Raw genomic sequence first — 127,765 nt, 5'->3', positions numbered from 1 at the left:
TTTGTTATTTTATTTTGTTATTGTTGTTGTTACAGAGAAATGGAATAGAAAATCAGCCCCCTGTCGTCACATTCTCAGGATATGTTAATAGTTCTCTCTTATGTTTAAGTATACATTACCTGTAACCAACAGAATTTCAAGGTTTTCATCTATGAAATGTCGTATTGTATGGGCCTGGCATGGCCATCCGCGTAAGGCGTGCGACTCGTAAACGGCTAGCACAGATAGCCCTCGAGTAGCTTTGTGCGAAATTTCAAAACAAACAAAAACGTATTGTATGACGTTGTGTTCTGAGTAGGTAAGCGTCAGTTTTACTTACGATACAACTTTGACTTCCACGGGAAGCATTATTACTAACTTAATGTGCATTTGAAACGGCTTTTGTCACATGGTCAGAAGACCAGAAAAATTGTGATTTTGGTTTGTCTTATTTTGAATTTTGCGCAAAGGTACACTAGAGTTATCTGCACTAGCCATCCGTCTGTAATTTAGCATTGTGAGACTACAGGGAAGGCAGCTAGTCATCACTACCCACCGCCTACTCTTGGGCTACTCTTTTACCAACGAATAGTGGGATTGGCCGTTACATAATAATTCCCCACAGCTGAAATGGCAAGCACGTTTGGTGTGACGTGGTCTCGAACCCACGAAAAATTTTGATTGTCAGAGGAAATTGTCTACTTTTTGCATCTTACTACTATATGTTTTTTGGCGTGATATATAGAAATTATTATGTAAATAGAAATTATTTAATGCATTACTACCATTTGTATAAGAAAATAGGCTTAAATTTTACTGACAATCGACAGAAATAAGTGAAACGTTTGGATAAGTATTATATTTCTTGTTTCTTTATTATTTATTTATTATTATAAAGGTAACAAACATGTAAAATATAAATTTTAGGTTAGTTAAGATTAGATTAAGTAAAATGAATAATAATATGATAAAAATGTTTCACGATTCACGCACACAAGCAGTTTGCAGTAGCTTGTAGGAAATGTAGTTCAACAGTGTTACGCGAGGTACACGTTTCCCGAGTGATTTACAACTTATAAAGGAACGGATAATATACATAGTTCGTAGAGAAATTAATAAACAGGCAAAACAATATAATTTAGGTATAAATAGATGTATACTGTTAGGAGCTGAAAACTACTTAGAATAAACGAGTGTGGTTTTATGTTGTAATTTGAAGTCATTCTAGCAAGAAAAGGAGGTAAGTTTAATTTATTTCTATATGTTTTGTAGTTACGAGGTCGGTCAGATTGATGCGTTTTGAAAATAAGATAGAGAAAATAGTTTTATTGAAAAAATACATTTGAAATCTATTTAGGAGGTATTAGAGAATACCAAAAGGGAATTTCAAATGAGGAAAAGTATTTCAATTTTAACATGCAAATTACTTTGTGCACTGGTCTATTGAAAACAAATACTTAGTATACACATGAACAAATCTTTATTTTAGTTTGTTAAAATAACTTCACAAAACAAATTAATATTTTGTATGCAAAATGTTACCTGTGAAACTGCCAAATTTTGTAAAGATATACACTCTATTGAAAGTTAGAAGTATTAAATCTATAGTATAAAGACTAAACGAGTACAAAAAGGTCACGTGATCGGTCGAATTGACCGTGGACGTGTTGAGAGTTCATAATATTGTTAATAAATATTGGGTATTTTCATGTGTTCGCTTAAAAACTATGAAATACTTTTGTTTATGTCTGAAAAAATATTGGATAATGTATAATTTGATAACTGGTACCATGTCATAAAACAAAATACTAAAGTAAGGGCACAATTTGTCCAAACTTTGTTTTCAATATTTACATTTAACTCTGTAGTTTTGTTACCATGAATAGGAAAAAAAATTAAAAATTTAACAGGAAGTAGGGATTGTTGATTATATATAGAATTGCTATATAAGTATCCAAAATAAAATAAAAGGTACAAAAGCAAGAAAAGTGATACTAGTTAGACAGATTTTGAAGTGATTTTTAATCCTCATATTGGTTGATATTGTGAACTGTTTAGCTAAATGAAGCAATTTGAATTTACCAACCAAAACATGGACTGAAAATTGTTTAAGAATCTATCCAACTAGAATCACTTTGATTGTTCATGTAGCATTTATTTTGCTCTGGATACTTCTTATAGCAGTTTTATGAACAATTAACGACACCAACTTTCTGTTAAAATTATATTTTTTCTCATTCATTTGTTCAGTTTTTATATGTCCATGGAATGGACACAATATCTATAAGCTTTCAGTATAGCTATATTTCTGATAGCTATAACTTTTACAAGAATTAAACCCGCAATCTCAATTTTATCAAACGTAACTTTATAACTATAAAGCTGTTAAAGTACGGATTGAATTTTATAAATTTGTGACCGTGATTTTACTTCTTGTTTAATTATTTTTGTAGCAGGATCCGTACTTCATTTTAAAGATAATAAATTTTAGTACTTTTGTTTGCTCACTTTTATATTATGCCTGTATATTTTATACACTTCACCTGCAGAAACAGTGGTGTATCTATCCATCGGTATGTTTCGGCATCTGTTGGTTTGAATTGAAAGGTATTTAAATATCTGTATCATATGTTTATCATTTGTTTAAAAACAAAATAAAATAGACATGTATATATATTTATTGGAAAATCAAAGACGAATACTCACAGACCAATCAAGTAAGCTGGTCAAATCTTGTAGGTTGGTAGATAGCAGGAGACGAAGAAAGTTGCTGGTTTATAATTTTTTTATCGTTGTGTTGGAAACATTAGCGACATTTTCAGCATATTATTAGTATATATTTACATGGTATATAATAACTAATATTTTGATTGGTCATTTTCTTTCGCTTAGGTATTCACTAAGGTGGATTTCGGCGTGTGAATTGTTTGGAAACCTTGTGGATCCCTACTACCACATTTAATAATTACTATAATATTTATTCATGTTTTTCTACAGGTTATGGAATCCACGTTATTATGCATTTCTTAAATACCATGTGTTTTTATTGAGATTCATAATTATATAAGTGTGTGTGTATGTGTGTGTTTTCTTATAACAAAGCCACATCGAGCTATATGCTGAGCCCACTGAGGGGAATGGAATCACTGATTTTAGCATTGTAAATCCGTAGACTTACCGCTGTACTAGCCGGGAGCAATTACATAAGTAAACAGCATTGTGACTTCATTTTGATAAAAAACTTCCTCTACTGATAACGGAGGTTAGTATCTGTTATTCAACTTTTTAATCCTATTTTTCTAATATTACTGATAAAGGTGAGTATGTCACCATAGTAATAGATACAGTAGATACAGAAGTTTTACCAGCAGTGTGTTACAAAGTTTGACAGTCTCCTCTGTAATTTATTATCTACATTACTAACATTGTCTTATTTAATTACTTCACACTTTAGAGTGATTTTTCAGATTCTCAGGTTTCATCAACTAAATGGCAGTTGACAAGAAAAGTAAAATTAAAAAAGTTAATATCTATTTTGTTAATTTGTTGTGTTACTTTGTGCATAATGTTTTGATAAAGAAATGAAGACGTACTCAATACACATCCTTCTTAATTAAATCATTAATTTTTATCAAAAAATATTTCATTATAAATTTTGATATTTTTATGTATAAAAGACTTGTAATGTTTGATAAAAAACCTGACAAATTTCGTGAAGGTATATAAATCGTATAGTATCGAATGATGTATCGATACAATCGTATCAATTTTCACAATACGATAGGAGCGGATCCAGGATAATGTCTCGCCTCCATGATAACTGACTCTCGCTTTAAAACAAACTAACTTTTGATGTTTCATTCCTATTCATAAATACAGAGTTTTACAAATATGTGACGTTACTTTGATAAAGTATTAGATGCATACTTTGCGAAAAATTATAAGACTTGAATGTGGTAATCAAATGAAGCCGACCACCAAAATTTCTCTAATTTTTAAAAATATTCAAGAAGTTTCTTCAATGATATTTTAATTGTGGGCAATTGCTCTAAGTTTTTTTGTACATGAGTTGAATCATGATATGTTTTGTATTCAGACAAAATTGTGTTTTACTCGTATATCTTTTGTATTTTTAATCATTTTTTTGAAAATTTTAGTCCTTTTTTATATTCGACTGAAAAATGTTTGACGACTGTTTTATTGAAATAGAACCATCGCTTGATAATAAGACGCCACTTTTGTGCAACAAAGTGCCGAATGTTTTTTAACAGTGTGTAGTTTCTCATATTAAAAATACAAACTATAATTATGAAACTGTTTATTTAATTAACTCTCACTTTGAAACAAACCTAAAATTACAAACAAACTTTCAAGGTGTCCTAAAATAGTAATAAATTATAAATAAAGGATGCAGATCATATAAAAATATTTGGGTGAGACTTAGTCTTTTTTTTTACAAACCTGGTGAGGCTTTCTCCGTATACCAATAGGGGTAGAGTATGGTGTTGCTGTTTCGCCATACTTTTAATTATTATTGTTAAGGTAAGTTGGTCATTGTTCAGAAGATTAGAAAGTTTTCATTATGAAATGATTACAAATATACTCAAAATGTTATCGGCTTAATATACATTGCGTTCCTAATATAACATTATAAACATGTTATTGTGTATGTAATGTAATAATCTTAATGAATATTAAGCTACAATCAGTACGGGTATCGACCCTTGGTAATATCGGACTGTAACCCCTCCGTTTATATATGTAACATATAAATACATATTCTAAGTCACACTGTATGTAACAAGAGATTAATTTAAATATTAGAAATTATAGACACTACAATGTCACTACTTTAACACTTTGTTGTTTTATAAAAAAAGAAATTTATAATAAAATGTCATTCGCCACATTAGGCAATGTCTATCATACAGGGTGTTCGGAAAGTCACCGTGCACTTATATATTTATTAACAGACATGTTTCAATATAGAATATAGGAGGTAAATATGAACGACAATTATAAAAATGTTGAAAGTGACCCCCATTGGCATCAATACAGGCCTGGATCCTTCTTATTTTGTTTCTAAACACCGCTATCAGTTGCTGGCTTGAAATAGACTAAATAAAATATGATTACAAAACTGCACAGTGACTTTCCAAACACCCTGTATTATCATAGTTTTTACCGACATGATAATCTAAGTTTCCTTGAACTTTTTTGGTCAGGATTAATAGGATGCTCGTGGTGTCTTACAAGGTTTAGGAGTAATCAGTCTGGACTTTGGTCAGTTAGAGCCAGTATTTCAACATATATTTTCACACGCTTTGAATAGGAGGCATTCACTGTTTTCTGTCTGTTTTGTTCGCTGACAAAGTTGGAGAAGCGATTCTCCATCTTAGTTTCTATGGTTACCCTGGATATGAATTAGTGTCATTTAAAAACAATCCCCTTCAAGATCTGTCTAATTATTTTTTAAAGTGAAGGACGTGATCTTTATATGGGCTTAGAATAAATATCATGATCTAATTTCAATACCATTTACACGTGTATTTGTCATTAGTTCCCTTCCCTTCAGTATAATATCATCCAAGGGTTGATTGGCTTTCTCTTAAATGGACGGTCCAGCATGGCCGGGGGATTAGGGCGCTTGACTTGCAATTTGAGGGTCGTGGGTTTGGATTCCCATCACACCAAACATACTAGCACTTTCAACCGTGAAGGCGTTATAACGTGATGGTCAATCACACTATTCATTGGTAAGAGTTGGCGGTGGATGGCGATGAGTAGCTGCTTTACATTAAGGACAGCTAATGCAGATAGCCTCCGTGTAGCTTGGCGCGAAATTCCAAACAAAACAAATCTTAAATTGTTCCTATGAAGTTGTTAAAATTATTAAACATTATACCTCAAAGGGATGACGGGATTCATTTCTTTCCCAAGATAATGCTAAATGAAGAGTAATTTATATTGGTAGGCCAAGTGCAGATTTATTTATTTCCCAAGATAGTGCTAACTGAAGAGTAATTTATATTGGTAGGCCAAGTGCAGATTTATTTATTTCCCAAGATAATGCTAACTGAAGAGTAACTTATATTGGTAGGCCAAGTGCAGATTTATTTCTTTCCCAAGATAATGCTAACTGAAGAGTAATTTATATTGGTAGGCCAAGTGCAGATTTATTTCTTTCCCAAGATAATGCTAACTGAAGAGTAATTTATATTGGTAGGCCAAGTGCAGATTTATTTCTTTCCCAAGATAATGCTAACTGAAGAGTAATTTATATTGGTAGGCCAAGTGCAGATTTATTTCTTTCCCAAGATAGTGCTAACTGAAGAGTAATTTATATTGGTAGGCCAAGTGCAGATTTATTTCTTTCCCAAGATAGTGCTAACTGAAGAGTAATTTATATTGGTAGGCCAAGTGCAGATTTATTTCTTTCCCAAGATAATGCTAACTGAAGAGTAACTTATATTGGTAGGCCAAGTGCAGATTTATTTCTTTCCCAAGATAGTGCTAACTGAAGAGTAATTTATATTGGTAGGCCAAGTGCAGATTTATTTCTTTCCCAAGATAGTGCTAACTGAAGAGTAATTTATATTGGTAGGCCAAGTGCAGATTCATTCCTTTCCCAAGATAGTGCTAACTGAAGAGTAATTTATATTGGTAGGCCAAGTGCAGATTCATTCCTTTCCCAAGATAGTGCTAACTGAAGAGTAATTTATATTGGTAGGCCAAGTGCAGATTTATTTCTTTCCCAAGATAGTGCTAACTGAAGAGTAATTTATATTGGTAGGCCAAGTGCAGATTTATTCTTTCCCAAGATAGTGCTAACTGAAGAGTAATTTATATTGGTAGGCCAAATGCAGATTCATTCCTTTCCCAGGATAGTGCTAACTGAAGAGTAATTTATATTTTTAGGCCAGTTTCCATGTTTGGAGTTGGCACTGGTTGTTTCTTTCTGTGAAGTAACGGAATTAGTTTACATGGAAGAAATTATGAGGAAATACAGTGGTACCTCTGTTCTCGAACTTAATCCGTTCCAGAAGGCTGTTCGAAAATCGAATCAATTTTTCCCATAAGAAATACTGTAAATTAAATTAATCCGTTACAGACCTCCAAAAATTACGCATTATGAAGCATTTTAAGTAAAAATATTGCTTATTTATACTTATATAATAATACTTACATGAATAAAGTCAACCACAAAAACTATAAACACAATAAAAAACAATAAATGAAAATTTAACTGTACTTTACCTGTGCTGAGGAGAGCTGATGGCGTAAGTGAAAGGTGGTGAGAAACGTGGAGAGTAGGAGGGTTATTATTGTTTGGAAGGGGAGTCACCTTCCATAAAAATGTCAGGTAACTCTCCTTCTGAGGTTCTTTCTCTTTTCTGTCTCTTTGCACCGCTACAACCTGCTTGAGACTCACTGGACCTGTTTCTCACTAAAGACTTGTCTAATGAGGTTTGTTTCTGCCTGCATTTTAAAATGTTTCTGAAGTAAGACATGGCATTGTCATTGAAAAGGTTTATGCTGCGGTTTGCTACAGCTTTGTCAAGGTGAAATTTTCCACAAAACTTTGTAACTCTCCCCATTTTCCACACATTTCCTTGATTAGTGAACTAGGAACATCCTCCCTTCCTTCCTCCTCATCTGAAGACACTTCCTCAGTTGTCTTCTGTTGCTGCTCCTTCTGAAGGTCTTGGAGCTCATTCGTGGTGAGCTCAGTGGTGGTCTTCCACCAACTCCTCCACATCATCATCACTCACATTCAAGCCCATACACTTACCTAGTGAGACAATATCCTCGACAACAGGCTCAGTCTCAAAGTCTTCAAAGTCTCTATCTGCTACTGATTCTGGCCACAATTTCTTCCAGGCTGAGTTTATGGCCCTCAAAGACACTTCCCTCCAAGCTTTGTCTGTGATACTCAAGCAATGGAGGATATTAAAGTGATTTTTCCAGAACTCTCTGAAGGTTAACTCTGTGTCAGAGGTCACTTCAAAGCACCTTTGAAACAATGCTTTGGTGCAGAGTTTCTTAAAGTTCGATATGACCTGCTGGTCCATGGGCTGAATGAGAGGAGTCGTGTTAGGAGGCAAGAGCTTCACCGTAATGGAACTGTACTCTTCCACTAACCCGTCCTCTAAGCCTGGTGGGTGAGCAGATGCATTGTCCATCACAAGAAGGGACTTGAATGGCAACTGTTTTTCCGTGAGGTAATTCTTTACAGTTGGGGCAAACACTTCATGAAGCCATCCCATACAAAATTGCCTGGTTACCAATGTTTTACTATTAGCCCTCCACATGACATTTAGTTTACTTTTCAGCACATTATTTTTCTTAAAAACCCTCGGGTTCTCAGAATGTTGCACAAGCATAGGCTTAAGGTTTAAGTCCCCACTTGCATTACTACATAACACTAGAGTAAGCCTGTCCTTCATTGGCTTGTGTTCTAGCAGTGACTCCTCCTCCTTGGTGATGTAGGTTCTCTTTGGCATTTTCTTCCAAAAGAGGCATGTCTCATCACAGTTAAACACTTGTTGGGGAATAAAACCCTCAATTCTACATAGTCCTTAAATTCCCTAACAAATTTATCAGCAGCGTCTTTGTTAGAACTGGCACACTCCCCATGTCTCACCACACTATGAATGTCACTTCTCTTCCTAAATTTTTCAAACCACCCCTACTAGCCTTAAAGGAATCACTTGTATCAGCACTTGTTCCAGGGGTGTTTTTCAGGAGGTTAGCATGCAACTGCTTTGCTTTCTCACAAATGATGGTCTCAGAAATGCTATCACCAGCTAACTATTTTTTGTTTACCCATACCAACAACAGTTTTTCTACCTCTCCCATTGTTTGTGATGTTTGTTTCGTAAGCACTGTCGCTCCTTTTGCAACATCAGCTCCTTTGATGACCTCTTTATTCGTCAGTATGGTGCAGACTGTAGACTTCTCCATGCCAAACTGTGTAGCAAGGTCAGACACGTGAACACCACTCTCATATTTCGCTATGAGATCTTTTTTCACCTCTATTGTGGCTCTAACAACTTTTATTTTTGGTTTGCTGCTTTTATTATCCTTCTTTGACCCAATGGTGGCTTATTTAATCAGAATATTTAGAAAAACAACAAAAACATAGAAAAACGAGAACGTTCACAGCAGATTTTAACGGGGGTGTGGATTGAGTGACAGGTGCGGGTAAAATGTTTTGGGCAAACTTGGCGTGGGCCGAAAATGGTCGAAGGGTCGTTCGGGTCATCAGTCGGATTATTTCGGGAGTTCGGACCACGACAGCTTGGTTCGGGAACCGAGTTTATGTTCGACAACTGAGACATTTTTTTCTCAAATATGTTCGAAAACCTAATTGTTCGAGAACAGAGGTACCACTGTATTTAATTCATTGTTTTCCTTTATAATAAATGGTAAACAACCATAATATTACAAAGATAAGAATGGTACTAGCTTTCGTGATGGGACAGTCGAATCTAAACCATGAAATGCTATCATGGGAAGAGGATCCCAACAGTTCAGATGTTTGTATTCTTAATACGTGCACGTTTTCAAATATTGCGATAAGTAAGAAGATGAACGTGAAAAATGTATGTGTTTACATGTTAAATCTGCATCTGAGATGTAATAAAAATCTTAACTTTTTAGTTGTGCATTTACTTACAGGTTTCCTGCAAACGAACTTTCTGTAAAGCGAACACAGTACTATTAGAACTGTTGTATGTTTGAAATAAATTTAAAATTCACGGTTCTGGGCGAAACGTTACTAGTTACTCAACATACCTCAATTATCCTGTAATTGAATGTGATGTGTGTGTAGTAGTTCATTTTATCAAACAATTATTTTAATAAATAACGCACAGAATTTAGAGTATTTGAAACTGAACGCATTGATGGGATCAGTCTGATTAAAATCGGAATGTCGGTTACGTTTCCAGCTTATCACTTCTATTTTTATCTGTGAAAATACTCCTTTAGTAAAGTTTATTAATATTATTATCATTACAAACGAATAGATGGAAGGGTGATCACAATTTTAGTTTATTTAATTAGGTTATTCTAAAGTTAATTGATATTTGTTTTTCAAAGTGACAAATAATTCACAACACTAAATAAGTGACTATTGAACAAAGGTTCAGAACACATAGTTTATAGCTTTTCGAATTAATGTGAAAATTTTGAAATTTAGAAATTAAATAATTACACCTTTAGGTTCATTCTTGAAGTAGGTGCTGCCATCTGCTGTTCTATAATTTCAGTGCCAAATACAAATTCTCCTTTTGTTCAACTCTGTCGTCTTTATATCTATTAGTTTCTCTTAAATATGTTCAGTAAACTAGTCTTGAAGTAATATTTTGTAGACAGATATCGTTTATTTTTGTATGTGAAGCAGAGTGGAGGGTACTGTATAACCATTTATTTTACTTCTATGTATTATAATTGTATTTAGCGTTTACGTGTTATTTCTCTTACACCTGTTCGGTTTTGAAATATTAAGACCATTTTATATTTGTAAAATAACTTTTAAACTGAACATAATATTTTGTCTAAAACTTTAAAAATTAACTTGCTGAACATTAACTAATTCTATAGTAGCCCCACCAATTGAATAATACTTTTCGCTTATTGAGTTCGTTTATGGGATTGAAATAAAAATTTCAGTCGTTTGTAACTAGAATTAAATTGATTATATTAAGCTTAAAAAGATGTTGTTGTTTTTTTCTGCGTAACAGAGAAACATATGTTTAAATTTTAAATTATCTTACCATAATCTTGGTAAACATTATTTGGCGCCTCTACCATCTAAAGCTACTAATTTTAAAAGGACCAGTGTCTGCATTAAATTGTCTGATAATTGACACATAGTAAAAACCAAATCAAGTTTACCCCTCTTTATTGTGCACTTTAGACGAAGTTAAATATCCAAAAATACCAAGTACTTAAGCAAAAATTAAGTACAGCTAACTAGGTAAATAAATATTAAACACTTTCTGGTTTAGATGTATATATTTTTACTCACCATAAGTAGGTATTTGAATAACGTGATATATCGTCAGTTAGTTATTCATTATTGTTCAAAATTAACAAATACGTAAGCACTGCTGGCGAGGATAGCTCGTCATAGGAATAATGAGTATTTGTATTTTAAATTTATTTTTAGACAGTACTTGACGTAAATATCGTATTAAACGTAGGGTAAAGTTAGAGCGCCCAACCTTATTTTAATTACTGCATGTGTACTGAAGACAAACTTAAATCAAAAATACATTACGAAAAATTGTACTGTTCGGCATTATCATCTCTCGCATTGTCATCAAACACGTATCAGACCTAAACAATACTTATATGAGGCCTTAATGAGTCATAATGTCACAAGAAAACAACTTATCACTTATCACCATCTCCCTGATGCAGAATCATTCTAAGATCATGGCTCCGTTTGAATTCTAATATCATTATATTAAACATTTCAAAGAATAAATATATATTTTTAATCGTTGTAAGTTTCTGACAATAAACGTGTTAGTGGTTTGTGCTATTGATAAACTCTCGACTAAGCACTAGGTGGCGCTCGCAATCAACAAACATGCATCAGGTCTAACAAATGTATATCATGCTCACTAACAGTTATGTCACAAGAAAATACCATTTAAGAAAACACGTATACTTGCATAAAGAAATCTATAAATTATGTTATTTAAATGTCCACCAGGCATTGGTTCTCAGCGCTAATAGTATCACAACTTAACAACAGTAACCGGGGCTACCAACGTCGTAAGTAACTGATTTTAATACGGTCGGTTAGTGGTTACTGGACCCTTGTAATATAGATTAGGTGTTCAGTAAAAGCTGGAACGTAACGTGGGAAAATGAACTTGGAGGACACCCTCCTTCGACCTTGTTGTTTTTGATTATGCAGATACACACCATATGGTTCCAGGAGGTAAGACACCTTATTTGTGTGTTTGGGGTGAGGTACTTGATGGATTTCATAAAGAGTGTCGCAAAAGGATTTTGTTTAAAAAATTCAGTTGAAATATTACTGTTTGGATATACAATGTCAGAGAGAAAGTAAATGTGTATGAATATACCATGAGTTTCTGTGGTGTTGTAAGATGTATTCATTGTTTGTTCTTAATATAACAGCGGTAAACTGGTTTTTCTTTATTTGTTATTTTTGAAAGGAGAAAATGGCCCGGCATAGCCAGGTGGTTAAGGCGCTAGACTCGTAATCTGAGGGTCGCGGATTCGAATCCCTGTCACACCAAACATGCTTGCCCCTTTTAGCCGTGGGGGTATTATAATGTTACGATCAATCCCACTATTCGTTGGTTAAAGAGTTGCCCAAGAGTTGGCGGTAAGTGGTAATGACTAGCTGCCTTCCCTCTAGTCTTACACTGCTAAATTAGGGACGACCAGCGCAGATAGCTTTCGTGTAGCTTTGCGCGAAATCTAAAAAACAAAACAAAGCAGATAATTCCTGTTATGTGTATAATGGTAATTTCCTGCTGTTTGGTGGACCTATTCAATAAAAGGCACATTTATAATTATTACTCCTAAATACACAATAGATGCAGACACCTATAGTTACCCAAGAACTTAACAAAAGTAAATATAAACCATACAAACATGAAAAAAGTCTTAATTAATAAAGAAATATCACTTTTATTTTCATCTTGAAAAACAAAAATGGGAGAAGTAAAAAAGTTTGAAAAGAATGAATATTACTTTTGAGTTGAATGTACGTTTAAGAGAAGAAAGCCAATATTATTTAGTATTGAGAGCCGAAGTGATTAGATTGCATAGCAGTTACTTAAAACAGGATGCGCCATCCCTAAGATTAATTTGCCCTCTGTAATTTTACTTTAAATTATTAGATGTTTTAAACTTCAGTTATCTTTGGAAGTCACTTTTGAAAGCTTTAAACAAACACCTTGAGAATGTCGTACCTTTCTAGTTGTCCACAGTTTCAGACTGTTTGTGTTCTTACTGGTCTACTGAGACATAGCAACTCTGAAGTGTTGGTTTATGGCACTTATGCTTAATCTAAATCTGCAAGTGTTCATTTGTAGCATTTCTGTTCAATTCTCGTTCGAAATGTTCGTTTGTTTAATCTTTGTCCGGAAGTATTCTTTGAAAGCACTTGTGTCCAATTTTCGTTCGAAAGTGTTCGTTTGTGAAACTTGCGTTTAATCTTCTTCTAAATCTTGAGCTTTGGTTTGGTTTTAGTTTGTTTTGAATTTTCATGCAAAGTTACATGAGGTCTATCTGCACTAACCGTCCCTAATTTAGCAGTGTAAGACTAGAGGGAAGGCAGCTAGTCATTACCACCTACCGCCAACTCTTGGGCGACTCTTTTACCAACGAATAGTAAAATTGATCGTCACATTATAATGCCCCCACGGCTAATAGGGCAAGCATGTTTGGTGTGACAGGGATTCGAATCCGTGACCCTCAGATTACGAGTCTAGTGCCTTTACCACCTGGTAAATTTGATAAATTGTTTTTGTGTTTCATTGTTAACTTTGAAGAAACGTTTTGTATGCAGCCACACACTCGTCATCATCACCTGATTTTATCAAATCTCCTGTTATTGGTGGATCTACTTAATTACCCGTATATTAATAATAACAGTAATACCACAGAGGCAACATTTACCAATAAAGAAGAAGGTTACTATTAACCTCTGTACTAAATGAAATACGTATTTAATTATGTTCTCGTAACGTTTGTGCAGATGGTTAAAATACATGACGTTGGACGATTTCAATAAACAACAAGACATCTCGTAACCAAAAACTTCTATTACATAAGGCGTTCCTCACATCTGTGAATTTAATGTAGGATTTCAGGGCCAAGATAATTTATAAAATTTTCAAACCGGGTTTCTTGTTTAGAATATTTTTTTTATCAGGACGCAATAATACATTTTATTAACTTTTCAGTGGCCATATGAATTTATCAATTTCCTATAGAGTACCTGTTAACGATTGATCGCGTTAAAACATGTCAGGTACCTGTTAATAATTGGTCGCGTGTTTTAGTCGGTTTCATGTCAGGTACCGTTACAGTTACCATCCGTTTTAGTTAGTTCCACTTTTAGAAACTTCTTTTATAGTGACCACTCGTTCTAGTTGGTTTCATGTTAGATACCTATCAACTATAAATATATCAATGTGGCAACATTTCCTCAGAAAAGATCAGGTGTTTATGTAATCACATGGTCATCATGTTTTAAGCTTTTATCCAAAGGTACCAATATGTAGCATATTCCTTGGAAAATAAATTTATATTTTTCTTTCTGTTAGGTCACACCAAACATGCTCGCCCTTTCAGCCGTGGTGGCGTTATAATGTGAAGGTCAGTCCCAATATTCGTTGCTAAAAGAGTAACCTAAGAGTTGGCAGTAGGTGGTGATGATTAGCTGCCTTCCCTCTAGTCTTACACTGCTAAATTAGGAACGGCTAGCGCAGATAGCCCTCGAGTAGCTTTGCTAAAAAGTAAAAAAAACAACAACAAGCTTCTTTTTAGGTATTGTCAGTTTTATACGGAATAACTGCTTCATCGGTTAGAGCGCCTGAACCTCAAGCGATCATGTTTAGAGCAAGTTCATTCAGTACTCAGAAAGACACGATTGTTAAGATGTTTTAAATTAATATTTGTTAACATTGGATTTCAAGCACTGGATGTCAAAGAGGCTTAACGATTACAGCGCTCGACTCTCATATGGAAGTCCTGTATTCAATCAAGTTGGAATTTTATTCTAATTTTTATCACTAATTCTAAAAGCCTTATTCCCTTTGTTACTCTGTCGAGAACTTTTTTTTCTGAGGGGGTAATTTTCAACAATATACATCATCACTTAGAAACAAAACTATTACCTGATTGTTCTCAGACAAACTGTTATGTTTATGTTGAATGCTTACTATTCATGTTGATTTTTCAGAAAGGTTTTTTATTATTATTTACTTTTCATTGATAACTTCGATGATATAAGAGCAAAATACCTTAATTTAGAAGTTTTTTTGTTTTTATAGATTGAGCTGTAACCAAAATCAAAATAAAATTTATCGAGCAGTGTTTTAGCTAAGCCTTACGTCAGGTATTAGGCCTAATGCTTAAATTAGAGTACAAATAGGCCTACTATCACTAACGTTATAACGAGTCAGTGTTTAAAGTGTTTTAAGTGAGGATTAAATGTTCAATATTTTTTTTTGTATTTTAAGACATATATTATCTACTTGGCCTTTTATACTTTGTACAGTAGAAAAGAGTTGAAAATTCGTGACGGAATGTCCGCACTATATTTTCTACTTCTGACCTAGAATACAGTGAAAGGCAGAAGAGTGCCATTTAAGTCTCTTTAAGAATTCACACAAACAATAATATATACTTTTTACTATGTAGTTTAAATTAAAAATATAATAAAAATTACTTCGAGACTAGTGAAACAAGTAAAAAGTAGGTGTATTTTGGAGGTACAAACAAGTTTGTTTTAAACAAGTTTTATTATTTTCGTTAATCATTTAACAATGATTTCCTGTCATTTTTGATGAGTTTTTGCACTAGTTAATGTTATATTTATAGAAAGCTCTTTTAATATCATTATAAATTATATCGGTGATTTGAAATATTGATATCATTAGAATTATAAATGACATAATTACAGCATCAAGCCTCTTTGACATTTTATTTCGATTTAACACTTCTAATATCCACCATCTATGAAATATATTCTAAACTAAAAGTCTGAATAAAACTATAAAAACATTGTAGAGACAGTGCAAGAAATAAAAGGTATATAGGAAGCACGATAAAATCAAGAAAGCAAAAATTACAATAACTAAAGTAGAGATAGAACAACTGACACAGTCAGATGAGACTTCTGTAGAAACAAAACGAAGAAGACAAACAAGTAATAGTATTCTGTGCCCCACACTCTCCAACCCCGTGTGACTTTTCCGTTCGTTGAACGAGTGTATCAAGTAATTGAATGGCCCAGCATGGCCAGATGGTTAAGACGCTCGAGTTGCAAATAGAGGGTCGAGCATTCGAATTCTCGTCCCACCAAACATGCTCGCCCTTTCATATGTGGAGACGTTATAATGTTACTGTCAATCTTATTATTCGTTTATTGGTTGGTAAAACAGTAGCCCAAGAGTTGGCGGTGAGTGATGATGATTAACTGCCTTTCTCCAGTCTGTCACTACTAAATTAGGGACGACTGGTGCAGATAATCTTCGTGTAGTTGTGTGCGAAATTCAAACTGTATCGAATTTCAGTTAGTCTGATTAGCCTTAGTATTATATATGCAAAAACGGCTCGTTTGGGTTGATAAAATATTTTACGTAGAAGAGCGAACAATGTTTCGACCTTCTTCGGTCATCGTCAGGTTCACCGAAGAAGATCGAAACGTTGTTCGCTCTTCTACGTAAAAAAATTTCTCAACCCAAACGAGCCGTTTTTGCATATATATTTCTCTACAAGTGGGTTTTCTCGACATCACTGATAGCCTTGATATTGTGCTTTAGGTCTCGTCGGCACTAAATGTGGCAGATGTATCGCAGTTGACTGTACTTCTTGATGACGAGAAACCCACTTGAAATAAAATGTATCTACGAACGACTGGTACGGGTATTAACGCTTTAATTGATAAGCAGAGAACAACGACGTTTCGACCTTCCAAGGTCATCTTCAGGTTAACAAAGATGTCCTAGGAAGATCGAAACGTTGCTCACTGCTTTATCAATAAAAGTGTTAATACCCATACCAGCTGTTCTGAAATACATAGTTGACACGTATTCTTCTTCACTTTCAGCGGGGTGCGAATACAAAGGTTTGGGGTTCAGTATCAAATGTAATTGTACGTTTGTAGCTGTTGGTGCGTTATAAAAGTGGCTATAATATTCCATTACTTGATGGAGTGAAATCATTTCACACTAGAGCTGTAAGCGTTACACGAATAACAAAATCATTTGTTTCCAGTAATGAACTATTTATCCTCTTTTTTTTTCTTTTTTTTCTTTTTCGTATTTCAGTGGCATCAACATTCTCAGAACTAAGCCAGAAATGCAAATGACGTATCATTACCTTTTTACAGTAATAGCTGAAGCGTGTGTAACTGACCAGTTACGACCGTTTCACAATAAAGTCGGAAGCGTGTGTGGCTAATGCGTCCCAACCAGGGGCAGCCCTCAGAGTGGGCGACGTTTGTCCCCGCATAACGCGAAAATCAACATTATAATTAACATTTCTTGTCAGTCCTACAGGGGCAAGGATGCCGAATACAATACTTGCACAGGCCACAGTTTTGCCTAGGGTCACAACCGTTTCAGGGTGACGCCTGTAGCGTAGCTGACCAATCACGGCTTTATTACGGTAATGCATGAAGAGTAACTGTCAGTATAAGGTTGTTTATTATCAAGAAAATACCTGGTCTGATTTCCATGGTGAACAGACGTCAGACAGCCTAATATATAGTTTATGCTAAAACAACCAAATCAAGAACCAGGGGGTCAATGGGCGTCTTTACACTATAGTTTGTTAAATATTAAAAGTAAGTTTAACCCTGTTAACTCCCAAAGAGGATGGTTTTGGACGTATCTTTTCGAAGCGAGTTTCGTTTATTAATTGATAAAATATTAAGAAAAATACAGAATCGTCAAGTCTCCATGCCAGCTAGTATTAAGATCTATCCGTTGGATTTGTTTGTTTTGAATTTTGCGCAAAAATTTCACTATCCGTTGTTAATTTAGCAGTGAAGGACAAGGTAGTTAGTCACCACCACCTGCCACCAATTATTGGGCTACTCTCTTACCAATGAATAGTGAAATTGACTGACACATTATAACACCCCTACGAGTGGGACTGGGATTCGAACCCAAAACACACAGATTGCTAGTCAAGCTCCCTAACCATCTGGCTTTATCAGCTGGGAACAGATTGAATATATATCAATAAAGCTACATTCTTAGCATCTTTAATTAAACAAGTGACAACCTATTATGCTTCTGTTGCCGTCCTTTTTAGGTTTGGCATTTATCAAAAGATGGAGCTATTTCTTCAAACTGATGTCCCTCTGGTTCAGCAATATTTAAAAAGGATATTATAATTATCTGTATGAATTAAAATTAAAGGGGGCATTTTCTTCCTTCTGATTAATTAACGTTACCCCGAGTAAAAGGTTTATTACATAAGTAAATGAGTTAAATTCCACACTTAACTATGTGTTGTGTTAACTTTCATTATACAGTACGTGTTATTCCTTACACAGTTGTTTCTGTTGGTGTGGATGCACGTGGAATGATGTACTGATGCATTTGCTGTGGGGTTTTCAGTCAGTGTCAGTACTACTAATAGCATTATGAGGTCGTATGTGATTGGAGAACAGGTTTGTCAGTGCTGTAAGTGGTGGCATTCTATTGGTTTACGGAATCAGTAGTATGAGAGGTTTTGCTTGATTTGAGAGAATATTTATCAATTCCATGAATGGTTTTATGCTGTTGGTTATGGGATTTTTAGTCACTGTCAGTGCTGTTATTATTATTATAATAAGAGGTCTTATAATAATAATAACTTGATTGAAGGATATATTTGTCAGTACAATGAGTGATTTTATTTTGTTGGCTAATGGGTTTCTACAGAGAATCAGTTAGTTTCATGAGTGGTCTTCTTTAAATGGAAGGCATATTTATCAGTGCTGTGAGTGGTGTTATTCTGTTTACTTAGGAGTTTTCACCCTGTACGAGTACTGTTCTTTGTATTGTGATAGGTCTGACTTGATTGAATGGCGTATTTATCAGTTCCATGAGTAGTTTTATTCTATTGGCTATAGAATTTTTAATCATTATCAGTACTGTTATAATTATGAGTGGTTTTACCTGATCGGCCTACAGTGTGGTTGACCAGTCTTTCAATAGAATGTTTGTTTGTTCATCACATACAGTACGTGTTATTGGAGTAACCCACAGTTCATTTTCAATGTTGAAAAAATGTGACTTTTGATTGTATAAACCACAGTGTAAAGCGTGTGAATGCTTTTGCATCAGGTGAAACTTATTTTTTGTAATGATGAAAGGAACCATTGAACTCACCCCTTGACTCACCTGTGTTTATAACTTCCGACTCACTACGACGATCTTTATCAAACAAATTGGGGCGAGAATTTGTATGTAGCCGATTGTGGCGTCACCGAGTGGTGAATAATCTAGATGACGGCTTTCTTATCACTGCTTCTATTACTTTAAGTTTCGCCACCCCGCCCTGCCAATCGCCGTGTAACATAAACGCCCATCTTTCTCAGGTGTTGAACGTACGGGGTTTAAACCGTTCAGGTGAACAATATGTTAGGCCTAACACTAAAACAGCTCTTTCAAAGGTGGATCACTTTTTAAATTTCAAGGCCAAATTACAAAGTTTCAAACAGAATTAAATAACCTGGGTTTAATACTGAACTTTAAGTTACTTTTTTAAATAATTAAACCCACAGTTATAATAAGCCTAATATAAAATCAAATTCAACAACTATACTGAAGTATGCGAAATATTAGATTGAAACTTGTTAAGCGTAGAAGTTTACATTTATCCAAAGTCTAGAAATTACATTAGCTTTATTACTATGATTAAAAAAAAACAGCTAATGTTCTAATATGGTCTTTGTTTTTTATTACCGTATTTTCCGGTTAATAAGCCGAGGCCAATTTTCAGCTCTAAAAATGAGGGTTTTTCCTTATTACCGCCCAATAAGCCGAAGCCATTTTTAAGAAGTGACAAGTTTCTTCAAAATGATTTCTTAGTATCGTTTCAGCGTCAGCATGCATGTTGTGTGTGATCATTGGCGTTCTGTAGTAAAGCAGAACGTGTCGTATTGAGACAGAGATGGAATCAACATGTCATTCGTTATTGGCTCCACTCACTGTAATTAGGTAACCAATGAAATTCCAGAAACAACGTTTCACTGTAGTCTTAACGTGCTTTGCTGATGGGACAAAATTACCGCCTATGGTAATTTTCAAAAGGAAAACATTTCCTAAGAAGAAGAAATTTCCGAAAAGAGTGATCGGCCAATAAGCTGACCCTCAAAAATCAGGTCCAAAATTTAGGGCCAGAAATTCGGCTTATTAGGCGGAAAATACGGTAAAAAAAGTAAAATGGAAGTGATAATGTACCTTGTTGGCTCAGTCATAAGCTTAAGTGCAGATTCCCTGTTGTGTAACTTCGGACTTGAAACAAACAAAAAACAATACAGTAACTTATACCGATGGAAAAATTAAAACCTTCTTAGATAGAAAAATAAAAGAAAAAGTGAAGTGACTGGTCCCACCAGACAAACACATATAATTAAAGAAAGGTGAAGGTGCTGGTCCTACCAGACACAAACACACACTCATATAGTTAAAGAAAAAGTAAAAATACTGGTCTCACCAGACAAACACATATATTTAAAGGACGGTGAAGGTACTTGTCCCACCAAACAAACACACACACATATATTTAAAGAAAAAGTGAAATTACAGGTTCCACCTGACAAATACACACACACGCATAATTAATTATGAACTTGAAGGTCCGAGTCAAGCACAAACAATATTCATATGTCAGCTTTTAGTTTCAAATGTTTGGAAGGTAAAAACAGACCCTTTATTTTATTTTAAAGTCCAGTAGTTTTTTTTCTAGGGTGGGTGAGTTACTTTCGTCTTAGGTCTCACGTTGCAGGTGATTAGGACCTGAAATTACGTGGTGCTATTCTTCTGGGAAAATTGACTCACGATAGAGTCCGGTTTCTTTTCGATTATATGGTCTAGCATTTTGTAGCGAAGGAGAGTTGATACCACTATGATGTATGCGCATATATAAGGGGAGGGGGGGTCTTTCCACGCAAAGCTTTAATTTAAACAACAACGAAAAAAAAAGCAATGGAACACCCGTCGAGCTTTATATAACACTGCAGCAGATGCATAAGAGGCGACCAGTGCCTTGCATGAGGGGGACGGATTAGAATCTCTTCAAGCGTAAGTTCGTGTAGTTGCGGGCTGAGTCATCACCCTGCCATGGCAATCGCGAGACACGGTGTCTCGTGACACGTGAATTAGAAAGCGCGTGTGTGTGCTTTGATGAAAAGATCTGTTTCACTGCCTGACTAACGCTTACTGTGATGAACCATCTCTCCGTATTTCACCTCTAGCTCTTCCGGCGTCCCACACGGTACGTGCTAATTTCCATGAGTACGCTCTAGCAGGGCACTTTGTTCGAAACACGTGCAGATAAGAAAGTTATCATGGAAACTAGTCCCAGCGGGTGATTTTCACGTTCAGATTAAGTATTTTTTTCTTCTTCTTCTTGTACGGGAATTAGATTGATGTGACGGGAATTTTTAAGCATTTAAAACAGTTTGGGCAATTATTATAATATATACTTGGGTTTATTATTATATTCTGTCTGTTTCTTATTCTCCTTCCAATGAGTACAAAAGTGTATGCGATTCATACAGCATTTCCTCTTAGATGAACCAGTTGTGGATACATCCGGGATTTACCAATATTTTAATTCTTCTAGATTACACTAAGGTCACTTGTTCAGAGGCTTAATAAATTAATCTTTAAAGTTAGTTTGTCAGTTACTTTCTGTTACACACCGTGACTACTAGTTTGCTTCTTTCCTCCTCATTGGCTTGTGCTTTAGCAACTGACACGTGCTATACACACTCTTTTAACCAACCTACAGCTGAAAAGTAGAGCGCTTCAGTTAAAAGAGTAACAGTCTTACCCCTTTATTCGATTTGAAGCTGGACAAGGTCTTTTTTCTTGACGGGCCGTTTAGTTCACGTGTCATTCAGGTTGAAAATAGTAATAATAGTGAACCATTTATTATACAAGTAGTCGGTTTCTCAATACGTATACACATCTGTATCCTAACACAGTTGCCAAAGTAAAACCTGACATGCTTAACACTTCCTTTACACATCTGTATCCTCATTTATTTGTTATGTAGTAAAACCTGACATGCTTAACACTTCCTTTACACATCTGTATCCTCATTCATTTGTTGTGTAGTAAAACCTGACATGCTTAACACTTCCTTTACTCATCTGTATCCTCATTCATTTGTTGTGTAGTAAAACCTGACATACTTAACACTTCCTTTATACATCTGTATCCTCATTCATTTGTTATGTAGTAAAACCTGACATGCTTAACACTTCCTTTACACATCTGTATCCTCATTCATTTGTTGTGTAGTAAAACCTGACATACTTAACACTTCCTTTATACATCTGTATCCTCATTCATATGTTGTGTAGTAAAACCTGACATACTTAACACTTCCTTTATACATCTGTATCCTCATTCATTTGTTATGTAGTAAAACCTGACATGCTTAACACTTCCTTTACACATCTGTATCCTCATTCATTTGTTGTGTAGTAAAACCTGACATACTTAACACTTCCTTTATACATCTGTATCCTCATTCATTTGTTATGTAGTAAAACCTGACATACTTAACACTTCTTTAGTAAAACCTATACATCTGTATCCTCATTCATATGTTGTGTAGTAAAACCTGACATACTTAACACTTCCTTTACACATCTGTATCCTCATTCATTTGTTATGTAGTAAAACCTGACATGCTCAACACTTCTTTTACACACCTATATCCTAATACAGTTGTTATGTAGTAAAACTTGACATGCTTAACGTTTATTGTACACACCTATATCTCCATTCAGTGGCTACAGTGGGAACGAACCTTCTCCACACTTTTGCTCATTCATCACTCAGATCATTTAGATAATATTGAAAAAAAGGAAAAACACACAACGAAGCTGAGGTCATATATTTTTTATAACTTTATACATACAGTTTACCGTTTCACTGCAGCACTATATCTCGCTGCTTCTGCTGTCACTCTTTGTTTTTTCCCTTATTGGGTCACGTGGCTTTTATTGTTAGTATTTATTTAATCAGGTCCAACGAGAGGGCGGGAAGGCTGAGGATATTTCCTTGGGGCCCATGAAAGCAGTGAAAAATAACGTGTAGGGAATGCATCCGTACTGAACACTTGAGGAAACTTTAACAACAATTTCAATCACTTACGTGTAGAAACGTAGATTACAAAAGCTATTCGGTGTATGTGCCTAATATTACTTATCTTTCCTCGCTTTTATTCGTAGGTTCTTAGGAATACGCGATGACATCATCCCTATCGTGTGTTAATTATTAAAAAGAAACAGATTTCCTGTGTTAATTTGCACTTAATAATTGGAAATCTTACAAATTACGTCTATGGTTAGATGAACGCACTGCAATAGTTTCATTTTTGAGGAGTTACGTAAACAGTCGCATAAGTGCAGCCCATCCCATTCAGGCGATATACACCCACAAAACCGTCCTTCTCCCTTCAAACCATGTACGATATTTTTATTTAAGGATAATACACCCTGTCCATGTACTCATAATATTCAGCCCATACATCCACAAAAAAAAAAATCCACACACCCACGATAAATCTCTTCTCCCAAAAAAACAAAAACACTTCAAACTATTTATGATACACGTGAATGATATAGCTCATAGTACACACACGTACAATATTCTCCAGACACCCAGCTCACGTACCCATATACTACACCCAAACGTGTTCTGACGAACAGTCCCCACGGTTTATATAATAACAATTTAAAGACTTACTAATAGTACCAGATATTCTACAAAACAGCTTTCATTATACATTAGATCTTTATCATCCATAACAAACCAACAGATACACCTGTTAAGTAGGTAATAAATTATACAGTACTGTTCTCATGTAGCCAAAATAAAGTTATGTTTTACAAAATTTACAAAGGGATTGCTCATAACTGTAGAATATCCCCACGGCCAGCAAATTACAAGTCAATCGCCCTAACCATCTGGCCATGCCGTCACTACAAAACATAAAACTGTTTCAAAGAAGGTGCTGTTACAGTAGAAGTATGTATGGCTGTTACTCTTTGTTTTCTTTTTCAGAAATAGAAATTGTAACCGAAACGCATACATCTCTAGAACTGCTCTTTCTAGTTATTTTTCACATCTTTTCGTTCTTAAAGGAAATACACTTTCCAGTTCCATATAACCTACGTGAAAATGTGTAATATTAGCAATATTCTGATATGCCTATTACTTCCACGTATACATTGTTTCCATTTAAAAGGTCTAGTTAAGTAATAACGATTACAATGCAAATGTCTTGGATTGATTTATACGCTAGGATATGCGAAATCCACCAAGAGCGGGGAAGATAAAAAAAAAAAGAGAGAATGTTCAGTTGCTACGGCTGTAATTAAATCTGAAATTGGCCAAGAGATGGAGCTACGAGCTAAAAGTTTGCACCTGAAAATAAACTCGGAGCCATTCTGTGAGCCGATATGCCGCGGCTGAAAATTCTGTAAGAATTTTTGAGTGAATTTTCTTTTGTAAAACGATGTTCAGCAGAGGAAAAGACGACGAATGCAAGAAGGCAGAAGCTGTTTAAATACAACAGAAACTAGTAGGCCTAATATTTATTTAAAACAACATAAATTACAAATTAATTTTTCATTTTTTTCTTAGCTATAACTTCTACTGTAACAGCACCTTCTTTGAAACAGTTTTATGTTTTGTAGTGACGGCATGGCCAGATGGTTAGGGCGATTGACTTGTAATTTGCTGGCCGTGGGGATATTCTACAGTTATGAGCAATCCCACTATTCATTGGTAAAAGAGTACCCCAAGAGTTGGAGGTGAGTGATGATGACTAACTGCCTTCCCTTTAGTCTTTCACTTCTATATTCGAAACGGCTAACACAGATAGCCCTCGTGTAGATTTGCGTGAAAATCATAAGAAATATCTCTTGCAGTTAAAATAAAATCTTAACCTTTACCCTGTATTGAAGCTTTGTTGTTATTCCCGATCGATGAGCAGAAAAAAACCGGTTTGCAGAGTTTGTTGTGCTTTCTGAGTGGGGAAATATTTCACTTCCACTTTATTGGAGTAAGGAAGCACATTGTGTTAATATAATAATGAGTTGGAAAGCAACAATTTATGAGCATAATAAAGTAACTTATTCTGTGGGAAATATACTATCTGTTTTGGCAGAAGACAGACAATAATGTCGAATCATGTAGTGTGCTACACCAAAAATCAATCATTTTATTATGCTTATAAATCGTTGTTTGCCTGTTTAGTTTTATTATTATCTCCACTTTAGCCGCCAGGGAAATTTGGCACGAGTTTTGTAACGGTACCAGGTTTTTGTTTCTTTTTCGTAAGCATAATAGCCCAGCATGGCCGGGTGATTAGAGCGTTCGACTCCCTATCTGAGGGTCGCGGGTTCGAATCGCCGTCCCACAAAACATGTTCATCCTTTCACCCGTGTGGGCATTATTAGGTTACGGTCAATCTCACTATTCGTTGATAAAAGAGTTGACGGTGGGTGGTGATGACTAGCTGTCTTCCCTGTTAACGTAGACTGCTAAATTAGGGACGACTAGCGCATTTGGCACTTGTGTAGCTTTACACGAAATTCAAACCAAACTATCTTAATCGCCCCTCAGTGACACAGTGGTGTGTCTGCGGACTTACACTACTAGAAACCGTGTTTCGAAACACAGATAACCCTTTGTGCAACTTTGTGCTTAATTTCAAAACAACAATTATCATAAGTACAAAGCTACGGAACGCGCTATTTGTGTTGTACCTATAGCGTGTATCGAAACCCGAATTTAGCATTGTTAGATGAGCTAAGAAGGGCTAATATCAGGTATTTGCGGTTGTATTTGAAACACCTTTTCCTGTGGAGAACCGTATATCAACAATAGTTTTCAGGCATATCTTACTATTCATACAACTTCATGTACCAGAAAACCCCTTGAGGATATTGATTAGCAACTACTGTGAAAAGTTCAAAAATAGATAATTAATGTATAGACAGCAAATACATTTCTAGAATTTTTATATCTCTTCAAATCAGTTTATGGTTTTAGTAGTAGGTGAGTCTCTTAGTAATTTTTGTATATTGCAATGCATCCAAACCCTTTTTTATGGTAATGGGTCGCCAGCCACATATTCATAAATTATGAGCAGTAGGCCTCGCCCGACACCGACAGGAGTTCGTCGTATGCTTGAAAGTGACATTTAAGTGATATTTATGTAGCTAGATAACTGTTCTAAAAAGAAATGTTTTAAATTAATTAACACGGGACTTTACTCTTGGATATATCAGTCGCATCTAAATTTTTATTGTGGGGCTTATAATACGCAAATGTATAAAGAAGGCCAGATGAGGCGAAATTCTTAATGCTTATACTGTGAAGACGATGATTCGTGGTTTGCAACCCGTTTTTACAAAAATGATTCTAAACTTTGGGGTTGTGAGTGCGCTGTGAGAAAGGTACACAAACCACATTTTCAAGTGTCTCAAAACTTGACAATGGGCGTTCTTGACTGGCTATCTTCTCTCTTGTTTTATCACTTCAAGATTATGGACGTTTGTGCGTAGATGATCCTTATGTAGAGCGCCCCTCAGTGACACAGCGTTATGTCTGTGGACTTACACCACTAGACAGCCCATTGTGTACCTTTGTGCTTACCTACAATCAAAGAAACCCTATGTAGCTTAGCACAAATTTATAATAGAAATAAACTTGTAAGACTGAACTGAAAGCCCAGTTTTGTGAAAAATAAACCTTTGGCAAAATTATAATATTTATAAATATGTAAACCATATTTCGAGTTCCTTTGGAGCATAGCGGTTTGTTAGTTTATCATACAACAAAATTCGAAAGTCTTAAGGTAAGTACGTCATCGGCGGTAATTATTTTTAAAATTTTAGCTGCTTAAGAAAGTTACAAGAAAGTGAGTAGTTTTTTCCTGTTTATAAACAGTTTGTTTGTCATTTAATTTACATAAAAATTTATGTAGATGTGTTTTAGTATAATATTTATAATATACCATACTTATATTAGCCTATTCGTGATACTTTTTAAGTTATGAGAAAAAACTACTCACGACGCAGACGTACGAACACTTTCTGTCGTAACTGTGTGTGCTGTTTTTTACATGTTCTTTTTAGATTTTATTTAGAACAAAATTCTACTTGCTTATATTGTTGTTCTTTCTTGGCATAAGGTAAAATATTTATGTTTTGTTAGCTGGTGTTTTATGACACCATCTTTGGAATATCAAAGAAATTTTAACATCAGCTTCAAGTTCAGCTTTCTTTATCTTTCACTTTTATAATGAAGAGCTCGCTTTGTGAACATTTCTGTAAATTATCTGTAGAATAACGACCAGACAGCGATGGATTGAAACGTTCGACAGGTTTAGGTGTTTTCTGATATCAAAGCCACATCGGGCTATCTGCTGAGTCCACCGAGGGGAATTGAACCCCTGATTTTAGCATTGTAAATCCGAAGACTTACCGCTGTATCAGCGGGGGACACATTCGTCAGACGTGGCTCAATAGCAAGTCCGAAGACTTATAAAAAAAACAGGTTTCTATAACCTTGACGGGCACATCGCAGTAGCCCATTTTGTTGCATTGCGTTTAACAACAAACCAAATTGGCTTATTATACACTACAGTTGCAAAACTTATCCTGACATAGTCGTATTTTATTGAAACTGGGGATGCCTGTGACTAAGTATTTAGTAGACTTTTCTTTTTGCGGCAAAGTATAAAAATTTCGTGTTCCGCGTGAACATTTTATTTAAAGTAATTCTCCGTTTTCATTTGCGCAAATAAACATGCACAGGAGTGCTGCCACCTGTCGGCTACAAAATATAAAATATACTAATAAAATTACCATGAGCAAATATACATTCGTTTGATATACAAGATTTCTTTATATAGTCGATGAAAACACCTGACTCCACACCTGAAATGCCTGAGGTTGAACTTCTAAATACATTGAAAAATAAATCTTTCTTTGCATAGTTACGACAAATACGTGTATATATGTTCTTAGAAAAGGCTTAACCTGTGTTCCAGCACCAGTCACATATACTTCTTTCTGTATTGAATGTATTATTCTTGGAAGATCCTTCTGATCAAAGGCGATTAACATGAGTTCTTATTCAGGGCCCAGTGATATCCATCCTACGTAGGTTCATTAGACGTATTGTTCCCCAGATCTGCAAACACACCTTTACGAAAGAATTCGTGTTTACCGACAGGGGATCAGAAGCAGAGAAACATGATTAAACAGGCTATACCTAGATCTTAATGTCATGTAATGTGATTATCCCCAGACAGACGCTCTCTGGGGACAGATCTCACTATGCTACCTTTTAAGTGTGTCTATCCGTTCTTCCCTTTACCATTATGCTACTAGAAAATGTCCGGAACTCAAACATACAATTGTGTAAGCTACACGTAGTTATTTGCAGGTAAGAAATAATAAAGTACAAAACGAGTCAAATAACCAATACTATTAGTACATTGTTAGTAGTGTAACATATTTTCTGTTATTAATTAACTTCTTATTCACTACACCTCTTATCTGTGATTATTTAACTTCTCATCCAATGCACTGTTAGTACTCAAACCTCTTTCATGTGATTAATTAGCTTCTTACTCACTACGTTGTAATTGTGGATCTCTTTTCTGTTATTATTTAACTTCTTACTCACTACACTGTTAGTAGTGACCCTCTTTCCTGTGATTAATTAATTTCTCACTCACTACATTTTGAGTGGTGGAACCTCTTTCATGAGATTAATTAACTTCTTATTCACTACATTGTTAGTAGTGGAACCTTGTTTCTTGGATTGCTTAATTTCTTATTCAATATATTATTAGTAGCGAAACATCTTTCCCTTTATTAATTAACTCCTTATTCATTATATTGTTAATAGCAAAGCCACTTTCCTGTTATTAATTAACTTCTTATTACGTTGTTAGTAGTGGAATCTCTTTCGTGTTATTGATCAACTTCTTACTCACTACATTATTAGTAGTGGAACATCTTTCCTGTAATTTATTAACTTTGTACTCACTACACTGCCATTAGTAGAACCTTTTTGTTGTCTTTAATTAACTTCTTACTCACTAAATTGTTAGTACTGGAATTTCTTTCTTGTCTTTAATTAATTTCTTAATACATTGTTAGTAGTGAACGTCTTTCCTGTAATTGAATAACCTCCTACCCACTACACTGTTAGTAGTGGATCCTCTTTCCGTTAATTAATTAACATCTTCTTCACAACATTGTTAGAAGTCGAATCTCTTTCTTGTCTTTCATTAACTTCTGATTGCATTGTTAGTAGTAGAACCGCTTTCCTGTTATTAATAAATTAATTAGCCACTTCATTGTTTGTAGTGGAACCTCTTTCCTGTAATTATTTAACTTTTTACTCATCACGTTGTTAATTGAGGAACTTCTTTCTTGTCTTTAATTAACATCTTATTACATTGTTAGTAGTGGAACGTCTTTCCTGTATTTATTTAACGTTTTACCATTTTTGAAGTAGTGGAACCTCATTGTTAATCTTTATATAACTACTCATTACATTGTTAGTAGTTGAACCTCCTACATATAATTAATTATCTTCGTACTCGTTACACTGTTATATGTGGAACCTCTTTCGTATCTAATCAACTTCTTATTACATTGTTAGCAGTGGAACCTCTTACCTGTAATTAATTAACTTCTTACTCAGTACACTGTTATTAGTGGAATGTCTTTCTTGTCTTTAATTAATATCTTAATACACTGATAGCATTGGAACCTCTTTCCTGTAATTTATTAACTTCGTACTCACTACACTATAATTAGTAGAACCTTTTTGTTTTTAATTAACTTCTCATTACATTTTTAGTAAGGAAACCTCTCTTTATCTTTAATAAACATCTCATTACATTGTTAGTAGTGAAACTCCTAAATGTAATAAATTAACTTCATTTTCACCACACTGTTATAAGTGAAAACTACTACTCTTGTGTTTAATTAACTTCTTATTACACTGTTAGTAGTGGATCCTGTTTCCTGTGATTAATTAACTTCATACTCACTACACTGTTATAAATGGAACCTGTTTCGTGTCTTTAATTAACTTACTACATTGTTAATAGTGGACCCTCTTTCCTGTAATTAATTAACTTGCTAGTCAGTCCAGTGTTAGTAGTGGAACCTCTTTCTTGTCTTTAATTAATATCTTAATACATCGATAGTAGTGAAATCTCTTGCGTGTTATTAATTATTTTCTTACTAATTTGTTAGTAGTGGAACCTCTTTCCTATAATTAATTAATTTTGTACTAACTACACTGTTAGTAGTGGAACCTATTTCTTTTCTTTAATTAACTTCTTATTACATTGTTAGTAGTGGAACCTCTTTCTTGTTATTTATTAACTTTTCACTTACTACATTGTTAGTTGTGCAACCTCTTTCCTGTAATTATTTAACTTCTCACCACATTGTTAGTAGTGGAACGTCTTTCTTGTCTTTAGTTAACTTCTTATTACTCTGTTAGTTGTCGAACGTCTTTCCTGTATTGAGTTAACTTATTACCCACCACATTTAAAGTAGTCGGACCTTTTTGTCTTTAATTAACTTCTCATTACATTATTAGTAGTGGAACCTCTTTCCTGTGATTAATTAACTTCTTACTTAGTACACTGTTAGCAGTAGAAACACTGTAATGCAATTAATTAACTTTGTTCTCACAACATGATCATTAGTAGAACCTTTTTCTGTCTTTAATTAACTTCTCTTTACATTGTTAGTAGTGGAACATCCTACATGTAATTAATTAACTTGGTACTCACTACACTGTTATAAATAGAGCTTCTTTCGTGTCTTTAATTTACTTATTATATTGTTAATAGTGGAAACTCTTTCCTGTGATTAACTTCTTACTCAGTACACTGTTAGTAGTGGAATCTCTTTCTTGTATTTATTTAACATCTTACTCACCACATTTAAAGTAGTGAAACCTGTTTTTTGTCTTTAATTAACTACTCATTATATTCTTAGTAATTGAACGTCCTACATATAATTATTTAACTTTATACTCTCTACAGTGTTATAAGTGGAACCTTTTTCGTGTCTTTAATTAACTTCTTATTAAATTGTTAGTAGTGGAACGTCTTTTCTGTATTTATTTAACTTGTTACTCACTATATTTAAAGCAGTGTAACCTCTTTTTTTGTCTTTAATTAACTTCTCTTTACATTGTTAGTAGTGGAACCTCCTACATGTAATTAATTAATTTCGTACTCACTATACTGTAACTTTTATGTCTTTAATTAATTTCTTTTTACATTGCCAATAGTGGAATCTCTTTCCTGAGATGAATTAACTTACTCAGTACCTTGTTAGTAGTGGAACCTCTTTACTCTAATTAATTAAATTCGTACTCAGTACATTGCTATTAGTGGAACATCTTTCCTGTTATCAACTAACTTCTCACTCACCACATTGCTATTAGTGGAACCTATTTCTTGTCTTTAATTAACTTCTCATTACATTGTAAGTAGTGGAATCTCTTGCATGTAATTAATTAACTTCTTACTCACTACATTTTTAGTAGTTGAAATTTTTTCTTGTCTTTAATAAACTTTTTAGTACATTATTAGTAGTGTAATGTCTTTGCTTTATTTATTTAACTTCTTACTCACGAGTCTAAAAGCAGCAGAACATCTTTTTGTCTTCAATTAACTTCCTACTCAGTACACTGTTAGCAGTAGAACCTCTTTCTTGTCCTTAATTATCTTCTTATTACATTGTTAGTAGTGGAAACTCTTTGCTGTTATTAATTAAGTCCTTTTTTACTACATTGTTAGTAGTGGAACCTCTTTCCTGTATTTATTTAACATATTACTCACCACATTTAAAGTAGTGGAACCTCCTTTTTTCTTTAATTAACTACTCATTACATTCTTAGTAGTTCAACGTCCTACATATAATTATTTAACTTCATACTATCTGCAATGTTATAAGTGGAACCTCTTTCGTGTCTTTAATTGAATGCTTATTACATTGTTATTGGTGGAACATCTTTCCGGTGATTAATTAACTTCTTACTCTATACACTGTTTGTAGTGGAACCTCTTCCTTGTCATTAATTCATTTCTAATTACATTATTATTAGTGGAACCTCTTTCTTGTGATTAATTTTATTCTTAGTCAGTACACTGTTATTAGTGGAACCTCTTTCATATCCTTAATTAACTTCTTATTATATTGTTAGTAGTGGAAGCTCTTTCCAGCAATTAATTAACTTTTTACTCACTACACTGTTAGTAGTAGAATCTGTTTTTTGTCTTTAATTAATTTCTTATTACGTTGTTAGTAGTGGAACCTCTTTTCTTTTATTAATTAACTTTTTACTCACTACATTGTTTGTTGTGGAACCTCATTGCTGTAATTAATTAAGCTCTTACACACTACATTGCTAGTAGTGGAACCTCTTTCCTGTTTTTAATTTTTTTACGTTGTTAGTTGTGGAACGTTTCTCCTGAAATTAATAAATTTTAACTCGCTACATTGTTAGTAGTGGAACATGTTTCTTGTCATTAATTAGCTTCATATTACATTGTTAGTAGTGTACCTCTTTCCTATTATTAACTTTTTACTCACTACATTGTCAGTAGTGGAACCCCTTTCTTGTTATTAATTATCTTCTGACTCAATACATTGTCAGTAGTGGAACCTCTTTTCTGTTATTAATTAACTTCTTACTCAGTACATTGTTAGTAGTTGGACCTTTTTCCTATAATTAATGAAGTTCTTACTCAGTACACTGTTAGTAGTGGAACCTGTTTACTGTAATTAATTAAGTTCGTACTCACTACAATGCCATTAGTAGAACGTTTTTGTTGTATGTAATTAACTTCTCATTACATTGTTAGTAGTGGAACCTCTTTCCTGTGATTAATTAACTTTTTACTCACTACACTGTTAGTAGTGGAACCTCTTTCTTGATTTTAATGAACTTTTTATTACATTGTTAGTAATGAGTCCTCCTTCTTGTTATTAATTAATTTCTTATTACATTGTTAGTAGGGGGACCTCTTTCTCCTTATTAATTAACAGTATACTACATTGATAGTGATGTAGAATCTGTGAACTATTTTTCTACCTAATACTGAGTTGTTAGTAGTTACCACTATTGATTTTCTTAATTTGATACTACATTGATAGTGATGTAGAACCTGTGAACTATTTTTCTACCTAATACTGAGTTGTTAGTAGTTACCACTATTGATTTTCTTAATTTGATACTACATTGATAGTGATGTAGAACCTGTGAACTATTTTTCTACCTAATACTGAGTTGTTAGTAGTTACCACTATTGATTTTCTTAATTTTCAGTCTTTAGTGGAACCAGTTTCTCTTAATCTGTTGGCTTGATGTTGATCACGGCGTTGGCATTGGATTCATTGTAGGCTGATTTGTTATTTTCTTTACTGTTTATTATTAATTTATTTGCGCTACTTTTTGACATATAATTAGATCTGAGGGAAGGTTGGCATAGATTCTGATGAGTAAGATCAAAGGAAATTCGACATATTGGAGATGAAAAGTCTGAATTAGGAGATTTAGTTCAGGCATGAAATAGGAGAGAACAATGGAGAAGCGTTGTCTGCGATCCTCTGAATTGTGGAGGACACGTGATTCATTCATTGATTTATTGCTCATCTCTCAGGAGTGGAATTCCCCTCTCCAATGATATATTAATAATCTCCTCCAATGCTCTTTTAATATTAACCTACTCTAATTTAATATAAACAGAGACCCTCCAATTCTGCTTTTATCTTCTCTCCCTCTAGTGAGATATTCATGTAACCTCCATCCCGTGTTACAATAATATAATCTTCTCAGGTCATTTTAACTTCTTCGATATTGTTGTTTTAAGGAAATTTCCAGAAAGTAGATTAAAGATAGAACAGTTAAGTTTACGATTGTTGTTCTGTTAAAATGTGAAAACAGGGGTCTCTAATGGCCTCATTCTTTACATAATATAAGCCTGAATTTGTGTTTAATTTGCGAGATTAATTGGTGTTTTTTCTCTGTATTAAATCTATGATAAATACGAATTTTATCTCGCTGTACATCAATTTCTTGTTTTGGCCGATTTTTGGAGAGACAAATGGTTTACCGAACTTTAACTGATATACAACTAGAACTGAAGAGGACCTGTGGCGGGAAAAGCATTTCAAATAGCCATTCCCTGTGGATGGGAAATGCTGACTGTATTAATTGCCTATACCCTATCTTAATAGTTGGTGTTTTTACCGAATAGTCTTCCGATTGTTGTTTTTTATTTTAGCTTGGACCAACTAGGACGTTTGATTTACCAGTAATCAAGGGTAACTTTACTTTTTTTCTATGGCTGTTTGGGAAAGGATGCAATGATTCGTAAAAAAAATCCTTACAAATGAGGCAAGAAATGCAAACTTAGAATCAGAAAAGGTAAACACGAAATTATTTGAGTACATATGTGTTCGTGAGATTATTTTTGAAGCATGGACAACTTAAAACATTTAAAATGCAAATAAGAGAACCTTAAAATGAAAATATAATTAACTTACTTTTCTGAAACCCTGAGTTTGTTTTATTAGTTATAAACGTGTTTCTCTATCACTGGGTTCGGACGGTGAAGTTTTCATATAAAGCTGTCACCATTTTCGAGTTTTTAATAAGAGTTTCGCATTATCTTTTAGAGCTATTCCAGCGTCTGTACCCTTTGCCTTGCTTCTACATTTAGTCTATAAATAAATGGAAAATTATTTTAACGTTCTTCCCTGTTTCCATTTATTCTAGAATATCATCACTTCATCAAAATTGTAAAATTAATTTACTTTAAACTCTACTAGTTGTGAGTTTACTGTGAACTTAAAACTCAGATAATTATAGTAAGAGGGAAATACAAAGGAGTTATGTTATAACTTCGTCGTTCTCAAGATGTGTATTTGTGATATAGAAGTATATCATAGGCTATTAATAATGATTCAAAATTCTGTCTTTATTCTGACAGTGAGCAGGTTTTCACTTAGTACATGACCAAGAAAGGTTAAGGTGGTATAACTTCATGTTTTCTTTGTTTCCTTGTCCCTTTCAAAGTAAAAATATACTATTTTCCGCCCTCTGACTACCGGGGAAGGAAACTATCTAGAGGTTTCGGTTATATCGCTGTGGAATGAATGTGACCAGTCACGTAGTACCTCAGTCGCGCTAGATAAATTCGAGGTTTCTTATTGAAAAGAAAGCTCTCATTTGCTCTTCATCGAGTGTGCACTGCAGATATCTAGTAGGAAAAATAAAGCATGTACACACTGTGTTTCTTTTATATTTTATGTCTAATAATGATTGTGTTCATAATACGTTACATCTTGAGTTGAATCTGTTTATTAGCTTAAACACAGCTAATATATATATCCAGCATTGTCGTGTAATAACTACAGCTAATATTGTTTTTCATGTTTTATGGATTTATCTTGGAAAAAGAACCACAGTTTCAATGCAGAAAGCTTTTAAAACAAATTTTCAGATTAACTCATTTCTCTTGAACCATTTTTCAGGCTATCTCAGTTCTCTTGGAACAGTCTTCAGGCTAGCCCAGTTTTCTTGAAATAGTCTTCAGGTTGGCTTCGTTTTCTTGGAACAGTCTTCAGATTAGTTTATTCTATTGGATGGCTCATTTCTATTGAAGCGTTGTCTGATTGTGAAAATTGTGGTGAATTCTATGTTGGTGAAACACGTAATTTAGTGTTAAGGATGAACTTACAAGAGTTTAATTTTCCGAGAAAAAAGAAAACAGTGTATGTCAACAAACAATGTGTTTAATAATTTTGAAAGATCCACAAGTTCATGTATTCCCTTTCGAAGTGTGCAACATAAAACTGAAAATTCATTTTCTGAAAAACATTTCATGGAATATTCTTTGATAGATTGTTTAGGCAGAGGATTCATGATGAAACTTTGTAGAATGGAAGACGAAAGGTGGAAGACTTTCGAAACGTCATCCTCTACATTTCATGGAATGTTTGGCATTACTTTAAATAGATACATATAAGAGGATAGAAGCAACTCTGTGTAACGTCAGATGGAATAGTGCTACGGTTACAAATATAACCAGGAGCCACAGATTGTTTATTTATAGTTAGTTAAAACTACACAATAGACTATCTGTGTTCTGTCCACCACGGGTATCGAAATCTGGTTTCTGGCGTTGTAAGTATGCAGACATAGCACTGTGCCACTGGAGGATGCTTAAGATAGCGTGGTTTGTTTGAATTTCGAGCAAAGCTACACTACTGCTATCTGCGCTAGTCGTCACTAATTTAGTAGTGTAAGACTAGAGGGAGGGCAACTAGTCATCACCACCCAACGCCAACTCTTTTACCAACGAATAGTGGGATTGACCGTAAATTTATTACACTCACACGGCTGAAAGGGCGAGCGTGTTTGGTGGGACGGGAATTTGAACTCACGACTCTCAGATTATGAGTCAAACGCCCTAACCAACTTGCCATCACAGAATGGAGAACAAACTCGGTAAAAGGCAGTTTATATTAAACCGTTAAAGGTAATGTAAATAAGCTATTCTTTCTATAGCATTAAGATAAAATGTAACTGAGGTAAAGTTTTTATTTCATAGAAAAGTTTTAAAGGAGCAGAAAGTAAGTGAAAATATAGACTTGATGTATTTTATTTCTATACGGACGGTGTATTTTATGTCTGTATAGTTATTTGTACAGACACGTAGTTACTTCATGTTATATTTATACTTGAACATTTTTTATTCCACTTTTGTTTGTGTAAAGTAACATTTTGATGAGTGATCTCTGAAGCCAAGAAACCGGTTGTACGTTGTTACTTTCATATAATAAGAAACACGTGAATGTTGACATTTTCATGTCAAAAGAAGTAGAAAAATAATAATCCAAACAAACAGAAACAAAACAGTAGAAGTATGGCGGTGTCTTAATATATAATTTCACAGGTTGAAACCTCTGTGTGTTCAGATTATGTGCAGATACACCGACACATCTTAGATAAAGTACAGTCTAACACAAACGATTAGACAAAACTTGTGAATTCCAGCTTTTTATAAGTGTCTGCCTTCGGTGATAAGATCAGATTGTCTACGAATTATAAGACCACGAATTTAACGGTACATTTTTTTTAAAGAGAAAAAAGTGTCTGTGTGCAGGAAACTCAATCATACTTATTTACACCTGGCGTTTTTTATCTTCTTTTTTTTAGGAAAAGGTACCAGGAGTACATTCTGTTTCGGCTTGAACACTTGTTTTTTTTTCTTCTTTTTTTACGTAAAGGCTACAGTGTCCAAGGTTACACTCGTCACGTGCGGTCGTCTCAAACACTGAGAAAAACTGATTTCAACACGATACCGCGACATGCTACCTTCAGAATTCGAGATGTCTAACGCGCAAGCAGCTACATCAAATTACCAAGAGATAGCATCCATTAAACTTGATTATCTTAGCCGCTTAATAGCTGTTTGTGGGACTTCAAATCTTCACGTGTCAGTAATAGGTTAAATAGGGAATGTTAATTAAAGTAAAAAAGAACACGCACCAGGTGGCTGATGTACCGTAAAAGCATATCGTTTCAAACTGCGCAAGGAAAGGGTATACAAATTGGGCAAATGTTGACGCAATCTCTTTTTAATTGCCCACGGTTAACTTAGATAGTAAATGTAACCTAAACGAATAATATGCTTATGATATAATCCATTTACTCCATAAGTCGAAAAGGTTGGCATTTGTCTCATTAAACATGCCTCATATTTAGATGATTAAATTTCGAATTCATTTATATTGTCAGTTAATACGAATTTTTTCCTCAGTTTTCTTACCGATGGCGAACTCTTAAATTACTTTTTTTTCTCTCTCTCTCTCTCTCAGGAATTTAAAAGTAATTATGGATAGAAAGACGTTGCTTCACATTTGCACCCATGCTTAAAATTTACCAACTTAATCTCGTTGATATCGTAACATTCGTTGTTTATGAAAATTGATAATATAAACAGCAACTACACAATACTATATCTCTCTTATCCTAGCCGGCTTAATGAGATTTAGTGTTGTACGAAAGGTCTCGTCGGCACTGGATGTAGCAAATATGGTGTTGCTTATGGATTGTAACATATTCTCTATTTTTGCTCATACGTTCTTATAGACGGGCCGATATGGTAAAGTGGTTAAGGCACTCGACTTGTAATCCGAAGGTGGCGAGTTCGAATCCTCGTCAACCAAACATGCTCGCCCATTCAACCGTGGGGACATTATAGTGTAACGGTCAACCCCACTATTCGTTGGTAAAAGAGTAGCCCAAGGAGTGACGGTGGGTAGTGATGACTAGTTGCCTTCCTTCTAGTCTTACACTGCTAAGTTGGGGGGGCGGCTTACGCAGATGGTCCTCGTGTAGCTTTGCTCGAAATTCGAAAACAAACAAACAAGTTCTTAAAATTATCAATACAGTTGTTTTCCATTAACTCTGTAGAATAGTTAATCCCTCCAGGAACGAAAGTACTTTTTATAGTTCGCCAAGTTTTCTAAATGATGGTAAAGTTAACGGAAGTAAAATGATTATAAATAAATGTCCACTGAAAGAATTCAACGTTAATTTTCTTAAAAATAGTGATTAATAAATATCAAATATGCAATCAAATCAATCCTAGGGATTAGAGCGTATATTCAATATGATTGTCTAGTGGAACGTTTACAGACGACTTTTGTCCTTCCACGTGTTATTTCAACAACGAAAATTTCACTGCGTTTCTTTTTAAGCAAAGGAAACTGAATATAACGCATTGTTGGCAAAAATCTTTGCTTTACGATGCAGTGGATGCATCCAGAACATTAGAGCGAAAACTTCGTTAAGTAGTCGCTGGGATTTTTGTCCGTTGGATGCAACCGTTCCTTGTCATTTTACAAGATAACCACCGAAGAGAATCCTTTTCACAGTTCTTGTTATTATAAGAAGTATCAAAGAGGAGATACTTAATCCACTTCAAGTAAATTTATTCGAAATGGTTCAATAAAATCATGAACGTTTGTAATACTGACAAACAAAAATGTATAAAATATACATGAACTGAACAACAACAAATATATACTCAAACCCGTTCTCCTTTCTTTGTCTTTTTTTTTTTTTGTCGTTTATGTTCCTATCTTCAAAATATTTCTTTCAATCGGTCAACAGAGGAAGGCCTGTTTGGCTTTGTTGTTGTTTTTAATAAGCTTTTTTTATATTGATTCTCAATCATAATACGAAAACTGACGGATCGATGTTAGGACTTGCAAAAAACGATAATTTTCCTGCTATATACTCTTGAAAATAAGCAATTGAAATTTTTTCTTTGGCTACGATTAATCGTTCAAGAGATACAGAGCGTGACTGACTGACAGAGAGATATTTGGCTATTGTATTAGTTCCTACCCTAAACTTCTAATTTGTAAATGACTTAAATAAAATTGATAATTATTACACTGTAATAATTCTCGCAGTTCATGAGAACCAATGATATAAATAACACTTCGGCCACTGTCGTATCCCAGCTGGCCTGATTAATCCTGGTGTTGTACGAAAGACTTCGTCGATACTGGATGCAGCAAATGTAGTGTGGTGGACATATTACAATATATTCTTTTTTGCTTTTAATTTCTTACAAGTATATAGCCCCTCAGTGGCACAGCAGTAAGCTTGACGGATTATATCGCTAGAAACCAAGTTTCAATACCCGTGGTGGATGGAGCATAGATAGCCCATTGTGTAGCTTTGTGCTTTACTCCAGATGCACACCAACAACAAACAATTCAATGAGCTCTAACGCTTACCTTCTACCTATTAAAAATGATTTCTCAACCATAATTTGTAATCCACAACAGTGCAACGTGAGTCAAGGACATTATCGTTATTGAACTACTTACCACTGCCTGTCATTGCAGACTGCTGATAACTACGTGTCTTTAAAAGCATCTGTAGAAATACAACCAATTATAGTATTGTTGACTGTGACCCAGTTTAAGCATCAGGCACTTTGAGAGGAAAATTATTACGACTGTAAGCGTAAATACTGGGTGAGGGGCAGTGGGAAAGGTCAACACTTTTTTGGGGTTAAGGACAGCGGAGAAACCTTAACGTTTTGTTGGGTGAACGGCAGTGGTGAAAGCTCGTCGTTTTGTTGGGTGAAGGCAGTGGAGAGAGCCCAACGCTGTGTTGGATGATGGGTAGCGGAAACACCTAAATGTCTTTGTTGGTTTCCACAACAACGAACTTATTGAGCGTTTCTCCTAGCCCATCTTTTTCTATCCAATCAGTAATTCTACTTCGAAACATTTCATTAGGAACTTTTATTTTACCCCGCTCTATGTAATTGTTCGCCATTTTAAACCCGAAATGATTCCGTCACAGTTTTACTGGGGTAACTATGTCTGTGTGTTTGTTTTTAGCAGACATATCGTCTCCGCTGTTTCATTGAAAATGCATTTTTTAGACTCTGTTAAAAAACAGTTAATTTCCTATATGAGAGGAAAGAGTAAGTTACGAATAATTTTTCAAATCGTCCAGATATCAAAAGACGTCTCCATTACATGCAGTAATATTTCTTTTTATTATGAACTTTTAATAATAAAACTTTACTAGTTTCAAAACAATATTAATTTCCAAAGTTTATCTGTTTTTATTTAAATTCGTGCACGTAATTTTATTTAAAAAAAAACGTCATCAAATATGCGTGAAATTTGTTTCAACGCCAAAACTGGTAATGTTATATTAGTAGTATTTTCAAGGCAAATTATTTTTCTTCTGTTGCCCGGCATGGCCAGTTGGTTAAGGAATTCACCTCTTAATCCGAAGGTCGCGGGTTCGAATACCGTCACACAAAACATTTTCGCCCTTTCAGCCGTGGGGGCGTTATAAAGTTACGGTCAATCCCACAATTCGTTGGTAAAAGAGTAGCCCAAGAGTTGACGGTGGGTGGTAATGACTAGCTGCCTTCCCTCTAGTCTCACACTGCTAAATTAGGGACGAATAGTGCAGATAGCCCTCGTGTAGCTTTGCGCGAAATTCAAGACAAATCAAACAAAATCCAGTAACCAAGGAATTATTTTCAAACAAACACAAACAGTGCACGTTCTGTTTCTGATTTATGAATAATGATAAAATATTGTAAGTAGAGAATACACGAATACGTCAGTCGCAATATAATTACTGTATCCAATGCTGACAAGACATTTCGTCCATTACTTACGCCCATTAGGGCCGCTGAGACATGACAGACATGGTTGCCGTTAAAACATTTACTTTAACAACACTTTCGGTGTGAACTAGATTAAGTTGGTGAACTGTAATTTGTATCAATTATCTTTAGCCATTTCACCTCGGAATTAGGTTTATTATATTTAACATTAAATTATTTATTTGAACATCAACTTTTTACATTATTAATGTTATTTACTATTCTGCCTGACTCGAATTAACATCAGTCATAATTCGAAATAGCTGACAATCCAGTAAGGTTGTCTTACGTTTGTATTATCCCAGAACAGGTCAGATGACCTTAGCGGTCAGAAGACCGTATTCGTAATTATAAGAACTCATTTAAAGTTCTTATATGATTTTTAGTTCACACTTAATACCACTTTGTAAGACGTATTTTGCGTTTTTTCTACCTGCTTTGTCTCTCCTGATTCTCCCCCTCCTCTCTCTCCCTCATGTAACTCGAAACGTGATCGTTTCGATGCACTTGTGACTCACGTGTTTTCAGTGAATGTTCTTCTTTCGTCGTTTAAGTTCTACAAACAGGTTCTCTTGCAGTAGTCTGAAATAATAGACAAGAAGAAGAGGTTATGTTATACCAGAGGATATTGTTTGTTTGTTTATGATAATAACCGTTCTTTACATACTTGCGTACAAAAAACATTAGAATCGTGTCTAAGTTTTGAGTGCCGTAGGATTAGTCATGATTTTAGTTCAAGACACTGACACCAGTTGAAAGACCCTGATGCTCCGATAAGTGAATCCTCGAATATGTGATTTTTATCTGGAATCAGCTACGTTCTGTAAACAACTTCACGGAAAATGTACATCTTACGGTAATTAATAAACACATCCTGTACATTTCACCATAACTAATAAATATATCTTCTCGAAGATTTTAAACGTGTCCAAATGCTGTCTCATGATTTGTGAAAGTCAAGTGTGTGACGCACAGTGAATTAGTTTTTCGAGGTTATTAATACTGACCAACGCTCGGTATTTTATGAACATAGTCGACCTCCAGGTATTCCTAGGTATGTAAGATAAAGATTTGTTTGTTTTTGAATTTCGCTAAAAGGTACTTAAAGACTATCTGCGCTAGCTGTCCTAATTTTGCAGTTTAAGACTAAAGGAAAGGCAACTAGTCATCACCACCCATCGCTACTCTTTAATGGGAGTGACCGTTACATTATAACTCCCTCACGGCTGAAAGGGCGAGCATGTTTGTTACGACTGGGATTCGAACCCGCGACTTTCAGATGACGAGTCGAGTGCCTTATCCACCTGGCCATGCCGGGCTGATAAGATAGAGGAACAACAACAAATTATAATTCATGTAATTAACAGCATAATCAAAGTAATTGTGGTGCATGATGGGAGAGCGTAATGTCATATTTGTAACAATTTTTACACTACTTTTACCTTATGTTTCACATTGTTTCGTGTGTAGGGTTCAGTAAATGAAACTAGTACAGTGGAAAGGTCAGAACCTTTAAGTACAACTGTATCAAAATATTTCATAATTGATTATGAAATCAAGTAAACACCGTCAAAGCAAAAACTCGTTATCTTGATATGAACTTTGACCTTTAAAACAAAATCGGAGTAAATAGTTTTTTACTAATGGAGCTAAATCAATTCTCTTTTGTAGTTGTTTGCTGTTAGGCGCAAAAATTATAAAATTATTCAATTAACTATCTGTGCTCTTCCCATCGCGAGTACCGTAATCTGATTTATAGCGTTATGAGTCCACAGACTTATCGCTGAGCCACAGGGGATCACTATTCGTAATATCTGTTTATTAACTGTTTTTTTTTTTTAATACGTAACTATTAGGGGCCCTTTTATTTCAACTTTGAAAATAACTCGAAAAGTAAATACTTAATTTAATAACTGTCATTTTTTTCAAGAGAAGCGTTTACAACTTGGGGCAAAGTAAGGGGTTCCGAAAATACTAGTAATTATGCATAAAAATTCCAGACGCTGTATGATTTGGTAGTTAAGGCGCTCGACTCCTAATGTTCACGTCACGGGTTCGAATCTTTATCACGCTCACCCTTTCAGCCGTGAGGGCGTTATTATTCGACAGTGAATCCACCGAATCTTTATATTCTTCTCAACTTCATAACGAGGTTATCATCCGTATAATCTCCTTCACAACCATTAAAACCGGTACTATTCTCGACACCATCGCACAGAAGATAAAAAAAATGCTGCACAGAAATTGAAACATAAAACCTACCAGTTTACGTGAAATAAAACATATTTTATTTAATTTTCTCTATTTTATAAAATTGAAAATGGTGCGTGTTTTAATTGTAGTATTTGATTTTTTCCTTCAGTGATAAAATTCTTCCAGCATAGGTGTCGCTAGTGTTTGTAATACACACACACACACATACATATATATACATATACACACACAAAGGATGGTCAGGTAAAGTAAAGACCCCACTAGGGCTCCAGAGTGTTACGCTTTAATAAATAAACTTCAACTTGGTTCAGTTTGGTTTTGGTTTGTTTTGAATTTCGTACAAAGCTACACGAAGGCAATTTGTGCTAGCCGTCCCTAATTTAGCAGTGTAAGACTAGAGGGAAGGCAGCTGCTAGTCATCACCACCCAGCGCCAACTCGTAGAATCAGTTTATCTTTTTGTTTCCTTTTTCTTTCTGCCTTTAAAATATAATTATTATTTATTATTGCAGCATTGAACTATACGTACATACGTAATGGACACGACACAGCGTTCCTGTTGGGGTTATTTCGTATTAATCACTTTTAATACGGATTGAAGGATATACAAAGAAAAAATTGTTACTCAATATTTACAAACATAAAATTAGTAGAAAGATAATGACAGTAAAATTTGAACTGTGTGTTTAGTGAATCACCCTGATTGGGTGTGTAAGGTTACAACATCACTAGGACTTAAAAAAAAAAAAGCGTTTTAAAATCTTCTGGCAACAACTTTCAATTGTGCGATCGAATAGCACGTGACTGTCACTCTCGTGCTCGTTCCCAGGGGCCCTTCCAGAAACTAAATATTTGCTAACTTGGCAGCTGCATATGCAGACCGCTAGTTACACCGTTATTCAGTTAGGTTACTACAAACAAGCGTGCGCATAGGCTTTTCTCCAAGTTTTCCACATTTCATAGGTTCTGAAGAGACGGATCAAAAACTCATAAATCAGTAGCAGAACGCCCGTCAAGAACAAAATCAAAGCCATTTCGCTGATTACAAGAGTGTGGTGATGACTGGCAGCGAGAGTATTGAAATATGATATGCAGAAAATTTAGAGAACGCGGCTATAATTATGCACATATATTAAAGGTGTTTAGTTGCTTTAATAATAACTATTAATGGATGGCTACACAATGCAAGACTCATAAAATATAAGCTCTGAACAGTTGTTTTTTTTACTTTGTTTTCGGGCTGAAATATAGAAAAATATTTTCTTTTTAAACAATAAATATGTGTTCTACCGAAAGTATATTGATAATGCTTGTAATTAAGGAGGTACTGGTATTATTTGTAATAGATGGAACATTAGAAATGTTCGTAACCAAGAAACATTGGTGAATCTTCTAATCCAGGATGATGTTTCTAATGAAGTGGACACTGATGATGTTTCTAATGAAGGTAGACATTGGTATTAGTTATAGTGTACAGTATATAAAGTTGCAAAAGTAAGTCAAAAGCAGGTTTATAATTAAGGATAAAGAAGTCCATAATACGTACTTTTCACAATGTCCAGCTTGGTTCAGTTAACACTGTCAACGGTCATACACAATTTCTTGTTCTTCTGGGAGACAATTTACCATTCGACGATACGTTGACGTGATGTTGGACCCAGACCATTCGTTGGCGTAAAAGAATGTTTGGTACCTACTGCTACGATTATGGTGTATCTTGAAATCACTGACAGTACAAGTTAGATACCCCTCCCTTTAATGTTCTGTTCATCAACCCACCACGAAACATCAAAGAAACTGAAGTTGCACTGACTGAATAATGTTTTTTGTTTGTTTGTTTGTTTGTTTTTAAATTCGCGCAAAGCTACTCGAGGGCTATTCGCGCTAGCCGTCCCTAATTTAGCAGCGTAAGACTAAAGGGAAGGCAACTAGTCATCACCACCCAGCGCCAAACTCTTGGACTACTCTTTTACCAACGAATAATGGGATTGACCGTCACTATATGTAACGCCCCCACGGCTGAAAAGGCGAGCATTTTTGGTGTGACAGAGATTCGAACCCGCGACCCTCAGATTACGAGTCGAGTGCCTTAACCACCTGGCCATGCCGGGCCGACTGAACAATGGAACACGGTTTTCCCCTTCTCTCCCAAAGAAGCTCATATTCCAAAGTTTGTAACAACTGGTATGATATCAATGATCTCCCCCCCCCAAAAAAAAAAAAATCCTTATAAGATTTGTGACAACTGCTATTATGTCGACGACCACCCCAAAAAAATCACAATTCAAGTTTTGTACGAACTGCTATAAAGATGATAGCTCCTTCCACAAAACAAAACTAATATTCCAAGGTTAGTAACAGCCGCTAGGATGTCGTTGGAACTGGTTTTTTATATGCGTCATTGAATAATTGAAACTCTTTAGGTATATTCTGCTTTTAACTAGGTTGTATGTTATATATTTTATTATATAATAGTTGTAAGGGTAGCTTGGATTGCTATCATATCCTAAGTGTAGATTTCACACTCTTTCACACAGCACAATGAAGAGTTCAAGACCTTGAACGAAGTATATTAAACCTCTTCCACCTGCATATTGAGCTCAGAAATAATGACCAAGTAAAGCAAGAGTTGTTCAGAACAGAGCCGTTAGCGAGAAAAGTTGTTCAGAACAGTGCCCCTAACGACAGTAACTGTTCAGAATATAAAGCATAGCTAAATGAATAGTGCAGAATAGAAACCAATTTATTCGCGTAGCGCAGAATAGAAACACCAATTAGTTACACGAATAATTACGATAGAAACGCAAACTACATGATCAATTCAAAACACAGCCATCAACTGCACTAGTACAATTAAAGAACGTTAATTAAGACTGTTTTACACTCCTTTAATTGTAATTATAACCAACCTTTCATTTTCTTAAATTATTTAAAATAGTTTGTAAAATCCATTTGTTTGTAAGTATTGAAATGGTACAATAAACCAGAGGTAACTGAAACTCGCTTATTAGAAGTGGATGTGTCATTACGTGGTCGTGTCAACTATGATTTCTGTTGTTCTAGTATTTCCTAACATTGAGAGCTCTAAAGGCATGCTCATTTGGCTAAGAAGTAAGTCCAGGCCAAGTAGGGTTGCAGTGTAGATCCTTTATCCATCTGTGTCCAATCAGATGAAGCCAGGCGCGTCCGGAATGTGTGACCAGCCTGGCAAGACCTTGACCACTGGAGGGGCCGTGTCCGCTCGCCTCCTACTCGTGGGAAACATGAGTGGTTGTTAGCCGTGAAAAGTTGAAGGCCGACCACCGCTTTGCACGTGCAGACAGGTCGACACTGAGCGGAAACATCACTTGGCTCCTCACTTAGTTCAGCTTAGAAAATGTCGCAGTACATTGTCATGGGTGAACGGTATGGAGCGCCTAAAATAGAAATAAAACAGCCACGAATCAATCGCTTTGGCCTACTGTAATTTTCACCTCAACCGTAGATCCTCTTGGTAATCGAAATATATGCTACAAATAGTATTTTTACCATCAGATGGCGCCACATCAAATACTTCGTTCTTTGACACTTGGGGAAAAGGATTTTCCAGAAAGTAAATATAACGCATGTCTACACACACTTGCAGGAAGGACTACACGAAGTATAAGCGTACTGAACTTGCAAAACAGTTGAACTATTAAAAAATGCAACGATTCGAACAAGTGTGTTGACAAGTATATTTTGGTCACCTGCTTGGTTAGTTACCCAGTGGGATTTAACAGGTCATTTTAACTCTTTTCTTCCACTGGTAACGTTGCTCTCAAAATAGTAATACTTGTGCTGTTTATAATTTTACGTTTCACGACGTGACTAACTCTACACGGATATAAAGAAGGAAAAAGCCCTACTTTTGGAGGAGAAAGAAAATGAGTGACAAATTCATACTGGGGAGGGCATGCCCCCCATTCAACAACATTTGTAAGTTTCAATGAAAATGGCACATTTTTATGACATCCACGTATATGGGCGCAATTTTTGTGTGATCTCACCCAACCCCTCTGCTTCATATGCGGATCTAAGAACGTTTGAGGTAGAACTGATATAATTAGATGGGTTAACAAGAACTAGACAGGTGCATTCAAAGTAGTAGATATATCCTTTATCTGCGCTTATTACACTTACTGCTTCGACAAAATACATACAGCTTAACACAGCTCAATTAATGTTTTTATTAATCAAAGTTGAGACAAAAGTAAACAAAAGTTCGTGATTTTATTTCAAAGAAAAATCCGTTAATGACCGATTTGTTTCATACAGTTTTCGCAAAACCCACGAGTCGAGTTTTATGCAATAAGTGTTTTGGGAACAATTTTGAAATAAACTTGAAATTTTTGTGTCTAAAGATAACAGATTGTTTTATTTAACTATATTAGGAATTCCGAATTAAACTAACCATCTTATACTGTTACTGTTTGTGTTAAATATTCTAAAACCGGACAAAAGTATTCATTTTTACCAGAGCCTCATAATATTAATGTGGGAATGTTCCAGATAATCAATAATTTACAATTAAGATTACTTCGCATCGGCGTCTGCAGAAATATTTTTAGAGAGGAACAAAGTTTTTCAGAGGGAGGGGCTGGGGCAAAGAAGTGTGAAATTTTGAATTGAATAAAAAATTCATTCACATATGCTGAATGAATAAACAAATAATTCTATTTCTCATTTTTCCTAGGGGGCAAGTTCCCCCGTGTACGTTATATCACTGCGTGTGATTAGAGTTAAACATGTCAGACATGTCTCTGGAGCTTCTGGTACACTTTCCGTATTTGTAAAGTTATAAACAACACGATCTATAACGACACTTACGGGAACTAAATGAGCATTGAGTCAATGTTTAAATATAGCTAACCTTAATTTTAAAACTACTGACCAAAAGCAGAGAAATCGGTCAACAGCACAGCACCCACAGCATAAAACAAACTATTATAATTATAATGTCTCTGCTGTTAGAAATGCGAAGTGTTTTCTGTGACACATCGCGGCTCGAACCTCGATACGTTAGCCACTACGCCACGCCCAACCTACACATAGATAAATAGAGAGAGACAGACAATTAGAAAAGTAAATAAATGGTTAGATTTATCAGTAGAAGGTACTGAAGGCTTATAATGTTAAAACTAGGTTTGATGTCCGTGGTGGGCGTAGCACAGATAGCCCATTGCGCAAGATTGCGCTTAACAACAAACAGTCAGACATACAAAATTACTAAAATGATAAGACAATCAAAAACTAAAAAAATGGTTGTTTGTTTTTCTCAACTAACTTGAATGTTGTTGTTTTTTTATCTTGTAGAGCTAAATAGCAGTTTAAGTATTTTAATAATATATAGTTGATTTGTTATGTCAGCTTATCTCTGCTAAAATCATGCATGGCTTATCTCTAGTTAAATCAACCATATCTCTTGCCACTCAAGGGTTATCGGCGCTAGCCGTTCCTAATTTATTAGAGTAGAGGGATGGCAGCTAGTCAACACAACCCACCGCCAACTCTTGAGTTGTTCTTTTACCAACGAACAGTGGGATTGACCGCACTCTATAGCGCCCCCACGGCTGAACCTGCGACTTGCAGATTACCAATCGAGCGCACCCTAACCACCCGGCCTCCCATGCTCGAATCAGACCACACATGAGCTTCAATCTATTGTGCTTAATTATCTGATCGTCGGATTGAATGATTGGGATAAAAGTTTCTACCAATTCCAGTCTTTTTTTTGGTCCTGTACAAAACAAAAAGATAGATAGAGGTCGCGCCATGTCTATAAAAACGAATAATTTATTTTTTTGTTGTTAAGCGCAAAGCTGCACAATGGGTGGTTTGTGTTATGCCCACCACGGTTATCAAAACATGATTTTTAGCGTTATAAGCCTTCATACATAACGCTGTGTCAGTGGAAACATGAATAACTGAACAAATAAAGACTTCCAATTCAACAGTCTCCTAGGCCAGTGACATGGCCAGGTGGTTAGGACGCTCGGCTCGCAATCTGCGGGTCGCGGCTTCAAATCCCTGTCACACCAAACACGCTCGCCCTGTCAACCGTGAGGGTGTTATAAATGTCACGTTCAATCCGATTATTCGTTGGTAAAAGAGTAACTCAAGAGATGGCGGTGGATATGACTAGCTGCCTTCCATCTAGCCTTACACTGCTAAATTAGAGACGGCTAGCGCAGATAGCCTTCGTATATCTTTGCGCGAAATATTAAAAAAAAAATCAACAGCCCCCCCCAGTGGCACAACGGTATGGTTTTCAGGCTTACAACACTAGAAACTGAGTTTCGATACCTGTGGTGGGTAGAGCCCAGATAACCATTGTGTAGCTTTGTGCTTAACTGTAAACAAACAAACCAATTCAGCATGAAACGAAGTCATCTGATTGTGAAGAGAAAAAAAATCCATTAAATGTGAACAAAATCCCACTTGTAAATAATTCTAATAAAACGTTTTAAGAGTGTTACACAAAATAAGAAACTCGGACAATACGTTTACATCACAAACTGGATTGAAGTACTTCTACCTGACAACATGTCTATGAAACTTTCAGATTTGTAGTGCAAACCGAAAAGTTGTATTCATTGTTAAGAAAAAGAAAGAAAAAAAAATACCACTTATTTCCCTAGTCAACATAATTTTATAAGAATCAGTTTGTTTGCCTTCATGAACCCTTAATGGCGAAGACTTGGATTAAATAAAATCAATTATGTTTTTTTGAGTAATTGATCATGTTTTAGTTACTATTTTTTACAAATATGTATGATTTTCATGAACCCTAAATATAATGTCTTTGTTGGGTACTCATGATAAATGTTCGGTTTTGAAATAGACTGAAGCCTTATTTGAGAAAGGATTGTATTTCTAATACCTGAGATAAAATGAAAGGCCCTATTGAAGTGCAGAATACAAGAAATTAATTGACATTTAAACAGGAAAGAAAATTTAAATAAACGGAAATGGAAACTAAATACTTAATTAATATGATATAATAAATATAGAGAGATGATTAGAATACAAAAAAAATAAACAGTAATTTAAGGTAGTTCGACGTACAAAATTTCCTTGTAGTGGCTCGACTTTAAGAATGTTCGGTGTGAGGGTTTCGAACCCACGACCTGCAGATTAGGAGTGGAGCGCCTAAACCACCCGGCCTCTCTTACTTGAGTCTTGGTTGGTGTACAAAGTGTCAATGTAATTATAATATTTAAGAGAACTACGTAGAATAACAAACAGAAATGGAAAAAGGTGGAAAAACAATTTAAAGAAACGGAAATAAAGATGAGTTTTGACCCAAAGATAAAATCACGTATTCATAAAAGCATAAATACCAGTTTCCTATTGTTTAGGACACCTCTTAGTATTTAAAAATATGATATCCTTTGACGCCTACACAAAACGACAAAAGTCTTCTCAGCCCGGCATGGCCAAGTGTATAAAGGCGTTCGACTCGTAATCCGAGGGCCGCGGGTTCGAATCGCACCAAACATGCTCGCACTGTCAGCCGTGGGGGCGTTATAATGTGGCTGTCAATCCCACCATTCGTTGGCAAAAGAGTAGCCCAAGAGTTGGCGGTGGATGGTGATGACTAATTGCCTTCCTTCTAGTCTTACATGTTAAATTAGGGACGGCTAGCGCAGATAGCCCTCGAGTAGCTTTGCGCGAAATTCAAAAGAAAGAAAGAAAGAAACAAAAGTCTTCTCATTTGCTTTTTCGCCTCAAGTTTTATATATGTTTCAAATTCTCTCTCTGTATTAAACTGTCTAGCATTCAATACGGTTCTGAGAAATTATTATATTAATAAATGTAAAATCACATTACATGTTACAAACTTTTATTACGTAGTGTTTAAACATGATTTTGTAAAATATTCTAAGATGAAGCGGGTGATTTAGGATTAGTTGGTACAAATAATATTAAATACAGGTCCACTTAAAGATAGGAATTAGCTCATTTCTTTCTAATTCTTGTGCTTGCTTTCTAATACATGCACCAAGAACGCTTGAACAGAAATTACGGAACAACTGGTAATTACACCCAACTCGCAAATAAATTTAAGAATTTTTCACTAAACAACCACATACTTGTACAGACGCGATAACTTTTACTTCCGACAGTGAATAAATTTCCCAACACCGAACTGATAACAAAATAACTGATTAATCATTATTTTCCCATTTATAATCAACTGTTGACGCGCTGCTTCACATAATCTCGCATTTATAATCGTAATTTTATTTCTATATTCGTTACAAAGTTATTGAATTATTAGCTCATCGTAAACTTTCTGGCTATTGCATCATCATCATCATGATTAGCAGCTTCTTCTAGCAAACAGTTAAATTAAAACATTGAAAATGCAACAATTTACAAATACTAAGGTAAAAAGCAAACGCGGGAAGTTTATAGGAAACCAATATTCATAAATTTGTGTATCTATGTTTCTAGTTATTTGTATTAAATTAATAATTATAGTTTATTTTAATTATAATTTTTTTTGTATCATTATTTATGTGTGTATCACATATGTATGTTTGGTAGACAGGAGAAACATCATTAGGAGTACGTCACGACTACTCCCGCCAGGATATCCTTACACCGACTTTTTTATTGGTTGAGATTGGTTATTAAATTTTGCGCAAAGCTACACTAGAAATATCTGCTTTAGCCGTTACTAATTTAAATGAAAGGCAACTAGTCATCACCACCCACCGCCAGCTCTTGGGTTACCCTTTTTACCAACGAATAGTGGTATTGAACATCACATAATAACGCCCCTACGACTGAAAGGGCGAGCATGTTTGGTGTGACGGGGATTGGAACCCGCGACCCTCAGATTACGAGTGCCAGGCCTATTGATTCAAAAGTGTGCTTCAAGTTTTTAATAAAATTATGTTTTTAATCACCTCTTATTTCGCATTCAAACGTCAGTTTTTTATATAAAACAAATAAAAAAATATCGTTTTTTTACAAATTCCTATTTTGGAATTTTCATGTTAAATTATTGTAACTTTCGAGTGCTCAAATATACGAAATATTTCTTTTAAATATGAGTCACTTTTAGCGAACTTGTATGAGTTTAATATTTGTCACTTAACCTTTAGCGCTTTGTTTTGCCCCCCGCTAGTACAGCGATATGTCTCCGGATTTACAACGCTAAAATCAGGGGTTCGATTCCCCTCGGTGGGCTGAGCAGATAGCCCGATGTGGCTTTGCTACGAGAAAAACACACAAAACACACGCTTTGTTTTTCTCTGGTGTGTGTGAATATAATGCGTCGTTTTATTTTCAACGGTCTTGGGTGAGTTTAACATAGTTAAACTTCTTTGGTTGGATAACCTTTCTTTAGGGTTTTAGAACAAGTCATTGTTAGGGTGAGTGGAGTGAATTATTACGAACTGTCTAAATTAATTACTATATTGTTTTTAATTGCTGTGTATATTGTTTTAGACTGAGTTTTTGCATGGAGTCATTCACTTTTATGAATGTGCAATTCTTCTTTCAGAAGCTCATATTTTTCGTTTCTTCTTCTTCATAACGAATCCCCGTCACACCAAAGATGCTCGTCCTTTCAGCCGTGTGGGCGTTATAAATTGTTGGTCAATCCCACTATTTGTTAGTAAAATAGTAGCCCAAGAGTTGGCAGTGGGTGGTGATGACTAGCTGCTTTCCTTCTAGTCTTGGCCCGGCATGCCCAGGTGGTTAAAGCACTTGACTCATCATCTGAGGGTCGCGGGTTCGAATCCCAGTCGTACCAAACATGCTCCTCCTTAAGCCGTGGAGGCATTATAATGTATCGACCAATTCCACTATTCATTGGTAAAATAGTAGCCCAAGAGTTGGCGAGGGGTGTTGATAACTAGCTGCTTTCCCTCTAGTCTTACACGACTAAATTAAGGACGGCTAGCGCAGATAGCCCTTGTGTAGCTTTGCACGAAATTCAAAACAAATCAGTCTTCTTCATAAATAATTGTTTGAATTGATTTTAATCGAGTTTATTAAGTAAGTTAACTGAGCTCACGTTTTTATGTTTTCTTCTCGTTTTAAAATGATTCATCAAATTATTTCCATTAAATGCATTGGACAAGTTATAGAAGGCCTTTTTTTTTCTGGTCTTAACATCGACTTATTTTAAGTTAGACTACGAAGAGAAGGGGGAGCTACGTGGAACAAATATTATGTTTGGTTTCCAGTTGTTGTTATTACTGTTAGCTAGCAGATAACCAGATAAATGATAGTTCTTAGAAAACTGTCGAAGTGAAGTAAATCATCGTAACTGTTCGGCAGAGGACGCTAATATTTCACTGTCAGAGGCATAATAAGGAAGAAATTTTCCAACAACTAAGTAATCATTTGTTTAGTAATAAATTTCCTTCCCAATTCTGTTGGTTGGTTTAGTTCTATGAACTTGCTAAGAGGCCGTGAGTAAATATATGTTCACGAAGGGTACAGGAACTACACTCATGTCCTAGGAACAATTGTTTTCCGCGTAAGTTTTCTTTCTTTCTTTTTGTGGCTGACATTCTCAATTTCATGTAGTCGTCACGCGTTTGTTGGCGGGTGTTGTGACGCAAAGGAGAATTGTAAATAAATATATATAAGCCTGGTGTGTAATACTTTTTCTTTGATATTTTTAGGGTATTTGAAAAGCAATTTCAATCAGAATTCGACCAGACAATTCAATCATTTTTGCTGAAGAAACCTCGTTTTTTTTCATTAAGTTGTTTCAGTCAAACTGAAGTTAAATAATCGGGAGTGAAAACACAAGACAATGTTATTTAAGTCTGTGAAAGTTCCAGACTGTTATATCTTCTTGTCAGATCGTGCTTTAATTTTGTTATGTATAGAGACCTAAATTTTCACAAGTTTTTCTATTTTATAAAAAAAAAAGTTTGGTTAGTATATATTAATACCAAGGGAGCAGGTTTTTGGAGTTATAAACCACATATAACGCGGAAACCATGCAATGCACTAAATCCCTCATGTATGTGTGTTTTTCTTATAACAAAGCCACATCAGGCTATCTGCTGAGTTCACCGAAGGGAATCGAACCTCTTATTTTAGCATTGTAAATCAGACGCCCCCGTGTATTATAGAACAGTTGTTAATTTTCATTAATTTTGTAGTTGTTGTGTTTTTTTTTCAATATATTGCCCTTTTTATATTTCCTATAAAAGTGAATTAAGATTTGGTGGAGGCCCGGCATGGGCAGGAGGGTTAAGGCGTTCGACTCGTAATTTGAGGGTCGCGGATTCGAATCCCCGTCACACCAAACATGCTCACCCTTTCAGCCGTGGGGGCGTTATAATGTGACGGTCAATCCCACTATTCGCTGGTAAAAGAGTAGCCCAAGAGTTGGCGGTGGGTGGTGATGACTAGCTGCCTTCCTCTAGTCTTGCACTGCTAAATTAGGAATGGCTAGCGCAGATAGCCCTCGTGTAGCTTTGCGCGAAATTCCCAAACAAAAAAAGACTTATTATAAGCCTCTGTACCAGGGGCGTAGAAAACTCATATATTTGTATGTTTTTTTACTACGTCAGGAGTGAATTTCCTTATAGCAAAGCCATATCGGACTATCTGCTGCGTTTACCGAGGGGGAAAATCAAACCTCTGCTTTTAGCGTTACAAATCCGAAGGGGACCTACGTGAGGATACAGAAACACGTTGCAGCTGCTATACAACAGTTGTTATATTACGTGAGATACAAGAACACGTTGTAGCTGTGACAAACCAGTTGTCAAACTACGTGAGGATATGGTTACACGTTGTATTTGAGATATACCACTTGTTATATTACATAAGAATACAGTAATACGTTGTATGTGTGATATAATGTTTATATTACTTGAGGATATAACAAACTGTGTTAAATCTTCTGTACCATGGTTTTGATACGAGAATTCGTTACACAGTGCTAAGTTTACTTCGAAACTGAAAAACGAATGATTCACACGCTAAATCATACGCAGTGCCACCAGTTATATGTTTTACCACATTGTCACTTGAGAGCGCCTTCCGGTGAGCAGAACACGAGTTGATCTGAGAGGAATTTCCCTCTAACAGTTTTATCTTTGTTCTCTTTTCATTATCGGTTATTATACAAGAACGTGTAGGAAGCTGTTAGAATACGCCACGACCCATGGCGAAGTATATATATATATATATATATATAAACTAACTACTGTATGAAGGGAAATGGTGTTGGTAGCAAAATATCAAAGTTCTGTAGTATTAAATATTGAAAGGAAATCAACCTCGTGTGCGGGTGTGGGAAGGAGGGGCTAAAACAGGAAAAATTTAATACTTGACAGATAAAAAGGAATCATCTGAGATGTTTACTGTCTCCCTCAACAACCACGTGGTGTTTTTGTTGACTTCCGGTGGACACACTACCGGATGTGGCGCCAGAGCACGTGCTAAGCGAAGCATAACTTATCAGTGAAACACAAGAGATACAACAGGAAATTAGCGGTCATTTTTTTTTAACTTTCTTCAATCTAAGCATTCAACCAAACATAAAATCCTTCTCTCCATACACGAGGACTGTAGTTCGACCAGGTCGAAATTTTAAGATATGACTGTTACAAAAACAAAATACCAAAATACTTACACACAATGACAACAGGTAAGGTAAACAAAATGAGGTTCGAATCCTTCTGTTTATCCCTTTGACTGGGTATTGAAGGTAGGAAATAAGTGCGGAAGTGTACAATGCGTACCACAGTGCTTGAGGTAAGAAATATAGCTCGAATCCAGAAAAGAAGGTGCGGTACTGAAGGTTGGACCTACTTTTAGAACAATACAAAGTGTGTCACAGTACTAGGGAACATATTCATAAGTGTACAGTGTATGCCACGGTACTAAAGGTAGGAAATAACTCTTATGATCGTCTTATTATCCTGACACTACATCTTATGAACCCCATTATTGTTCTGACAATGCATCTTATGAACCCCCTTATTATTCTGATACTACATCTTATGAACCCACTTGTTGTTCTGACACTACATCTTATGAACCCCCTTATTGTTTTGACACTGCATTTTATGAACCCCCTTATTATTCTTCCTCCCGCTAGTACAGCGGTATGTCTTCGGATTTACAACGCAAAATCAGGGGTTCGATTCCCCTCAGTGGGCTCAGCAGATAGCCCGACGTGGCTTTGCCATAAGAAAACACACACTTATTATTCTGACAATACATCTTACGAACCTCCTTATTGTTCTGACATTACATCTAATGAACCCCCTTATTATTCTGACACTACATCTTATGAAACCACTTGTTGTTCTGACACTATATCTCATGAACCCCCTTATTATTCTGACATTACATCTTACGAATCTCCTTATTGTTCTGAAACTACACTTTATGAACCCCCTTATTATTTTGGCACTACATCTTATGAACTCTCTAATTCTTTTGACGTTAATTGGGTTATGCTGTTAAATTAAGAATATTCCTTTTACTGCTGTATTTTTATTCTTACAAAGATTAAGACAAAAACATTAAAAGAAAGATGCAATAAAATCGTTTGCACATTAAGCCTATATCCTAGGTTAATGACAGCGAATCTGTTTGTGCTTGAGGAATAAGTTTTAGCTGTTAAGTATCGTACTATATTTCGATAACTAATTTATTTGGAAACGAATCATGCTGAGATGATAACTTCACGCTTGAAACAAGAAATTTATTCCCCCCTTCTGAGGAAAACTGGAAATTCCACTTTAATATACGACGTGTTAACACATCCACACACTCAAGTGTCAATAAGTTCTATCTTGATAACGCGTTCGCCATTTTTAATTTTATATTTCGTTTCTGGCTTGGATAGCGTAATGTTATCTCAGCTGACACTGGTAACAAGGTTGAAATACCATGTTTTCCTGTCACGTGCGTTCAAGAAAGTTAGTGAAGTTTGATATTTTTCCAAGTATCAATTCTCAAGGCTAAAATAATATCTTCTTAGCAGGTTTTTTTTTTTTAAGCCCCGGTTAAATTACTTGTTCATTATTGTTTTCTGTGAGTTAATTACATCATCAGGAAATATCCTAATGCTAGAAAGAACACGAAGTTACCAGGCTCGCCCACTCTGCTCTAAACAGTTTGTTTTTGTATTTCTGATCTGAATAAACTATAACAAACAAAAGTGTAGAGTCACGCAGGCTAATGTTATACAAATACACCGTGTTCTTACGTTGTAAACCCTGGTTGTATTTGAGGTTTAACTAACCGTTGTACACGTTATCTTCAAGTAAACTAGCGACTCCTGGGTTGTCAATAACCGTATAAATATAGAAACACACACGGATAGATACTGTAGGTAAATTGATTAATAGACGCAAACAATTTTAACGATATAAAGATTGATTGAATGACAGGTGAAAAACGGAGAAATTAGTAGATAGACAGATAGATCACCACCGACAAAAAAAAAATAGGGACTGACAAACGAAAAATGAAAGATAGTAACGATAAGCAGTGAGAGATGTAACGTACAGAAAAATATTTACAGGTATACATAACAGCTTGAAATTTACATTTTCAACCTTAACAACACTTTGTGTGCACGTGGGGTAAACGGTCAGACCAAAGACCTCTTAAAAATTACTAATAACATGAGAGATGATAACCGATAAACGTCAGTCGTCTGCCCAAGGGTTGTCTGGCTTTTTGAAATCCGCCCCCCCCCCCATCCAGTGGCACAGCGGAATGTCTGCGGACTTATACCACTAAAAACCGGGTTTCGAAACTCATGGTGGACAGAGCACAGATTGCCCTTTGTGTAGTTTTGCGCTTAGCAACAAACAAACAAACAAACAATCTCTTTTAATTGAATAATCGGATTGACTGTTACTTTTATAACTTACTCTCAGCATGTCAAACAACACTGTGTCTCGAACTATGACATGCGGACTCTACGATAAGCATGCTCTTTTCGCTAACTTCTACGCCATACCCGATCTTCTAAAGTACATATATATATATATTCAAGGGCAAAGGGCACATTTCTAACAGCTCTTTATCGGCGACGCATTTTAGTTATTTTGGTGATATGTATTGAATAAGTAACACATTCGCGTAATTATACTTAATGGATGACTTTCACGTGCGATTGCCACGCTCTCAGTGGCACTTTCTCAACAGTTGAATTTTGGCCAGCGTCGTCGCTGTCAATAACCTGAAGAAGTGTTCTTATGTCGAGCGTTTTGGACGAGAGATTAAAGTTCGCTTCAGATGAAGTCGATGAGTCATTGTGCTTAAAAATGAAATCATGTCTGGTTTATACAAGTTAAAGTCGTGGGTAGAGAAAAAGGGCAGGTTTAAATCGATACAAATTGCCACATGGGCTATTCTTATCGCCATGGCAATCGAGAATGAAAACGAATACATAATATTCAGAGGGTTAAGATGGTGTTTATATTTTATATGACATATTAAGACTGTTTGACTTCTTTTCTAATTCTGAACTACTGACCGTAGAGAAAGTAGCCACTCAGCGAAATCCAACCGTCCATGCTAAGAGTTTAACAGTCATTCTTATAACTCACCTACAACGTAAGATGTCCATAATTTATGGTATTGTACGGATTCAAAATTCAGTTTTGAAGCATTGTACTGTCAGTTTCGGTTTGTGTTTTAGTAAAAGGTCGTGAAGAAGCTATACAGCGAATCGTTGAGTGTCTAATTAAGTAACAACATTTTGGTGTTTTAAGGTCGTTTATTTATAGTGTGAACACACTTTTCAGTAAATATATTTACAGACGTGTAAATCAAATTTGCACGTGCTTCGTTTAAAGTAAACAGAAACTTTTTTTAAACTCTGGTCTAGATTTAATATATCTCCGTTTTGTTACCGTTTTTTTTTGTCTTCCATCTTAAACGGAGACCATAAATCCCCGAATCATTTTAAAAATAAATGTATTGCACAAAGTAGATATGTAATGTTAAAAGTACGTTTAACACTAAATCCAACAGTCTGTATGTACGTTTATATACACAAACTCACACATACATACACTGTTATGTGTTTTACGTAGAAACAACAGTATCTATAGGTATATAAGTTTTACTTGTAATCTAACGGCATGTGTGTGCCCGCATTGTTAAATCTTTGTTTTACCAATAGTGAGTAGAGATATATATTGCTAAACTGATGTTTTCATCTTTAATACGACAGTGTGTGAATATAAGTATTGACAAATGGATATTTTAGCTTGAACCCTTTATTGTATAAAATGTAGATGAACGAAACTCTTTAATCCAGCGTTGCCAACAAACCTAACATTGTTATACATGACATGTTAACACTCTCGTTAAACCTAACATTGTTATACATGACATGTTAACACTCTCGTTAAACCTAACATTGTTATACATGGCATGTTAACACTCTCGTTAAACCTAACATTGTTATACATGGCATGTTAACACTCTCGTTAAACCTAACATTGTTATACATGGCATGTTAACACTCTCGTTAAACCTAACATTGTTATACATGGCATGTTAACACTCTCGTTAAACCTAACATTGTTATACATGGCATCTTAACACTCTCGTTTATTTCTTGCCCCCCATTGGCACAGCGGGATATCTGCGGACCTCCACCGCTAAAAACCGGGTTTCGATACCCGTGGTGGGCAGAACACAGATAGCCCATTGTGTAGCTTTGTGCTTAATTACAAACAAACATTTATTTCTCCTTTCTTAACTCCTGTCAACAGAAAAATATTGTTTGCACTTTCAGTAATAATATCAAATATGCGTAGAAGAATCTAGCGTAATTCATTCTGAAAGTTTTTGTTATTTGTATTAAAGTACCTTTGTTTGGTAATTATGTTAGAATACTTTAGTTTGTTATTTATGTTAGAGTATTCTTGCTTGGTAATTATGTGAGGCTCAGTGATGGATTAAGTGTGGCTTGGGCCTTGAGCGGTTGGCAAAGGAAATTCCTCACCCCACCCCACCCCCACTCCTAGAAATATTGATATCTATCTCAGTAAGCCTCACTGTGAAAATCACAACGTTAACCATATACCCGTGAGAACAATTTATGACATACATAGCCTTGTAACACTGGAAACAACATAGGTAAACTACTAACACATGAATGATATGAAAACAACTTGATTAGAACCTCTGTAGAACTAGAATTGTCTTTTATGGTTTGATTGTAACTGAACTCATGGTCAGTGAGTTTCGAAGTGCCTAGCTTTCGAAATATGTCATATTCTATCTTCATTATAGACAACCTGTTTAGTCAGCTTTGTCCTGTTCTCTTCTGAGCTCACTTTTTATTGGTTTTGGTTTCGAAAACGATCGCTGCAGTTTGATACCATCATGGATAAGTGTGTTATCAGAACTGGTTCAACATTACAGTTTGATGCCATCATGGATAAGTGTATTCTCAGCACTATCTCATCATTACAGTTTGATACCATCATGGATAAGTGTATTCTCAGCACTATCTCAACATTACAGTTTGATGCCATCATGGACAAGTGTATTCTCAGCACTATCTCATCATTACAGTTTGATACCATCATGGACAAGTGTATTCTCAGCACTATCTCATCATTAGGATATGTTTGAATGCAGGCTCGTCTATGGAGAAAGAATAAGATTTTTAACTCCACTGATTGTCTTGGTTCAAACTATGAGAATAAACGTCGAAGTTCTGGAATTATCACTGTGAAAATCTGGATCTGTTAGTTTTCTACCTCGCTTTTAATATTGTTTGGAAAAGAACAGACAAGACTTACTGAATTATTGACATGAAAGGCATTATCATTTTGTGTTAACACTCTTATATGCATCATTACGGTAATTCAATCCAGTGACGAGTTAGTTGACCACAATGTAAGATACATCAGTACTGGATTTATTCTTCTGTGATAGTATGGTATCTTCTGCATTTTCATCACCATGTCGATCGCTGCTCTTCTGAACTGTATCATACTCACTATAACTACATAGCTTAGCACTTTGGTTTTCGAATTTATAAAACATTGTTCTCCCATCTCCATTTTTAAAGTTATTTATGGTTATAGTAGGTAAACTGAATAATAAAACATAAAATTTTCACGAGATATACTTGCAAGTAGCTCGTACGTGGCGTAATTTGAGAGCGTAACATTAGTTGCTCATTCGTCAGTGCTTTATGACTTATGATGGCCACAATAGTGGTTAGACACGGTTTAAATGGCAGCAAAACAATAATATTTAAATATAAATAGACGTACAATGTTACGAGCTTCCAACTATACAGGATAAACAAATGTAGTTTTATGTTATAATTGAAGTTATTCTAGAAAGAAGAAGGGATAAGTTTTTTTTGGTGGTTGCGAAGTCGGTCAAACTGATAAACCATTTATGGTAGAGGAAATAAGTTTAATATTTTTATAAAAAATGTTTGAAATTTATTTAGGTGGTTTTTATACATTTGAAATGTGAGACATTTGAGATGATAAAAAGTCTGTTTAATCTTAAAATGAGTATCATAAAAGGTATTTGTAAATTTTAATTGATTTATAATTTTTATTAGTTTCTGTGTGGGACCCTGGTGATTGCCCAAGCCTTAATCTGTCATTGCGTTACAGTATGTTTGTTTTGTATTTGTGTTATAGCCTTTGTGTTTCTACTTACATTGAAGTATTTAGGTTTTGTATTTAATTTAGAGTATCTGCGTTTGGTATTTACATATGTATATATGTTTTTTGTATTTAAGTTAGAGTATTTGTTTAATCGGGTCAGAGAGTCCATCCACTGTGCGGCCTGGCATGGCCAAGCGCGTAAAGGCGTGCGACTCGTAATCCGAGGGTCGCGGGTTCGCGCCCGCGTCGCGCTATACATGCTCGCCCTCCCAGCCGTGGGGGCGTATAATGTGACGGTCAATCCCATTTTTCGTTGGTAAAAGAGTAGCCCAAGAGTTGGCGGTGGGTGGTGATGACTAGCTGCCTTCCCTCTAGTCTTACACTGCTAAATTAGGGACGGCTAGCACAGATAGCCCTCGAGTAGCTTTGTGCGAAATTCAAAAAACAACAAACAAATCATCCACTGTGTATCTTTGTGCTTTAGTACAAAAGAACTTTTCTGGAGATTTTCCAAGGTTCAGCAAACGTATCTGCAAAATAAATAAAAAAAAACACAATTTCTTGCCAATTAAAAAGTAAAATATTATTTTATGAGAAACAAAAAAAAGCAAAAAGTAAAACATCATTGCTGATGCAGGTTTCAGTATTTTAAAAGAAGGTAATACACGACAAAAGAATCATTAATTTACTTCATATTTAATTATTAAAAAGAAATTATTGTAATTAAATTTCTGAAAATTTTATTTTTCTAGTAATAATCATATGTAATTATTATTTTACCTATTGCCGAGAGGTTTTGTCGGTTCTAGAAATAGCAGATATAATGTGAGTGACATATTATTGTATTGTTTTACATTGACTCATAACTACGTGTAAGCGACATACATTGTATTCAAATGAGGTAAATCTCCATTTACTTTACACACCCGCTCCTTTCCGTTTCACTTAATAATATAGTCTTTTGGCATTTATTTCATCTAGGGTTCGAAGTTCAAAGTTTATCCTCTAGATAAGTGGATAGTATAGCCACTAAATGATTACTTTAAAGGTCGTACTTTTTTCGTGTCTTCCAACGGAATAAGCTTTATTAATTAGATAAATAACAACAACACTCTTGACATATTTTATCTTCCCGCTGTTGTATGATATTTGATGCAACTATTATAAACATAAAAGATAAACAGTTAGAATCAAACTTCTTGACCCATTTCCATGTTATCTCTTTGGTTTTCAGCCAATCTTCCAGAATTTTCTGTATATTGATCACGCAGTTATCTGGCTTACGCACTGCATTATATTTTCAGGTGTTGAACGTGGCTAGAGTTAGCTTGTCAGACTTTGGATCAGAGGGTCAATGGTTCGTATTTTATTGTAGCTAAATCATGCTACACATTATTTGATTATTGATGCTTTATAAGAGTGACAGTTAGGTCCCACTTTCTTCATCGGGGTAGCCCAAGAGTTGACCACTGACTTGCTGCCTACACTCCAGTTAACAAGAACAATAAAGGAAAAACTGTTTATCTGACCATTGAAAAACAACCAACCAACAGAGGATAAGATAATTACTTCTAATACAGTTAGCAATAGTATTGTCTAAGCGTGTAATGAAGAGGTGTGAATACTTACATAATTAAACCCACCGTTTAAACTGAGCCAGGCGAGTTGATTCGTAATTTGAGTTGACGTTTCTGGAAGGAAACAGTTAATAAAATGTGAAGTCAAACAACAGGTAACAGTATTGTTAATTAATTATAACGTTTTTGTAGGGTACTATTAAAATAACGTTCGTGAACTTTATACGTAACAATAAGAAGAAATTACGTTCACCCAGAAATCAAGAGACAAACAGAACATTCGGGTATGACTATGATTAGTTATCGCATTGTTGGAAAGTAGAAGTAAATCCAGTTACAATAAATTGGTTATAAAAGTGAAATTAAAAGAAAATGAATATTAAGAGATTAAACCATTAAGAATAGAAATGAAACTCGGTAACTTTCCTCAGCACTGACTGATCTTAAAGCGAGAATTTCATAGGTCATGGTCATTGTCCTTAAAATGTCAAGAAACAGGATCCTCATTGTAGTCATTAATTACGTAAATACAATGTTATCTGAATCGTTGTTATCTCATCCAATCTTACCGAAATTTGACTTGAAATAAACAAAAACAGGTCTCACTGGCTTTCGGGATATCAGACATATTTTAGACCTTTCACAAAAAATAAAGAAAGAGTTAGGTTCATACAAAAGGCTCCTGTTTGAGATATTAAAACTACCTTAAATAGTATGGCCAAGGATTTAATGTTCCAGTGACCGCCTTTTCTTAAGCACGACCAATAATTTAACTGATACACTATATTTCCAAGCTAGTAGAATTTATACAGCCCATCTCACCTTTAATCTGTCCAAGAGCCCTTATTTGCTTTGTTTTGAAGCCAACACACTGCGTATATTTTATATTTTAGTACAGGTAACAGAAGAAAAAAGTCATCTTGTGTCACGATCTCACGAACATTGAAAGCTCAAATCGGGCAACCTTGATGGGTTTCAGAAGAACTCTTCTTACCACAAAGGCCTACCATAGTGCACGGAACTCTGACCCCACCCTGAACCTCCTTCAAGGTTCAAAAAGACGGCCTATGGGTAAGTCACGAGCAGATGAAATCGGCAGTTTCTTGTCGTAGATAAGCAGTCATTGACATGGTGGATCCACGGGTGATGAAATGCTAACATACTTGACACACCTCTAGGCCTATCTAATTCAAGGTCACGTGTTATTCTTTTTTAACAGAAACGAATTGCATTAAAAAGGGTTGAACAAAATACTTTTCGTGCTCTTCAAAATTGGTCTTCGTCTCAATGAATTAGGCCTAACAACAACTACATAAGTGGACGTATGGTTCATTAGAAAAACCTTATCTTGTTCGTTTAGGCTTAAACAGCTTTATAACCGCGATAATACAGTATTGCAATAATCTTGGGTTGTATCGAATTAGCAAAAGAAACATAATTTAGTCTTTAGGACCCTATATTAACGTTGTGTGTTTGTGAATTTATTCGTACCCGAACTCCTCCTATAGCTTTAGAGCTAGCAAGACTGAAATTTGACAGGCGGATATGGGACGTCCTTATTTTCCCGAAAAGTCGCACAGGGATGATAGGGTCTAATAGCAAGTAAGCGGGGTCATTGAACTCGAATCTGGCATTGTTATTCTATGTTCCTGGCCATCTTAGCTTCCTGGGGGTGTCATTTTCAAAACTGCATTCTTATCTCCTCCCACAAGCAGGACCAAATTTGACACACGTGCTCAAGTAACACAGGCTGGTATCTTAACGGGATTTCTTGAGGGGGTACAGATCCCCTGTGGAATAGTGAAGGAGATTGGTCAGTACATTAATGTGGACCTTTGTGAATTAAGAGAGGATCTTTGAACCTCACAGCAAGTTTTATATATACACTATTACGACATGTGTTTTCCGTTTGTCCTATTGAGAATGTTAAACTTTAGGCCATTATATTAACTTGAAAAAAAAGAAGAAATATACTCACACATATTATATACATATACACATAAATATTTCTTTTTTTTTAATGGTGTATTTCTGGGTAAGAAAAAAGTATTCTGAAAAAAAGACGTAACTATAGTTATAACTTTCGAAATGAGTACCAGGAAGCATTGTTTTCAGAGGGTGGTGTGAGGAGCAGGCCCTTTTTGGAAAGCCATACTCCTCTAACAACGTCGCTTCTGAAATATCAGGATTTAGTTTTTTAAAATGTAAACAAATTTCATACGTTATGACTTCCACTGACATGAAAGTGTTAATTTTTGGGGTACGAATGGAAAAGCGTATTTATTTGGTATTTAGTAATACCTCACCACAATCCTGATACATTTCACTGCCCCACCCCATCACACCGCAAATAAAAAACTATTAGAAACGTCACACTTTTCATTGCTTTAAATTGAAGTTAGGTGGAATTTTTATATGCAACAACGTATACTACTCACATTTAACACTTTTATATTCTTTTTGTTATAAAGATTTGTTTATACTGTTATCGTAAAAATTACATTTAGGACTAACTCAAATCACTAAAGCTCGTGACATGTAATTGGGTTTATGCCCGAAAATGTTATTAACAGCGAGGGTACCCCATTGATAAAATAGCGCATTCTAATCTTTATAAGTACAAAGGTATATTTAAGTATCTTTAAATAGACAAGTATATTTAATTTATTATACCGATGGCCAGGTTCACTTTTAGTTGGTCTATAAGTTTATAATCTTATTGGTCCTCCAAATCTTGACATTAATTGAATTAATTGAAACGAAAGAGTATATACCGTTTTGTTCTTTTGATAAATTAAACAATGTAACAAAATTTGATAAAATTTTATTTCTCCAACATGTCCATAAATATCTTGTTTCGAGTTGCTAGTGCCCCGGCATGGCCAGGGGGTGAAGGCACTCGACTCGTAATCCAAGGATCGCGGTTTCGAATCTCCGTCGCACCGAACATTCTTGCCCTTTCAGCCGTGAGGGCGTAATAATGTGACGGTCAGTCCCACTATTCGTTGATAAAAGAGTATCCAAAGAGTTGGCGGTGGGTAGAGATGATTAGCTGCCTTCCCTCTAGTCTTATACTGCTAAATTATGGACGACTAGCGCAGATAACCCTCGTGTAGCTTTGCGCGAAATTCGAAACAAACCAATTTGCTAATATTACATACAACTTGTAAGCGTTAAGTCGAATATTCACATTTCTTGTTTGAGCTAATTTGTTTTTAATGCTAGATTTTGCAGCTTTAGGCTTCAAGGCTTCACTAATAATTTTTCCAAAAGAAAATTAAGCATTGAACAGACTTTATAGAACTAGCCCTTCTTCCCAACGATTGGCCTTTCTTTTCGGATTTATTGTAAGAACTGAAGATTATTCGTATTCTCTAAAATAAACGTTGAATTTTTGCAATTTAAGGTTGCAGAAGCAGCATTGAAAAGAAACTTTCACACAAGATTTGTGAGTTCACATTATCGTGGTTTATATTTAAAAGTGTGTGAATGCAAGACCGCAAGCTTTTCGTTATTCCCTCTAGTCGACATAGAGCTTCAGATCAACGCCACCTATTGCAGTTCGACCGCGTCCCGTCGCTTGACCTTGGCGGTGATCCCTTAAGAGCAATAATGACGCCCTTGGTTTGTATAGGCAGGGTTGTTAGATGTGGAAGAGAGTGAGAAATGGTGTACGTTAACTGTTTTATTACGGAGCAGCCTCATCTATTGGTGCTGTAAAACATGTGTATATAAGCCATACCACCCTGGCAGCAGGGTGAGAGACCTTCTCGGCGGATAAGAAGTGCTGACTCAGGCCTAATGAACAAGTGTTGTACATACGCCTTGTAGGATGTGCCCACGGGCCAGCAGGGAACAGCGATTTTTTAAAGATTTGGTTTCTGCTGTTTGCAATTAGAACTTTTTTTTTTCTGCGATTAACCTGGACGGCTGTGTATGAACTTAAAGAGTATTATACGAAGTTTCACTCTTATTGCCGTCAAGGAACGAAAGAAAAACAAAACTTGCAGTTCTATCTCTGAAGAAAACGTGCTCTTTACAACTCCGTACTAGTTGTGTGGGTAGTTAGTTATTTATCGCTGTCTGAGAAACTGCTGGGTTTAGGGATTGCACTGACATCGACTAATCAAGTAGTCTTTTATACGACCTTAACTTTTGATTTCACTTTGTAAATTCAGCAGTCTCTAATTGCTAATCAGGGCGAAGGTCACGATCAACGAAGGTACTCCTTGATAGTTAATGCACGTAGAATCCCTAATGTCTTACACGACGTTCTTGAAATGTACACCTTGTAGGTCAAAAGGTCAAGGTCATAATTTAGGTCATTGAACTTGTGTACTATTTTACACTGAAATAACTTCTAGAACGTTCACAGACCTTATTTAATACTCCTGCAAATTTATAATTATTTTAGTTGAATGATGTTTTACATGTTTTCTGATTTACGTAAATTTGTTTAGTTTGGTCTGAATTTCGCGCAAAGCTACACGAGAGCTACCTGCGTTAGCCGTCTCTAATTTATCAGTGTAACACTAGAGGAAAGTAAGCTAGTCCTAACCACCTTGGGCTGCTATTTTACCAACGAATAGTGTGATTGATCGTAACATTACAATGCTCCTCGACCCTCAGATTGCGAGTGAGTTTTCTTCTGAAGTTTCTCCCTTGAAGAAGAAAGGTCCACCTTTCGAAAGCGCTCAGGTTATAGGGTTTCTATTTCATTTTTATCGAGAATTACTATATATTTTTTGTTTCATCCATTTTTTTAAGTTATTACGTTTCTTGAGTGCAAAGGTTTAAGTGATTAATACACGTGTGTAAGAATTAATTAGTTAATAGTGTACAATAATTGGTAGTATAGAAGTTAGTTAGTTGATATTCTGTAACAGTTGTGTTATACCACACAAATACTATTATTTGATAAAGAAATCGAGACAATACGAACCAGGAAACGGTAGATGCAGATATCAATTACATGACTGTTGATACAGTTATACTAACTACACGACTGTTTATAAAGATATACTAACTACACGACTGTTGATACAGATATACTAACTACACGACTGTTGATACAGATATACTAACTAAACGACTGTTGATACAGATATACTAACTACACGATTGTTGATACAGATATACTAACTACACGACTGTTGATACAGATATACTAACTACACGACTGTTGATACAGATATACTAACTACACGACTGTTGATACAGATATACTAACTAAACGACTGTTGATACAGATATACTAACTACACGACTGTTGATACAGATATACTAACTAAACGACTGTTGATACAGATATACTAACTACACGATTGTTGATACAGATATACTAACTACACGACTGTTGATACAGATATACCAATTACACGATTGTTGATACAGATATACTAACTAAACGACTGTTGATACAGATATACTAACTACACGACTGTTGATACAGATATACTAACTTAACGACTGTTGATACAGATATACTACAGATAACTAACACGATTGTTGATACAGATATACTAACTACACGACTGTTGATACAGATATACCAATTACACGATTGTTGATACAGATATACTAACTAAACGACTGTTGATACAGATATACTAACTACACGATTGTTGATACAGATATACTAACTACACGACTGTTGATACAGATATACTAACTAAACGACTGTTGATACAGATATACTAACTACACGACTGTTGATACAGATATACTAACTAAACGACTGTTGATACAGATATACTAACTACACGACTGCTGATACAGATATACTAACTACACGACTGTTGATACAGATATGCCAACCAGGCGACAGTTTTTACATATGTATATCAAACACACAATAGTTGGTACAGATATATTAAGCATGTGACAAATGATACAGATATATTAAACACGTGACAGTTTATGTAGGTGTACCAAACACGTGACAGTTGATACACACAGTAGTACCCTCACTTAGTGCTGCTCGTTTTATATGAATAATTTTGAACTTATATATTTTTTATATTTTTCAACTACTTTTTCAAGAAATTTCAACTATTATGTCATTATCACGTGATTCAAGTGAAACTTACGTTGTGGCCTTGCATGATTTCGGGTTTGAATCTCATCACCGAACAAGGTTATTCTGTTAGCCATCGGGCGTTACAATGTGAATGTCAATTACACTTTGCATTAATAAAGAGTTGAGAGTAAGTGGTGTTGACTAGCTGGCTTCTCTCTTATCCCACTTGCCACATGTGGCGAAATGGCTATTGACCTGTGGCGAATTGGTGCGTTACTTTCACCATTTATTTTTTAAATGTAATTAATTATATCAGTAAATAACTGAAAACATTACTTTACATTTATTATCCCTCTCTATCTATAAAAATTGATACTTTTTTGTCATGTGGCGAAAATTTTAACTCATCCTCCACAATTTCTGCGATTATGAAAAAACCGTTAGATACCGCTGAGACTTGTCTATCATTTATACAAGTATCACGTATAGTCACGAGTAGCTTTGATAATATATTCGTTGGGCTTCGAACTTTTTTTTGCTTCGTCACGTGCATAATAACAAATAAAAGGTGCGTAACCTCCTCTTGAAACTAGCTTGTATAGTGTTATTTAAGTGCCTTACATCCCGAAGGGATTATTTCAAAATGAATCCCAGTGGCTCAGCGATAAGTCTGAAGTCTTATAACGCAAAAAATCGCGTTTCGAAACCGGTAGTTACCACAGCACAAATAGTCCATTCTGTACTTTTGTGGTTAACTGTTAACATAGCAAATAGTCTTATAGTATGCGAACGTTGAATGTTTGATCTTGTGTGTTTCTTACTGAAGACATGTAGTTGAATAAAGAATTTCGTAAACAACATCTAGAAGGAATGGGTGTTTTTTTTTACTCTGGCCCATCTCTGTTAACAGAGGGCGCAGCCTCCCCACTTCCCATGAAGGTACATATAGATGCTTTGTAGTTTTAAGTTAAATTACACGGATTTTTTACCTCTAGTCTCAGTAGTTATTTACAGTGAGAAAATGACTGAGAAACCTTTTACTTCAATTAGCCATTTTAAGAAACGCGAGGGTCTAAACAGGTGCGTTTAGTGTGACTGACTGTGGATCTGAGGATATTGTGTACGCGTCCATTCACTACCTAAAAAAACAAACGAAGTCTGCTCTTCGCACTATGGAGCTGTGTATATCTTATAAAAGTAACGATCATATCCAACTACTCTACCTGACAAGAGTAGCCCCAAGAGTTAGCGGTGGGTGATGTTGACTAGCCGCCTTTGCCCTAGTTTAGTATATCACTTCAAAATTAGGGACGGCTAGCCAATATAACATAGCCCTAGAGTAGATTTGCGTGAAATGTAACGAGTGAAACAAATAATTTAGCTGAAACTGTACTTCTCAGATCAGAATGTGCTACGATTTACCATTTTGCGTCGTTGTTTACAAATGCTTGTTTTACTCAAGTCCTTTCTATAATTCAAAGAAAGCCAGTTAGGTATAACTTTATATTTGCTTTTCCAAATAATGAGTCCATCGAATTTAATTGTCATTGAACTCTGATTAGTTCTTGCCAAGAGGATTAAAACTTTCACTAGTTACGAAGATATATAAAAAAAAATCGGTTATTTATTTTCTACGTTTTACAAGTTGTTACTGTTCATCGGTAAATTAATTTTTGTTGTTGAATATCTTAGTTAAAAAGTTGAAAACAGCCATTTAGGTTTTTGCTCTCGATAAATGTGCTTTGTTTTTACGTACTTTTGTCAGAGGGATTATTGAAGTATATGATAAGGGCAGACAGAGCCTTTTAGTGTTGTAATTTAATTTAATTTAATATGCATATACAAATATACTATAGTTAACCTAGGAAACTATAAATGTGACATTAGGAAATAATTTAAAAAAAAAAGTAACGCTGCGGTCTTGTACGGCATGGGAAAAGTAGGCCTAATGCGAGTTAAGCCTAATTTATGGTTGATTGTGTATTTATTACATTGTCTTGTGCCTATATAGTCAAAAGCTTTTCTTGCTGTCTCCGATTTTATCGCTTTATCTATAATGTTTTTATTAATGAAAAAAGCCATTAATTATTAATCAAACAAATTTTATATCTGAATTTATCAAATCGGATTGAGAATATAGATCAGATTCGTGTTTCCACCGTGTCATTCCTGTTGAAACTAAAGAAGGTACTACACTTATATTTTGGCTGAATGAATACCAGTGCCACCTACATACATTTAATAATTAAAAACAAATCCTTCATTGGTATTTGAGAAACCTTCGTTATGTTATTTAAAAGTAAGTTTGATTATCTTGTTTTAAGCACGTGACATTTTTCAAAGTACAAAATCAATACCAGAACACTGTGGTATGTTACAAGTACTTTATTTTTGGTGTTTGGTTTTTAACAAACTGTGTGTGTTACAATTACTAGCCTTATTCAAACACAAATAATACAAGAAGAACCTTCTGGAGATTACTACTAAACGTAAGTCCTAACAAACCACTGAGAGATTACCTTATGTTTTGAAACGTGTTTGAATTTGACAATACTGGTAATGTCTTAAATTTTATATACATTTAAGAGGTGTTATTTTTCCTAAACTATTTTGTCGTGAACTTTGGCATTGCGTTGGCTGTTAAAAGTGTGTAGACTGCAACACCTTCAATATTTAATCTTGACTCTAGTGGAAAATTGTCAAGTAAAATGTAATAAGAAGATCTCTGAAATATTTTATAATATTCTCTTTTCGGGACAAACGAATAAGCTAAAGTGACAACACAATAAATGTTTATTGTTCGACATATCTGGAGTGCAACTTAAACTGAATAAAAGTCAGTTTTTGTATGTGTGTGTTTTTATCTTGGATCTTCGCGAAAAAGCTACACAAGAACTCGGAACTCGAGTTTTACTTCCAAGCTCACTTGCCAGAGAAAGGCAAGTTCGTCTATAAACCACTTGAAAGAACGTTGGGTTCACTCGTAGTTTTGTTGACTCGGTCCACTGGATACTTAGATCACAGTAAAGTGTGTTATAATTAAGTCTGTAGTGTCGCTGTTCAAGTATTAGGTCGTCTTTTATTATTCACAATTGTTTTCTGTTCACAAAATGGAACTGAAAATAAAACAGTATGCCAAGTCACCTATCGAAATTTCATTTAAATAATTTATAAGGGAGTAGATATTTCAAGGGATGAGTTTTTTATTAAACAACAACAAAATACATCTGACCCTAAATTCTATTAAGCATTGTTTACTTCAATTTCGCGTAAGAAACCTCGCCCGAAACAAGAACATAACCCCTCCCCACCCATTGAAATTAAATTATCATTTCTTGTGTGTTAGTCACCAATCAAGTGTTTTAAGTTAAGAGTTTGTCAGTTTAAAGATATTCATTGATTGAATTACTGTTCAAAGTTGCATTATCATTTTGATCATTCGTATTCCAAAATCTATATGCTATAAGGTGTCAGCTGCCTGAACTGATTCCGTAGAATCAGTAGAAATAGAAATAAAATTACTTACTGAATATGACTGATCTGTTCTCGGCGTATCGTACCCCGTATTTCAACCATTTTGGTAAAAATTATGGCCAGGTTCAAAATTCGGTTCTTTTTAATTATCGCTGGATGAATCTTGCTAGTCACCAGTCGAAGATTCAGAAGTAACACGGTTAAAAAATTCTAAATTTTTTTTTCGGTATAGTACAAACGTAGACGGAAACTAACTTATATTAGCACGAGTGTATTGCTTGAAACACGTTTTGTGATGACGTAATAGTATACATATTGCGTACGCATTAATAAAATAATACCAGGAGTACTTCTTAAGTCGGAGTAGTTTACATGTATACATACATACACGATCTTTCATAATCGAACAGGACTCGAATGGAATTTTTGATTTTAGTACATAACAAAGGGATAAAACGATCCTAGTCGGACGGAAATCGACCTTACGTGACTTGAAAAGGGTCAGCTGTTTAATCCGCAGTTTTTTACTTTCATTAAATCTTGTGTCACGTGCAGAAAATTGGAAATAACAAATATTCCGACTCGCATGTTTCGCCAGACCTACGTAATTATGAATTTATGCACTAGAGTAAAGACAGCTGTTCAACAACAACAACTACTGGGCTGCGTTAATCGAGAAGTGAGATTTGACCGTTATTATTATAACCTGAAGGGTAGAGAAAGATTTTGCAACAACTAAGCTACAACCATGGATTATCGCATTTGTGGTCTGGTATACTATAACCACTAGGTCACTTTCAATCAAGCGTTTGTTTGGTTTGAACTTCGCGCAAAGTATAGAGGGCTATCTACTCTAGCCGTCCCTAATTTAGCAATGTAAGACTAAAGAGAAGGCAGCTAGTCATCACCACCCATTGCTAGCTCTTGGTCTACTCTTTTACCAACGAATAGTGGGATTGACCGTAACATTATAACGTCCCCATGAATGAAAGGGCTGGCGTGTTAGGGCGGTTTGAACCTGTTACTGTTAGACTGCGTGTCGATCGCCCTTACCACCTGGTCGTGCCGGGCAATTCAAACCTAAATAGAACTTTGTTGAAAAGCGTGCATGACCATGTTCTGTGGAGTTTTAATTTTAAACATAAAAATTTCATTTCTCAGTGCGGTAAGTCTACGGATTTACAAGGCTAAAATTATGGATTCGATTCCCTTCGGTGGACTCGGTAGATAGCCCGATGTGGCTTTGCTATAAGAAACACACACGTTTCTCAGTGATTTACGAATTCAGGTGAATAAAGTTTGGACCTTCCAGCAAAAAAATGTAATATTTAATTTTATGTTTGACAATAAAGATATTTTTTAAACCTAACTAATGAAATTCAGATTTATAAAACTAACAATGCAGTTTTTATTTGTACACTTTTAATCGTTTATGTTTAATGCAATGCCGTTTCTAGAGCCAATAGTAATTTTATTAAGCTTTCTACAGTGTCATTTTTGTACATAATTTCGATCCTTTTCATAGCTCTTTATAGTTTAATGAAGCTACCACGTTTCTCTCATTTAGTACATCAAGGTTTCTGTTTCTACTGGCACAACTGAAAATATACAACTGTATTTGTATAAAAGCACTATTTCTCAATTTTAAAACTTTCTTTTTAAATAAACTAATTGTATTTTCTTTGAGTCAGCAATGAACTAAGCCTAGCATGGCTTAATAGTTCGAGCTCTTAATTCTCTGTCTGCAGGTTGTCCCATCTAATTCCGTCATCGAATGACTAACTATTCCTGTCTGCTCATCCTACTGCTGACTATCGTGATGCTTCGACCTTCACTATCGAATCGCAGGTGAAATCGTTCGTATCTCAGTTGAAAATCAAACATAAAAAGATTACAGCAAAAAGCATAAAAGGTTGCCCTTATTAACGATGCTGAGAATGTAGCTTTATTGATATATATACTAAATATACTCCTGGATAAAGCCAGGTGGTTAGAGCACTTGACTCCTAATCTGAGTGTTGCGGGTTCGTATCCCAGTCCTACCAAACATGCTCGCCTTTTCAATTGTGGGGACATTATTTAACACGACAGGCAATTCCAATATTCACTAGTAAAGCGTAGCTCAAGAGTTGACGACGTATGTTATTCATCAAGCTACATCCCTTTCGTTCTTCAATGAGCGTTAGAAACTATATAGATGTGGTAACTTTCATAATGTTTGCTTTCCTTTTTGAGTTTTTCTGTTCTGGAATGATACATTAGATGGGTTTCGTTTTTTTTTTCTGTTTTTGTTAAGCACAAAACAACACAATGGACTATCAGCACTGTGCATACCACGGGTATCATAACCCGACTTTTAATGCAATAAGCCTCCAGATTTTCTGCTGTTCCACTGGGATTTACACTAGAGGAAAGACATTTAACAATACACTCCGCCAAATCTCGGAATATTTTTACCGACATAAAAATGAGATTGACCATCAAGTTTTAACAAGCACGTTTGGTGACGGAATTCGAGCTAGCAATTCGCAGGTTACGAGTCGAGTGCCCTAACCATCAGATCAGGTCTGTTTCGGAATAATAAACTTTTGAACAATACTTTTCCAAAAACTGAGCCTTCGTTACAGTAAGTTTTATATCAAAACACTTAAAAGGTTGATCTCTGGGAGAATGTTGCCCTCTAAACAACTGGCATATTGAACCTCCAGAAACGAAGAACCCTGGCATTCTACTGATAAATCGGAAAAGAACTTTTAAAATCCAAATCTGAAGTGGAATATATGTATATATAAACATGGAGTGGATCCGAAAAAATGAACCTTAGTTCACTCAGCATTCTAAAACACTTTAGAACAATGATGAAAATAAATCCCTAATGAGGGACTAGTAATGCCAAGGGAGCGACAACATGTCTTGATGTGGTTGCTGTCATGTACTGGGAGTTTGGATATTATTCAGTTGTCTTCAATGCCCCACTTCAGAATCTGTTCCAGAGTCAGTGTGCCCGATACAGAAAAACGACTATCCAAGCATGTTTAAAAATTAACAAAAAACAAAGAAATAAAAAAGTTTTTACTTGAAGAATAATCCTTTCTTAACGATGTTTTCTTACTAATTTGTTTAATGTATAAACAATTTTAGTGACTTCGGAAGCAGCAAGTCTGTTACTTTAAATTAGGGCAACACCCTTGACAAATTACATACTGCCAGAAACGCTCTCGGCGTTGTGATTTATCAAGCAAAGTTACGTGTCACCGTGACTGGTCAAATTATGACCGTGGGAAAAACAAGTTCTGTTGAGAGTATGGAATAGTTTTGTTGTTTACGTTATACATAATTGTACCTATGGGAGTTCGAACGAAACGGTAAAAGGTGTGCGCCAATTAATAAATTAAAACATTTGTAATATCAATTAAACTGGAAAACTATTTTAAACTTGGAAATCACACTAAACCAAAAAAACATATATATAAAACTAGGAAACTACTTGGAACTAGAAAACCACGTGAAACAAGAAAGTCATATGAATTTTCAAACTTCTAAAGTGCCTCATGTGAGACAGTGTTTCTTTTATGTACCAGTTTAGGGTTATAATTATTTTTCTTCGGGTTATGGGAAGTGTGACGTACAGCGGTTACTGAAAAAATTTAATGATTTAATATATGCACTTAATATATCACACTTTACAGGTCAGACATGGCGTCGTCTCTCTGTTGCAAGGTGTTGTTATACAAAGGTTTTCAAAGGGCTTGCATATTTTTTTACCTAAGTTGTGTTTAATTACGGTTATTTGGTCGCATTATTTTTGTGTAGTACATTTTGTTTAATTTTGTTAAGGTGATATTGTTCGTATATAGTATAAAAAGTTGTTTAATTTCAGTTTTGTTTCAGTCTTTATTTCCCTTCGTCGTAATAACTTAGACTCATGTGTCTAAACAGCTGACCCCTTCCTCTCGTCTGAAATACACGAGCCCTCACCACTTCCACCGTCCACCCGTATACTGGTAAACAAATCAAATATGTTTATATCAGTACTATTAAATATGAAAAATTCTGAACCCCACAAATTCAAACAGGCCTGTATGTAAATAAACAGTAGTGTATTTTTTTTTTTTCGTTAACTTTCTCATGCGCCCATCGCGACACATTTCGCTTCCCCCAAGGGGTATACCCCAACAGTTTGAGAAACACTATTTTAGAATAATATGTTGGTAGGATGTAAAAACTTGACCTTTGTGTCGCTATGACTATTCATACTTTAACATTAGACGACAGATTGCCTTACACAGACTAAACGTTTATTGTAAAACGAGATAAATTACCTTGTAAAGAAGAAATGTTTCGTGTCTAACGACACAAATTTCCTTATAAAGGACAAACGTTTCGTGTATAACAAGACAGATTACTCTATAAACACCAAACGTTATGTGTATAATAAGACAAATTACCTTAAAAAGACTAAATGTTTCATGCATAACAAAAATATTACCATCTATAGATGGTTTTATATAACAAGACAGATAACTCTATGAAGGCCAAACGTTTCGTGCATGGCAAGATGAATTATCTTGAAGAGGCCAAACGTTTGGTATACGAGAATACATAATTCCTTATACAGGTCAAACGTTTCATCGATGTTGTGTGTGTAATCGTGAAAAACCAAGAAAACAACAACTGGTTTAATCCTTGCGTAACAAGACGCCCAGGAAATTGAGGAATATGGCGTACATACAAATAATGTCCATATTTGATTGAGTTATTACATATGACGTTGTTAAAAGGCCGTAGGAAATATGTATCGTTAGGTTCAGTGAGAATACTTTTATCAAAATACGTCCATATCATTGACTAATGAGTAAAACGTTACTACATTTCATACAAGCATAATCTACGAGTGTCTTATTATAAACAATGCACATTTCGTTACCTTAGAAATCACTGCATGTACTATAATATTACCCGTTGATATGGGTATCACTGAATGTTTAACATAACCAACTTCGTTATCACAAAAATCATTTATTGTGCCGTACTTTTAATCGTTGCTATGGAAGCCATTGGAAGAAACTGATTACTATAAATATCATTTAATGTGTCTATCATAGAGGGTGTTTGGAAAGTCACTGTGCACTTATATATTTATTAACAGACATGTTTCAATATAGAATACAGGAGATAAATATGAATGACAATTATAAACAATGTTGAAAGTGACCCCCGTTGGCATCAATACAGGCCTGGATCTTTCTTATTTTGTTTCTAAACACTGCTATCAGTTGCTGGCTTGAAATAGACTGAATAAAATATGATTACAAAACTGCACAGTGACTTTCCGAACACCCTGTATTTGTATTGGTTGCTATGGAAACTACTGAATGCGTAACAGTGCTACCTTTTTTTTTTTGATAATGTAAATAACTAAAGCAGGTTTATCATGCTTATTTAAATGCTTCATTGTAAACTTTTAACTATATAAACTTTGTTTTAGGCCCACATCGAGAAATCTTTGAGATAAAAGAAAGTAACCCCGAACTGTAATACTCGCGATAAAAATATTCTTAACAGAGAAACGTTCTCCTCTATTGCCAGTCAACAATAAATACTGTTATCTTCAGTTACGGTACAAAGTTTATCTTCATTTTAATTGCATACTAGTGATATAGTCGTATGTTTCGAAATTAATAGAACATTAACAGTCAATGAGAAAAAAAATAGGAGAGAATAGATATTATTAATAAAACAACAAAAAACACGTCGTTTAAGAAAAGAAATAATCCCAAGAAATATAGTGTTACTTAAAAGTATATCTCAACATTTGTTATATTTTGTTGAAACGAAACGAACCAAAGTCGTAGGAATATCTCAGCGTTTCTTTGGGCGATAGACAGTTTATCTTCCGACATTGCTCAATAAAATGGTGGTGTATCCATTAAACTTTGTTTAGACAGCTACAAGGTTAATGTTTTTAAATGGCTAGTTGATAAACAGTGTACCCATTAAACTTTGTTTAGACAGCTACAAGGTTAATGCTTTTATGTGGCTATTTGATAAACAGTGTATCCATTAAACTTTGTTGAGAGAGCTACAAGGTTAATGTTTTTAAATGGCTAGTTGATAAACAATGTACCCATTAAACTTTGTTTAGACACTTACAAGGTTAATGTTTTTAAATGGCTAGTTGATAAACAGTGTATCCATTAAACTTTGTTTAGACAGCTACAAGGTTAATGCTTTTAAGTGGCTAGTTGATAAACAGTGTACCCATTAAACTTTGTTTAGACACTTACAAGGTTAATGTTTTTAAATGGCTAGTTGATAAACAGTGTATCCTTTAAACTTTGTTCAGACAGCTACAAGATTAATGCTTTTAAGTGGCTAGTTGATAAACAGTGTACACATTAAACTATGTTTAGACAGCTACAAGGCTAATGCTTTTATGTGGCTATTTGATAAACAGTGTATCCATTAAACTTTGTTGAGAGAGCTACAAGGTTAATGCGTTTATGTGGCTATTTGATAAACAGTGAATCCATTAAACTTTGTTGAGAAAGCTACAAGGTTAATGTTTTTAAATGGCTAGTTGATAAACAGTGTACCCATTAAACTTTGTTTAGACACTTACAAGGTTAATGTTTTTAAATGGCTAGTTGATAACCAGTGTACACATTAAACTTTGTTTAGACAGCTACAAGGCTAATGCTTTTATGTGGCTATTTGATAAACAGTGTATCCATTAAACTTTGTTGAGAGAGCTACAAGGTTAATGCGTTTATGTGGCTATTTGATAAACAGTGAATCCATTAAACTTTGTTGAGAGAGCTACAAGGTTAATGTTTTTAAATGGCTAGTTGATAAACAGTGTACCCATTAAACTTTGTTGAGAGAGCTACAAGGTTAATGTTTTTAAATGGCTAGTTGATAAACAGTGTATCCATTAAACTTTGTTTAGACAGCTACAAGGTTAATGCTTTTATGTGGCTATTTGATAAACAGTGTATCCATTAAACTTTGTTGAGAGAGCTACAAGGTTAATGTTTTTAAATGGCTAGTTGATAAACAGTGTACCCATTAAACTTTGTTGAGAGAGCTACAAGATTAATGTTTTTAAATGGCTAGTTGATAAACAGTGTATCCATTAAACTTTGTTTAGACACTTACAAGGTTAATGTTTTTAAAAGGCTAGTTGATAAACAGTGTATCCTTTAAACTTTGTTCAGACAGCTACAAGATTAATGCTTTTAAGTGGCTAGTTGATAAACAGTGTACACATTAAACTTTGTTTAGACAGCTACAAGGCTAATGCTTTTATGTGGCTATTTGATAAACAGTGAATCCATTAAACTTTGTTGAGAAAGCTACAAGGTTAATGTTTTTAAATGGCTAGTTGATAAATAGTGTACCCATTAAACTTTGTTTAGACACTTACAAGGTTAATGTTTTTAAATGGCTAGTTGATAAACAGTGTATCCATTAAACTTTGTTTAGACAGCTACAAGGTTAATGCTTTTAAGTGGCTAGTTGATAAACAGTGTACACATCAAACTTTGTTTAGACAGCTACAAGGTTAATGCTTTTATGTGGCTATTTGATAAACAGTGTATCCATTAAACTTTGTTGAGAGAGCTACAAGGTTAATGTTTTTAAATGGCTTGTTGATAAACAGTGTATCCTTTAAACTTTGTTCAGACAGCTACAAGATTAATGCTTTTAAGTGGCTAGTTGATAAACAGTGTACACATTAAACTTTGTTTAGACAGCTACAAGGTTAATGCGTTTATGTGGCTATTTGATAAACAGTGAATCCATTAAACTTTGTTGAGAGAGCTACAAGGTTAATGTTTTTAAATGGCTAGTTGATAAACAGTGTACCCATTAAACTTTGTTGAGAGAGCTACAAGGTTAATGTTTTTAAATGGCTAGTTGATAAACAGTGTATCCATTAAACTTTGTTTAGACAGCTACAAGGTTAATGCTTTTATGTGGCTATTTGATAAACAGTGTATCCATTAAACTTTGTTGAGAGAGCTACAAGGTTAATGTTTTTAAGTGGCTAGTTGATAAACAGTGTACCCATTAAACTTTGTTGAGAGAGCTACAAGGTTAATGTTTTTAAATGGCTAGTTGATAAACAGTGTATCCATTAAACTTTGTTTAGACAGCTACAAGGTTAATGCTTTTATGTGGCTATTTGATAAACAGTGTATCCATTAAACTTTGTTGAGAGAGCTACAAGGTTAATGTTTTTAAATGGCTAGTTGATAAACAGTGTACCCATTAAACTTTGTTGAGAGAGCTACAAGATTAATGTTTTTAAATGGCTAGTTGATAAACAGTGTATCCATTAAACTTTGTTTAGACTGCTACAAAGTCAATGTTTTTAAATATCTAGTTGATAAACAGTGTACCCATTAAACTTTGTTTAGACAGCTACAAGGTCAATGTTTTTAAATGGCTAGTTGATAAACAATGTATTCATGTCATAACTACTAAACCACTAAAATCTGTTTTAATAGATAACGTATCCGTGACATTTTATTTAGATAAAGTTTGGTTATGATCGATCTTTTGATGCATTTTTTATATATGTCTAAAATAATTAGAAATGTTAATTAAGTATCAAAAAATAGATAATGTCCAGAGAAAAAAAGTCGAAGAAGATAAAAATTTGTGGAGTTTTGTCCTTAGTAATCTTCAATTGTTATTACGTGTTTAGAGGAATTTTCTTGCAAACCTTTCAATGTGTTATACTTGTAAACATAAAGTCACTGTGGGATAATGAAGGTGTTCATCACCAGTTAATCTTTGCGTGACACGATTAAGCAAGAAACAGAAAAGGCTGTGATAATGTTGATATGTGGAACCTGTTTAAATAATGTCAGATAAACACAGTTATATCGTGCAGGGTCGTCAGTTGACAATAACAGATTATAATTCTAGAACGTTTGTTTGTGTGTTTTTGTCAATAAAAATGCTCTTGTTTTGATTAACTTGAACTACAAACTGCAGTAAAATTTGCTTGCATTTACTTATCGAAGTAAAAAGCGAGCTACGTTAGACTTAAGGTGTATCTATTGTGCCGTAAGGATGTGCCTGATATATATGCGAAACAACCTTTTCACCAATGCCTGCAGTTTAACATCACACATATTACTTTCTTTAAAGGGCCCATAACTCTTTAGACAACATATAACACATTTTAGAAGACGGCTAAACGTTTAAATGTGAAACGTAATTTCTAAATATTCAACCTTGTTATTTCAAAATTATACATATTTTTTAAACGATTATGTATTTTCCATGAAAATTTGAGTGACCACGTTGTCGTAAATGTGTAGATCTGTATCTGCCTGTTTCTATAAGCATATTTACGTCAACGTTCGTTTCTGAGTCAACGATTGTTTCAATCTATGTACAATTAGGTGGATTTGTGAGCGTCTATTTTTCTATGAGCAAGCTTATGAATTTGTGAATACCACCATCTTCATGTGTAATTTGTGTGGATTTTTAACGTCTGTTTCTAGATACAAAACTAAAGATACATTCTTACGATCGTGTCTCAAGAAATGTAGTAAAATGAACTGAACAGCCAGTCTCTCAGTAAAGACAGCTGAACGTCTGTTCTGATACAGTGTTTATTTTGTTTTTTTACTTGTTCACATGAACACATTTTATTATTTTCTTCTCCGTTAAACTAAAGAAAATGTATTGTTTGTTTTTCGCCTTTAACTAGACGTTCGAAACGATACCATGAATATATAAGATGGTGTACAATAAGGTTCTTTATTTTCAGCAAAAGTTAAGAAAATCAGCTTAAAACCTGTTTATTTGATAGCCTGTTCATTCCGCACTGTTAACGAACCCGACACTCCGGGGAAGATAAAATAAAAATAAAGCTCCAGTTCATTTCGGTCTCTGTCTTGGAGCTAGTCTTCAAGGTCACAGGTTTTTTTACTCTTCTTTGACCAAAGGTAGTTAGTTAAAGAAAATAAAGTTTTGTTCACCTCTACAGAAAGAAAAAAATATACCAAATTGTTTGCTTGCACATAAAATATTTAAAACGTTAATATATTATTTAACATTTCTTAGCAAGTGAAAGTTAAATTACGTTTTCGTTTTTCTGAACAGAAATTAACTCGAGCATCTTTAAAGTGATTTAGTTTAGTTTATTTTGAATTTCGCGCAAAACTACATTAGGGCTATTTGCGTTAACCGTCCCTAATTTAGCAGTGTAAAACTAAAGGGAAGGCAGCTAGCTAGTCATCACCACCCACCGCCAACTCTTGGGCTACTCTTTTACCAACGAATAGTGGGATTGACCATCACACTATAACGCCCCACAGCTGAAAAGGCGAGCATGTTTGGTGTGACGGGGATTCGAGCCCACGACTCTCGGATTACGAGTCGAGTGCCTTAACCACGTGGCCATGCCTTAAAGTGAAGCAATGGGCTGAAGACTTGTTTGTAGTTAAGCGCAAAACTACACGATTGGTGATATCCGTACTCTATTGCTGGTATCTAAACCAGTATTCATAGCTATTATAGATCTTTAGGCTTACCACTTAACTTCCGTGGGGACGATTTGAAGTTCGAAACGGTATCAAGTTGGCACGCCAAATCTCTTGTGCACTGGAGGTGAAAGCATTATGTAACTGATTTATAAACAAGGGGAGTATCAATAATTACTGTAAATATCTTATTCTCTAGCACTAGCAAACCCCTTAAAAATCCATGTTTTAAATTTATGAAGTACGTAGGAAATGGCTCTTAGTTTGATTATGGTGTTACATACACGTGGTCTGCATATCATAGTAACAGTGGTCATTACTGAAATATAGTTTACTCTAAACAATGACTGCAGTTCTTAGTTCTTTGTATAAACATTCAAAACTGGACAACCTTAACTTCCGTTATATAGTTTTGTATTTATATTGCCGTAAGTATTTTGTGTGGCGCATTGAAATTAATTTGCTTGAATTCTAGAGCAATTCGCTGCTTCATAAACACAATCGATTGTTTTATTATACCATGAATGTCAATATACAGCAGTAAGGTCAGCATCGTGGTTTGGAAAAGATGACTTGAAACTCAACTCAACCCAATTAAAGTCATAAAAGAAATTCAACACTCGACACATTACATTTCAACTTTCCTGCTAAACCATTTCACCTTGGTGGTAAACTGTAGGTTTATAAAGCTTAAATCCTGGTTTCGATACGCGTGGATCACAGATAACTCATTGTACAGTTTTGCTTAACAACAACAACAATAAAACTAAGACATTTGTTCTTCGTTGAAAAAACAAACACTTTTGTCTCATTGCATTTGGATATTTAAACTTTGACAAAATACTTTAAGTGTGTTTAAATAAATTATGAGTAACTTATAAAATACGTAATATACCTGTTGCTAACCCTTATTGTTAGCTTGAAAAATCGCAGATATCTTGTAGCCCCCTAGTGGCTCAGCGGTATATCTGCGGACATACAACGCTAAAATCCGGGTTTCGATACCCGTGGTAGGCAGAGCACAGATAGCCCATTGTAACTTTATTCGTGTGTTTTAAAATTTTTCATGATATTTATTACTGAAGCGATTATATTTTTCCATGACTTTATTAATTATATTTAATCGATTTCTCGGCTTTACTAACGTGTTTTAATTTATCAGTTGATTTTAATAACGTGTTTTTTGTTTTGTCATGGCTCTACTTATCAGAAAAAAAAAATTAGAAATGTGTTAATGCACCCTGCACACAATAGACAACAGTTAACGACTTGTCTACTATTTCATATAAGAGAAAAGTAGACGTGGCGTCTTCTCTAGCGAGTTGGTTTTGTTTGCGAGGGTCCACGGCTTACATCCCGTTGTCACAGAAACGCGCCCGGTACTTTGGACCCGTGGATGCACTCTAAAAGTGGCTGTAAATCCTACTATTCGGTTAAACATGGAAACGTCAAGAATTGTCGATAGTTGCTTTCAAACTAACAGTCTTTCCTGTAGTCTCTCAGTTGAATATAAACAGGGATAATGAAAATATGTCTTGTATAGCTTTCCGTTAATATTCAGAAACAAACAAATGTTAAAAAGCTGTTTCGAATTTTCCAGTTGTTACCCTAGTCCTAAATGATGTTTAGACTTTGAGGCTAGTTTGCTTTCATTACGCCCCCTAGTAGCACAATAGCATGTCTGCGGATTTACAACGCTAGAAACGAGGATTTGATACCCTTGGTGGGAAGAGCATAGGTAGCCAGCTCACTGTGCAACTTTGTGCTTAACTAATGTGCACGTGACCGGTTGAAATATCTGGGATAAAACGTCTGTTACACACATTCACACAAACAAAGTTATACTTGCATTTGTTTTTGAGTCCACTGGTGTTGGAATACCTGGGATAAAATATTTGTTACTCCTGGTTCACCCTCGTTGACTGTCCTCTGCTTTCGTTGTGCGCATGGCACTTACTTGAACCATTGTTTGGAATGTAAGTTTTTTATTTATACTATCCGATCTTTCTTGAACACAATAGGTAGCAACGTTTACGACTAAAAAAACGGTAGATGTAGTATCAGCGTTTGTGTTCTGATAAATTCTAAAAACAAACACAGAAATACCCATTAGAAACTGGAAACGGATTAAATATCGTGGTAATCATTTCAGTTTGTCATGAATATTAAAACAATTTTTAAATATGTGAGTGGTTCCTTATTTCTGCTTTCGAGAGTACACTGACAGAGACGTCCTGCGCAGGTAAAGACGTGTGTTCATTCGCGAACACAAAGTATGTCTAGTAACGCAAGAAGACTGTTAGCTAGAAAGGACCGTAAACAAGGAAGAGAGGGGACGGGCGCGGCACGTTTTTGTCCCTACGATCAAAGAAAGATCAAACAGTGAAGACTACATCAGAATTAAGCTGCTTCCCTTCAACAGTGTGCCTCAATGCCAGACGATGGACCGTAGGAGTTTTTTTCATAGAGAACGGGGGAAACAACTCTGCAATTGTGGGACAGAGAATTATGATGGGAAGGAATTAAAAACCCAGACATTAGGGGATTTCCCATGAAGCCACAATAATAAATTACTGTTTCGTTTAATGTGTGTGTTAGTTAATACCAAAAAATTCAATCTGCTAAAAGCAGGTGACATTTCTTAACGTTTTATCTGTCTTATGTTTATATATATATATATGTATTTAACAAAATTTGAACCTTATGTTTATATGTATATTTATTTAACAGAACTTGATTCATGTTTACACATATTTAACAAAACTTGAATCTTACGTTTATGATTCTTACGCTTCAATATATGTATTTAACAGAACCTTAATCATATGCTTAAATACGTATATTTCATAGAACCTGAATCTTACGTTTAAACACATATATTTAACAAAACCAAAATGTTATGTTTAAATATATATATTCAACAGAAGCTGAACCTTATGTTTAAATATATATATTCAATAGAACCTGAATCTTATGTTTAAACACATATTTAACAAAACCTAAATCCTTTGTTTACCCACTGTTCTTTACTTAATATTTGTTTCAGTATAGATTTTTTTTCCTGAATCACCTTAATGTATATTTGAGTGTTATTCATAGGTACAGAAAGGTACTTAGTTTTTATTAAGTAAATAATCCGAGAGGAAACTGGTACGGTACTTTAGTGACAATCCTAAATGTCTCAACTGATGCTATGTTTGTCCTTTCCTTTATAGTGTAAATATGATGTTATAGTATTCTGGTGACCTACAGTAGTAAAGTACTACGTAGCAAGATAAAAAGATGACAAGTTTCGTAAGTAGACTAAAACATGGTGATCTACAGCAGTAAGACAGTTCGTGAGTAGACTAAAACATGGTGATCTACAGCAGTAAGACAGTTCGTGAGTAGACTAAAACATGGTGATCTACAGCAGTAAGACAGTTCGTGAGTAGACTAAAACATGGTGATCTACAGCAGTAAGACAGTTCGTGACTATACTAAAACATGGTGATCTACAGCAGTAAGACAGTTCGTGAGTAGACTAAAACATGGTGATCTACAGTAGTAAGACAGTTCGTGAGTAGACTAAAACATGGTGATCTACAGCAGTAAGACAGTTCGTGAGTAGACTAAAACATGGTGATCTACAGTAGTAAGACAGTTCGTGAGTAGACTAAAACATGGTGATCTACAGCAGTAAGACAGTTCGTGAGTAGACTAAAACATGGTGATCTGATCTACAGCAGTAAGACAGTTCGTGAGTAGACTAAAACATGGTGATCTACAGCAGTAAGACAGTTCGTGAGTAGACTAAAACATGGTGATCTACAGCAGTAAGACAGTTCGTGACTATAATAAAACATGGTGATCTACAGCAGTAAGACAGTTCGAAAGTAGAGTAAAACATGATGATTTACAGCAATAAGACAGTTCGTGAGTAGACTAAAACATGGTGATCTACAGTAGTAAGACAGTTCGTGAGTAGACTATAACATGGTGATCTACAGCAGTAAGACAGTTCGTAAGTAGAGTAAAACATGGTGATCTACAGCAGTAAGACAGTTCGTAAGTACAGTAAAACATGATGATTTACAGCAATAAGACAGTTCGTGAGTAGACTAAAACATGGTGATCTACAGTAGTAAGACAGTTCGTGAGTAGACTATAACATGGTGATCTACAGCAGTAAGACAGTTCGTAAGTAGAGTAAAACATGGTGATCTACAGTAGTAAGACAGTTCGTGACTATACTAAAACATGGTGATCTACAGCAGTAAGACAGTTCGTGAGTAGACTATAACAAGGTGATCTACAGCAGTAAGAAGGTTCGTGAGTAGACTATAACATGGTGATCTACAGCAGTAAGACAGTTCGTAAGTAGAGTAAAACATGATGATTTACAGCAATAAGACAGTTTGTGAGTAGACTAAAACATGGTGATCTACAGTAGTAAGACAGTTTGTGACTATACTAAAACATGGTGATCTACAGCAGTAAGACAGTGCGTGAGTAGACTATAACAAGGTGATCTACAGCAGTAAAAAGGTTCGTGAGTAGACTATAACATGGTGATCTACAGCAGTAAGACAGTTCGTAAGTAGAGTAAAACATGATGATTTACAGCAATAAGACAGTTCGTGAGTAGACTAAAACATGGTGATCTACAGTAGTAAGACAGTTCGTGACTATACTAAAACATGGTGATTTACAGCGGTAAGACAGTTCGTGACTATACTAAAACAAGGTGATCTACAGCAGTAAGAAAGTTCGTGAGTAGACTAAAACATGGTAATTTACAGTAGTAAGACAGTTCGTGACTATATTAAAACATGGTGAGCTACAAGAGTAAGACAGTTCGTGACAATACTAAAACATGGTGATCTACACCAACATAACAATATCAGGTCCTTAATCATCATCCTTTTCACTAATTGGTGGTTCCTGTGCGAGATCAGAATCAGAAACAAATTTCTATCCAAATTAAAATTCAAATGTTAATTCAATTTATATTTACCAGTGTCTGCAAGATTTGATCTGAATATCGAGATTTTCTTAAACCCACCTGTCTCGAACAACTTTAAAAATATAACAAAAGTGAATTGTTCGAAATCGCTAAAGTTTTAGAATTAGAAGTTAAGAAATCAAGGAGGAAAAAATGAACTGGAGAAGCGTATTATTGAAACATAATTTTATGATGATTTGTTGTCTGAGGAAGCATCAAAGGAATACTCTAGTATCCCCACTTGAGGATACTATTGGGGCTTGAATGATAAAGATAAGTTAGAGTTCCAACTAAAATTAAAGACACAGATCTTGAAGAAGCTCGTATCAAAGATTAAAAATAAAACGAACGTCTCGAGACCGAGAAAGCTCGTACTGAAGTCAAAAAAGAAATGTAAATTAGACTAAATTCCGATCGAAAAAGGCAAAATAACAACTTTGAACTTATCGATATTTTTATTACCATTCAATAAAAATGAAGTTGATAAATATTTCCAACGTTTTCAGAAGATTGCCCAAAGCATGGAATGGCCCACAGAAAAATAGTCATTATTATTATTATTTATTTTAATTGATAAAGCATAGAAAGTTTATGCCACTCTCTTTTTAAAATAGTGTACAAATTATGATAAAGTTAAAGCAGCTATTCTCAAAGCATACGAGTTAGTTCCTCGACAACTATCATTTCCCAGTTAATTCTATAAATTTAGGTTATATATAAAGTTGTAGGCCAAAAGTTTCGAGGTTATCAGAAGGAATATAATCAAACCTATATGGAATTTATCCTTGGAGAAAAGAGATTTATTTTGTTTGTTTGTTTGTTTGTTTTTTCAATTTCACACAAAGCTACTCGAGGGCTATCTGTGCTAGCCGTCCCTAATTTAGCAGTGTAAGACTAGAAGGAAGGCAGCTAGTCATCACCGCCCACCGCCAACTCTTGGGCTACTATTTTACCAACGAATACTGGGATTAACCGTAACATTATAACGCCCCCACGGCTGAAAGGGCGAGCATGTTTGGCGAGATGGGGATGCGAACCTGCGACCCTCAGAGTACGAGTCGCACGCCTTAACACATTTGGCCATGCCGGACCCGATTTATTTTGACCGATAATGTAATTCTATGTGTATTGGCAACAGTTTCGACAAACTAAGACAATTATGTCTAATTGGGAAATTTAAACATTGTTCACGCGATGACCTCAAAACTCACTTGGACGAAAATAAAGTTGAAAAACTACAGGAAGCAGCTGCTCTTTCCGATGACTACACTTTAACACTTAAAACTAGTTTTCATAAAAAAAGAAATTCCTACTATCTCAGCAAAAACCTGTACCTGTTAAAGCAACTAAAGTTGAGAATTATTCTAAAAATCCAGCTTCTCCAGTTCAAAATATTCTGATAGTTAGAATAAAACTTCATCAAAACCAGCCAAGACCTTTTTGCCATTTTTTTTGTAAAAACCTTATCATTTTTATGTCCGCTTGTTGGTTTGAAAAAGAAAGAAAAAAATCAGACAACGCCCAGTGCGTTTGTGTCCACATATGGACGTAGTTTTACCAGATCATCCAATATTGTTGATTGGGTCACTGATAAAAAGGCTGATGTAGTTAGAGAGGACTTTAGACCCTTTTGTGTGTGTTGGTTCTGTGTCTTTGACAAATGACACTGGTAATCTCATACCCATATGTATTCTACGTGATACTGCGACGACTCAATCATTGTTGTTAGAAGGTGTATTACCTTTAGATTCGAGTTCTGTCACAGATGAATCTGTTATTGCTCAAGCTTTATTAATGTTTCACTTCCTAACATTTGTTTAACATCAGACATCTTTTTATCCTACTTGGATTTTATGAATGATTGTCTTACTGACAATTCTTTGATGAGTGGCAGAGATGGACGTAAGGGATTTGATTCATCTGGTGAAGTACCATTTGCTAAAATCAGATTGATCTATGAACAAAAAATGGATCCACATATCTCATAACTTTTTAAATAAGCACTCCCAAAGAATGAACTGGAGAAAGTTCAAAGTAGTTATTTTTGCAAAAATGATATGCTCTTGAGAAATGGAGACTACCAGATGTGCCAGCTTCAGAGGAGTTGGCTATAGCTTATTAAATCGTTTTTCCCAAAGCATATAGCTCTGAAATATTGAAAATTGTCCAGGAACTCCTCATGGGAGGTCATTTAGGGGCCAAAAGAAGACGTGACAAAATTGTGAGACGTTCCTTTCGGCCAAAAATTGGAAAATATGTTTACTAGATTTATAGAACTTGTCATACCTGTCAAACCTAACCAGAAAATTATGTTCTTTGAAACCTATCCCAGCTTTCAAGAAGCCCTTCAGTTCTGTAAGTGCTGATTTTGTTGTGAATTGTCCAACAAACCTAGTGAAGACAAATCAAAAGTTCTAATGGCGTGAAACATGTCAATCTGCTTTTGAAACGGTCAAATCTTTATCGTGCACTTTCCCTGTGTTAATTAATGACACCTGACTTTGATAAATAAGCCTTTCACATGCCAACGATTTTAGCGCTGGTGCTATTCTGTTACAATCAGACGATAAACGTATTGAACACCCTGTCTGTTATTTTTCTAAAACAGTTAACTGTAATTTAAAAGACTTATTCTACTGTGGAAAAAAAAAACATTGGTTTTAGTGTCAGCTTAAGAACATTTCAATGTAAATGCTTTTGCAGCAGAACAAAAGCAGAAGACTGTTAAATTGGTGTTCATCATTACAAGACTATAATATGAAGATAATCTACGTTAAAGGGAGTGATAAGATTTGTGCTTATGTATTTTCACGTGCTGTATAATGTTATGATCATAAGGTTATTTGTATTGATTACGTTATATACTTCCACAACTTTTTAGGTTATTTGAAAGTGTTGTACGTAACAAAGTAAAGCCAATCATTTGATGACGAGAAACCCACTTCGTGGTTTCGTGTCGATGAATCGGGTGTAACCCCTGTAAAAAGTCCCGGCATGGCCAGGTGGGTTAAGGCGTTTGACTCGTAATCTGAAGGTCGCGGGTTCGAATTCCCGTCACACCAACATTCTCGCCCTTGTAGCCTTGTAGGGACGCTATATAGCGACAGTCAATCCCACTATTCGTTGGTAAAAGAGTATTCCAAGAGTTGGCGGTGGGTGGTGATAACTAACTGCCTTCCCTCTAGTCTTGCATTGCTAAATGAGGGATGTCTAGTGCAGATAGCCCTTGTGTAGCTTTGCGTGAAATTCAAAACAAACCAAACCAAAACAAACCCCTGTAAAATATTTCTGGATAGAACCGATAAAAGTGAACTACGACAATCCGAGATTACTTATTATTTTGTACCCTCAACAACAGAGGTCTGTAAAGATAAGCGATAGTTCTGTACATTCTTGAAAAAGGGGCGGAGTAACACACTAGTATAGTGGCTCGAAATGGCGCTATTTTCTGCCTTGACGCCCCTGCACTAGTCTGTTGTTCATTAACCCAGTTCAGTGTCGGGTTTATTGTAGTAGCCGCGAGCCATTCCGAAACTCAAGTTTCAAGTTCCTGTTCAATTATCTGGTAAACCGAAACGTCCGTCTGGGTGTCCAGGGAGTGATAGAAAAAATAAACACTTCATGGCCATTTGTCTTCCACTCAAAACAATATAAAAGACTGTCTTTCCTTCTCTTCAAAGCGGAAGATTTCTTAACACAAGTAGTTCGAGGGCAATAAACGGAATATTGTTTAGAAATTTACACTTGAAAGGTGTGGTCAACATTACAGTATTAAAAGTGAGTGTACAGTTATTAAAACACCTCAAGACTGACAAAACTTTCAGTATTTAATTGTTCTGTTATTCTTTAACCCAGTTCTTTAATGGGTTTATTGTATTATATAAATTATAGATAACAATATATTGTAAGGTTTATCGTAGTATATAAATTGCAAAGGGCAATGCGTTGTAGGGTTTATTGTATTACATAAATTATAGATAACAATATATTGTAGGGTCTATTGTAGTAGATAAATTGTAGACGATAATATGTTGTAAGGTTTACAGTACATACAGCTCGAGACGTCTTAACCATCACCATGACAACGTCCTCCCGGGCATCTGTAAGTTTTGTACACTAACTCGGGCAAACACGTGTTTTGATTATGTGTATCGTATTTAACATATCTTACATGCATTACAAGTTGTGATATTTCGTTAAGTTACTCTATGACGTTTGTATATTTGAAAATGCATCTGGCGCAACTCGGTGCGTTCACCATCTTGCTTTGTCAGTAGTGGGGATTTTTTATTTTTTTAACCCGTGAGTTGTGCACCGTTAAGTTTAGTCATGCGCAGGGGGACCTAACAGATGTAGCTTAGTTTACATTCACTTCCGCTGCCCTTGTGGCCAGCCCTCTTTCCTGTACACCTATAAGTGAAGGGGACAGAAAAGACAGTTCAATAAACATCTTGTTACAGTCAACCCAAACTAAGAAGTCAGCCATTATTTGCAGATGATTCTGGAAATTACAGGTTAAGCCACATAAGGTTTAATGACAGCTAATGCATGTAAACCTTTCTATCGCTTTATTCTACAGCATTAACCTAATGTTATGAAACGGCGAAACGAACAGTATATTTGGTTCAACATTTATTTAATTTGATTCCGATTTCTGTTTTATTTTTTCGTATATGAATGTTAGGTGAAGTTTAGTTGGTTAAGTTCCTTTGGTACGTGCATGTTACATAAGTTACACTTAGTTCTGTTTCATTGGTCTTGTCTATCACCAACCCTAACCACGTGATTCAGAAATAGATTTTAGCTTTTATAATGCTACAATTTCACACTACTTTTTTCTCAGGGTGAAAGGTACGCCGTTACATGACAGCTGTATTGCATTGTGCTGAAACAAAAGCAATGAAAATTTACGTAAGATATATGCCAAAAATGAGAAGCAAAGCTACAGGGAAATTAAGTATGTGGCCATTATATTTGGAATTAGTAAAAAACATTTGTTTCGCGATTCCTACCTCAATTAAACTCTGTTCGTTATTCCAGAAAATGATAACAAACAGATTACCATAAGAAGAATCTAACTCGTTAGCCGTTAGCAACATATAAGTAAGAGTAAAGTGAGCTTGTGATTGCAATAATTACCCCTCCACCTAAAGGTCTGGTGGTCAGAGCTCTCAACTCGCAGTTCGAACCCTCGTCATCGAACATGTTCGCCCTTTCAGTTGGGGGGGTATTGTAATGTAACAGTTAATCCCACTATTTGTTTGTAAAAGAGTATTCCAAGAGTTGGCGGTAAGTGGTATTGACTAGTTGCCTTCCCTCCAGTCTACCTCTGCTGGATTAGAGACGGTTAGCGCAGATAACCCTAGAGAAGTTTTACGCTGAATTCAAATCCTCATCGCACCAAACATGTTCGCCATTTCAGCCGTGTGGGCATTATAAAGTGACAGTCAATCCCACTATTCGTTGATAAAAGAGTAGCCCAAGAGTTGGCGATGGGTGTTGATGACTAACTGTCTTCCCTCTAGTCTTACACTGCTATATTAGGGACAGCTAGTGCACATAGCCCTCGAGTAGCTTTGCGTAAAATTCCAAACAAACAAAAACAAAAAATCACCAACTGAGTTATAAGTTCACTTTATCTTCCAATGATTCATTCACTTCAGTTTATGTGATGGTTCTTTTGATATACTTCGTTCTTTTTGTAATTGTGGGGATATTCTTTCCTCTGTTCTGAGTATCTGAGTAATTTGTGTCTGTCTCTAAATTGAAACCCTGGATTCACGCTAAACAAGACATTAATAACATTTACGTTATCAAAGTTTAGTGCTATTGCCGATGGGATGATGACCATAATACGGATGGACAATTCGAAGCACAAACAACCCTGCTTAGTAATACGGATGTATATAAAACTTACAAGTCGTTTGCAGCTACGAGGGGTTAGTAGCATTTAATTACAGGATGAGACACGTGATGCGTATCCAGGAGGGTCCACTGGAAACTATAGCCACAATAGTATATGCTGATATCTAGGGTTAGGGATAACACAAGGTCTCTCTTTCGAAGATAAGGAAATATACACTCATTCTCTCGTAAATGTAAGACTTATAAGCATCCTCTATAGGACTGTAGAGTTTCTTGTAAGCAACTTCCTTAACACTTTAGGGTATCTTGTAACCGTAACAAACTTGTAAAGCATTCTATGATTTCCTGCAACCGAACCTCAAGGATGTGCTAAGGTTTCTTGCAACCAACTTGTAGTATATTCTAGAATTTTTTGAAAGTCCTGGCGTATCAACTTCCTTTTGTCAAGGGATTTGGAGCAATTTTCAATTGACCTGAAATTGTCTGATATCACTTGTATATGAAAGCCATTCTGTTGACGAACGAGTGACAAGTTAGTGATGTTTTAAAGTACATGCGCTTGTTTTAACATTTTGACAAATGAAAATTTAGAATCTTTAGAAGGATATTTCGTTGTTCTTTATGTCCTTATACAGGAATTACTCTGCTTGAGAGAAGCCACTCCCTTCCCGCATGCTTCCCCACCGGTTTCTGTGCCAGTTCTTATATTAATGTTTCAGGTGTTGCTAACTATTAAGAAAATGTTGCTTTTTATAATTCTAAAATCTACTTCTTGCATTTAAACAAAAACCAAGTGAAAAGGTACAGCGTCATTGGTTAATAAACAGGAGGAAAAGAGGCCACAAATAGTGGCTTTTAATTATATTAAATGCAAGATAATGTGTGTGGGATAATTTGAATTATGAACTTAGGTTTGATGGGAATAACCTTAACGACGTTATGGAAGAAAATGATCTTGGTGTTCTGGTTGATCAGTCTCTTGAACCATCCAAGCAATGTGGTGTTGATAGTGGTAGAGTAAATAGGATTTTAAGTTATATCTTCAGAAACACTGAATACAAGTTTAAGGACGTTATAGTTTTATTGATTATATCCAATTGTGTCCAGTGTTGGACTCCTTACCTTGAGAGAGACATTGAATTGTTGGAAAGAGTTCAGGTAGCTGGGGTAGGAAGGTTGTAGTAAGAGGACAAGCTAAGATCTGTGAATTGTTTTCTCTTGAAGAACAAAAGAATTTAAGGGGATACGATTGAAATGTCTAAATTTGTTAAAGAAAATTATAGTATTGATGCATCATCTCTTTTTGTACTTTATGGTGAAGTTGGTAGTAGTAGGCAATTTGGCAGAATAGATGTTATTTTCGGTTAAAGATTTGATTTTATTTTTTTTGTTTTTTCTAACGAGGTGTTTGGTCTTTGAAATGGATTACCTTCTGATGTGATAGACGTAATTAATTTAAAGGAGTGTAATAAAAAACTTGGTAAACATTTGACTAAAGACTGGGTTTGATTATTTTATTTTAATTTCAAAGTTTATTTTAGTAGGTTGGGCGGTCTAGAGGGACCAAAAGGACCCTTGTTTTCCTTAAATCCTATGTATATAGTGGATCGGACAGTCTCCCTGATCCAACAAGTCTATTGTTTTCCTTAAATGTTATGATAAAATTATAGGATTTTAAAGTCAATTTCTAGAACATTTTCTAATTCGTTGTAATCATCTTTTAGCTCATTTTAGTGCTTCGTATTACTAACTGCTAGAATATTCTTTGTTCCACCTTCTGGAAGATTATAGGGTTTCTTGTTGTTAACTTCTCGTCGTTTCTTAGGTTTCTGATTGCTAACTCCTAAAACGTGCGAGATAGGGTTTCTTATTGCTATATTTCAAGATTTCTTGTTAACGTCTAGAATATTCCAAGGTTTTTGTGGTTGACTTTTAAAACATCTTAATATTTCTTATTGTTCGCGGTAGCATTATAACGTGACGGTTAATCCCACTATTCAAATGGAGTAGCCTAAGAGTTAGCGATGGGTGATGTTGAATAGTCTATCCATTCAAAATGAGGAATGAATATGCGCAGATTGTCCCTTTGTGGTTTTCTAGAAAATTATGAAACGATCAACATCCTGAACTTTCTCGTAGCAGTGTATAAAACTAATTAAGCTAAGTTCAGCAATGTTCGCGATAGAGAGAAAGATACTGGAATTTCTTCAGTTTAGTATCATTTTTCAAAACAGTAAACAATGCAAAACACTGTTTTGAGTTGTAATGTTTAATAATTTGTAGAGAACCTTGTCACTAACTATCCCAATTATTGTAACAGTTTTACTAACCATCTCTACTGTTGTGACAATCGAACTACTTTTTTGTCGGTTAGTAGATTTTATCATTTTAATAAGTCATCGGGCGCCCAGAAACTTTGACGCAGAAGGTTCCATTGTTTCAGGGGTTGTTGTAAAAACAATAAAATATTCAACAAAATTATTTTTGTACAGTACAAATAAACCTACAGTTAGCGTGATTATATTTTGTGTGCTTGATTTTAGTAAAACAGATTTTTCTGTATACATACATCGAGCTGAAGTGTCGCAGCACACGACTTATTCTGTGCAATCTACGCTAATAATAACTTCCGTTCTTGCACACATAATCTGTAGAATGTACGAATGAGCATATGCCGATAAGTTAGCTTGTCGGTCATTTACCATTAGTCTGTCCATCACACATACCGTGTTCTTCGGTAATAAACACTGAGCACGTGACGTAGGTCTTTCCAACTGCCACGTGCGCACCATCTGTTCCAACCAGTGGGACTACTGTTAGTCCGTACCCGAGATTAAACGTGCGTGACATGTGTGCTACCTCCCTAACTTTCACCCCAACTCTTCTAAAGCTCCTTCCCATGCTTCGGTTATTTGTTGGTGAAAGTTAATTGGGTATTCTAGACTGAGTGTTTACCAAAACTCTAAAACTGTTAATCGTAAATATTAGCCTGACTGATGCTTAATGTGGGTCGGAGGGAAGTTTGGACTCAGAAATACGAGACTGACAACAATATTTTAATAATTATACATAGCCGACACTGTCTTTCCTTTTTCTTTATTAGCAGCATTTTCTGTTAATAAAAAATAACGATATGTGGCCAAACAATGTTTTTCCTTTCACTTTATTAGCAAAGGTTTCTGTCAATAAACTACTAACCATATAACCAACACTGTATTTCCTTTTCCTTCGTTAGTAATATTTTCTGTTAATAAAAATATAACGATATGTGGCCAAACAATGTTTTTCCTTCCACTTTACGAGCAAAGGTTTCTGTCAATAAACTAATGACCATGTATGACCAACACTGTCTTTCCTTTTTCTTCATTAGCAGTGTTTTCTACTAATAAAGTTGCTTTATAGCTAAAGATAATTTTTATGTCGCAGTTTTCGGATGTTTCAATACGTATGTGGTTTCAGAAATACATTATGACGTATTTCTCTCCGTAGGTAAATAGTATGAAACAATATGAGGTTTTGATAGCTGTTATTATTATTTTTTATTTAAAAACATTTGACTATTTGGAATCTTGCCAAATATTGCGACGATGTTGACATGAAATATTAAAAAAAACACTTTATAAGTAAGTACTAAGTTTGGCACCCGGCACAAAACGTTAAATGTGACAAGTATATTGAAGCTCAAAATATAGACATTGGGTTTGGAAGAGCAAAAGATGTTTGTTTAATGGTAGTATTTGGTATGTCAGGATTTGTCTTGAGATGTTTGTTTAATGGTAGTATTTGGTATGTCAGGATTTGTCTTGAGATGTTTGTTTAATGGTAGTATTTGGTATGTCAGGATTTGTCTTGAGATGTTTGTTTAATGGTAGAGGTTGGTATGTCAGGATTTGTTTTGAGATGTTTGTTTAATGGTAGTATTTGGTATGTCAGGATTTATCTTGAGATGTTTGTTTAATGGTAGAGGTTGGTATGTCAGGATTTGTCTTGAGATGTTTGTTTAATGGTAGTATTTGGTATGTCAGGATTTGTCTTGAGATATTTGTTTAATGGTAGAGGTTGGTATGTCAGGATTTGTCTTGAGATGTTTGTTTAATGGTAGTATTTGGTATGTCAGGATTTGTCTTGAGATGTTTGTTTAATGGTAGAGGTTGGTATGTAAGAAATTATCGTGATATGTTTCTGTACTATAATAGAGTTTCTTATGGGATTCTGTGTAGGAGAATTGGTTTGTTATGAGGTTTTTGTGCAGCATGGCAGAGTTTGGTATAGTGTTTTCATGAAGGTTATTGTTATGAGAATAAAAAAATCAGCTGTGCGAAAGAAAAAGATACAGTGATAAAACTTAGTAAATTTTATGTACTCGTTAAGAAAGTGATAATGGAGGATTTGAAGCTGACGGAGGTTCGTAGGCTAAAACGTCCTGGAGAATCCAGTCAAGCGTAAAGACAGTGTCTGGATTTCAAGAAAAAAGATAGTCGAAGAAATTAAAGTCACAGCAATTCTATTCGACGGAATACCTGTTACATCTTCCGATGAAGCCGCGAGGAACTTTTGTTTCTGTTATGCTCAAATTTATTATTGGAAGCTGAAGCCTAAGTAAAGAATGTCAGGATTGATGGTCTAAGATTGGACTCACCGGTCTACAAAGAACTTTGTTAGATTAGAAATTACAGTGTCCTTCTTTCAATTGATACAAATCTCCTTCTTTTACCTCTAAGAAATCGTTTAAAATATAGCAGTGTCCATTTCTACCTGTGTTGAAGTTAATCACGTGTTAAAATGTAGGCTTTTCTCTGCTTCAGGCCTGTAGTAATTCCAAATTCATTAAAGTTTGGAATGTAACAGCTTTCATTCTTTATTTCTGCATTTTTGTTCTAAAAAGTTCTTTGAAGATATTCGTAATTTCCAGACAGTGTAATAGTAAGTATTATGTAGCGTGAATCTAGTAATATCGGGAAGTGATGTGTCGCCAGCAACATTAACATCTATTAATTACCGAAGTATTTGTGAAGCTCGTATAATTTACACTCTTATTGAAATATTCATGAAGTGGAGTAATGGGATTTAAATTACTTTGACTCAAACTTAAATGTCCATATATTAAACTGGTTGAATCTAGATTATTCTGATTCACACTGAATTGTTTATAAACTGATAAAATATAAGGTACTGTTTGGTCGTGTTTTTTCATTTCGCGCAAAGCTACACAAGGACTATCTGCGCTAGCCGTCCCTAATTTAGCAGTGTAAGACTAAGGGAAGGCAGCTAGTCATCCCCACCCACCTCCAACTCTTGGTCAACTCTTTTACCAACGAGTAGTGGGATTAACCGAAATATTATAACGCCCCTAAGGCTGAAAGGGCGAGTCTGTTTGGTGTGACGGGGATTCGAACCCGCTACCCTCAGATTACGAGTCGAACGCCTTTATCCACCGGCCATATATTTAACCGGTTGAAATATTTTTCAATCACAGTGGTTTAATTATATAGTATTTTAAGAGGTTTTTCGAGTAAATTAGAGCATTTTTATCGTGATTAAGCGCTTGATACACACACACGTATATATATGTATTTTTCACCTTTTCGTCATACGTTTCTCCACACCAGCTGTACCGACTATGCTGGTCGTCCAGGTGTTTATAAACAGCTTCTGGCTGTACAACCTTGTTTTTAAAAGAGATCATTATACAGCGGCCCTTAGGTCACGTGGTTGTAAGTACCACATGCTCGTATGTTATTTAGAAGATCCAAACACAAACGAGGGCCTCTCACCCTCAGAAACTTCCACAGAAAATGGAACCGTTTAACTTCAAAGTGCTTGCGTCCCGCAATAAAAACGTCACGTTGTCTGCGTAACGACTAGATCCACGTGCTTATGGAATGCCATTTTGTCCTTTCAAGAAAAAGACAAGCACAAACAGATTCCAGAAAAGAGATGGTTTAGATTTAGTGTTATAACAGAATTCCAAGTAGCATACCGCACTAAAATGAAGGTACAAATAATACCATATTGTGAGGTTTGTGATTTCAAACTGACAAGTCGTTGGCAATATCATATTTAAAACAAGGAAGAGAACTTGTCAATTATAGATTTTAAATTATTTTCTTTGTTTGTTGTTAAGCTATAAAATCGGTGCTGTTATCATCACGGATATCAAAACTCGGTTTTTAGCCTCCAGTCTTATTTCTGAGCCACTGGGGGTAACATTTGAAATGAAGAATGGAAGTACACTTGTTAACAATACATTTAAAATTACGAATGGAAGTAAACATGACGATGTTATATTATATTTAAAATGGTGAAGGGAAGGAAAATTTATACCCCAACGTTTTTCACAATTCATTTGCAATTTTACACAGTTATTTCACTGTCTTATTTGCAATGTATGTAAGAAAACGGAGGTAAATACACAAAATATAGATTACTTAGAACCCAACTAAACGTTCTCTGAGTAAATAGTTATGATATCTTGGTTTGTTTTTGAATTTCGCCCAAAGCTACACGAGAGCTATCTGCGCTAGCCGTCTCTAATTTACCAGTGTAAGACTAAAGAGAAGGCAGCTAGTCATCTCCACCCGCCGCCAATTCTTGGGCTACTCTTTTACCAACGAATAGTGAGATTGACCGTTACATTATAATGTTCCCACGGCTGAAAGGGCGAGCACGTTTGGTGTGACGGGAATTCGAACCTGCAATCCTCATATTGCGAGTGGAGCGCCCTAACCACTTTGCCATGCCTGACCCCGATTTCTTGAAACCCAACTATAAGTTCTAGGAGTAAATGCTTATAATTTTTTGGAACCCAACTAAAAGATCTAAGAGTAGATACTTATGATTTCTTGGAATCCAAGTAAATGTTCTAAGAGTAGATACTTATGATTTCTTGAAACACAACCTAAAGTTCTAAGAATAAATAATTGTGATTATCTGGAACCTAGTTATAACATATACCCCTGAATACAGTAAGCAAAAAAAAATAAAAAAATAGCATACATCACTTCAAAGCTACATAAATTATAAGCGTCTCAGTTTCTTTGTGATTGATATTGAGTGATTTGCAAATGCAGATCACGTGTATAATCAATTCTCATGGGAAAGTTACGTTATAGTAATTTTCGACTCAAAGTTTCCTATTCGGTGAATATAAAACCATGTAAGGTAATAAAATTTTGTTTGTCTAAGAAAAGGCTCGACATTGCCAAGTGGTTAAGGCGTGCGACTTATAATCTGAAGGTCGCGGGTTCGAATCCCCGTTGCACTAAACATGCTCGCCCTTTCAGCTGTGGGGACTTTATAATGTTACGTTCAATCCTACTATTCGTTGGTTAAAGAGTATCCCAAGAGTTGGCGGTGGGTGGTGCTGACTAGCTGCCTTCCCTCTAGTCTTATCCTGCTAAATTAGGGACGGCTAACGCAAATTGCCCTAGAGTAGCTTTGCGCAAATTTAAAAAGAAAATTATCTAAGAAAAAGGTATGTATTCTGATAAATCATTTTAATAAAGCAAGGGATGACGTAACTTAAACGGAAACAAACTTGCTACTCCATGACCAGCTACCAGTTGCATACTAAAGGTTATGGAGAAAATCAACAACTTGTCCCTGAAAATAATCCAAGAACCCAGCAAGCTATTTGTTGTAGCTAGAGTAGAAATCTGACTTGGATATGATAATTCATATCGATGGATTTATACCTCCAAATGTAACACTCCAATAAGTTTCCAAAAGCAGTACCAGAAGTATGTTCATACAACACAGAAGAAGACTAACAACTAGAAGCTGCACAAACTACATCTAGCACGTGAAAAACTAAAGTACGTCACCACACTGCACGAGGCATACGTCCACTTAAATGTCTACAAAATTATCCTTCTGAGAATGTAGCATTCAGAAATGGAAAAAAAAAAAGAGCTTATTGTGAAAATTATTGTCATTCTCTGAAACTACAAAAACTCTGGTAGTTTTGGTACCTACTGTACTGCGAGAAAATAACAAAGCATCGAACCTCACATTGAAGTCAGCATGATACTTCTTCTGTGAGGTAGGTGTACAGATGGAAACTCGTGGTGCATTATTTTCACACATCTCCCATGTATTTTTTATGTCTTTGGATGGCTCACAAGATCCATTCAGTAATTATCGCCAACGCGCAGCTCATGAACTGTGGAAAGTGTACAACAGTGGAGGAGATAACGGTGGCCTCACTGTGTTGGGTAAAAAAAAAATCCTTCAGTAGAAATTATGCCGAAGAACAACAGTTTATATTTACTTCATAATCAGAATCATGGCATAGAATTCCTTCACTAATAGAAAAATGTCTTGTATTTTTTACATTGATGGTCGGTACTTCTTCGTATTGACTGTAGCTTAGAATTAGAATAAACATTATTAGTAATATTTTTATTTGTTTCTAATTAGGCACAAAGCTGCACAATGGACTATCTGTGCTCTGCCCACCACGGGTATCGAAACCCGGATTCTAGAGTAATACGTCTGCAGACATATCGCTATACCACTCAGGGGGATACTAGTAAATACATTGCTTTACTTTGTTCATATCCCCCGAGTTTATTTGCGAGCATAAGAAAAATATGGAAGTTTATAGTTTCTAACGCAACATGTGTCTAGATGCTATATTATTCCAGTTGTTACATTCCCATTTTTGTTACTATTGGTAACGAGCCACGTGTGATGAGGCGTGCGACTCGTAATCTGAGGCTCGCGGGTTCGCATCCCTGTCGCGCCAAACATGCTCGCTCTTTCAGCCGTGGGGGAGTTATAATATAACGGTCAATCCCACTATTCGTTGGTAAAATAATAGCCCAAGAGTTGGCGGTGGGTGGTGATGACTAGCTGCCTTCCCTCTAGTCTTACACTGCAAAATTAGGGACGGCTAGCGCAGATAGCCCTCGAGTAGCTTTGCGTGAAATTAAAAAAACAAAAAAAAAACAACTATTGGTGACGAAGAGAACCGTCGGCTTTCCTGCAATGCTCTGTAACTATGCAAAAACTACCAGTGACACTCGTCGTTGGCGGGCTGCAACCAAGGGAACTTTGATTCAAAATATATTTCTCTATTCAACATAGCGTATGCCACTAACTCCAGAGACATGCTTGACCTGTGCCTTTACACATATAACATGAGCCAAAAACTAATAAAATTCCAGGTGGGAAAAGATGTTGATAGTGACCACTTACCAATATATTGCGTCTTCGATCTCGCCTCCCTAAAAATATAACCTTCAGGAAAGAAAAAATTAATCATAGTAAAGCAAATTGGCAAAATTATAAACAGGAATTAGACAATCTATCATCTAATGACGTTATCAAAGAAGTTAAAACCCATATTAAATTAGATAACTACTGTAAAACAGTAACGGAGTGCCTTCAGAAAGCAGCCAAGAAAACAATACCAAAATAACACCATAAAACAACAAATAACACATGGAAACCCAATACCGAAATAATTACCCTAATCAAAAAACAAAGACAATTAAGAAGACGGTTCATGATAAGAAGAGACAGAGAAACAAAAACGCAAATAAACAATATAAGAAATCACATCAGAACACAAATAAAACAACAAAAACAAGATAAATGGGGCACCTTCTGCTCAAAACTAAACGATAAAACTGACCCGAAAAAATTCTGGACACACCTTAAAAGACTCACCAACGATAATACAGCCGCAAAGAAATATCCTGCACTCGAACACAATAATACAATAGCACACACAAATAAAGAAAAATCCGAAGCTTTCAAAGCTCAACTTCAAAATAATTTAAAACTCATTCTGATCCAGATATAAATACATATTTCTACAACAAAGTCACCAACCATATACTGAACAATAAAAAACAATTTGAACCAATTTTCCCAATAAGCATATCTGACACAAACACAAGACACATCACAAACCATGAAAACTATGAAGACACGATACTAACGAAAAAATATTCCTACAAGAACTTCTTGAAGCAATAAAAACACAAAAAACAAATCTCCAAGTGAAGATGAAATACAAGCTATCCTTCTAAAAAAGGGCACTCCGAAACTGTTTGACCACCTAAAAACACTTTTTAATCTATCTCTATTCTCAGGATACATCCCAGTTTCCTAGAAGCTCACTAATATATTAATGTTCCAAAGGAAGGAAAGCAGCAAATAAACCTAATAGCTACCACCAATCAACCTGACCAGCTGTATAGGTAAACTTCTCGAAAGAATAATCAGTAATAGACTCTTCACATTCTTGGAGATAACATCAAAATTACCAGAAGAACAAAACGGATTCAGGAAATTCAGACAAACAACAGATTATTTAATTAGATCAACCGAAACTATAATAAATAGCTTTAATAAAAAAGAATGTACTGTCGCTTGCTTCCTTGATATCGAGAAAGCATTCGACACTGTATGGCACGATGGTTTAAGGTTCCGAATGAATGAAATGGGGCTACCGCGTGGAATTATTTGCTGGCTATCTAACTTTTTGGAAAATAAAAAGTGTAGAGTGAATGTAGAGGGTACCTTTTCTGAGTACTTTACTTCAGAAGCTGGTGTCCCTCATGAAAGGATGGTTAACCCTATACTCTTCATCATGTATGTAAACAATATGCTATTGAAGGATCCTAATCATGGATTCTCTTTACAGTTCGCTGATGATGTGGCAGTCTGGAAAAGTGCCGCAACACCCACAATAGCAGCCACTAACATACTACCGCAACTAAAAATAATAAGTGAATACTGTCACAAATATAGAATAAAAATAAACACAGCAAAAACACAACTCGTAGTCTTTACGAAATTGACAAAACACAAAAAACTACAGCCAAAATTATATATGAATGGTACACTACTTCAGACTGCCACATCGGCAAAATTTTTAGGTCTAACCTATGATTCAAATTAACTTGGATTAACCATGTAAACGAAATTAAAAACAAAGTCTGGCAAAGAACCAACTGTGCTAGGAGTCTAAATGGCAAGAACAGTGGAGCATTTACAGACAACATACTAAAAATTTACAAAGCATATATTAGACCAGTAATAGATTACGCAGCTCCAGCATGGATAACTGTAGGCAATAAAATAATTAAAACTAAACTGCAAACAATCCAAAACACACTCCTTACAACAGCATACAGAGTTCCAAGAACCACATCATCTCAATTCATACACAAATATTTGAATATACCAACCATACCAGATAGACTCCTACATAGTACAATAACGTACTTCGATAAAAATTGGATGAAAAGAGAATTACTATGCGAACTAGATAGGTACCTCATACATGATGAAGTTAGTCCTAAACATCTCTCCCCGGTCAATATATATTTTAAACATAAAAAATAAAAAATACAATGTATATATATATATACATATAATTAATTTTATTTTTTTTTAAAGTACCACCAACAAATTTGACATCTTGCTGATAGAGCAAAATAATACCCTTATATGTATCACAATACATGGACATTGCCCTGAAAAGGGTCGGAGAAATATTCAGTTTACTCTGACCCAAAAATGAAGTAACTATCACTATCAAATACTGCAAGACCACATAAGTACGGGGAGGAGGAAGAGGTCAGAGAGAACCTGACTCTCCAGGGTATGAACATATATATCATACCTAAACACCGAGAGAGAGAGAGATTATGCTTCACAGTGGCATAGTGGTATTCCTGCAGACTCATACCGCTAAAAACCGGGTTTCGATACCCGTGGTGGGCAGAGCACAGATAACCCATTGTGTAAACTTGTGCTTAATTCTAAACAAACAAACAACAGATCATAAAGTGTTTTGTTTTTTTTTCGACTGAGAATCGGAAAGCTGCATTCTAGCCTAATTCGTGTTAGTGGTCGTTTTTTTTGTTTTTTCAGTTTCTAACTTCGTACGTGTTCTGTATTTAATTTGTCCTCCATTTTTATTTGGAATTAATCAGCTGAATTTATAGATTCCTAATGAAGAGTGATTAATAATATTGAATTTATTTTGGGAGGTGTGTTTATTGTTGGGATTATAATTTAATCACTTTATAAGAATAAAATGTAACTTGTTTTTGTCTTTATTTGCCAGTAAGAAGTAAATTTCTAGTTTGGCTGACCATTAATTATAAGCTGTAATGGAGAAAGAAGGTTAACGATCTTTAAATTCCTTTAGAGGTGACTAATAAACAGGATGTGTAAAAATCGCATATAATCTAAGCTTGTTTCTGTCAAGAATTGATAAAACTCACGCTGTTTAATAGGGTGAATAAGAGAAGATTACCAAAGGAAGGTGTTTCTGAAGTAGATATTTAAAGTACAAACCATTTTTGTTGATTTCCTTTTAACAAAATGCTGTACTCAGTTTTTCTCCTCCCCGGAATGTCTGTAGACTTACAACGCTAGAAACCGAGTTTCGATACCCATTGTGTAACTTTGTGCTTAACTTCAACAAACAATTTAACAAAGATTTTTCTAACGATTGTAGCGTCATTTTATTGATGGCGCTAAATGAACGTGAACACAACTTTTGATCTGATAGCGAAGTGTCCCTTAAGGAGTAGAGCCTTGTTTACAATAATCACATGCATATATATATACATAGAGATTCCCTTTCTCAACTTTCAACTTAATATTCAAATAAACTTCCCCCTTCCTCCAAATTCAAATGTATTTCGCCGTTTGTGCCCTTTTTCAATTCTTGACCATACTCTAATAGTATTGGTTTGTTAACAAATGAATATTGCAGTTTATGTTTTTAGCTGCGTCATAGCGGCTGATAGAACGGCTCTGAGTTTTTCAAGTAAAAACTCAATCATCCCTTGACTGATTTGAGATTTGATTACAGTTTTGAACTCAGGGGATGAAACCACTTCTAATGATATATTTGATGATGCTAAAGGTTACATAGATTAATTTACTATATTCCACCTAAAACGATTTCAGGTTGAGGGTAGGCTAGTAAAAGTTATGATGAGTAATAAAATCGAGTATACGAGCGCCCCACACGGAATGGAACAAATAAATGTATTAATTAGTAGTTATATGTGACATGCCTAAATCATTCAACGTATGTTTACGTTCTCTGTTTTAGTTCTATGTTTAATGCTCAGGAACTGTATACTTTTCATCTTATGTTTTACGAACTGTGTAGACAGAGTATTTTGTAAATTCTGTGTGTGTGAAGTTAATTAGCATGCAAATGATTGTACGCACAATTGTGATCTTTAACTGTATTTTGTAATGTAAGAAACTCTGGTTCTGTTATGGCATCTTCTTTAACACGGAGTGTGCTCGCCTCTGGTCTACTAATGTGATTAGTTGATCAATCACCAGGCTCGAAGCTTCAAGATACTTCTCTTCCAATTATCATCAAGAAGGCAACCAACCACTCTTCTTTACGGCTTTCTCTCACGTTTAAACCACCAAAAATCAAAGGTACAGAGAAATCACTATAAACCCGCCAAAATTGTTGAACATCCCCCCCAAAAAAAAAAGGACGCGAAGAGAAATAACATTAATTTCTGTGCATTTCCAGTTTTTCTACTACACTTAAAATAGCTTTCAATTTTTTTTTAGTTAGTAAGAATAAAAGTTAGCGAATAAAAAGAAAGAAAAAAGGTCTCATAGATTAATTTACTCCTATCCTGCCTAACAGAATTTCAAGTGCCGTGGTTATTACAAGTGACCTTTTTTCTTTTTTAAAGAACCTGTAGCAACTAAAATTTATTTTAATTTAAATTGAAACGTTAAATTCTTTGAGTAACGGAATGGACACCATATTCAATCAGTGTAATCCTGAATATATAAAAAAAATTGGTAAGAACTGTTTATCGAAATCGATATTCATCGTTTGATTTTTGTAGTTTTTATTAATTTAAATAATATACTTCTAATTAGGGTTAGCTGAGAGATATTTTTTCCATGTAATACTGCTAGTCCAATAGCTGAATATAAATATATAGACTTTATATATGCCTAAATAATAGGCCTAGTTAATACTATAACTATGGGTTCAAAATATAGCCAAGACTAATTGATGGGGAGAGGGATTCTTTTCGGTAACATTGGTGATCACATAAATGAGTGTAGATATAAGAAATATTTGTTAATATTTTGCAGGAATAGGCCTAGTTACATATATTCACTTCTAGACATTCTACAGAATTAGGCCTAGATACGTATATTGTCTTCTTGATACGCAGTAGGAATAGGCCTAATTATTTATACTGAATTAGAGATACTGCAAGAATAAACCTAGTTATATATATATATATATTGATCTGTAGACATGCTGAGGGATTAGATTTGGTAACGTAACTTCAGTGTGATATTTGTATGAATATAAACTACATATAAACTGATTCCTAATTGTGTTCTGTTGTTTTTAAAGTTCACCCTATATTTTGTTAACGGTTAAAAAAAAGCAACAACGAATAATCAACCATTACAGCATTTCCCAAACTGTGTGGGGTAAGAACAATTAGGCTAGAGTCAATAATGCAATAATGACAATAATAAGTGGGTATTACAACACACGTAACATTCTGATGTATGTTATATCTCGTCACTAAATCCACTTTTTCATTCACTTAAAAAAAGAAACTGTGTTTATTAAAGGAGTTGTGGACAATAAAAATGTAGTTAAGTCTGAACTGAATATTGATCAACTTCCTTACGTTAAGGATGTGTTGATAAGTCCGTCGTCACCTCTATGACTATGGGCCTATACATCATTGGTCCGAAAATAGCAGTTAACTTGAAGATGACCTAAGAAGGTCAAAACGTTGTTCCCTACTTTATTTTAATAAAAGTTTTAATACCCAAACCAAGCGTCCTGAGATATATTTTTACTTCGAGTAGGTTTCTCGTCATCACGAAGGCCGCGTGTTTTTTCCAGAGTATTTAAAAGTAAGATGTTTACTGTAATTAATAAAAAATGTAACCGGATTTTGAAAATAAGCCTTATTAAAAAAAACATTTATGTAGCCCCTTTGTCTCAATATTAAGTCTGAGGGCTTATAAATTTAAAAATCGTGTTTCTGTACTCGTGGTGGGCAAGCCACAGATAGACTGTTGTGTAACTTTGTGTTTTAATAACTAACAAACAGACCGATTTTCCTTGTATTTTGAATTTCGCGCAAAATTATTCCTGGACTATCTGCGCTAAGCTTCCTAATTTGGAACTGAGACACCAGACAGTATGAAGCTAGTCAACACCACCCATCAACAATTTTGGGGATTAGTTGTATATTATAACGTCCTCACAGCTGAAAGAGCAATCATATTCCATGACAGGATTCGAATCCACGACCCACAGATTGCGAATCGAATACCCTGATTACGAGGCCTTTCGCTTTATATAAATTTTTTTTGTACACACTGACACGGAATCCTTTGAAAGTTATTGCATGTTATACAGTAGTTCGTAAACGTTGACACGACTTCTCAACATCACTTAAATATTAATATCAACCTGAAAGACCTGCGATAAGAAATCACCATATCTTTTTGGTTTCAGTTTCACTGTCGATTATTGAAATTGTGTTGCTAAAAAATGCCAAAATTTAAATCTATTCGGAAAACTTACCCTCCTCCCCAATGTAATAAATTGAGAAAGTTGGAGGAAAGCTCTCTCGATCAGTTGATTATGTTTATTTTGTACTAGACTTTATTAAATATCGTTCGCAGATCGATTAATAACTGAGATACTAACTCACTCCCCGGTGGTTCAACAATAAACTTGAGAGCTTGTAACGCTAAAATTCGTAGTTCGAAGTTACAAGAAATGAAAAAAAAATGAAACTCCTTGGGGACTGATTTACCGACTACTACGCCCAGCAGTGGCATTTGACGACTGTTCAACCTATTAGTACTAACTGAGAGAGAGAAAAGTATTGTAGACATTATATCGTAAATTGGAGATCCCCTGTTAAAAACATTGCAACGTGTTGAGAAGATTGCTTTGTTGGCAACAGATATTTAGTATATGCTAGTTAACTTATTCTTTAAACATACAGAGGAGACAGAAGGTCTTCCAGGGAGTATTGTGATTTAGATGTAAACGCCGATCCTATTGTGTCTCTCCCGGACTCTGAGGCCACATACCATGTTTGGTGACAATCAGTCTAACAGTTCACTAGTTAAATGGATATATACACACATAGACTTTTTGGAAGAATGATTTAGATACATATATATTTTCATTTGTATTATTTTCATTTATGTTGTATATATGTGTGTGTATATTATTATTATTATGAGAATCGTTTTGCATTGTTAAATTAGTACATATTAATTTAGTATTGCGTATTTTCTTACAGCAAAACCACATTGGGCTCTCTGCTGAGTCCACCGAGGGAAATCGAACCCCAGATTTTAGCGTTGTAAATCCGTAGACTTACTCCTGTACCAGCGGGGGACATTGATTTAGTACTAACACAATTTTCCTAAACCGAGTGAACCTTGAGATACTATTGGACATGTTGACTGCAAAGAGCCTTATAACAAATCTAACATTTGTAACAGCATATAATCCCAGTTAGACTAGTATATTAAATTATCTATGTTAATTACAGGGTTGAAGTTTAGTTCTGATCAATGTAGGTAGTTTATTTTGATCAAAATATTTTGATACAGAATACATATTGTTTGACCAGTTTATTGACAGTGTGAACAATAATTGAAAACATTGTTAGCACTTTGTTAAAAAAAAAATCATTGTCAGTTTGAACAGCACCTGGGTTCTTTACGTTCGCTGTTTAAAGGCTCTCCTTGATTGCGTGCGGGTTTTTACCAATGACGAAGAGCAAATAGAAAAAAATGCTATAATTAATAATATGTCATGATAGAAAAAACTCCATGAAGATGACAGGACTTCTTTCATCTGAAAGGATTGTTTCTAAGAGACAGGGCTTATCTCATCTGAAAGGATTATTTCTAAAACAGGGGATTGCTTTCACTTGAAATGATTGTTCCCACAAAACAAGACTGCTTTTACCTAAAAGGATTGTTCCAAAGAGACGAGTCTGCTCTCACATAAGATTTTTACTGAGAGACGGAACTGCTTCAATCTGTTCGTCTGTTTGTTATTGAATTTCGTGCAAAGCTACACCAGGGCTATCTGCGCCAGCCGTCCCTAATTTAGCAGTATAAGACTAGAGAGAAGGCAGCTAGTTATCACCACCTACCGCCAACTCTTGGGCTACTCTTTTACCAACGAATATTGGGATTGACCGTAATATTATAACGCCTCCACGGCTGAAAGGGCGAGCATGTTTGGTGTGACGGGGATTCAAACCCGCAATCTTCAGATTACGAGTCGAGCACCTTAACCACCTGGCCATGCCAGGCCGCTCCAATCTGAGCGATGAGCAAATTATTTCCGAAAATCAGGACTACTCCTACATGTTACCTGTGAGAATTGTTTGAAAGGACTGCTTCCACCTATGGAGATTGTTCCCAAGAGGCAAAACTTTTTCCATATGAGAATGTTTTTTCTATGCGGCAGGATTGTTCCAGCGTGACAAGGTTGTTCCTTCCATTGCTAGCTCATTAAGTTTAATTGATTACGTGCATTTTGACTACATAAAGGATTGACCAATATTATATACTTTAAAAAACAACAGCTTTTGATTTCTAATTGTTAATTTGGCTTCGGTGACGTCACAAATAGGCTGTGTTGTTCTTAACAGGTGTTCGATGTCAAATTATACTGGTACGTTTTAAAAGATAATTCGTTCGCTACTGAGTAAACTTTGCTGGAAGTTGTAATCACTTGCCAGGTGGTTAACTATTACCTACTGCTTGGTATCCGCTCTCCTAGTTAAATAAATACAAAAAAGAAAACCTCTGTTAGTAACAACGGAAATTGGCTCCTAACGGTTTAGTCGTGTATTAAAAGTAAAAGGAGCGTGTTTAGATACTGTAGTTGCTGGCGTAAACTGTACATTTACAGCCATATAGTTAATATCTTTATTTTCTGCAGAAGAACAAACTACGTGAACTATGTTAGCTCTCTAAATTGGAAATTAGAATGACGGATGGTCAAATAGCAAGTTATGCAACGCTTTAGTATAAACCTTTAGTCAAGTGCCTGCTTTTAAGTTATCTTTGACGGATCGATATTTGGTTGAGACGCTCCAGCTGCTCGTACGCACGTGCTTCGCCATATATGATAATTAGATATACTTAAACACACACTCACTCACACACCTGCTCGTAACACCCTTGCTCATGAGACAGCAGAATATATCAAACTGTTGAATACTTGTTTCAAGTATAAAGCTCACTCTTTTGTCTTATTAAATATGTGCCGTGTTACACGAGATGGTGTTGTTAGAAGCTCAATTTGTAATGTAAGGTGTTATAAAAGATTATTTTGAAATGTTAATGAGTTTGTAAACTTCACCTTATATTTTTAAATTCATGATGTCAGAAAAACACTCTTGTTAAGAAAGTCGTAACATAAAATGATAAAATCCACTATAACCTTAGAGCTTTCTAAAGGTAGATGTCTCTTTTTCAGGCTAGAGGAGTTTTAACATCTTCTATTGTTAAAAATATAATTAAACATTGCCTTTATAGTTTCTGGATGCTATTCAAATCAATCTTTGAATGTTTCCGAAATTCGTTTAGTTACAATACATTACAAAAATTGATTTCTTAGCGTTAGGATGTTACTTTATCAAATTTCGCGCACAGCCCTTTCTAAATTAGAAGTGATAGAGTAGAAGGAAGGTTGATAATCAACATTGCTCCCATTACCTGAAATTAGGCCACTGTTTACCAACGAACAGTAGAGATAACAAATGACATTATAACACCACCACAGCTGAAAAAGTATGTTCGGTGACGGGGACTGAATTCTCAACCTGAAGATAGCGAATCAAACATCTTAACGAGCCTATTAAAGTGTTTTAAAAATTGAAGTTGTAGTATGGAGTGTTTAATTTGTAATATTTAAATGTTAATAAGATAAAATTTATTGAAATTGTTTGTTTGTTTTGGAATTTCGCACAAAGCTACTCGAGGGCTATCTGTGCTAGCCGTCCCTAATTTAGCAGTGTAAGACTAGAGGGAAGGCAGCTAGTCATCACCACCCACCGCCAACTCTTGGGCTACTCTTTTACCAACGAATAGTGGGATTGACCGTCACATTATAACGCACCCACGGCTGGGAGGGCGAGCATGTTTAGCGCGACGCGGGCGCGAACCTCGGATTACGAGTCGCGCGCCTTACGCGCTTGGCCATGCCTGGCCTATTGAAATTGAATTTGTAATATTAAGGTGTTTTTTTAACATTAAAATTGCTTTGAGTAGTTAGGTTTTTAAAATTAAAATTCACCTTACAAAGTTGGGGTTCTGTAACGGTAAAAAATAACACGCCACGAGATCCAAAGCTCAACAAAAAAATAATTTATTAAACCATAACAACTCTTGGACTAAATTTTAGCTCTTACCAAAAATAGTTAATAAACCTGTGTTTAGCCAGAAGGTGTTACAAATGATAAAGAAAATAAAACATAAAGTCGATATTAATTCTTTCCAACACTGGAACTAGTAAAAAACAACATACATTCAACTCACTTTTCTATATTATAATAATTCACTAATTATCTCTTGACTGAATTTATGAAGCTTGTGGCAGGTTATTTATTCACTGCGTCAGGTCACGCGGGTACATCTCACGTGATCATAAATTTACATAATATAGCTGATACACTAATAATATCTGTACGTCACCGCTAGAGTAGATGGTGTCAGTTTCGTAATATAGCCATATTTACTGAAAATAAACGTGATCAGTCAGAAGATGAGTGAGTGGTTTAGTTTAATGAAAATTCATACATAAACTAAACGATAGAAGGAATAATAAATAAACGATAAACAAAAGTATAACAAAAAAATCGAATTCGTTTTTACACAGTTTTATTAAAGTTCACTTTCTGTTGTATATGTTTTATTAGTTTGTAGTATTATGAATTATAACTTACAATTCATTTTCCATTGCCTTGTGGTCTTTCTGTTATTTCATTTTAATGGTTCTTTTTAAAATACAACTATAAGGGAGCTTCCAGGTGTCACTATAGTAAATATTGCGTTTATCAGTTCTGACATATCGTTAACTTAAGCATGTAACCAACTTCTCTTAAACGTATTATTTTGCTTGGTATTTATACTTTACTTTCGACATTCTTAACTCTTATAGCAACCTGGTTTGGTAATTTCGATTGTTGTTTTTTAATAAACAAAAGAACAGCAAAATTGTGGTTCTTGAATGATTAATATTTTCAATCTCTGTAGAACTGCAATATAATATACTGTGTAAAATAAATGAATTTTGGCTGGGTGTGTCCAAGCAGTCAACTGCTCATAATTTACTTTCTGTTTCAAAATACTCGCCTTGCACCCTGGAGTCGTTATTAATCCATAAGAGTTAACGTTAAAATCTCAATTTTCGATCAGACTTGAGTTAGCGGTGGATGCTGTTCAATAGCTACTCTTTCGTTTCTCTTTCAATTTAGTGTCCAGTCGACTATGTACAAGTTGCTTTTATGTAGCTTTGAGCAAAAATTGTATACCAACAACGAGAAATTATTATTTTTCATGTTGTGTGATTTAAAACATGATTTCCTTAAGTAACCCTTCGTATAAAACACACACTACCCACCTAGGCCATAAGCGAGCAGACAACTGCTTTTTTATTTTCTGCTCAATTGTGGCTGACCCCGAGAAATTCAGCGGTAAGCTTTAGGACTTAAAACTCTATTTGGTAGCGAAAACCCGAACAGGCCATTGTCCTGGTTTGTACCTTAACTAAACAACGAAAAAAACAAATAAACGACTGTGAATGCCTAAATTACAAGTTTTGTAACGCAGCAGTGTTATAATTACCAATCTAAGCAAGCTTACAGGGTAATTCGATCCCACAGTCTACTTACGAGGTGTATTAGCATTTGTTTAGAAGGCCCAAGCAGTGGAGGCCAGTTTTACTTACAGCTATAATCTTTATCCTCTGAGTGGCTGGTGGTTTGGGCTTTCGACTGGTAATTTGCAGGTTCGAATCCTTATTCTACCAAATGTGCTCGCCCTTTCAGCCATGGTGGAGTGTTATTATGTGACGGCCAATGCAACTATTCGCTGGTAAAAGCGTTGGCGGTGAGTGTTGTTGACTAGTTGTCTTCCTTCTACTCTATCACTGCTAAATTAGGTCTCTTAAAAGATTTTATGGGGTCAAAAGTCAGAGAACCCAAAAATGTATATTTTGGGTTCCTGCAATCATATTTACAGCAATTAATGTGACACAAATATAAATTTTCATGTATCCAATACAAAAAAGTTGAGTTTTTTTTAGCAAAGTTCTGCTCACAAAAAGATTTTTTATCAATTACTCGACCATATTTTGGCAAATTTAAATGGCATTTGGTATAAATATATTTTTCCACATGTCTCATACATTGGACAAACAAAAATTGTGGACTTTCTCATTGTCAGTAATTATAGGGATAAAGATTCCACCAAGAACACAATTCTAGTAGCTTTTGTTTTGATAAGTAATCCTCCGTATTTCGGCTAACTTACATGGGATTTAGTACAAAGATACTTCTTTTACAAGTTTTGTACATACACTTATGAAAATGTGGGATATACCCATTTTTGATCATTTTAGGGGTTAAAATGTTAATAAATCCATAATTTTAGGGATTGCAGTCAGTAACTTAGCCATATTTCGACTAATTGTTATTGGAAATGCCATTGCCCATGGCTCCAAGAACGTACGATCAAGAGGTAGACTAAGATACTGAAGAAAGTTGCATAAGGAAAAGATTCAATCTAAAAGTCCTCTCTTGGACATTGGACCTTTGCCAATGCTGTAAAGGTTCATGACTTCCATCTCGTTGCGGCCAAGATTCAAGAAGAAAAATTATCGATATCTGCTGTACTCAGAATGACTGTTCACACTCTTATCCTGACTGACTGCGGATAACTGCAGTAGTGCGACATCTGAAGAATCTGTATAGGACATCAGACGTACACCAACCACAGTAACCCAACCAAACCTCTGGTCCAAACCACCCGAGAACACTGAGGAAAGATTGGAGATACTGTTGGTGGACAAAGTCCTTCAACAGGAACCATCTCATTTGACGGATGAGATGAAGGTTACATAATGCTGAAATAAGTGAATCATTGTGCAGTGCTGAGCCCCTCCAAGCCATGAGGTGTACTGCCAAGGCAACCATGAATTACAAAGGAGCTTGGAGCTGCACAGAGATGTTGTATGAGTTGCCAACGTTACTCACTGGTCTGCTGCCCTGGACCAGGGATCAACTACAAACGTGAAAGTTGAAGTCCTTGAGCATGTCTACCACACAGTACTCACGACATTCAGAATAGACAATCAGATGAAGGCCGAGAGTTCCTGAAGGGAAAGTTTCTGTCCACGGCCATAGGTTCACATGAGTAAGGCAAAACAAATCATTATCCAACATTCACTGATGCAGCCAAGAAACATTTGGGTCATAACTTGAAGTTTTGAGACTTGGAACAGGCTGTACAATGCCATAACTTGAAGTTTTGAGGCTTGGAACAGGCTGTACAATGCCTAATTTTTTAGTTAAGATTGTCCAACTTTAGGCTCCATCAAGCACTTGAGCAAAGTGCTGGGACTGTGAGACAGTCATTTCTGAGAGCTCTAAGGATTTGACCTATTGGACAATTAAGTAGCCTGTCAGATCAAGTTCAAGACTCAGAAGAGGGGTACACAGAGAGCATGGATGATATTTACCGTAAGCATATCCTGTAATGGCTTCAGTAAGCCACGAGGATATCCTCATTGACAATCTTGTGGACGGGGCTACCCAGTAAAATTATGAGACGCCACCTGGTGTGAGAGACTTCCTCACGGTAGTTTCTGTGACAATGCAATACAAAACGTATAAGGAAAAGAACACATTTTATTTTTGTTTTACTATAAATGCTTATTTATATTTTACATTATGTCCCGTATTATTGTTTAATTGTCCCAAACCCAATCAAAGTCAAAGAACTCTAAAGAGTTTCATAATAGATATCTTATTGAATCATCTGTTCCATCACTCTCAGGATAATCACTTTATCTTGAATATACCTTAGCACCAACCAGTGAGATATATGTAGTACCTGTTTGTCCAAATTCCCCACATTAGGTAATACAAATAGCTACAGATAGACATCCGTTAGAAGTTTGTGCCACACTTCTGTGTGAAGAATGATATTTGTATAACGAAACCAAAACCGTAACTACAAGTAGAACCAAAGGGCACAATATTTTTAAGAATAAAGTCTTCAATATATCCCGTGAACAACTTCTAAGACAGAGTGATCGGGACAGTACTGAGCTTCAAAACCACATTTAAATCATTTTGGAGTAATGCTCTCGTTCGCCAAAAGAAAGATGTTATTTCGAAATAGAAACCCTTCAACTCAACATGTAATTGCAATAAATCTGGGGCATATATTCTATCATCATTAACAAGATAATCAAACAACAACAAACAAACAAATGAGGATTGGAATTTGACAAACGCTCAAAAGCTTCTGGACACACCATGAAATCAACAGATGATTATAGTAAAATGATGGACGAAAACATTAATCACGTCAGTTTTATTCGACCTCACATCAGTCAGTGTCATCCTGAAGATGACCTAAGAAGGTCGAAACGTTGTTTTCTGCTTTATTGGTAAAAGTGTTAATACCCATACCAGCCGTCCTGAGATACAGTCTCCCCTTTAGATGTACCTGTAGTGAACATTTATTATTTTTGATACGCTTACGCATGGTACTAGAAGTTGATTTCTACGTATAAAAGAATATAAAAAAAACTTATCGAAACGTGTGGTGTAAGACTAACCTTGATGCACTTAACAGAAGTTTGGTACAATGGAACCAGAATGCGCAGTCATGTCTGAACACGACTGCGGCGGAGGAAGCAGTTCCAAGCAAGGCCTTGGTTCCAAGGACAGCAAGAACCCTTAAACACATTGTTTTATTGGACTTGATTAACCTTCAGCGTATTGTAGCTGATTACTGATAATCTGATACAAGCCCAGCCAAGTACTTAGTGATTTCAGTCTTCATTAATTTATAGGTAATAATATTTTTACCTAAGGATTATTAATTCATTTTTGAACAGCTTATCGCTGATGAATGATAACCAAGTTCAAACTGCATTTCAAGCTTTTTTTTTTTTTGACAGATATTTGTGGGTTTTTTTTTCTTCCACTCTTCACAGTGAATATCTTGTTTTTCATTCGATCTCCGTTTGTACCAACGAGGCCTGGCATGGCCAAGCGCGTATGGCGTGCGACTCGTAATCCGAGGGTCGCGGGTTCGCGCCCGCGTCGCGCTAAACATGCTCGCCCTTTCAGCCGTGGGGGCGTATAATGTGACGGTCAATCCCACTATTCGTTGGTAAAAGAGTAGCCCAAGAGTTGGCGGTGGGTGGTGATGACTAGCTGCCTTCCCTCTAGTCTTACACTGCTAAATTAGGGACGGCTAGCACAGATAGCCCTCGAGTAGCTTTGTGCGAAATTCCAAAAAAAAAAAAAAAAAAGTTGGACCAACGAACTAGTGATATTCTTCGTCGTGTTTCGTGTAAATATACTACTTTATATACAGCACTAACTTTGTGTAATTCTGTGTGACAAAGCGTGTGGCCAGTTTTCTTGCATTTTTCAACAGTGTGTTTTTAGTTAGGATATTATTTCCATTTCCTTTTAGCAAGTTCAGCTGTCGAGACACAGACAAAGTTTGTAAGCTTAGCACAGTGTTCGAGATTTATTAACGTAGACGTAAGTAGAGGTAGAAATGTCTGTTATTTACAAACCGCTCGGCATGGTCAGGTGGTTAGCACGCTCGACTGATGATCTGAGGGTCACGGGTTCAAATCCCCGTCATATCAAACATGTTTGTCCTTTTAGCCATAGGGACGTTATAACGTAATGATCAATCCCACTATTCGTTGATAAAAAGAGTAGCCCACGAGTGAGCTGTGGGTGGCGATGACAGCTGTGACTAGCGTGATGTTTAAATCCGTTATATGATTAAACAAAGGATAACGTAAGATACAATAGTAAGTTTTAAATTTCGTGCAAAGCTACACGAGGGCTATCTGCGCTAACCGTTCCTAATTTAGCAGTGTAAGACTAAAGGGAAGGCAGCTAGTCATCACTTCCCACCGCCAACTCTTGGACTATTTTTTTACCAACGAATAGTGGGATTGACCGTCACATTGTAATGCCCCCCCCAACTGAAAGAGCGAGCATGTTTGGAGAAATGGGAATTCGAACCTGTGACCCTCAAATTACGTGTCGAACGCCTCAACCACCTGCCTTGCTAGGCCATATGAAATATTTAAATAAGAGTTTGGTATTTTCCTGATAAAGTGTTTTGTTCGTTACTAAAATAAAGTCTGCACAAGATAAATCATGCAGTGTCTCTGGGCAACAACGGATGTGACATTATAGCATTTGGCAACTACACTTTAATTATTTTCTAATTAGTTGTAACAAATGAGATTTTGCAATTTTATAATTATCTTGATTAAGTGTTGTCAGGTTTAATATCTGGAGGTGATTTTGAAATCATGACAAGGGAACACACCACCTAATAACAAACTCGTGTGCGTGGGTACTTCGTGATTTACTAAATTACTTTCTTGGCTGGCTTATGATAAGTATGATTTATCAATACACATTCACACAGCTTATCATACAAACCACATTGGGTAATGAATGAGCTTTACAAAGACTTCGGAGAAACAAACAAACTGACCGTTAATGCTCTAAAGTTACATGCTTTTGTAGACTATGTTTTTTAAGCTGAGATGTTTGTATTGTTTTCGACTCGTGAAATTTTTCTTTTACATCAGGCGATAAGGGCCTAACTCACTGACTACTGATTACGACTGTGTAACAGTAGATCTCCGGCATGACCAGGAGATTAAGGTGCTCGACTCACGCCACGGGTTCGAATCCCCGTCCCACCAAATATGCTCGCCCTTTCAGTCGTGGTGACATTATTATTTGACGGTCAATTCTACTATTCGTTTGTTAAAGAGTATCCCAAGAGTTGGCGGTGAGTGGTGCTAACTAGCTGCCTTCTCTCTTGTCTTTCACTTGTAAATTAGGGACGTGTATCTTTGTGCGAACTTCCAAACAAACAAACCAAACCTGTTACAGTGTAGAATCAGTGTTAGCGAGTGTATTAGAGTGTTTGTCCTTACTCCAATTCTGTGAATTGTTTGTGCTATTACAAAGTATTAGGTATGCAAGAGAATTAGCAAGTGAATAATAGGTTAGGCCTGCTGTTGTTTCTTGAAACCTTGAACTGAACTGTGCATTATTTTTACTGAACGATAAGTCTACGGATCTACAACCCTAAAATCGGGGATTCATTCCCCTCGGTGAACTCAGCAGTTCGCCCAATGTGGCTTTGCTACAAGAAAAAAACACACATAACTTTTACTAAATAATCCAAAATAACTTGCCTATCAATACAAACCGTTACAGTACTGATGAGAAAAGTGGGATTATTTTGAGGAACAAAATCATGAATCAACTTCCAAATGACAACAAGTTCTCGTAGCGAGATTGAAAAATGATGGAAACTGGAAATGTTGAAATAATGAAAATGATATTAAGAGGAAAGAAAAAAAAACAGAAGTAAGAAAATATGAAAAAAGAGACAAAATGAAACGAAGATTAAGAAAAGAAAGACGAGAAATTCGTGAAGAAATGAATTACAAAAGATATGTTTTGTAAAAGAATTACGAACCATCATGAATCTGATCGAATAAGACAGAAAATATACAGATTTCAGTTGAAAACAGAACAGAATTTGTTCAGAGGGACTGTAGTAATAAAACTGGAGAAGTCCAGGAGGACATCGAAGAATTACAGAACGATAAAACTGGAGAAATCCAAAAGGCCATCGAAGAATTACCGAAGGATTATAACAACGACGCACAAAAAACATCAATGCCAAAACATATTGAAACATAAGTAACATAGGAACCGACTAAGAAACTCACTAACTTAATAATCAATCCACCATTTTAACGTACTTACTAATAAATGAACAATCTTGCATAATTCGCATTTTATATCGTTCAAATCGTTTCCTAAACTTTCAACAAAATATTCTTGTCATAAGACTTTCATGATTTTTGGTTCTAACATTCTAGAATCAAACATCATACGGTTTGTTGATTTCTCGAGTGTATTCTATATGGTATGACTGTGATTGTGTTAGGACGCTCGACTCTTGATTAGAGAGTCACGGGTTTGAATTCTCGTCATAACAAATATACCATTGGGGAGTTATAATGTGATGGTTATTCCCACTATTCGTTGGTATAAAGTAGCCCGAGAGTTGACGGTGGGTGATGATGACTACCTGCCTTCCCTATAGCCTCACACTGCTAAATTAGGAAGAGCTAGCGCAGATAGTCCTCGTGTAGCTTTGCGCGAAATTTAGAAAAAAAAGTGGCTGTTGTCAAAACTGACGGTGATATTTTCTTCCACAATACATAGCATATATTTAATAAAATATTGTATCAGATTGTGGATTTCAGGTTGTCCTCTCCCCATATTTCCACTTTAACCACTAGCGTTAACACACAGTGCCAACACAGTAGGGTTATTGAGTCAGGAAGGCGTAGTAATATTCGTCTGTAATTATAGTATCATTTACAGTATCAAAGACACAGAACTAGTTAATTCTCTGATACATATACATACACTCATGTATCATCTAGAAATAAGACTGTGAGACAAGATGACTTAAGAAATGCATAATATTGAACATATAGATAAGAAAAACGTGTGTGTTGGTAAACCAATACATGAAATTCTTAACGCGCGGTCGATGAGGGGGGGGGTGAATTGCAGAACTGTTTGTTGCAGGACATCCCGTTAGAGTTATTTACACGTGAAAACAAAACATTACACACTGTTGTTTATCAGTTCCAGAACTTCCGGATATGTATCAGGGCTGAACGTTATTTCTCGTGTAACTGTTATCTATTCTGCACTGTTTATAACTTTCTCATAGATGTATGTGGCATTATTTTGTAATGTAGTTAGATATATGCTGAAACATGAATTTAGGTCAGTCAATGTGATATGTATACATAAAGTGAATTTGCAACGTTTGTAGATCAGTGTAACACACACATACAGCACCATCAGTTAATATGGGACATAATTTAATGAAATTCAGTTTTTAGATGTTGCCTGATTCCACTAATTAGAAACAGGTTGCTGCATGGCTAGGGGACGCGGGTTCAAAACCCCGTCCTAACTAACATGCTGGCCCTTTAAGCTGTGGGGGCGTTATAATGTAAAGGTCGATCCCATTATTTTTTGGTAAAATAGTAGCTCAAAAGTTGGCGGTGTGTGGTGATGACTAGCTGCCTTCCCCTCAAGCCTTACACTGCTAAATTAACGACGGTTAGAGCAGATAGCTCTCGTGCAGCTTTGCGCGAAATTCGAAATTATGAATAACATCCATGAACGCAGGAGGTTTAGGTCGTAATTGCACTTTACCCTCCCAGGGCCACTCAAAAGACCTAAATCCTGGTGAAATGGAAACAGCTGTTAAAACACATACACGCATTTATGTATGTTGCGCGAGATCTACCGTAGAAGAAATTACACATATATTTATTTGTGTTGCATGTGATTTACTAGAGACAACACAATATTTGACATAACAAGATTGTATTTTGGTAACCCAGAACTCAGGTGTGTACAGTGTTAATTGTTAACCTATTGTGTTGTTTCGTACACGGCTACTAATCACGTGATAGAAAATACACTGTAATAATTTGCTGTGATGCATCATTTCACTCACATCACAGTGGGCTATCAGTACAATGCCAACAAAAGGGATCAAAGTCAGAATTGTAGCCTTTCAAACCTTCTAGTTAATCGCAGAACTTCTGAAGAGCCCTAAATTCTTTTTCGCGTCCGCACTTTTTAATATAGTTTACAAGATCACTATTTTTCAAAGTGTTCGTGATATCAAACCCTCATCCTTACAGTACAGATATGGGTTTTCTACGGGAATGGCACAGTACAAAGGGTGAAGTTCGCATTTTTAAGGCAGTATATAATTAAGCCTACACCACCTATTTGAACTTTTTCTTATCAGCTGCTGCTCGTTGGCATTCCTTGCCCGTATCTTAGCGATAGTGAATGCACTATTTAGCCACCATGCTGACTGGACTTACAAAGGATTACGTATTCCACCCGCTTAAGGGTGGGAAACTACACGCAGCTGACATGTTATTGAGCACGTGGTCTGCACTTTCGTCACTGTGCTGTTTTTAAAATTTTGATGTGTTACATGAGATGAAAAAGTTTAGGGTAAAGATAGGATATTTTCTGTTTCATGCACCTTGTTGAAATAGAAATATATATACACTTGGACGTACTTGTTAATGCTGACTTCAAAAGTATAAATTAGAATCTGGAGAAGTGTGTGTTTGTGTTTTTCTTATAGCAAAACCACATCGGGCTATTTGCTGAGCCCACCGAGGGGAATCGAACGCCTGATTTTAGCGTTGTAAATCTGGAGACATACCGCTGTATTAGCGGGGGGCAGAATCTGGAGAAACGAAAAGAAATGTTTTTCATATATTCTTATTTCACTAGGTTAAGTCAGTTTATGTGACTTCGCAACATGACTGACCCTATCTCTGCGAGTTTGTAGGCACAGAAATAATACTCTCTTCAATTTAAGGACATTTCTGAATTTGTTACTTTGTCACTAGATACTTTGCATTTTATTTAAATACACAGGTAAATGATGTAATGCGAACGTTACATCCTTTGTTTCGTAAGCAAAATAAGAAATATATAAACAAAAATTTTGTTTCTCGAAATTTTAATATACATTTCTGATGTCAGCATTTAAACTAAATTAAAAAATTGTTCTATTTGAACGCGGTGTATGAAACAGTAAAGTCCCTAAAAATGAACATATTCTCGAAAAGAAAGAGTATTTTTTTACGCGCTTTGACCCTGGTTTAGAGATTTAGTAATTAAAGCGAATCCACTAATATATAATATTTTACTTCGGGTAATACGTAACTGAAAAACTAGAGCGGAAAGTAACCAAATCCACAGCCTTGATCCAAGGAACACATAACTTTAACTTGATTTTCTCAATCCAGATAGGCCCAACTTACCCAGAAATGATCCACAAACCACCAATTTAATTAGTTTCGGGTGGCCTTTCTAATAAACAATTTTTCAGGGATAAGTGAAACTTCCAATCTGTTACAATGGCGTCTGTTCGTTTAACATGCTATCCAATCTTAGTGTTATTGACTGGTCATATTATTAGTGAATTGAGGGAGATTTTGTGTTTTTCTTGTAGCAAAGCCACATCGGGCTATCTGCTGCAAACAACGGGAGGGATCGAACTCCTGATTTTAGCGCTGTAAATCCACCTAACATGGGGCGTCTGTATGTTTAACATGTTATCCAATCTATTAGTGTTACTCGCTAGCTAGACTTATTAAAACATGGTGTTGTCTCATATGGATACAAACTAAGACCCGATGTTTAGTCAGACGCTGTGTTGTTGGGTGACGTTCAATATACTGATAACAACATTAGCGAGTAACGCCCGTTCTAATAATAACACGTTAAACGGGTAGACACCATGCAATTGTGTGGTTATTATGTTTACTTTAGTATTATACTGAACACTACAGTGGGAAAATAATGCTTTAATATTCTGTAGGAGATACTCAAGTGTAAAGATAGTGTCTTTAGCGCTACATACGAGGCAATTAAGTGTGTATATTATATTTTAATACGAGGAAGAGATGTAGCAAGGCAATACAGAATATGATTGAAAATGTGTCTCAGGATGACTGATATGGTATTAATACTTTTACCAAATAAAGCAGAAAAGAACGTTTCGACCCTTTTAGGTCATCTTCAGGTTAACAAAGAGAGAGTTTGCAACTGACCATTGCCGAGCATATGTCTTAAGCATGACAGAGTAAACGTGTACAGGATTGTAGGTGGCGTTGCAGATAGATGTAAGGTTATTAATTAGTATAGGTATAAAGATGTTCCTTTACATTGGTTTAATTTGGCTTTAGTTGCTGTATAAGTAGGGCTTCTTTGATTTTGTGTTTCTTTATATTTGTTTCTCTACTTACTATCTGGGTGTTTTCTATGATTATGTTGTGTTATTTGATTTGAAGTGTTCAAAAACGTGTGGTGTTTTTGTTTTTGTTCTTTGAATCTGGTTTACATTTTTCTGCTTATTTCTGCAATATAGAAGTCGTGGCAGTTGTTGCATTGTATTTTGTAAATTATGTTGGTGTTATGTTTGTTAGTGTAGTTTTTACATAGTATGGACTTTAGTTTTGTACCTGGTTTTTGAATAAATTACAAACTTTCTCTTTGTTAACCTGAAGATGACCTAAGAAGGTTGAAACGTTATTCTCTACTTTATTTTAATACCCGTGTTAATACCCATACTAGCTGTCCTGAGATACAGTTTTTACTTCAAGTGAGTTTCTCCTCATCAAAATGATACGATTGAGTGTTGTGCTAGGGTTTAGAAATGATCTGTATGTTGGACATGATATGATAAACATACAGGTAGTATTTTAGACGAATATTGAATATATTACAATATACTTAAAATAAGCATTTTAATTTTGGTTTAGTGCTAATTTGAACAAAATACAGTAAATCTAATTCTTAAATAGTATGGAATAGACTGTGGAATATGCATATAGTACCTGTATTGTAAAAAATAGTAAAATATTATATGTGGAATATACAGAACTTCTTGTGGTTATGGATAGTCGAGTAGAAAATCGTAATTTAGGATAAACGAGCCTAAAGATGCCACTGATTAATTACAAACCAGTGTGTGATTCGGGCTTGACGGAAAATATGGCGAACTCTTTAGACAGTATTGAAGTTAAGTAAAAAAATAAAATAAACATAAAAATTGTTAAAAACAAAGTGATTTTACATAGAGATATAGATCCTGGTGCGGCGGAAGTGCTTCCAGCGGCGTGTCTGCGGACTTACAACGCTAGAAACCGGGTTTCGATACCCGTAGTGGGCAGCGCACAGATAGCCCATTGTGGAGCTCTGTGCTTCACTATAAAGCGACGGAATTAGTTTTGTAAGTGTAAAAATTAGAAATTCTACTCGTATATTTACTTTAGTGTAAGAATGAAATTTGTGTGTCACTCATGTGTCCTGTAAATTATGGAACACGCTCATTGAAAGATGTGATTTTTAACTATATGAATATATTATCGTGCACTTTAAAACACTGAAGTCGTCAATGTATTTTATTATTATTAAATTAAAAATTATAGTTTAATTATGAATAAGTCCATTACTTTAATGTAGGAAACATATCAGAATAGTATATTAACAGTGAATAGAAATAACACAGTTCAACGACTATATTATTATTATATGGAAGACATATTATAACATATGTTAACAGTGAATAAAAACAATACAGTACGAAGACTATATTATTATAAAGGAGACATGTCATAACAGTGAATAGAAACAACACAGTTTAACGACTATATTATTATTATATAGGAGATATGTCATAACAATATGTTAACAGTGAATAAAAAAATACGCTACGGAGATTGTACTATATTAATATATAGGTGACACATTACGAGTTGCAAGTTAATGATAAATAGAAGTCTGTGAAACAGAGGTTGTGAGTTAATCAAGTTGACATTACCACTAACTATGGAGGGACGGCTCGGATTGTTCATCGGAATAGTATTTCAAATATCTCGACATTAAGTCATCAGAACTTTACAATACTCTACAGTATTTCTCTTTATAACAATATATATGTAATAACTGAGTTACAACTTCTGGTAATGTCTCTAAATATCATAGTGGATAATTACAACTTATGGTAATGTCTCTAAATATCGTAGTGGATAATTACAACTTCTGATAATGTCTCTAAATATCATAGTGGATAATTACAACTTATGGTAATGTCTCTAAATATCGTAGTGGATAATTACAACTTCTGATAATGTCTCTAAATATCATAGTGGATAATTACAACTTCTGATAACGTCTCTAAATATCGTAGTGGATAATTACAAGTTCCGGTAATGTCTCTAAATATCATAGTGGATAGTTACAAGTTCCGGTAATGTCTCTAAATATCATAGTGGATAGTTACAAGTTCCGGTAATGT

The 127,765-nt window shown here is 35.3% G+C and overlaps 3 long non-coding RNA genes across 3 annotated transcripts; 1 reads left to right on the top strand and 2 right to left on the bottom strand.

Moving 5' to 3' along the window:
• The first annotated feature begins 63,660 nt into the window (after positions 1-63,660).
• LOC143238210 (uncharacterized) lies at positions 63,661-114,731 on the top strand. Its single transcript, XR_013020457.1, has 3 exons — positions 63,661-63,800; positions 64,539-64,716; positions 110,809-114,731. It is a non-coding gene; the product is annotated as an uncharacterized LOC143238210 (long non-coding RNA).
• Positions 63,684-73,540, bottom strand: LOC143238211 (uncharacterized). The gene is made up of 3 exons (XR_013020458.1): positions 73,191-73,540; positions 64,468-65,435; positions 63,684-63,759 (listed from the first exon to the last, which is right to left on the bottom strand). It is a non-coding gene; the product is annotated as an uncharacterized LOC143238211 (long non-coding RNA).
• LOC143239245 (uncharacterized) lies at positions 82,944-86,027 on the bottom strand. The gene is made up of 2 exons (XR_013021077.1): positions 85,493-86,027; positions 82,944-83,141 (listed from the first exon to the last, which is right to left on the bottom strand). It is a non-coding gene; the product is annotated as an uncharacterized LOC143239245 (long non-coding RNA).
• Positions 114,732-127,765: the final 13,034 nt, after the last annotated feature.

The sequence above is a fragment of the Tachypleus tridentatus genome, chromosome 13, assembly GCF_004210375.1.
Source record: "Tachypleus tridentatus isolate NWPU-2018 chromosome 13, ASM421037v1, whole genome shotgun sequence".
NCBI lineage: Eukaryota > Metazoa > Arthropoda > Merostomata > Xiphosura > Limulidae > Tachypleus > Tachypleus tridentatus.
The sequence above is the reverse complement of the archived record's forward strand: the minus strand, read 5'-3'. Positions and strand labels throughout refer to the sequence as shown.